This window comes from Pagrus pagrus, assembly GCF_965226575.1.
Source record: "Pagrus pagrus genome assembly, chromosome: 2".
NCBI lineage: Eukaryota > Metazoa > Chordata > Actinopteri > Spariformes > Sparidae > Pagrus > Pagrus pagrus.
The window spans coordinates 30,096,876-30,218,771 of record NC_140186.1 but is presented as its reverse complement, the minus strand read 5'-3'; the positions used below and the strand labels follow the sequence as shown (position 1 = coordinate 30,218,771).

Below are 121,896 nucleotides of genomic sequence, written 5' to 3'. Positions count from 1 at the left end.
CGTGAAGGTAGGAACTTCAGAACCTGTGCATAACCTGCACTGCACTTCAACAAAGCACCTATTAGAACTGGAATACCACTGAAAGGCTGAGAGAAGATAGGGGGGGGAGAAGCCCGAGCTCCTGATGTGCAAGAGAGGGAATGCGACAGTCAATGTCCATCTATCAACGCTTCAGTGGGGAAAAATGCAAGCAATTTTCCTGGATAGGTTTCCCTTCAAAGCCGGAGCCCCAAGAGGCTGTAAAAATAGAGTTGGGGAGAGGCAGGGAGGGTGGGGGAGTAGAAGGGTGGAGGGTTACACCTGCCCCGTTCCAGACAGTTCAACAGAAAGTAGCTGGTTCAGCCCGATTAAACCCTCTTCATTGTAAAGTTAAAACCATGGAGGAATGGATTTTAAGGTTCGGGGAGTATGTAATGCATTGATTATGTGTTGAAGTTTCTCTGCACTGTGCCTTTGATGAAAAGAGTCTGGGAAATTAATCTGCTATTTGTGGTGTTATAAATACAAACTGTTCAGGGATGGCTGCAGAGAAATGATTTTTAAAGCAAAAAGAAAAGAGTGTGTATCTGCTTTAAGAAAGAGAAAACCTACAGTATCTCATAGATGTGACAAGCATTGGCGGCTTGTCTGTGTCTCTTCCCTTTTTTGCCATATTGCCAGGAACAGCTACCAGGGGAGAAAGAAATGAGAAAATCATTTTGTGGGAAGTGAAAGCTTGTCAGTAATGACTGTTGTTATCTTTGTTACGTGGCTACCTCTGCTTTTCGCCAATTGCAAGTCTCTTTTTATGTCAACGATTTGAATTGAGCTGTACAAGTGAGTGAGTCTGCATGCGGCCGACAGCACGCGCTCCCCACCGCTGAATTATTTCCTTGTATTAAACGATCTTTTCCCCCACAGCTGAAATAAAGCCAGATAATTGAGGCAAACATGGCTGGGCCCTCTGATAGGGGATGCAGGGTGCTTCATTAATGTTTGTGTTGACTGTCAGAGAGTAGCGCTGGTGCTCATTGCTCTTTAATAGGACCAATTAGCCCATGCCCCCATTTCCATGCTTAATGTCTCCCATTTAAGTGCTGAATACAGAACGCACACATTTAACCACTGAGGGGCTGTAACGCATCAAAAGGTTACAGGCTTTTAGTGATTCCTGTTTACGCTGTGAATTAACAGCTTGCATTCATGAATTTAAACCTCAATTTTTCAGCAACGAGAGGTGATGTCCAGGTTTTCAGCCGTTTGTGAAACCCCTGTCCATAATGACGATATGACGTGATTAAAAAAATTGTTTTATTAATCATTTGGTAGAAATGAAGGGTCGTCTCTCCACCTTCAATCCACGCTGTGCAGTGATCGCAGTACTACACAGCCGTGCCTCTTAAATGGTGACGACTACAACATTTCACGTTCTTCATTACAGAGAGAGACATGAAGGTGTATTCAAGGAGTATTCAACAATAGGTTCCATATACCTGTCCTACTTAGCCAATTCTGCCATTTTCAGTATATATCATTTTACCACAGTGTAGTGTGGAGTGTAAATTACACTATTCAATATTTTTTATCATTTAGTAAGTGTTGCATTTTCAATTGTAGAGCAGATACTGATGTTTTCTTAATGGATTTTAACTGGCATTAAAATTGCTTGCATGGATTTTTACAGTATTTCTTAAAAATGAAACATTACCAGGACATAAGCCTAGGTTTTTTATAAGATTTTTTTGGGGCTTTTTTGACCAGCATAAGGGAGTAGAAATGCAACAGAGGTGTCTGGCCAGAATCACGCCGGGGACATTCCAATTATACAGTACGTGTCTTAAACCGCTGGGCCGCTCGGACACCCTGAGTCTTGGATTGGGCAAATAATACTCCAGGTGCTGAATCCATCATTTTTGCTTTGCTAGATGAGACTATAGAACCACCCGTCTCACACATGTATGTGTCCCAGACGAACTTGTTGTTTGAAGTTGACACAAAAGCCCAGTCCATTGATATCGCCTCTGCATAACTGTCAGAAAAAAAAGCATTTATTAATGCTGAGATGTTTGCTGTGCAGTATGAACTGGCCCTGATATGTTGTGATATCTTGATGTGTGCAACTGTTTTCACTGAGAATTATTGTTTTGAAATGGTTTAACTCATTTTTGTGCATCTCAACATCATTGCAAATCAGGGATACCTCTGACAAAGGTTTGAATGAATGAATGAATAAAAGAATGAATATGTTAAAAGAAGCAATTTCAGGCACAAGATCTTTCATTTGAAAAATATAAAACTTTAATAAAGGCTACATCTCTCAATAATTACAATAATTATAGGTCCATGTAAATCTTTAAATGAAACTCTTTATATAATGTATAATTTACAGTTTAGATAGAATGAAACAAAACAAAAAAAAGGCCGTGGTGTAAAAAACAAAACAAAAAAAAACATGATTACAGGATATTATTAAAAGCATAAAAATATCTTTTCAACATAAAACCCTTCTGAAAACCAAGGGATATATATTAAAACCCTGAAACAGGGTAGCACATGGTATGGCATCCATGTAGGCACAGGTGCTGTACTCATAAAACACCAGCGATAGTGTGTGTGTGTATTGTTTATGAGCGTGTGTGTGTGTACTCTATGTGTGCATCACATGTGTCAGTATCCATACTTCAGAATGCATAATTACAATGTATACAGGAGCTCTGCTATATACGATGTTACTGTAACAACATTCAAAGGATATCGGAGCCATAATTCTTCAATGTTTAAATTTTTTTCTTTTTTTCTTTTTTTGACACGCTAGCTGACTTCCTCGAGAAGTCGTTCTCGGTGACCCAAACTGGTTCTTGTTAGCACGAGTTATTTTGGTGTGCGGGCTGTAAACACTGCCATTATTAGATGGTACAACTTGTGCTCCAGGTCTCCTCTCTGTGTGTGTGTCTGCAACTGTTTTCATCCCCCCCTGTGCAATGCCTGGTTTACAAACAAAGGCACAACAAAAAAGATTGAGCTCTGTCGCCAGACTGAGAGAAATAGAGAGGGAGGGGGAGAACGAGAGAGAGGAAATACTAGTGTGACAAACTTAACATTACAAACTATCAGCAGCATATAAGACTGGGATTGACCATTAGAATAGTGGAGGGAGTGCGCCTCGGACAAGACCACTGCTAAGGTTGTTAGTTTGGGTCAGACGGGGCTACAAGGCTATGGGAGGTGCTAGGCTAGTGTCACGTCCGTTGTGTAAAGTAAAAACAAACAAAAACAAACACTAAACAATATCACCACAGTATTCTCCCAACATTCAAAGCAGCTTGCCCATTGGCTGGAAATAGGGAGGGGGAGGGACACAGGTTTAAGAAGACTTAGGAAGGGACAACGGGGAAAGGAGTGGGTTTTGTTTTTTCAATAAATACTTAATAAAAACTTTCAACTCATGACAAAAGCATCTATATATATAATACATGTATATATACATATATGCATGTATGTATATGCACATGTACAGACGTTTTTGTAACGATGTTGGAGTGGAACATTAAGAGCAGGTTGGTGGCACTGTGTTCAGCACCTGCTAGTTCATTTCACTCGGCTGGGAAGCCGGCGTGAATGCACCATCAGTCTCGCATTACATCACAACAAAACAGTCGTCTACATCTTCAGTGGTTATATTCAAGAAGAGGCGGGGTCTCCCCCCCCACTGTCCTCCAATCATCATCATCATCATCATCATCATCATCATCATCATCATCCTTGTATTGGTCTTTTAAAGTCTCATTTCATTCCCTTGTGTTTCTAAGGCTGATTGGTTGATAAAGTCAGGGAGGGGCGGCACCTCCTCTGGGTTCGGCATACTTCATTGGCTCGTCTTCCTTCAATCACTCCTCTTGTGCTGGATATATTAACTCTGTTTAGCTTAATATTAAGAAATAGAAAAAAAACAATAAAACAAAAACAAAAAAGGAGTCCAGAGTGTTTTTCGTTAATTACAAAGAGTCTCTTGCTCAAGTTTTTAGGGACAGTTTAGCTTTTGGTTGGGCAAGGAAGGGCATTGGTTGGTTGGTTGGTTGGTTGGCAACAAAGTGGCTTTTAGTCCATCCTCTCCACCTTGCCCAGGACCTTGCCCTCATACATGGGCAAAACGGTGGCATCCTCCCACACCTCTTCAAACACGGCACCACACTCAAACTCATCGCTGGCTTTCTTGAAGTAGTACCTGAGGAGGAAAAACAACGAGAGAGGTCTGTGATTAGAAAACGTTGAGCGTAGGTGTACGTGAAAAAAAAAGAAAAAAGAACCAGAAATTGAACTCAAACGAAAACTGACAAGAGTGGCAGCAGGAGTGCATCTGATACATTTCATCATGTTTTAAACCGCTTTGAGGCACCTACACGACTACTTCCATATACAGGCTCGCGCACAACTCCCTTTAGTCCAAATCAAACACAAACACACACACTCTGAGAGCCAGAAATGGATCCTGCTCAAAACAACTTAGTCATAGCCTTCAATGCCATCCCTGCACACTTCAAAGGCAGAGCCTGACTCCACATCACACCGCTGCACAAACAGAGCTGAACCCTCCGTTTAAACACTCCCTGTGATAATTCAAGCTGCTAGAAACAGCCTTTTTGTGTGTGTGTTCATCCATGTGTGCTCGTCTCCTCATCCACTTGTTCATCTTGACTGCTGGCCATTCTACAGATGCCTATCTGTCCTGCAAGGTCTTATTAAAGTTGAAGGGTTAATTAGAGGCTGTCTTAAGGCCCCCCTCAGTAGTGCCCCCTCCCGCTCCGTGTCTCCATGGCTTCTAATTGGGCTGGCTGTCAAATGAAGGGCCTTTCTGTCACACAGGTTGACATTTCAGGTGCCTGAGAGTCTGCCTGCGACTGCAAGAGCATACTCCGTTGCTTCCACATAAACACTAACATGTCCTATGTTTCTCTCCTACACACACTCGTCATCACAGACACACACACACTTTGGGCAGCTTTCCGATCACCAGCGGAGAACAGAGGAAAAAAGAGGGAACAGGAAGGGAAGAAAGCAGGGGGAAGCGGAGCGCAGGCCTTCCCTGGCCCACTGAGTGGGTGTGATAGGTTGGACGTGGGCCGAGCCTGAGGGGCTTTATTCGGGGAGGGGGGAGGGTGGCGACCGCTCAGACGGTCTCCTGGAGGTCACAGGTCACCTAGCTAGCCCACTCTTCTTCTTCTCTCAAGCAGAGATAACTCCCAGGGTTAGCTTGGTCCCAGTGACTGTGAAGTCTCCTGGAGCTCCTAATGATTTCTCCTCTCTACTTTAAACCCAGCAAAAGATCAGCAGGAGGGGATTTAATGATAAGCTTTGTAATGGAAAAATGCCTCATTTTGCCCATGTGTGTCGGTGTTCAGAATACAAAAAAAGCTCTCTGTTTTATGAGCAATCACACAGCTTAAGAGTCATTCAAACAACACATGTGAGGAGGGGCGTCCTAAAACATACACATACAGTTCTATTTTCCTCGTTGATTGTAATTACACAAAAATGAAGGGAGGTTGCATTAGGGCAGCTACAAGACTTTCCACTCATGTTTGCAGCGATGTGACAGAGAACTGATGGCTTTATTTACTCTTATAGCATTTCAGCAAAGTATTTCTGTGTTCTCTGAGCTTTGCTGGGCAGGATTTTGCCTTTTCATCTTCATTAGTAAAAAGCAAATAAATGCATTATGCAGCTCAAATTAATTGGCTGAATTTTTTTTTCAGGAGAAAATGCTACATTTTCACTCACAAATAGTTCAAAGTCATCACTTTGTTTCAGAGAGTGAGACAGAGAGAGACAGAAGGAGTCTTTCCATTGGAACATGTTTTATGTGGCAGGATTTTTCTCTCTTCGCAACATCTGGCACCAATATCGTCTGGCAGAGCTGCGGCATACTGTTCTCCACTGTACCGCTGCCATCTCCAAATTAACCAACTCCACACATTCTGCTGCCATTGAAGCCAGACGCTTCATCCCCACCTCCCCCTCCTCTTTCGCGCGCTGAAGAGTTATGGGATAGCAGGGGTGCAATGACTTGTTTGCAGGCCTTCTTCTCTCTTGCCTAACAAGCAGATGTGGCTGTAACCTAATGTTGATGTCATGGGCATGCAGGCTTTGTGTCTTTTCATCGGAATAAAACCTATGCAGAACTGGAACAGTTACTTGATAAAGCAAGCTTAGACTTCCTGAGTTCAATGTCTTCAGACTGACTGGCCATTATATTTTAAATTACTTATATGCGTTCATACATTCTTTAGGAATTCCCCCTCATCATTTGACAGGAGGCAATTTTGCTGTGTTAACTCCTATCAGTCATTAACAGAAGAAGGTGCTTGCAGCGTTTGATTTTAATGTCTGATGCAATAGTGTGGAGGAGGAATTTGAAGGCCTCGCAATGGTCTTTGTGCACAAAATAAAATGTCCCAGGCTTCAAAGCCATATTTATTAAGGCTGCCTTACCATGGAAATCAGTACCAGATGTGAGAAAAAATTCGCTCCAGAACCCCCTCCTCTTCCCTCTCTCTGTAAGCCCTGAATACAGTGGATCAGCCCATTTTTTTTCAACTACTGAGCTCTAGTATTTCACACTCCCACTCACCAGACAAGCATATACAAGTCCAATAACAAATGCACATACATACAACACAACTAACCCTGCTACAGTACCAACTCCATCCAAACAGCTGTGAATAAACATCTATCCAAGTACGTGCTAGTGTACTGTGATCTGTGTGCTGTCGTCAGTGGTTCATATTTACCGGTAGTTGCCTTTCTTGCTAAGCTGTTCCTTGAAGTGTCCCAGGGTGAGGCAGTGGGTCTTCATCATACTGCGATAAGGAATCTCCTCACCACAGAAGAAGTAGGTGACCACAAGCTCCTTTGACCTGAAAATGCAAAAATGAAAACTGCTTTTAAACAACTGCACTTAAAAGAGGAGAAGGAGTCTGATTGTTGAATGTGCACAAAGAATCTTTGGAGTATTATTAATTAAGGATGCCAACAGACAGCTGGCTCGCCGAGGGTCAACCAATTAAAACTAGAAGAGGCCTCTCAGTCAGGTGGCTGTAGCTTAACATCAAACACTCCAACCCATTCAACAACAAATGTATGAAGGGGGCAGATAAATTTGAGTTACCAGGGGCTACTTAACACATCTTTGTTGGGACCAGTGGTGAGTGTGTGTGTTGGGAGACGGGTGGGTAGTTAGGATTCGGTATTAAAGCATGTTTAATCTTAAATGATTAAAAGGCGAGAGAAGAGGAGTTCAAAGACATAGCTATGCTGACTCACAACATCTCTCTTTGAAGGGAAGAGCGAGAAACTCTGAGGAAGAGGGTGAAAACACAAGCTTGGAAAGAGAGGGAACGCTCAAAAAAGCGTTTAAGTGGAAGAAAGCTGCAGAAAGCTAGAAAGCAACTGAGAAGAATTCTAAAAAATTGAGCTATAGAAACAAAGAAAAAGAAAAACGTAAAAGGAGAGACACCTACTCGTCTGTTTGGAGTCCAGAGCTGGCTTGAGGGCTGCCTCCGGTGGGAAAGGCAGCTGCTGGATGGCTCCTGTCTCTCTGAAGGCTGCTGGCTACTGCTGACTGCCTGTCAAAATCACAGAGATCAATGACTAATTAATACTCACATAAATATGAAGAGAAACCACTGGACATCATTTTCAGTGTGTTCTGATGTGGTCAATCAAATGTGGAAGATAGAGAATATGTATGATTGCCAGTTTTGGTTTTAAATGTAAAGCTGAATGTATGTCCTATATTGCCTACCTCTGTTTTGGTGGCTTTGACACCTCTTCTAGTCGGCGACAGGCCTCCTCTAGCTGTGCCAGGGTGTTGGGCGGGGGCAGGGGTGGCATGGCCGGGTCCTGGATGAAGGGGTGGCCTGGGTGGTGGCCGCGGAGGTGAGCCCCATTGCCGATGCCACCTCCACCCCAAGAGGAGTGCGTCCGACTTGTCAGAGTCTTGGCGTCAAGGGGGTTAGACTTCTTTAGGCCTTGAGTGCTGTAAGGATAAAAAGGGTCAGTATATAACATGAGCTGGTAACTCAAAACACTAGTGATTCTTGGTAAAGGTAAGCTTGCTGGAATTCCTGACAGACACTCACCTGTGTGGCTTGTGCTTGCCTTGCCTCTCACTTTCGAGGATCCACTGCCAAACATTCTGAGAGCGGTCGGTGGCATCTAGGGGAAGGCGCGGTGAGGAAACGCCCTCATCGGTGGCCTTGACTGACCGCCTTGACAAAGTGCTACAGCGACTGGAGGAAAAAAACAGGCAGGTTGAGATCAGAGACAGAGCAGCTTTACCACTGTGAAAATTGAAGGAATAAGGTACTAAGGGCACAACTCAGGGTTACACTCACGCAGGGGTGAAGTCGGAATAATTGGCGCCCCCTGGAGGGCAGAGGCACTGCACGCGCTGAGCCGCCTCAGCCTCAATCTGCTCCTTGGTCTTGGGCCCAGCGTGGTGATGGTGGATGTAGTGGTGGTGGATGTGCTTTGTGGACTGCTTGCCTGTCATCAGAGCCTTGGTGGCCCCAGGATAAGCACCAAAGAAGGGCCCGTGGCCAGAGGACAGTGTTGCAACAGTCCGATCAGGGGAGCTTGAACGTGGTGAGTGACGAGCCACACCTGGTGACTGGCAGCCAGGTGTCTTCAAGACACGGGATAGGTGCTCATCTAGGATAGCCTGAGGGTCTTCCTCGCATTGGCTGCCAGACGGGAGCAGAGGGTGATGGAGGGAGGTGCTGCTGGCAGGGTCGCTGCTCTCCTCCCTTTCCTCCTCCTTGACAGGCAAAGGAAAAAAAGTTAAGGCAATTGACAAAACATTCATATACAGTCACATGTGGGAAAGGCAGCAAAAGGAGGAATTTATGTCTCAACTTACACCAACTTATATCTATCGTCCTCTGAAGTCAGTGAGAGCAAACGCCTGGATAACTTGATTTGAGTTTCCTTTTTGCGGCACTGTTATCTTCGCTAACAGGCTTTGGGTGCGCTTCATCTATAATGCAGAGTGTGCCTGTGCTTCACAAAGAGACTGGCACTACACATACTCAGCAAACGTGCCACTGGAGAGTAGCTAAGTGCTAACTATTTGAAGGAACTTCAAGTGTGCCTAGAAACATAAGTTTGAAAGTTCCTCCAGATGAAGTAGTGTAGGACGGAGAGGAAAAGGAAAGTAGTAGCTAAACCAAGACAGACTTTCAAATCCCTTGGTCTTTTCCCTGTTCTTCGACATGCTAAAACTGGCATAAAGGCTTTTGTAGTGCAATATGGAGCCATCGTCTCAAGTTAACTTGGATACAAGTTAGAATTTCTCAGTGGGAGCCATGCTTAATGTTGGTAGAAGTGTCAGATTGTTTCGAACAGGTTTATGTGAATCCGTACCTCCTGGATCTGCTGCAGTCTCTCCTCCAATGAACTCATGGTGTCCTGCTCTCGCTTTAGCTTCTCCAGCCGGGCGATGAGCTGGGCAGCAAAGGCTGAAGGCTCAACGGGGGTCATCTCCTTAGGCAGCCGGTGTGTCCTCTGCAGGGTAAACAACACAAGGGGAAGGACACTTTAGTGTGTGTGCGAGTGTAACTGTGTAGTGTTTCTGACAGATGCAATATGTTGCATTAATCCACTGCCCTTGCCCTAATCCTATCTTGTTCCAAAAAGCCTGCTACTATTCCAAAAGGCCTAATCCAGATGCCCTTGCCCTCGAGCTAACCTGAACCTTCTCCGCCGCCCATCCCTACCCAGATCTTCTCATGCCCAGTGCCCTTGGCAGTGCCAGGCTGCTGGGCGCGGTGGAGAGACGGGGGTAGTGATGGCGGGGTAGCAGTTGGTCTCGCTCGGAGGGGAGGCCCCCTGCCTGCACCCTCTGTAGCCCGACCAAGCCATCAGCTAGGCAGCCTCTGAAGTCAGCACACTTCAAAGGGCCCTTGTCAAACATCAAACGCACACTAGGGGTGGGAGGGACACGCAGCTTTAAATCTCCGAATAAAAGCCAGATATCGACAGAGAAGAGAGAGTGAGGAGAGGAGAGGGGAGGAAAAAAGGGAGAGGGGGACAAAATTAACAGCATGAAAAAAGAGGAAGAGGATTGAGATGTGCGTTAGTGAAGTGGCAATGGTGGCAGAAAGAGAGCGAGACAGAGAAGGAGGGAAAAGAGGGAGGGAGAGGATAGAGGAGTCAAATACTGGGAAGATCTGAGGGGAAGTAGTAATTTATTTCCCGGCTGCATGCAGGGCAGCTCAGAGGTACTCTAGTCACATTATCCTCCTTTTTCTTTAACTATATGCACCGGCTTCTCTCTCTCCCTTTCTTACTTTTTTGTTATTTGGCACACTGGCTTTCTTGATTTTGACTCTTTTTTTGTTGTTCCTCTCATCTCTTTGTAGACACGATGAAGGGAGGAAGAAGAAAGGCAAGCAGAGCTGCTGGCAAAGGAGCGCCAGCCCTGCACGGGGCCCCCGCTGCCTGGGGCTGGTGCATCATGGGAGACAGAGCCATCTCCAAATCAGGAGGGAGACATTAAAGGAGTGCAAGTGGGAAAGGAAAAGAGAGAGAGAGAGATTGAGAGAGAGAAAAGACAGAGAGGAAGAGAGAAAAAAGGGGGAACAGACAACACTGTGAAACGCATGCACAAACACACACACACACACAACTCTTCCACATACACATACCCGTGTATGGATATTGAGACAAAAGAATTTCAAGTTTCTTTTCTTGTCTCAAACAAATCCACCTCCTAACCTGTGTCAATCTGCTCTAACCCACTTCCTTAAACCTTCCCACAACAACTTCAGCAGGTCAACAGAGTCTTGAATTTAAAGCACTTACACTGTATGACCCAAATACTAATGGGACCAGATATCAGGGTGGGAGTAGAGGAAAGTGGAATTGAATAGTGATGTGCCTCCTACTCATCTGCTAGGATGTAGATTTGCTAATCATTTATTCAGTTAAAAGACTAATTTCAAAGTTGAATTTAACCATTACCATTAACACTGTTGTGATGTCTATTACCTATGTTAAAAACACAGCTATCACTGATGCATATAATTTACAGAGCTATGACACACTGTGACATGCTACAGTTACTGATACGGAATACAAAGATGACAACACAAGTTTATATTTACAGCCCTACTGAAGCTACTGGGAATGGGGAAGAAGGGGGGTTTGAAACAGCGGAAGAAGAAGTGAAGCGGTATGCAAATCCTGCCTTTCATTTACTCCGACTTTTATATGAAAACGAGCGGGGGAATGAAATATAGTATTCTGACACAACATGAGCTCTGAAAAAAATAAAATAAAGCACAACTCCTCAAGGGAATCAGGACCCAGTTGTCTGTCAGTGTGTAAAAGTTTGAGTTTAGCAGATTACAAAAAAGGAAACACTGAGACAGGAAGTAGAACTTAAGGAAGTAGGACTTACAGGAAAGTGGGGTAGCGTTATCTGGCCATTGATCTTGACACTGCGATGCATCTCTCGCTGGAGCTGCTTCTTTGTGCCCAGTTTGTATGGAGGGATTCCATCTCTGTGAAAAACAAAGATATAACACATTCATAAAGGGCACTACTTAAATGTTATAAGCAAATATCCAGTGGTTGTTATTTTTTATAATTTACCGCTGCTACTAATCATGCAGGTCACAAAACCTTCACACCAACTGTCGGTGCATTAGCGTCATTAGGCAATCTTTGTGGAGAAGAGCCCTTAGGAGGCAGTTCATTATTGAAGTGACCGACACAACACCACCCAGTAACCACCCACTAGGCACATTATAGCTAAATCAAAAGGCCGGGGAGCCCTTGAAGCCAAGGCAACAAAAACACACATAACAAAACACACCAGGACAATGGGAGAGATATGCTAAACATCCCACTGTGGGCTTCAAAAGAAGAGCCCCACTGATAAGATTACATCAGTCCTTGTCAACTCTGACAGTTGTTTAAAAAGCAGAAGAATTAGCGCTAACCTTAGTAGCTGGTTAGAGTAGGAAACTACAACAGGCTAAAGCAGGCTAGCTAATGCTGCTTAAGTGCTGCTAGCTTTGTAGCTCTGATATATTAATATGAAAATAGAGATGTAGCTAGGAATACCAGAAGTCTCAGGACAATTAAGCATTTATTCTGGGAATCTTATTCTCCATTTTTCATTCTGTGTCTGCTAGCTTTTCCAGTCAGCTGCCACTTAAGCTGGGCCAATTATCTTGGCCGTTTTGGCTGCTCAGAAGTGTCTGACCTAGCCCAAACGCTACTTTTTCTGCTGCCTCTTTGAAATCTCACACTCATGCACATATGCACCCGCTGCCATCTTCGTTTGGCAAGCGCTGTGCTGTGAGCCTCTGATCTCAGCAACATCAAAAGGCTGGTTTGTAAGATAAGGTAATGTTTGAAGTTGGTGCAGCAGCATTCCCCAGCGTCCAAGTAAATCCATAAATAAGATATAAGCAAAAAGAGAAAAAAATCCCCCCACCCCTTCTTCCACCCCCCCTTCCCAAATCCTCTTCTTCTTGTTCTTTATCTGGGAAATGAGATTCAAATTTGCAGTGTGCCTTTTAACCACTGTAAAAGGACATACTAATCAAATTGTTCCCTCGAATGAGAGAGGAAGAAGCTGCGTTTTTCACTAAAATCAGTTAGAGGTGGAGAGAGATGAGAGCTGGGGACAAGGACAGGCGAGATCTCTGTGTCAAAGACCTTGGTGAGAACTATTAAAAGAATATGACTTTGACACATGACGTGGTTCAACAATCAATTTTTTTTCTTCTTTATTCATCTAAACAAGTTCTGCAAGTCACATTTCAAAGTGACATTGTCAAGAAGAATAGACAATGAAGCCAAGCTGCCAATATCACCCGAGTTGCAGCAAGCTCCTTGTAAGTGAGGCCTACTACCAAAATCAATGCATCACAAACTGTACCCTTGAGACTACGAGCCATCATCCCTCAAGGCGCAGGAAGTAACACAGGAAACTCTTCAAAAGTTAAACTCAACAGCCCAGAGGAACCTGTACGCTAACAAGCACCCAAAACTTAGCTGCAAAACATCTTTCCTACACAAAGCTCGCCAACTTCCCCATCAATATCTATGTTTTTATCAACTCAAACTGTCCCCTCCCCAATGAAACATGTGACGGCTATGCGCTTTGTCCTGGTTGGGGAAGAGAAAACAGTCGTGGACGCTTTCATGGTTTCATGGGCCCTTACTTTATGGGGATCTCCTATTCAGTTGTGCAAGTCATTTTCAAAGCAGTCAGCCACCCTCTTATCCCCCTAAGCTCCCCTCACCTAACAATAGGCTGAAAGCGATTCAGTTAAGCCCTTTATACTCCATGCACTTTATTTTCTCACTCCCTTGCACTTCGAGCCCAACCACTCCTGCTATTGGCTCTGGAGGGTGGAGGAGAGGAGCTGTGGAGGGTTGGGAGGGTGGAGGTGATTTTTTGGGGGTGCCCTAGTCTGGCCAGGGGTAGTTCCTCATGCCTCGTCCCAAGGTCTAGAAATGAGTAACCCCTGTGAAAGCCTCACAGACACATGATCTCAGCACGCCGCAGAGGCCAGTGGCAGGAAACCGACCCACCATGTGAGTAAGCCTCCTTTCATTTGGTGCCAACATTTTTCAATGAGTTTGTCTTGAGGCCCGAATGGCCATTTCCCTCCCCCTCTCCACCAGCTCTTCAAAGGGAAAAAGCGATTAGATAATATGAAAAAAACAAGTCTGTTGTGGCAGAAGGGTGGGTGGGATGGATACATTTCAACTTTGAGGAAAATGAGGCAACGCCCCCACCCACATCAAGACGTTCTAATTTTTTTCTCCCTTCTCTCCAGCCTGTAACACATCAGAATAAACTTCAAAAGGTCTTCAGACATAATGACTTTCCCAGAGTTATCTCCCTGGAGGCCACAGTAACAACTACACATTAATAGAGTTACCTGGAGTCAATCATAGACGATAATTAAAATACATTATGGACCATTATTTCGCAACAGCGCAGTCCCCTGGCCCTGGGAAAAGCTGAGTCTGTTGAACTACAAGGCCAAATATTTTTCTTCACACCCCTGGACTTTTTCCTGGAAAGGTGTTGACTCTGATCCAAGCACGTTTGGATTCTATGGAAACAATAAAATTCACAAAGCTTTGGCCAGGCTCAGCTGAATGGAAATGAGCCTTTTGAAGTTGCTACATTATCTCCAAAGCAAGCTGGGTTGAGATGAAACTAAAAAACGTTTTGATATCAATAAAAAGTAAAATCACTTACACACTACTGTCCGTCATGGACATGGAATCGTCTGTTGTGGCATCACTGGAGATCTCGCTGTCGTTGGCACTGGTGGCAGGGGCAAAAATGTAGCCAGAGTTGACGAAGTAGGGGCTGGCAGGGTCTCCTCGACGGTGAGACCTGCAAAAGATCCAGGGAAATATTTTCCAAGTTTTAAAGTGATTGTTGTGTGAACTGAAGACAGTGTGATAAGGTATGATAAGTGTATTTGCTCTGCATTTCCTTCTCTTGTTCATTTTATCAGATTTTAAAAGCAAATGTGACAGCTTGGAGTTTGTTTTGTTGACGTTCTCTGCAGATTTCTGCAATTAGAGTCTCTTTCATGAGACTTTGGGGCCTGAGCAATGTGACAATTAGAAATGAAGGTATTGGTTCTCTCTTTCCAACTCTCTTTCATGTCCATCCTCCCTAACATACAGGGATTGTGTGTTTGGTGGGGTTGAGGGGTGATGGTGGAGTGGATGAAGTGAGCAGGCTAGCTGTGTGTGAATGAACAACAGCATTTCCCTTCGTTTTCTCTCCTCTGCTATCTGTACTCCCTTTTGTTTGGCCCAGGTCCATACTCCTGCACTTTTCCACTGTGAAACTCCACTCTCTCTTTCCTTGGAGTGTTTTCTCCTCCATGCTATCCCACTTCTATCTTTCCCTCTCTATATCATCCAGTCTGGGGCCCCTCCTTTACCAACTCTCCCCTGCTTTCCTTTCTAAAGTCTCTCTCTCTGTCTTTCTACTCTCTCCTGCTGTGTTGCATTCCTGTTTCAGTAGTGAAGGGGGTGGACAAGGAAGAGGGAGGGAAGAAGAGGAAGGGGGAACTTGAGCTTTACAGAGGGAGGGAGAGGGAGAGAGGGAAAGGGGGAAGGAGGGCCCCTTTCTTTATGAGAATGCCTTCTGCCGGGAGTGCTGAGAGGAGAACCCCAGCATGACTAAAGCCGTAGGCCCCAAGCACAAACCTGACCTTTGGAAGGTCCGCGCAAAGAGTCAGGTATTTAGCACAGCTGGGCTCTCTGCCCCCCTCTCTTTCTCCATCTCTTTCTTTCTTTCATGATCCCCCCCTTCCTGTCTTTCCCCCTTCCCCTCCTCTTGTCTCTCCCTGTCTCCTTCCAAAGCATGCTTAGTCTCTGTCAGACAGATTTTTTTTTTTTTTTTTTTTCAAAAAGGAGAGATAAAAGTGCTGGATAGAAAAGAAAGAGGAAGGAAAACACTGAGACACACACACAATCTATTGCAAAGTGGGATCAGTGGTTGAAGCTGCGGAACTGAGCTGAGGATGTTTTGTTGTTGTGTTTTTCTATCACTTTGGAGTTGAGTATTGGAGGTTTCTCAAAAAGAGGGGAAAAAAGGAATCTGTGCACTGGCAAAATTAGTTCCACATGTTTGAGATGGAAATTGGTTGACCTAAAGAGATGGTGAGGGGCAGGGGGAAAGGGGGAGAATGCGAGTGACGGAAGGGAGAAAATGGGGCTCTCTCCCTCCCGCTTTTCTTTGAAAAGAAAAACAAGAATGCAGGGGATCACACCAGGAAACCAGGAGATGCCCACATGTCAACAAACCCTGTGCGTATTGGTTCCTGAATCAACATGGCCACTTTCGAGCAAATGAGTAACTGTGCTATGATGTTATCCGACATCTGCTCACATGAAGGATAAAATCCTCAAGGGAGTGTTTAAGTTGAGTTATTAGACTTAATCAATTAGTTTTATACACTGTTATTAAAAAGGAGACAAATTTTAATTTCTAGTCGCACTAAATGTTTAGTTAACTTGACAGGGAAAGTATGGATTATCTATAAATTACACTTTTCCTTCCAAACCAAACTATCAAGACATTGACAAACCTCAAAGTAACAATTGCGTCCAGATGTGAGGACAAAGTAGTTGAGTGAAAAACTTTTGAAGTGCCCTTTGATGCAGGCTCATGCATAAAATCCAGTTTTTGAAAATGTTCCTGGCTTGAAAAGATTTCAGCTGTTGGACAATGTGTGGGACGAGCTCTTAAGATAAAAGCCCAAATGCTTTCCACAAACAGTTCTGCTTTCATCTCTGACCAAGAGAACAATATCGCTGCTTGGCATAAGACTGACTGCACAAGTTCTTTTAACTCTGTATTAGCATTTCTTTGGGTTAGGGAGATTTTGCAACAGCATACAGTTACTATATGGCTTAGTGAGCAGAAAAAAAGAAAATCTAGCAGAACTTTACAATAGCATCATACTGTTTCATGTCGCTGTAACAGTCATGAGGCTTGGTGTCTGAATTTGTGCCTGAACCGGAGGAAGGGTTTCAAAGCACAGGAAACTTGAGCAAGCCAGCAGAGGGCTGCCTGCAAGACACCATTTACTTAAAAGGAAGGCTCAGATCCATTGATGTTTTGTACCCACCCCGCCCCTCCACCCCTCCAACCCCTTGACTAACTGCAAGGCAGGAGGGCACAAATATACAGGCATGTTCCTCTGAGACCCTTTGATCAAGTGCCTTTATCTCTCTCTCAGGCATTTGTGAAATAACTGCCAACTGCCACATATTCGCTGTAGTTTATCTAATGAAGGAATACTGATCACGAGGAGAATGAGCTATACTGAAACATCAACATGCACTACAATATAATAACACAGGCATGCCTGCTCTAGGTGAGCGCTGCTCTTACCTGCAAGTATTCTCCAGCACTTCAGCTGCTGTCCGGATGGTAGCAGTAGCCCTCAGGGTTTTCGCAGACAGTCCAACCACAGACCCTAACGTTTTTGCCTTCAGGTCATTACAACTCCACTCCTCTTCCTCCATGAGAGGAGGAAGGTATCCACACATCAGCTTGAGGCTGCCGAGACTGCCGTGGTTCATGTACGCTGCGTTCTCGCAGCCGGTGCGCACATATTCGAGGTATATGTCAGAGGTCAAAAACATCTGGTATGCATTCTCTTCCATGTTGGACTGAATTTCTGTCTGTGCCTGGTCAAACATGGCAGAATCTATCTGTTGTTTCTTAATACTATCCCTTATGAAGGTCTTGGTGGCGGGTTTCAGCTGCTTGGCGACAATGCTGTTGTTCTCGATGTACCGCTTGAAAATAACTTTGGCAACTCGCAAAGTTTTGGTATCCTTTAAGTCCATTTGCCTGAAGCCGTTGCAGGCGAACCAAAAGTCCAAAGTGTCCACGCAATTCTCCCGCTCCAAAAAGGTCCTGAAGAGGTGAGCGCCGTCTTGGTCGCCCAGGAGAAAATGCAGAGACTTTGTCCACCGGACTAGGGGCGAGTCCGGGGACGCGCTGCCCTCTGGCTCCCCGAGACCATCCTCGTTCCTCCGCGGTGTGGAGCCGGGAGGCGCGGCGGCGGCGGGGGTATCTTTAACCTTGCTCTGGGCTCTCATTTTGGCAGATCTGCTTGGGTTGTAGCATGACGCCTCTCCCTCCTCCCCCGGTACCGGAGGACGAGGAGCATCTTCTCGGAAGCTACTGCTGATGTGCTCCGTAAGCGCCCTGCTCATGGCTCCAGCTCCGGTTGCCGTGTGAGAGTGCCGTCGTGCCTCCACTGAGCTCCAGCCTAATCCTCCTCACTCTCTAAAAGCAGCGGGGGAGCTTCTCAGCTCCTCTTCACTCTGAAACACAAAGTATTGATCTAATCAAAGCCAGATCCTGCTGAACTTCAAAGAAAGACATCAAGTAAACAGTCCCTTTCAAAAAAACCCTCGCCGGGTTCACAGAGAAAGGAAATATGAAAGGCTTTTTTTCGTTTCATTTATCTATTTATAATCTAAATGAGAGATCAACTGCAGCCTACATTCTCTACGTGTATTGATCTGTCACATCAAAAAACATTTTACAAGAATAATCATCTCACACAGCCCACACTCCTCACCAAAACCGTATTCTCACAACTGTGGCTTACACGTGTTTTCCTAACGAGTCCATGTCACAGGCTTCAACTCCAATTAATTCCCAATCTGTTTCGGACGACCGTACCCTACCCCTGTCTGCATCACACACATACACACACAGACTCGTTTCCACTCGGAGCTCACACTTGTCCTCACCATCCCAGAAATGTACAGACGACTGGAAATGCATCTGATCTGCACTACAATGACCTTAAACGTCGTAATGTACGAGGGGTAAAAAGACCCGCGGGAAAAGCCAGTCGCTCATGCGTAAATGTAAGCGATCAATCTCCTTAATATCTGCCCAAGCAGGCTATTACAGCACATTATTAAAGCCACAGCCCCGGCAACGTGTCTGAACTACCAACACGACAGAAAAAGACTTGATGTGTTTGGAGTCAAACCTCAGTCTGAAGCTGAGTGATTTGATCGGAGTCTCAGCGCCAAATCTAAAGCGACTTGTTACATTAAACGATAAACTGAGTGGCTGGCTCTTCCAAATGATTCACGATCATTCACACAGTCTCAACAGGCAGTGCAACACTACATCATAACATGACCGATTCTAAAATCCAAAAGGATGAGGGCTGAAGAAACGTGCGTAAAAACATACCATCGCAGAGCAGATCCAACCCGAGTGAAGCCCGTTAAAAAAGTTGAACAATTACTCCATTTACAGTAGAGCCTAATACAGTCCAAAACTCTCCAGAGATAGTAATCCAGCACCCAAAAAAGCGACGACGGACAATTAAAAGCCTGTGCCGTGCCACATGTGTCCTATCTCGCTGCGAAAACAAGCGCTGAAGTTTGCTGTACCCTGTCCCATTCAACAACTGACCTCAGAGTAGGCAGGCTCAGTCCCTATGTAGATCACTAGGGGTGTCAAAATCTGGAGGAGGTAAAAGGGGAGGTGGAGGGGGGCTCTGATTGAAGAATACATCCCACTTTTCCCAGCTAGAAGACGCACCACCCGACAAATATTCGGTTTTCTTTTTTATCTGGGCTACACATTCATACGCGCGCGCGCGCACGCAAACACACACACACACACACACACACACACACACACACACATAAGCTTCTTATCTATCTCACCGTATTTCTCGCCCACAAACAAGAAACATAGCCCGCATTTCTCAACTTCAAAGCTCAGCAGCAGCACATCAAAGCGGCCAAGAGAGGGGGCCTGTGGAACAGCTTTCCTACAACTTACCATCCATGTACCCGAGTAGCCTCCCTTTTTTGAAAAACGTTAAAGTAAAGTAGTCCAACAACAGGCTGCGCCTACAACCGCACTGCTCTCTGTCCTGTAATGTCCTATCACACTGGACAATTTTTAACGCAGCCGCGGATAAAAGAGAGGAGCGTTTTTCCTCTCGACTTTTTCTCCCCAGGTAGTGTTTCAAGGAGTCATGGCAGGCGGTAGAAATCCTCCGGGCTGTTTCTACACCAACTGGGCTGAAGGTTTAACTGCGGACTTCAAAGTAAGGAACCGCTGGCCTGGTCCCGGAAGATACATAAAAAACACAGCGTCTCATCTTCGCAACAACCAGTGAAATAAAACAAAATAAAACGAGCCGCGATGAAGACAAATGAATAGAAACAGCCACAAGTCACGGCACACCTCCCGCTCAACGCTTCCCCGTTAGAAAACCCGTGCGTTTAGACGTCCATCGGCGTTTAATGAACTTTTCTAGACACGGGAAGGATTTACACGTATGCCAGGACCTTATCAAAGACAAGCAATCTAGAGCCAACTCCCCGAGGCTCTGGAGCGTCACAAGTAAGTGATGTACCGCGCCAATAGCGTTATTCTCCCAGTCCGTCTGTTACTACACAAAGTTTCAACAGAAACACAAAGCGAACAAAAGCGATACTATTGTTGCCCGTGGCCTCTTCAAGTGACAGCAGCGACCATAGTGTGCTCACCTAGCTGGGGAGCAGCCACGTGACAGGGTTTTACAGTTATTTTACATTTCATCACTGAATTAGTATATATTTCTCTCCTGTTGTACATTTTTTCTATGTTGGATATAATGTATAGCGAGTTTGGGCACATTATCCTTGTGTAATTCCAGTAACATTCCCTCTTAAATACAGAATTACCAGATCGAGGGGAGTGACATTAAAGCATTTGTGGTTAAATATGATTTTTAACAATGTCCACAACTATTTAAAACATATTCTTCCAAGTTACAGCCCTGATTTGATAATCCTATAGAGTGTAACTGTCATATAATTTACATATTAGTCACAGGCTTTTAGCCACAAAGATGTCAACCTAACACACTTGCCAGTTCCACATTCAGGGAAAATGGCACAGCATGACATTTTGATTGAAATTGGACAGAGAGCAAAGGCAGGAGCTGTTCTCTAGTCTTTTAATTCACATGACTCTCCTAATGTCATTGTGACAGAATCTTAAAGAGTGGGTTAGACAGTGATCCAATCCCATGGTACTTCAAAGGCTATATTGTCCCTTTGATGTTGAAAATCAACTTTAAAGGAGAATATAATTATATAAGTCAGAGGATTCAAATTCACAAAACTCTCATGATGGTACAGGACAAGGGAACTAATGAAATCCAACTTCTCTGAGGTCCCCGAGTGATGATTAATTCATGTCGAGTTATAGATAAATAAGCCCGCTGTGCGTCAGCTCCCATGTGGATTGTGTCAGCATCTTTGTCCATTTGTCCAAATCTTTACATCCAACACATGGTTCAGGGTGACATGTTATCATATCCAGCACTGATTGGCTGTTGTTTGCTGAGTATTCAGTACTTGTTTTCAGTGTAGATGCTGAATACTTCCTCACGGTATCCTGCAGCCTTTCCAATGTGCATTTCAGTTCTGACACATGCTGCTGAGTAATCTTAACACAATCTTGCTTTCTTACAAATGTGTGCAATAGCGAGCCTTTCTTGTTTTCTTGGTAAAGCAGAGGAGTCCAGTTGATTACATTGACATCCTGCCAACCACTTCCTGCACGCTGCGAGCTTGTCTGGTGATTGAGTCCAGCTTATTTCAAATGTAATCTTTTGAAAAATGTTCACTGCAAGGTGTTATCACAAAGCCGTATGATAGCAGACGGTACGGTCTCTTTCTCCGTCCGTCTGTCTCTGTTTGTGTGCACATGTGTGTGTGACAGTGTGAATATGAAGAGGTCATTCATAGCCGCTGTTTATAGTGGAGGGCTCTGCAAAACAAACATTTCTGCCATAAATCCAAACAATCCAGCACCCAAAATGCACAAAAAGCTTCCAACGCTTCGCAAAGGGAAGTGCCCGCTGTCTGCGAGATGGAACATGAAGTCACAAAATGGGTCAGCAGTGTTGGCACTGCGATGTTCAAGGGGCACTTGGCTGATCAGCGAGGCCCAAATTAAAGCCATGAAATATGTAGCCATACTGTTATCTGTGTGCTAACTTCTTTAAAGTCCCCTTTGAAAAAGGAATTGAGATATAGAGGGGTTATAAAATGTAATTTTTGAAGTGCAGGACAATCTTAAAAGTGGGATATTCACATTTGGGATAAGATGTTATCGTCACTCTAATTAAATTAGGCCGCACATATCATGGCAAAAGAAAAAGTCCGACAGACGGTCTAATTTTTGCTGACAGGCGCGCTTTGCTCATTCTGCTTTTAATGACATGTAGAGTTCAGAGCATTCAACTACTCAGGATGTCTTTTAACACATTTCTACAAACAAAACCAAAGATGCAACAAAAAAATACAAGTTGCTGACTTTTTTAATTCATTTGGGAAGTCACAAGACGCTAAACCCATGAGACCACACCTGTTGACCCTTGAATGCCCACTCTTGTGTTTAGCAGCGACAAAGGAGAGAGGGTGCTGTAAAGTAGCCACAAGAAGCCCCTTTTTGATGTTGACCCTGCCCTGACCCCTTTGTTGGGGCCCTAACCATTTCACAGGAAGATCCAAACGCTTTAAAAGCACAATACAGGACGAGAGTGCCGCCACTGACTTGCTATGGGGCCCCAATAAAATGGGGTGACCTGGAGGCTAATTGAGAGCTCTTGGTTGGGAAGAAATTAAAGGCATCTGGTGTATCACCAAAGATTGGAAATGAAGCTGCTCTTTAATTAGAGCGCTGCATTTAAGTCACAGAGAAAGTATGGATTTCACTGCTGTCTGTACAGGTGTCACGTCAGAATACATGGAAGCAGACAGACGACTAGTGACGATGATGATTTAATTATACATGTGTCTAGAAATGGTTTGTTAGAAAACTATTTCTTCCTTTCTTTCTTTCTTTCTTTCTTTCTTTCTTTCTTTTTCCGTACTGTACTGCAGAAGTCTTTGATGGTGTATCATTAGTTGCATCAGTCAAACAGTAGGCCTGTGTTCTCCCTTTTTGTCGCTTTTTCATGAGAACTTTTGGATTTGCATCATATCGCAGCCCACAGTATATGCTCCCACAATGTGAACAATAAATTCCGTACAAACCATCTTATCGCCTGTCCCTCCGCTCAAATCCTAGACTTGTTCTAAAATAGCAACAGAAAACAGAGGAGAGGGTGGCTAATTGCAAATAACCCAATATTTTGGAGTTCAAAGGCTGTGGTGGGTTTGAGTGATAATTTTGGCTGAAGCATCACCATAAACACTAATAAAATTAAGTGCGTCGGAGGGAGGAGGGGGCGTGGCCAGGCGTCCCTTTGAACAGACCCTGTGATCAGTTCCCCCTCTCAATTAGCGTATTGTCCACTTGTCCTTTCAGCTGGGAGGGAGGGGGCAGTCTCCCCCCTAGCTTCCCTTTGAAGTGATTATCCCTTTATCTCAAGCCTGAGCGAGGAATATCTTGGGGGACAATGGCAAATTAAAGCCCATATGGAGAGAAGCGTGAATGTCTGTTTGTAGGCTCAGAGAGAAATAGAAAAAAAAAAGAGGAACGATAGAGAAATAAATAGAGTGGGGAAAGAGAGAGAGAGAGAGAGAAAGAGGGGCAAATAGCATCATTCTGTTTGCATGAGCTGAAGGGTGAGTGGTAGATGTCAACACTCATCCAAAAAAGTAATTTAGGGCTCGTGCCTGAGTTGACACTTGTAGCAGAGTGACTTTAGAAGAGCTAAAGGAAAGAAGAAGAGGGGGGGTATCTGTCATGACAGATGGAGAAAGACGGAGAGGGAGGAATGGAGAGATAGAAGGATGAGCATTGAGACGAGAGAGGAGTGCAGTTGTCAGCAGAATCAGATGGCGGTCAGGCAGACAGGCTTGAAGAAGATACAATTAAAGTGTGGAGTTAAGACGGGCTTTGAAGTTGGACATGGTGCATAACACCCTTAAAGTTTGAGAAGCCAGCCATTCATCCGCTTGTTATGGCTTGTTAAGACCATTCCTTTTAAAAGGCCCAATTTGAGAAAATAAGAACTTTAATTTCAACTTCGGGAAAAGTCTAAAAAAAAAAAAAAAAAAAAAAATCAAAGAGTGGCAACAATCAGGTGAGGTTTCCAACAAGGTTAAAAACAACTGAATGGTTTATCTTTTGGAACTTTAAGTGAGGGATTTGCTAAAGTAGGTGTGGGGGTGCGTGTGAGCACTGAGGATGAATAATTACTTTCTCTTCCCACTCTCCCTCTTTTTTCTTACAATCCTGTTTTTCGGTGGCTTAAAAGTTTAATAATGTATAGAAACAATGTCTGTGATGCTTAGCCTAATCCGTTTGGGCTTGGCAAACCTTTGTGGTAACCGAAACCCTATCTGATGTGAGCAAATGTTTGCCAAGCCAGCATGTACAGACGGACAGTCTGTCCTCCCTCTGTACAGCTGAAAGATAATAAAAAACAACTTTCTGCACATTACGCCAAGAAGAACAATAGAAATCTTTATTTCGCTAATTACATCTAAAGTGTAATGACTATTTTTTTTCAGCACCATACATAATCTAATATTCACTGTCCTCCTGCAATGAATGCTCTGTATCACTGTGTCAATTGTTCCTGCAGTAATTCCATTAAAACAATTCCTTGTGTATTAATTATGTTTGTTAGTGCATCATGCTCAACAAATCAACTGATTCTTCTTCTGATTATGAAAGCGAGAGAAATGTGTGAGTGTTCACTTTGAGCTCAGTTAGCCATCCTTAATGAGCATCAGACAAATGATGTAGAAAAATGCTTGATATAAAGAATCAGTCAGGCCTATTAGAAGCTGAACAAAACTTGTTACAGACCAGCGCTGGTTTTAACTGAGACTCAGCCTGACAGCAAATCCATGCTCTGATAAGGCGAATAATGAAATGGCCCTATTGACCGAACGATCAAATGTTGCCCCGCTTGACGCCTGGACAAGACAGCAGCAAGAGACAACAGTGAGACCATAAAACCAACAGACGTGACAGTGACTCATTGTTTAATTTACAATCTTTACAGCCAGCCATTGTGATATCAACATATTCGCATCTTGCCATCTCCGTCACGCTCCAACAAAAATGTGAGGGTGATTACTATGTCCACACACAGTGTCAGATTCTGTGGCAAAAAACTATTTAGTGTGTGGTTAGCACTAACCAGGCAAGTATTTTATCACCAGTGTGAATTGATGCAAAGGATTTATTGTCACTGTAAAACCTGCTCTCTATCCACATGTAACTCCGCTCGCCTGGAGCTGCTCCCTACCGTTTGTCACAAAGCCTTTCACAGGGCGAAGCAACAAAAACTCACAATCATAGGATTTGAAGTTGATGTGAAAATCCCAAAGGACAAAATAATGCAAACACCACGTGCAAAATTACAAAAACCCAACTTTGAAGTGGACTACTATTACAAAGGCAGCTACACAGGCAAATTAAGCCGAACGCCAATTAGCAGTGTGTCAGCTTTTAGAGAGAACTGATGACTGATGCTTTTATATGTGAATTTTAAAAAGCAGCTCTCCACACATCATTCAATAATCTAATCTGCACATCCTTACTTTCCACATTGCTACATAAAGGGCGCACTGCTTCCTGCTTTGGCACTAGACATGTCAGTGGACATAAATCATGAGGTGCAGATTCCAAATCCAATATGAATGAAATTCCTATGGATACTTGAGGAAACAGCAAAACTTCAAACTAAACCTTTTCCAAAGTTAAACTACATGTTAGTGTCTAAACCACCTGTTTACAGGGCAATGTCCTCAAGCAGGAGACAGAGCAGTGAGTAAAACTAAAACTTTTTCGTGATTGTTCAGCAAAGTTCTTTAAATAAAAAAGAAAAACTTAAAAAAATATCTGGTGTATCAGAGCTTAGAAATGTAGAAACATGAGTCTCTGTTTACTTACATGCAGACGTCCTAAATGAACAGAACATAATAATTGTACCTGCCAGATGGATGTGTTGGCATGAGATGATGACCTGCCAATCATGTGTGGTGATGGTGGTTTGTGTTTAATCTTCCTAAATGTTACAGCATGTGTATGACTCGCTATGCTCAGCCAGCTCCTAATTGATTAGCTTTGACAATGGCTCTCCTATTGATTGTTTAAAACATGGCTCACTTAAATAAACATGCATATTCATACACATTACACATAAACTCTTTCTCATTTTTTCCTGATGCTCTTGCAGGTGTGTAGACTAATATGCATGAAAACAGCATGTGCATGTCCAAAGGATGGTCAGTTTTTTCAGTTTCTTCCCCCATAGCTAGTTAGCTCAGTTAGCAGTGCAGCTAGCAGTTAAGCAGGGGATAAAATAATTTAATACGCTTTTTCACCAAAGTTAGTGAGTCTACACAGGCTTTTTAGACGGAGGTACACCCGCGTCTAAAAAGAGAAAACAACAATAGACCCATTGTGAAAGAAGTGTCTGTAAAACAGTGGATACATTTTTCTGAGCATCACAACCCCCACGAAATGACTCATTTCACTATTATAATTCAGTCCAATAACATTTGGAAAGTCTAGTAGAGCCGCACGATTAAATTATTTTATCCCCAATCAAGTTAGCCGGGCGCTAAACCAGAAGTTAGCTGGCTCGGTTGGCGATCCAGGTATTTTCATTGCCGGGAAGTCAAGCTTTTTTGGCTTCAAAACACCACTGAGCAGCTTTCATAGGAATGAATGGGGCTCCACCTCCAACACTGTGTCCAGTAATAAAAAATCATTGATTGACCACATCCCAAATTCCTTCCTTATTTACGCGCCACCACCACAAAAACCTGTCTCTATTGCAGAGTCAATCGACTCAGGTGTAAATGCAGAGTTTATACATTCCCATTGCACACAAAAGCCTGATCCTAGTGGGTTTAATTGGGATTTTTGACCAGTGGAAAAGGGGTATAACAGCCCACCCCTACTGGCAACTCCAAGTCAATGGCCCTGAACTTAACAGACCTAACTGTAAATTCAAAGACAAGAAACACAACAGCAAGGAAGTGTACCAATACTACTAGTAGTGCCCAGAAAGCAACTCATACTAAATCAGACACTACAATTTCAATAGTAAGCAGCATCAAAGTAAAATAAATGTGTGATTTTCATTTGGTGTAAAATTTTGAGTGTAGCTCTTGTAGCTCATTCCCAGAGGCAGGCACTTATGTTCTCAGGACTTCAGATCAGCTCATGACTTGTTTTGTTAATGGGATGTGTATGTGTTGTATGTTCATGGCAATAAGAACAAGAGAGGAACTCGTATTTATTTTTCTCAGTCACACTCTCATACCTCAAGGTTAAAATTAAAAGAATGGCCCTGAAGTTGCAACCGTAGACAGGGACACAGTTTCTATAAAGAGCGTACATGCACATGATACTGAGTAATGCACGCAATACTGCTCTAGTGGGCCCACACATATGTTAAGTGCGTGCATATAACCTACTGTATGTCTGTTTGCTCTTGTGAAGTTCTAAACATATATGTTCCTGAATGTATTGTGTAAGGCTATGATATTTTTACAAGTTGAAGAGTTAAACCCACCTACTGTGAATAAAGGAAGTCCCGGATACAGCAACAGAGAGCAACCATCCAGGTCCTCACTCTGGCCAGCTGCATATTGTTCGTTTATTCCTGAGAGAGTTTCTAAATCCATAACTAAAACTAAGATAAAAGTGTTTTGACCCTGTTGTGGGATGTTTCCCAGTGTCATGCAGCTACTCAGCAGGTGTGCAGAGGGAGGGTGAGTTTCAAAACACACTGCACAGCAGATAGGCAAAGAGGAACGTCAACAAAGCACTGCTGCTATGCACCTCACTGACTGCTCTGACAACCGACAGGGAAAACATTCCCACAGAGAGAAAAGAAGATGGAGAGAGGGTGAAGAGAAAGGGAAGAGAGATGTAAAGTGAAAGACAGCAAGAGAAGAGAGGTGAAGAGGGTCAAAGAAGAGAGAGGAAGACACAGACTGACAATAAGGATGGATGAGAAGGAGAGAGAAGAAACATTTCTTCCTGTTTCTTTTATTCATGTATTATTTCTTGTCTATATGCTTTAACAACACCGAGTCTACAGCCACAATTTACACCGCATGCCAGAAACAAGACAAGTGAAATTTGAGGTGCCATAAGACGGGAACAGCAGAGAAGGGGAGGAGAAATACGGGCATAAACACAAAGATATGGTTGTGCAACAACAATGGAAACACCTGTACAATCTATTGTTATCAGGTACAGCCGCTGCACAACAAATACGACATTGGTGAAGCCTGTGTGCTCAGGTTTTGATAAGCCTGTGTCAGAGGTGTTCATTCCGTTCAGTTTGGCAACTTTAATGCCGTAATTTGCATTTTAATTTGAATTACACTATACTATAAATATATCATTAATGCAGTAATACAACTGAAAAGCTGTGAAAATTTGCTTAAGATATTAAGAATGTCTCTGACATTAAATAGTCACGACTAACAAAGCATCAAAGTAAGAAAAAAAAAGCATGTGACATTGCGTCTCCCCCCTTCATGGCCTTCACGCCACTGTCATTGCACAAGCTAACGTTGCTAACACCATTTTTTACGTTTTTCTCCATGTTTTCACTAGTGTAGAAACATGGCACCACAACATGGCAGACCCTGTGGAAGAGGAACCGCCTCCTTTGTAGACATAACAGGCTCATTCTAAAGTGATGAAAACACAACGGCTTTAATTTCAGGTTCTACACTAATCAACACTGTTATGAGTCAACCGTTACGAAGTAATGTATTCAGAAAAAAGTACTCAGATTACTTTTTTGTGTGGCAATGAGTAATGTAACGTTTTAGTTCTGCAATTCAAGTAATCCATTATTTAGTTACTTTTTCGTAAAAGTAATCTGTTACTTAAAAAATTGCTGTCTTTTCCTTTTGTTGCCACAAAAAAAAGCAAATCCCTGAAGCATTTGCTCTGTTTCTCTGTTTCTCTCCTGCTGCTCAGCCAGCGGAGGGTAAACCTACAGTTGTGTCAGTGTGCATGCATAGCTAGCTAATTCAATGTAGCGAGGTGGCAGAGAGGACAGCATTAACTTCATGGAAATATTCCTATTATTTTGAATATTTGATCGAAAAGGACGAGAACAACATCACAGTGAAATGCAAGTTGTGCCTGGAGGATAAGTGCTTGCTGTATTGTTTTCATTGAAACAGCTGTGCCTAATACTGTCGGCCTCTGCCCAGTTCACTGTCAGATTGTTAGCAAAATATAGAGCTGTAAGTGTTAATTTGCGTCTGTCATTCCTGTTATTAGGCTGCAGAGTTACCGATTGTGGGCCGTAAAGAAGGCTACTGTACAAAATGACGGTAGAGTCAATACATTCAAAGGTACATGTACAGTTGGCTACACACCGTCTGGACAATATAACTGACGTGAGTCCTTAAAGGGGTTTTGCTGTAATTTTTGCTAACTCTAAAGTACTGCAACGCGTTGCTTTTCCCAGGGTTTGAGTTACTTTTTAATGGCAGTAATCTTGTAACGTAACAAGTTGCTTTTAAAAGTAACGTTACCCAACACTGCTAATGAAAACACAGTTATGAATATAAAATTAATTTTGCCAATATTCTATTCTATTTATGCCCCTAAATCCACCTAAGGCCGGACAAATCCTTGCTTTAAACGCATGATAGCTGCCCAGTGTAGCCTGTGTCTGCAAGAAGCAATTTGGAACAATTGCAGACAGTTTGGAGGACAAGCTATTATGTGCCATCGTAGTTTAGAAAATATATGATCAAGACGCAGCCGATCGTCGACCAGAACTCGTGGTTAAAAAGCAACTTTATCTCCGGCCTCAAACCTACACACTAGACCTTTAACACTCAAAACATCTAATCAAGATGTGTGGGTGTGGTTTAATCAGATTTAAGACTGACCTCACATTTTTCCTGTTATGATCAAACCAGTGAGGAGAGCACAGCGACGAAAAGAAATATAGAAATCCCCCTAGTGAAATAATGCAAATATTGAGTTCATGTATGTTTTCAGGGCTTTTTAATGCAGAAATACCTTGATCTATGACCTAAAACATTGTAGAGTCGAATCCGCACCTCTGACACATTTGAAGGGAAAATTAATATGAACATTTTAGGATCTACAAATGTTCCTCAAACATCTGTGACAGGATATAATTTATTGTGAACGAAACCTTGAAAAACACATTACTCAAAAAATCAAAAGTCACCCAACTCTGGGAGTTGTGATGGGTTGATCTTTATGCAGATGTTCGTGCTGAAACATCTGGACAACAATCTGGTGATTTGACATGAGCTACCAGGCCTTGAAAAAAAGCTGCATGGAAACACTGCACGTTGTTGCAGTAGTGGCAATATGAGAAAATAACTGCCCAATCACACTGAGGCTAAGGGTACGGTCACGTTACACTTCCGTCCTACAAGTATTTGCTGCATTATTGAAACCTGAATGATGAAAAACTTGAAGCGTGTGCTGGCTGTGTTGATGCAACCTCCAGCTGGCTGCGATACAGCTATCAGTTTGTTTTTGTTTTGATTTGATTCGACCTATCGGAAAAAGAAACACTGATGTGTGTGTTTGGAAACGGAGAACTTTTTGTTTTTGCGTTTTCCTTCACTTTAAGTTCATTATAACATTACTAGACTTCAAAATATGGTGCCCTTAATAAATTCACAGTATTAGTAATACACAGCAAAACCTTCTTTCTACTAATATCAGCCAATAATGAAACATCTAGTTTAAGAATGTGAGTATTTCAACTACTGGGAAGTCCCAACAGCAGGCCAGGAGACTAACAAAGACTGTGGGAGTGAAAAGGTCAACAGAGTTCACCAAGGCCTCGTATTAATGAGTAGCACCACCTCCGAGTGGAGCAGAGGGAGAGGCCGCCAATCATCACTGCTCCTCCAGCACTGCTGAAATGTGTCAACAAAGCAGAGTGAGAGGAGCATGCTCCAGTTTGCCCTCCCACCCCTGAAGATGATGGGATAGGTGGAAGCAAAGAAAAAGGGTGTAGAAGGAGAGGGGTGACAGAAAGCAGGAGTACGAGTCCTCCCCCTCCAACACCACCACCACTCACCCTCCCACCACTCCTCCACCCCCTCCTCCTTCCCCTCAGAATAAAATCCAGTGCCATAAAATGTAAGAGCGGGCAAACAGCTCCTCCCCAGCTTGTCGGGGAGTTTGTTTTAAAGTGGAAATGAGGCTGATGGCGCACTTGGCGATTAGCCCCGCGGCTAACATGAAAGGAGAGGAAAAGACAGCTGCTAATTTTCTCCTTTGACCTTTGGCTCCCGCTGGTATTTCATACAAACGCTGATTTATGGAGGAGCCTAACAGCTCACTGCTACTGGAGGGATTACCGTAAGAGAAAGAGGGAGAGGAGGGGAAAGAGAAAAAGAAGCTGACCCCCAGGACTCACAGTATCTCAATTCATTCATTTCATCTTTTTGTTTCTATCTCTGTCCTCTTTACTTCATATGTCCTTCGCCTCTCTCCCATATCTCTTTGTCGATTTTCCTTTGTTTCTGTCTGTCTGCCTTGGTGGACTTCCAACTCTTTATCTTTTTCCATCTTTATTTGCAGTCTGGTTCTGTTTGTCCTTCATCATATCCACCCTTCCTCCCCTGCCTCTTGTGTTCTTTTTATATATCAACAGTGAAATAAGCATTCACAGCACATTAGGTATAGGTATGAGACTCGTCTGTGCTGTGTCACACTCTTTTCTAAGATTACCATTAAAAGACTGGCCGTCTAAAAACAAGCCCAGACATCCTGACGCCCTGTGGTGCAAAAATGAGAAAGATGACACCCTTTTCTGAGCGGAAGCTCCTTCTCATCCACCGTGCAGTGCCCAGTTGTGAATATGAATCCACGTTGTGTTCCAGCACTTTAGCTGCAGGGAGATCCCATCAAAGTCAGTTTCATGCAAATCCCATGTATGGATGGCTCCCATGTAAGGAGGCCCTGAAATGCCTCTGGGGCAGCGGGGACCCAGGAAATGTAGATCCGGCTGCACATTCCCTTCTTCCCCTTCTGTCTCTCCACTATTGCCCCTCTATTGTTCCCTCAGTTTGCCAAAGGGGAGAGAGACAATCACTGGAAAACCCCACTTCAAACATTCATGCTGAATATTAGCTTGAAAATCAAAGCATGACTTGTTCCTGTTTTGCATTCAGTTGAGTCATTACGTCCTTGTAAGATAAACACGTATTAAAGCTGCTGTAAGTGATTTATAGAAAATATAAATATATTTAGAAAAATGTTTATATATAAATGTTTATATGAACACCAATTACTCCAGATCCATATAAATGTTTAACCTGTGGCAGTATCCTGAACACCCCAGCAAGTCATTTAGCCGTCATGGCTGATTTGTCTTAAATCAAGAAAAAAGTTTGTTATGCTGTGAGTAGCTATCGTGCCTCACAATGTTGCCCCACTGTCCTTTTAAACTGAAAGTGCCCCTCTTAACCAAAGATTAAATGACATGTTTAATGTAATTATTGCTAGCTTTAGTGTTGCCAATGCTGTTGTTATTCTAAGGGCCCTGACACACCAATGTCAGCCAAGGGCTGGGCCGTCGTGAGTGTCTGTGGCCTGAGTTGTTGCAGTGTGTCTTGCACCATTGGCACTAGTCAGCCCTTGTTGATACATTTAAGAAGAATCTTTATTTTATCACATACAGTATGCATTGTAACATGTAGTGAGACTGGTTTTCTGCATTTAACCCATCCTGGATTAGCAGTGGGCAGCCGAGAAATTGCCTAAACTTGTAGAATCAGCGGCGGAGCCTGTTAGTGAGAGAAATCGATCTCATTGGCTGTTCAGCTAAGGAATCAGCGCACAAATAGAGAAACGGCAACGGTGAGCTTGTGTTGCTGCTAGTTCTTTGACGCCAGTTTGGTTTGTCCGGGCTCTAACACACTGTCTGAACACATTCAGTCTTATGTCAGTGATTTATTTTCAATCAATGCAGCTGTCTACACAAGCCATGTAATGGTATAAGTTTATTTATTTTTCCTTTTAACCACATATAATTTCGTAGGAGGTTGTTAGCAATGTTAAAGCACTTCTGAGCATCAGATAGATGTATCTTGGTCAGAGCTAGTGCCCTCTAACCAGAATGAATATGCTGTTGCACACTTTATCCGCAACTATTTTTATTTTAACCATCTGCATCCTTTGTTAAAGTGGCAATAGACAACTTTTTCCCCATCATGTTTCCAAGTGATATTATTGTTGGCGCCACAAACAACACAGAACAAAACCTGAGTTTATTTAATCATTTTGCCTGTTTTTGACGGTGAGAGGATGAGATTGATATGTCATTATTGTGTGATTGTTAAGTCTGTGGCAAAAACAAGTGCTTTTAGTGGACATTAGCAGCAGGGGGAGAAGAGCCATGGGTTACTGACCAAACACTCAATAGTACTTTTCCACTAAAGTACTTTCAGTATAGCACCCTTTGAATCCTACATAACTACTGGTAACTGTAACTGAACGCCAGATCTGCTTTGCGTTTTTAAATGTAGGTAGGGTTGTTACCGGCCGGCTTTGGGGTAACCACTCTCACTTTTCCAGCAGTCGGAAAACAACAAAGGGAGGCCGGTCTTAAAGAGGTCATATTATGCTTAGTTTCTGGTTCATACTTTTATTTGGGGGTTCTAGTAGAATAGGTTTACATACTTTAATTTTCAAAAAACATTATTTTTCTCATATGATGCATTGATGCAGCAAAACCTTTTCACACTGTTTCTTGAACGCTCCGTTTTAGCTACAGAGTGAGACATCTTGCCTCTGTTCAATATTTGGTGAGAGTTGCACATGCGCATTACTTAACAGGCAGGATGTAGCCAATCAGAGGCAGAGTACAGCGGGTTATTCGGAGCAAGGTAGTGTGATCCAAAATAACGCCACTACAGCAGTCGCAACTGCATGTCTACTGTCTGGCTAGAGTGTATGTTTTATAATATATATAAATATATATATTTATATAACGCCTGTTACATAGTGATGCACATAAATTACGGAGGTAAAGGCTCAACTCCAAACCAGTGCAGGATTGTTTTCTGTGGGAGAGAGTAACTCCCTTTAGCGTGGACTCTGGGATCTTTCACTTTGCAGACCTTTTACATGCACAAAAATGCTACATAACACAATAAAGGAAAGGAAAAAACCCTGTTTAACTCTTGAGAAGCTGCTGCATTTCTGTAACTGACACACTGTGACCGAGGGTGTTTTCACATATAGTCCTGTTTGAATGAACCAAACTCAGTCTCCTTGAAGTGGACCAAAAAGTGGACCAACAGAAAAGGGACACAGTTCTCTTTCTGGTCCATTCCAGCTCTGATGGGGCCTCACACCTATTTCTGTTCACACTATAGCTCCTCTGGAGCTGCTGGAGACCTTTACTGCTTTGAGTTATGTGTATTTTCACTGATGACTGCTGCTATACTTATCCACACCAGCTGTTCATATTCACTTTGGATGCATGTTTTATGTTGAATGTAGTTACACACTAATCTGGGCCTACAATAATGCGTAGGGTGGCCTATAGTGCCATACATGTATATTGGCAGTAGTTGTGGCACTGCTAATGTTAGGCTGATGAGTCAGTTACCATATTTGTAATCACATGAACTGAATGATGTCATGTCAGTAGGCAGAAAAGCTTTTGACACTTGCTGCAATGTGTGGTTTAAGAAGTTTATACCAAGAATAAAACTAGAGATAATTTTGCGATGGGATCACACCAGCCGTGACGCCCATCAACATGTTCGCGCTCTGACCCATGACTACTCAGTAGTTGTTACTACATTATTAGATTCTCAGTACTCATTATTACATACTCAGTACTCAGTAGTCATGGGTCAGGCCACACCAGTGTTCACACTCGGCCTGTCTGTAGACAAAATCTGTCAACAGACAGACAGACACACAGACATTTGATATACATATAAACACCTGGCAGAATTTTCAAAATCACTTCTGTGTTAGTTCCCACTACAATAGGTGTCTACAGGACCACATTTTGCCAGTATGACACACACACAGAGTCACAAACTGAAAAACATTTCTTGCCGGTTGCTGCTGGTAACTTTTGTAATAGCGATAGATGGAATGCCTTGGTAACATTGAGGTATGCTACTTGAAAGAATGATTTATTGCTCTCATATAAACAAATTCTCTTAACAGTCAGTTTTCTGAGGCAAAACACAGCAGTAATATACAAAATAAATAATACCAGGAAGTGAAAGAGTCACAACAAGAGCAGCCACACACAACAAGCATGACACGACTTGGAGGCAGATGTGCAGCACGTTGAATGCATTAAAAATCTGATTGGATGTAACTGCTCTACCGGCTGAAGGAAAAAGAATTGTTTTCCTGGGACATTTGACAAGAAATGTGACGGATACTTCAATTTCCAAAAGCTGGCTAACGGAAGGCCAGACCCGTGTCATTAACACCCTGAAGCTGAAGCTGTGTCAGTGAACAGGAGGAATGTTCAGAAGACAGTGGCAGACTGATTCTGCACTGATCTGCTACATCTCCTGGTTTTTGACTGTCACATTGCAGGAAAGTCATTAACTCATTAGCACATTTTGGTTCACTGATAAAACCTTTGGCTATCTGGTTTCTAGTTTGGGGATTTTTTATAAATATCAATCATTACAACAAATATCATGATATTCATAGTGAATTTAGTTTTGGGGTGGAATTTGTTTCTCTAAGACAAAAGAGGCAGTGTGTTGACCCCCAAATTAATAAGCTCAATACAAATGATTTACTATTACTAACAACCTCAACACATTATAACCATCATATTAGGATAATGACAGTGGGGCAAAATTAATCTTTGCGGCTACGCTCGCTCACTGCATGGTTTCAACTGTATCTCTCTCTCTCTCTCCACCTTTTGTTCTCACCCTCTGGGTTTCATTCAGAGTTCAAGCAGGTCATTAGCAGAGTGATTACAGTGGGAGAGAGGGCATCCATTAAGAAATGCAAGTGTGTGCGTGTGTGTGTGTGGGTGTGTGTGCATGTGCCTGTCTGTGATCACCATGTGAATGCGTGCATGCATGTGTGTGCCTAACTGTGATCCTAGTGTGTATGCGTGTGTGTGTGTGTGTGTGTATCAATCACTCCAGTGTGGGTGACGACGAGGAGCTGTTTGTCTTTCTCATAAAAGGGAAAGGGATCAAAAGGGCTGGTCTACCAGCTGGACCTTCAATCACACTGGGACAACATGACTTTAGAGCCCTGGGCAGCTGGAGCTCTGGGGACTAATGGCGTGTGTGTGTGTGTGTGGGTGTGTGTGTGTCTTAAACCCTTTTAATCAGGGTCCCAGCACATTTTCCATCTCCAAAATTCATGTTCACCATATACTTTAAAGCTTAGATTTGTAGTTATTGCAATAATTTCTGTCAGTTGTGATTTTAGTTACCAAAGCAATTGCTGAGATCTGGTGACATGACCAGTTAATGGTTTTGTCTGACCAGCAGTGGAAGAAGTATACAGATCCTTTGCTTAAACTTGCCAAAGACAACTTTTTTGCTTCAACTTATCATTCTGAAGTAAATACTGATCACACAGAGTAATGGCTGTAGAAAAATGACGCCATCCATGTGTAGGTTGGTTCCCTATAGGTCCTGCTTGTACTATGCTGTTCTGTCTGCCACAGGGCTCGATTGTTCCCGTAAAAATCATGGTTGAATTACGGCACAAAGGAAGCTAGTCTGCCATTGCACTGCAAAACAGGAAGTGACGTTGTTCTCCCAGGTCGCTCTCTTCAGGTAACTGGAAGAACTACTGCAAAATAAAAAGAACATCGCTAATGGAGATGGTAAAGAAGGTGAAGGTAAAACAAGGATGAGGATTCACTAGATGGACAATCCCCTGTTGATATGTGTTTCCCCTTACCACCGGTACACGAGATGGTATGTAACTTTCTACTAGATCAGTGAGTTACAAAACCAGCATACTCATTAATGCAACCGAATGTTTTCCTCTGCCTTTTCATAGCACTGAGATTGGGGGTTTCTGGGTTAAATTGGGATTCTTACAGTTGTTTTTTGCTTTGGACAGTAGCCAGGCTGCTAGCGGGAGTCATTTTTGTAACGCTGTCTTTGCTACAGCAGCGCCTACAGTGCTACCACAAGGAAACGCTAGGAGGGAGGAAGCTGAAATGTTTTCTATTTATGCTTAAAGAAGAAGAAGAAACTCCATAGTCTAAAAATACTCCAAGTCCAGAATTCAAAAGTCACTGAAGTCCCTGTTTCATCACTTACATGTAATTGCATTTCAATATAGTTAATCAATGTGGAATGTCAATTTTAGATACTTTGCATTTACTGGGTAGATTTGTAGTAAAGTACTGCATCATATCATCTCATGTGTTTCTTTTTCTAAGTGTCAAATAAATGCAGTGGAGTAAAAAGTACAATACTTTCCACTGAAATGTAGTGGAGTAGAAATATAAAGCAGTGTAAAATAGGAATGTAGTACACAGGAGAGTACAGTGCTCGAGTACATGTACTTACTGTAGCTACATTCTACCACTGCTGACCAGCTGTCCCAGACATTTAATTTACTATCACATATATGTCAAAGAAAAGCATCAAATCCTCACTATGAGAAGCTGGAATCAGTACATTCAGTTCATTCTAATTTCATACTGTTTTGTGTCTTTCAGATCATTTTGGTGAACCTGGGAGGTTGTTATAATATAACCTGTGTGACGATCAGACAATTTGTGATTATTGCTCAACCATGTTATCGCCTGCCTGTATCTCAGCACTAATCGTGGTCATTATAATGTTGTTGCAAGCCAAAACTGGGAAAAAGTAGACCCAAGTTGAAATAACTGGAATCATCCTTTTATCATATTCTGTATAATGTTTGAAGACAGCTTGACAGCAAGACTACGACTCTAATAGGGGATCATTTTTCAAAACAACATATGTGACTATGCAATCGAAGTGTACCAGGTTCAAGCAGTTGCACATCATCCTCATCCTCGTCATTTCTCCACTGTAAGCTTTCTAATAAAGGCAAACAGGCCAGAAAATACTTGTCACAAAAAGAATGCCTATATATCCAAACTTGAAATCTCAGTATTTAACAATTCAGTGCCATTAAGCGAGAAGTGGGGAAGAGAAATTGACTTTTTTCAATGTGATTTTATCTATAAATATAACATGCGTTATCATTCATGTACCATAAACAAGCTTTTCAGGGGAATGACACTTGACTTCTCGGTGCACTTTAAAACCATGAACGTGCACTCACCCATTGCTGCACGTAAGCTCTTCTCTTATGATGCTTCCTCCACAATGTCCGTCGCCACCTGTAAGAAGCAAATGCAAAAACATTATTTTCCAAGTGAACAAACTACAGATCTCAAATCCTCTCAGGTTTTTATAACGTTTAGCAAGTTGAATCATCTACTTGTGCCAGCAAATGTTGCTCCCACGCTCAAGCTCATTTGTTGCTGGCTCTGTAGTGTACCCAGTGAACTGAGGGATAATCTGTGATAAGGCACAGACTTGGGTGTTTCAAAAAAAATAAACTATCTGCATGTTGTCAAATGAATGGGAATGCACAAGCTACTGTGACCAGAGTTCAACAGCTACACAGATGAGGTGAAAGCTCAAAATCCTTGCACATTCTTGCCAAGACATTCCACAGACATAACTGAATATATTTCCTTTCAAAGCCCCCTCCGAGCGCCAAAGCTCCGAAATGTCACCCTACTTGCTTTTCTGCTCTATATAAATCACCTCCCTGCTTCACAAAAGAGAGAGGATATCAACTGGGTGTGCGTAAGTGCGCGTGTGTATGTGCATATGTGGGAGTGTATGACAGTGTGTATATGTGTGTGCATACGTCTAGGCAGAAAGATCAAGGCTGCAGGAGAGGCATGTCTGCAGAGTTTTAAGATCTTAACATCCCTGTTGTGCCTATCATGTTGACAGTTTTCATCTGAGAGCCTTGTCCAGACTGTCCCTTATTCTAAGAAGATCAGTTTGATTTTTGATAACATTTTGTGCGAGACATTTATTGAACGTTCGTTAAACCAGTCTGGTCTCGCCAAATGGTGAATAACACGCCACTGTCTCAAGTCATTTTGCATGTTATCGCAATGCTTTTTTTTGGTCAATTAAATCATTCTCATGAAGCCTTTTGCATTTCAGTTTAGGTGCAAATGTCATAGAGAGAAACTGTCTGGTCATGTAGAACAAAGAGCAAGAAAGCGTGCATATGGAGGAGGCTGGATTGGATAGATGGATGAAACACGAGCAGGACTTTCAGTAGACTGGTGTTTGTGACGCGTGTGAAACTGAAAGTCACCGTTGAGTTAACGTATTTAACTTACATCACGTGTGTAACCTAAGCTAACTCAAGTAGTTTTGGTGCCTAAACCTAACCAAACAACGACCATTTCACAACGTATAATGGTCATCCGTCCTTTCCTGCACATCCAGAGCTCATAAATGTCCAAACACAGTTTTACAAAAAAGGAAAAACATGCACAATATCTGCATTACCATTATTGTTTTATCCTCCTTACACAAAAAGTGAGGAGAATTCCAATTTCAGCTCGGCTTTCACTTAAAAGGGATCAAATAACCCAAAAATCTGAATTAATACCGGTCTATTTCCTTTTCAACAGATTGGTTTAAACTGGAAAATTCCAGATGTTTGTCAGTATCAACATTAAGACATGACTGAGCTGCAGTAGGCTGAACTAATAAGTAAAGTATGCTGGAGGAGAGAAGTTACAAAGGTAACACCAACTAATCTTTGAGACATCTGTGTCTGTCTGTTAGGGCCTGTGGCTTACTGAGGGTAATATAACCTGTTGAAGATGCAAGGCGTGGGTGCATCTGTTTATCCATCTCTTTGTATATGTGTGACATCACCGAGCGTGATCCTAGTCAGTTGAACACTCAGCGGGTAAACAGGTTGTGAGACAAGGTTTGAAAACCGCAGATCAAAGGAGGAGGTGTGTTACAAATGAGGTGAATTACAGTGTAGGAAGGAGATAACCGGTGTGGCGACTGCGCTCCTGCCAAGAACCTTTCTTATAAACTCCTTCAAAGGCTGAAGAGAGGTTGACGCAACATCTAAATATGTTCCACCGTGTGTTTAGAAGCGGCTCTGTTGATACCTTGTATGTCCAGTTTTAGTGGAGGATTGAGGGATTAGAATATGTCTTCTATGGATTTAGAACATTTTTGAAGTCAAGACTCAGACAAACCGTTCAAAGCTGGTTGTGTAATTTCAAAAGTGCATGGTCACCAAAGCAAAACTTAGAATAGTGAGAAGCTGGTGGAAGGTTTTTGACCTTGCTGCAGTGATAGCTAAACGCATGGAAGCAGCTTGGGAATGGTTTCAGACACATTCTTTAGCCTTTTTTTAGGCGCTTTGGAATCCAAACGATATTTCAGTCAAAAGGCGAGAGCAAAAGCCTGTGGTTGTGTGGGTGAAATTCGGATACCGTCCAATGTTCAAAGCCTTGAAATACATATGCCACACAATGTTAAAGCATTCCTTTTCACAATTTACAATGCATAAACATGATGGTTTACAGAGGCCCAGGGTGATTATTTGCACAGAGGTCTAGTTTCAGCTATTTCAGGCTTTCTTGAGGCTGCCCCACGATGCCGCCCCACAAAGCGATTCTTGAAAAGTGTTAAACCACGGGCCCCCCAGCCTCGGTGAACACAAAACACTGACTGTTTAGACTTCAGATATCCAACACAGATTGTCCAGACAGCACAAACTACAAAGAGAAACTCACACCTGTATGAAAAGACAATAAACTATTTGGGTATTTATGTTGTTTTATATGATCCACTCTTCTAGCATGACAGCATTTCACACATTTCTGATTTTTATGAATGAGAGAGGTCTGCTTAATATACAAAGGTGAGCACCTGACAGCATAAAAGGGATGACATATAAATGGCACTCTGTGTAAGATAAAGTCTGACAAGTTGCACTTTACAACTCGACTTGCTCTGGGTCATGTATTCATGGCATCGTCTTTCTGCACATACGGAACATGAACTTACTGTCAGCAGCTCTGATAACACAAGAGAGAATGCACCAATTTCTCATTTTTCAAAAGTTGTGAAAAAACCTAAGCAGAGCAGCATCTCCACAAGGGCCCCACTGATGTATCATGAAAGACTGTGACTTCTCAGTTTGCATTTGATACGGTGTCTTTTTAGCAGCCACGCGAGAAAGCCAGTTATGGGAAAACTGCAAAAGGGAGAGACAGGACGAGCTCCTGGGCCTTCAGAAGTCTTGTCAAAAGCCTTTCCTTGCTATGCTTTGTCCCACCGATATTCATCTTGCCAGTTGAAAAGTGAAGACGGCAAAAACTTCGGGCTTGAAAAGAACTTTTCAACTTCTAAGAGACACCTCGCAACAGGACTGGGTATTTGAAAAAAGAAAAAAAAAAATCTGAAACAGTAGGAATGGAAGGGACTTCCAGACTGAGAGGCATGTTAAAGAATCAGATACTGCGTTTGGAAAACGTAGCGGAGATGAATATGGCATTGTACTCCAGTGAAAAGAGGAACCAGGCACATACAGAGTGTGTTGATTCTGGCTTGCTTGTGTGCCCACATCCATAAAATCGATTTCACGTATCACAGTAAACATATACTTAAGCTTTCTATATATTCTCAGTCAGAATGTGCCCGAGTGTGTGTGCATGCACGAGACAGACAGAGAGAGATACAATAGAAAGAGAGAGATTGTGTGTGTGTGTGTGTGTGTGTGTGTGTGTGTGTGTGTGTGTGTGTGTGGTGGTGGGCATATGTTTATGCATTAGCTACAACCATCAGTAACACCTTGTTAGACAGAATTCTTCTCAGAACTGTCGTCCTGCGGCGCGCTGTTAAAAGAAAAGTTTAATAAAGTTTGATCACCATTTATTTCATCTCAGAGATCAGTGGGGCCTTTCAAAATTTGCAGAGCAAAAACTTTCGCTCCACATCTTTTTGCCTCAACGCGACTCGTCTCTCAAAAGAAAGCTGACTTCATCACCGCACCTCGAGAGTTTGACGAAAATGAACGCTAAGCTCTTGAATCCTTTCTTTCTTTCGCTCAATGGCAAAATGAATAAATGATATTCCTCCCTTTAATCGACGCACTCAGCGATAACAAAGAGACTTTGAGACACTTTGAGGACACCTAACGATCAGAAGCATCAGGAGGTGCTCTTCGTTTTCGTTGACGGACAGGCAGATCAAAAAGCGAGCCCCTTAAACGCTTCTACCCACTTTAGAATAATCTCGCTTCTTCCCTCTCTCAAGCACAAAGTGGGAAGAGAGAATAATCGTTTCATCTTTACTCTTTTCTCCAGTTTCAAAGTTATTTTGCCCGTGATAAAGCGCTCTGTATTGACGACTTCGAAGGTGCCTTGTCGCTTGAAAGAAGTGACATTTTATCTATATATAGTGTTAGAGTGTGCTTCAATTTAACTTCGTCGGGCGCAGAGCGTGTCTAGCGTTGATGTGGCTGACAGCTGCTGCTTGAAAGACACGGGGAAAGTACTGAAGATTCAAATGAAGTTTTGCCATGACGACAGGGGCTTGATGTATGCTAATCAATCGATGGGGTAGAAAATATGCTTGCTGGTGGAGAGAGAAAAAGGGAAAAAAAAGTGAGTGACAGAAACTTGTCAGACAGCACTCACCGAGGTATCAAAAAGTCACAAAGTTTGCGTCGCCACACAAGAGCCCAAATCGCATGTGGTATATGCTACAAAAGGTTTTACTTGAAACGCACTGCATTTGATATAAAGGAAAAGAAATTGGGACAATTCTCCATATGCTGTGGCAGCACGAAAGATTCTTCTTTTTTTTGACGAGGGAGGGGGGCAGGCTTTGTCTCTGTGACACCTACGGTGAATTCCTGAGAAAATTCTCCGTCTAGGTCTGTCGAAGCCTCTTGCATCGTTCAAAGGACACGGGCCATAGGATGTTGAATTTACATCACAAAAGACCCTGAACTGTCTCAGGAAGTGAAAGTATAGCAGATGATCAAACAGACACAGCACATCAAATGTATCAAACATCAATATCTAATAGAACAGATTGTGAAAGATGGACGAGACATCTGCTTTAAAAGATGCTCTGTCGAGGCTAAAAATATTCTTTCTCTTTATCAGACCTGTTTAGAAGCTCAGTATTATCGTAGCCAGATGCTTGAGAGTTTACCACCGTGAAGCCGCTCTCCAGGCTACCTGACGTGGAGATTTGGGGTAAAAACCACAACATCTGAGCTGCTGCTGTTCATTTTTACCTTTTAGCCCGGCAGCCGGAGCTTTCATAACGCAGTAAGAAATCCATTCCAGATGTGGATCCCTGTGGAATTCCAGGAAACACACATTGTCTACACCCATCCACATGTATGTCTCATACGTGTCAAAGACAACAGGTTAAGATGACTGAGACAGCAAAGTCAATCACTGCATAATGAAGGCAAACACGCCACTCTTGACTTCTCTCGTTTCATCTCTTAAGCGTGGATTTATCAAAGTATTTCTGGGCTCGACTCTGCGTGGAGGGTCTTAATTGCATGTTGTTAAGCCACTACATGTGAAGATTTAATCATCCGCCTCTGTGTTAACCAGAGGAGACCCACATCATTAAGACAAAACAAACATGGGAGTGTCATAAAAATTTAAAGGCTGTATCCAAGAACGTCAGAGCCACGGACCCTGTTTCAAAATCAACAACGATAAATCCTCACATACTAACAATCGTGCTCATGTATACAACCTCTGACTCGAATTTACACATGCAGATGTGTTCATGTTGTTGCACACACACACACACACACACACACACACACACACACACACACAAACACACAAGGAGCTATGTTATCACCAAATGTGATTAACGCTCTAAAACGATTAACATCAGGGTATTTATTCAAATCTAGACTTCAAACACATTCTTTCTTCTTTTTTATCTCCACAGATCACAGAAGTTACTGTCAGGGGAGAAAGGCGCCTTCCGATCAGCTCAGTGGCCAGCTCGGCCAAACAAGGCCCGCGCTTTCAGCACAACTCCCTCGCTCTCTTTCATCATTTACAGAGGGAGCGTGCCGCGCCAGCGCTGTCCTCCGCCAGGACAAGGCCGCTCACTGTCAGGCGGACAATGGACAGTAGAGCTGGAGGTGGCAGTGGACTCATTGTGACGGATGATGTCACCGGCATCAGACCCCGACACAGCCAGACACCGAGCAGGGGGTCGGCGGGTCAAGAGTGAGGGCTGACGGCAAAATGGTGACAGCGACGCGGGGCTGTAGGGTCGAGGGGCTTGGGGGGGCATGAATGGAGAGTGTGTGTCGCAGTGTGTGTTCATGGAACAGCTGAAAGAAACACTCCAAGCAAAATATATACAGTCATGCATAGAACAAGGAATGAGGAAGTTCCAGACGAGAGACAAAAGATGAGCTTTTGTGCTGCTGCAGAGCGACGATGCCATCTGATAACAGAGTCATGTGAGCTCTGCACACTATGTCAATGCACAGAGCAACAACTACAGAGGAGACAGCTCACACCTCCAAGCAATATATTCACTACACTACACCAGTAACTTATGATCAACTCATACTAATCAACATCTACACCGTGATACTGTATACTTTCATATTTTTGCTTCTTGTCATTACCATGGTCTTATGGTTTATATATATATATATATATATATATATATATATATATATATATATATATATATATATATATAAAGGCAGGAGGAGTTCAAAATGTATTTTTCCTTTCCACAGTTCATCTGAGGGCTTAATGTTGGAGATTTCAACCAAGAGCAGAGCGGGCTAAAATCAAAGTGTCTGATACTCTAGTATCCACAAAAAGCATTTTCAATGAGTCTATTAGGGGCCTCGCCTCAGATTCAGGCCCCCTAGTGGCATTTAACTGTACTTTAACTGTGATTTTGAAGAAGTTCTGACCTAAAACCATTTAACGCTTTGGATGTTTAACTCCAAGTTACAGTAAAATGTTTTCTAGTTTCCATTTGACAAGATAAGATAATCCTTTTTGATCCCCTGAGGAGCATTCAGATGTAACCAGGAGTGGAAGTGACTAATTACAGCTACTAAAGTTACTGTAATTAAGTCATTTTCGAGTGTTCTTTCAAGTCTGCAATTTTACCTCTACCTAAATATGCATTACACCGTGTAAACTACTTAGTTGCTCTTATAATCATAATTAAGTACACTTTTAATTAATATCTAAACATTTCATCTGCACTTTTGTAGCCAATAAGTCTATCTGATCACAAACGGGCCAATGAAAACGCTGAGATACAGACAAAGAAAAAAAACAAACACTCTGCAGAAGTCACAGGTTTGAAAGGGTGACAGTGACCTCTGAGCAGATCAGAGCTGAGTTAAGAGTCATTTACACTGAAGATTTGGAGAAACAGAAACCCCTTTGATTGAATGCCTGCTGTTGATAATGCATTAAAGGGGCACTATGTAGTTTTGGAGAAGAAATTCAAAGTCAGAATTTTTAATATTTACATTGTTATGAGGCAATAATACAGACTCAGCTGTTCTCAGAGGAAAATAAGGTCCCCAGAACACTGTTTGAAGCTAGAAAGGTGGCAGGGTCCGCCAAATATAAACAAAGTAAAACAGTTTGAAACTGTGTTGTTCTTTAAGGTCCATTTGTTTATATTATATTATATTATATTATTTTATATTACAGAGATCTTTCTGTTTTGATTAAAAGTTCTTCCCCAAGATTAGAATAATTTGTAGTTTTACTTAAGTATATGTTGTATACTTGTAATTGACTAATATTTCAGTAATGTAATTGTACCCGTACTTGAGAACAGATCTTCAGTACTCTTTCCACCACTGGATTTTACATCAACATGACTAAAGAAATAAGTGCAGAGAACTTTAACTTCAATCACATTATTAACTTCAGTGAGGGTAGGATCACACGTTTACTTCAACATACAAGTTTTTGACACATAACATTGTTCTGATGCAATGAGTTTTGCTTGTAGTTAGCACCTACATCACGTCTGACAAAATGTTACAGACCGGGGATTTGTATTTACGACAGCGGTGTTAAACTCAGAAACTGTGGGGGGCGCCAAATCGCACAAAATGTCAATTTCTACATAATGTTGCTTTAAAACTTCAGATGTTTTACTCCAAGTTACAGGGACATTTTTCCTCATCACCCTTTTTGATCCCCCAGAAGGGAAATTAGGGTGAAGCATCAACACAAGTATATGAAATACAAATATGATGATGATAGAAATGACACAGAGAAATTAAAAGTTGCATTAAACATAAAGCAAAGATGCAACATAGTTGTTATGCTGCATAAGGTATTTCAGCTATGGAGACACTGTGTGTGAGTGTGTATGAGTGGGAACATCAAAACAGTTTAAATTGTGGCTAATCCTGGACTAAGATTATTCCTAATGGGAAATCTTCAGTAGAGATGCTGCGCCTCAGTTTCCATCTGGGATTATTGAACTCTTTCATTCACAGGCTTACATCTCACTGTGGCTAATCAGTCTTTAGTGTCTTGGCTTGCCATTTTAAAAAAAAAAAATCGGAAATACGATATATATGGTGTAAACACACATGCTGGTGTGCACCCCCACATGCACACACGCACACACATGCGCTTGTTTATCTACTGTAATGCGGTGATACTGTAACCTTGCTGGATGTAGCTTAGTGTGAATTTGAGATGTGTTCTTTGCTTTTTTGCTTTTTGGAAGGGAACATGAGGCCTAGGACGCCCATGTAGGTCAAAAACAAATCCTGCGCCTCAAGCTGGGAAGCCAGAAACTTCTTTGAGCATCTGAGGGAAAGGAGCAGGAGCACTGAGTTTCTTCCAGGTGCTGCTTTTCACAGTGGTAATCCTGCCACGGCGTGACTGTGATTTTTACAGAAAATCTCTCCAAACAGGGCCCAGATGGTGGGAGGTAGAGGCGCACACATGCACAGAAAACACGTTCATTCACAGACGCACACACACAAATACACACAGGACTGTACACAGACACAGGCGTGCACTTGTGCTTATAAAGTACAAAGCTCACGCGCACACACAAACACACTCAGACTAAAGGTGAGAGCTGACTTGTTGCTCCTGGGTGGTCTCTGTGTAAAGATAAGGCCAGGCAGGAATAAAGCCTGTTGGTTACGTTGAGGCGCAGGTTTGGGACTGTTTCGCTATGTTCCTCTTTGATACACATGTGGAATGTCTGTGGCGGAGTTAGCGCTCGCTCCTTTCTAAGTTTAGCTCCGATTACAGAGAGCTTTCTTAATGACAATGAGTCAGGACTGACGCTGTGTAAACCTCCTCCTCGCTTCTTTTCCTCCTCTCATCAGCTCTGTTTGTGGAGGAGTTATACGTGTCCTGATACAGGAGACACCTCTGCTTTGTAGTGGTGCTGGTCAGGCATGAAGACCCTGACAGTGTGTTAGCATGTGGAGGACGTGGGTATGGAGGACGTTTGAAATGAAGAGATAAAAGAGTTAATCTTCCACCGTTTCTAAACCGATTCCCTCCATAGCTCCCTATTTATGTACGAGGAGAGAAAGGAAAAAAAAAAAAACTTGCTCCATCTCTCCCAGCCTTTCTCCATCTCTCCCTTTCTGTTTCATGTGGTTACTGGAACAACAATGTACATTCTGAGTGCTGGGCCTTTGATGTCGTTGCATTCACCGAGCCGTCTTAAACCGGAGGAGAAAAGAGAGGGCGAAAAAGACGCAGGAGAGATTCTGTGGTGTGCTTTTTCTCTCCCTCTTTCCATCTCTCTCTCTCACTGGCAAGGCATCTGACATCTCCCGGCAAAAGACAAATTCGGTTTCGCCTGTTAAGTCGTCAGTCAAAGCTGCGCAAGAGTTTTTTTTTTTTTCCTCCTCTTTCTTGCTCTCTCTCTGCCTCTTTCTCTCCCCCTCTCTCTCTCTGTCTTTGCTTCATTTCCGTGGATGCGGTGTTGTGAAGGCCGCTTACACGCTTTTCAAACAATAACAGTTCACCCCCCCACCACAAGTTTCCTCTCTGCCAGAACCCTACACATGCCAGCACATCCTTTAGAGAGCCTTGAACCGACAACAAACGCTAAGCATTTTCACCGCCGAGAGAAAAGAGGGGCCCATCCGCAAGCCCCTGTGTAATTAAACTAGATCTAATACTGTTATATGTTTCTCTTAGTGAGAGGGAGCGTTTCAGGGGCCGCTTTCTCACAGCACTGAATAGCTGTTTCCAGGTCAACACAATGCCCTGCACAGGGAGGAATAAAGCTATAGGAGAAGGACATTGCACGTTTTTAAACTTGCTTTTGCAGACTTTAGAGGACAGGGTCTCTGAAGCCTGTCTTTGGTATTCAACTGCCTCAACTTACAATCACATGCACGTACTAATATTCTATATTTACTTACTTTCAATGAATCTCATTATAACACCAAAACCAGCGTGTAAGTCTGCTCTCAATGCTTTCCGGCTTCTGCAGCCTGTCTGTGACAAGCAGCCCATTCACTGCTGCCGAAGACTTAATTCTTTAGTAATAAGCCACAAATATGTACTTTTATTTTTTAAAAAAGGGAGATAAACAGGAGGAAATGGAGCATTTGTTGGGGACTATTTTCTGCTGCAGACACAATCGCATATTGCCGTGTCCCTGTCGTTCCTCCAACATCATAATTAATGATCCAGGACCATCACTGCAATGAACCAATCGTGTTTTTGTAATGCCACAACTTTGCAATGAGGGAAACAGATCATGATCTTTCCCTAAACCCAGCCAAGTAGTTTTGTTGCCTAAACCTAACCAAACTACCAAAAGACATCAGATTGTACTCACTGATAGATACCAGCCAATTAAATACAGCTGGGTTTTTTTCAAAATGATCCATGCATTATTCTCTGAGAAATTAACAAAAATGTTGAAAAAGCCTTATCCCGCAATTTTAAAGAAAATGAGAAAGGATCCTGGATCTGTCCCTTTATCCAAATCAGCACCAAACGTTAATGGGATCTATTCTAGGCTAGGACCCATCCTCCATCCAAATCTGTTCAGTAGTTTTTATGTAATTCTGCTGACAAACCAACCAATTAACAAACAGACATGGGTGACAACATAACCTCTTCGGTGGAGGTAATAATAAATCAACAATATAAATATAAGACCTACATGGCACACAAACAATGGATTTCTGGGTGGATGTCTTACACATTACCCATTCAACCACAACTAACCCTTTGTGTGGACTTTTTGGTCAGTTGCAATGAGGTTCCTGGAGCATATTAATCAAGGACTCAAGGTTCATTTGTTTGTGATTCTACAACACAGGATTGTACAACGAAATGTAAGTTGTAGTCTCTTTATGCCAAGTGTTGAAGATCAGTTCAGGAGTCTTACAGCCTGTGGAAAGAAGCAGCTCTGTAGTCTGGTGGCACGGCAGCAGCTACTTCTGTATCTTTTGCCAGACTGATAATGAGGTTGGAGGAACAACACCAACATGGCGAGAGCAGATAGACCCAGATTCTGCCATCTGACAAAAGATACAGAAGTATTCACAACGTACCACCAGATTATAGAGCATCTTATTTCCTCGGGCTGTGAGACTCCTACACTCCACCATCATTTTTTTTTTCCTCCTTGTGTTGCAAAACTGTACAACAACTTGCATTTTGTTGTACAATGCCCTGTTGTGGAATGACAATTAAGTGAAACTTGAGTTAAGGCGCCAAAACAGTGGAGATGAGACTCAAAATTAACCACAGTGGCCATTTTCATGTCAACAATGTGGCTCTTTTAAATGTTTCTAATAGTTTTTGGATAGCAATGTAGCTCCATGGCACAGGGGAACAAGCTATATCAGGTTTTGGCTAGACAGACAATATTCATTGGTAGGATCACTTCTTTATTGGTTTTGGAGTTCATGGGATCTGTTGATCACTATTCCATCATGGAAATGAGAATCTGTCTTCCTCTAATTGGTTAATGGTTAAGAACTACCCTCATGGTGAGCCAGCTCTTTTCAGCACATCCAGTATCACTCCACAGTGAAAGATTCCTGTCATGATGCTTATTGCACTTGACGTAGTTTTACCGCCAGGGCCTTTTGCAACTCTCTGTTACATATAAGAGACAGCCTGGAGTGTCTAAAAACCAACATCCTTCCAGTGCCCCTGTCCATCACCTTGGCAGAGAAGCATCACATCTCAATCTCTCTCCGCTGCGGTAGTCCGCCCGCCATCCGTTCACCTCCACCCCGGCCTCACTGCTTATACTGAAGGCAGAAAGGAAAACATGAAAGAGCCAATCAAACACGAGGCATCAGAGCTGTCACTGGTGCCTGCAGAATGCAAAGTGTTATCAGACATACAGCTGAACCTGATCCTCTGGTGCTCTGTCCTTCCCACAGGCAAAGTTATCCTTTCAACTCACTGTGGCTCTCAATAACACGCAAACAACAAAATAACGCCTGCGTCGTCAACTTCAGAGATGGCTGAGTGTTTGAATATGCAGAAAACATCCGAACACTGCTAATGGTGCGATAGTTAATATCTGTTCTGAGTCATGCTGCTCAGGGAAAAGAGAAACAGAACTAAAAGCTGATAAAGTAATGTATATGATTATACATATATATGTTTTTAATTTATAGCGTGCTGACTATTCCTGTGCTTTTGGTGGCGTATCCTTGTTAACTTCGCCTCATAGAAGCCTCTAAGTCATGGTAACACGTCTATATGACAATTGAGCTGAGCTGAAGTTGTTCACAGTGCAGCAGGCCTGTAGCCTCTTTGACACGCTGAACACAGTGGCACTATTGTCACAATGAGGGGAGGTGTGAGGATGTGCAGAGTAGAATACCCAGAAGCCTCAAATACCCCACTGTCGGTGCAGATGAAAGGACCCCACCAAGCCAAATCACTTTATCAGCCCAAACAGCCACTCTTATTGTCGGATGCCTCTCAGACGTTGGGTGCTGAGATGTCACACCACTAATTGAGAGTCACAACAAGGACTCTTGTTTGGCCCGCTCCGCTGGTTGTGTACAGCTACTGTAATCACCACAATAATTTGGCTCCCTGAAACATCAAATGGTGGTGTGGAAGCTGCAGGAATTTGCATCGCACCCTTTGATCTAGGAGATTTAAACAAAGCAAGCGCTCGCTCTGCAACGGGTGTGAAGGTTGCAACGTCCTGCCCTGCCTCCCGTGTCTGCCTGTCATTCCTGCTCCTGTCTGAACCACCTCTATTGTCGTTATTATTTTGGCTACAAAAGCAACAGAGCGACGAAAATCACGCATTAAAGACAAATATAGCCTAGGGTTGACCAAGGGGCTTGTTTATCTGTTACACACAAACGGAGACAGACATCATTTTGGCAACATACCTGCAACGGTCTGATAGTTCACATCCCACTGGAGAAGGAACTTTGGGTCTGTAAGTCAGTGTGAGTTTGTGCACATCAAAGCATTGACTTTATGATATAGTACGTGACATTTCTGCATTAAAAAGCTTGAAAACGAGCAAACCTTTGTCATGTCTTTTGTTGAGTTGTGTACTTACATTATCCTCAGTGTTTCAAACCCAGAGACAGTTTATTAATATTTATTCTATCATTATTTTATTCAAGTGTGTTCATTTGATCATTTGTCTCTAAACCTTTCAGAGGAATCACACAGTGATGGCTGAATGAGACTGAACACAACGTAAATAAAACTTTAAAACAAAACATGAAAAAACAAAACATGTGTGCCTGAGTCACGTAGATAGATTTGACTCAGCAGTGGTGATTGTTTACTGATGAAGACAACAACTCCCATGATTACGTGCTTCTTATATCTTTTGTTTTGATTGGCAGACATTGCGCACTGTTAAGTATATTAAGCATATATAGTTATATACTACAGAATATGTTTGTGGGTGGGTTAGGTTGGACTTTAACATGCTCGCAAGATAGCCATTTAATCAGGCTAATCTACAGCCATGCTGGCATCTTTGTGAGTCTTTAGGCAAAAGGATGCTTTTAACGACATGCTAACATCAGCATGCTAACAATGACAAAGCTAACCTGCTGATGTTAAGCATCAGCAAAAGGTTTAGCACGTTCATCACCTTTGTTTAGCATTATAACATTTGCTATTTAGCTCCAAACATAAAGTTAAGCGAAGGCTGATGAGAACGCAGTTAGTTAGATGTTTAGTTATAAACCTAGTGTAAGACAAAATGAAATTGCGACCCGATGATGACACTAAAATCATCTTGAGGAGACTCACAGCAACAAAATGTAACTTCCTTCAGACAGACAGCAGACTGTAGAGTCTCATCCCCAACTCGTCAGATACTGAAGCTTTGGGTTTGCAGCTCGGGTCGGACGCACACCCGAAGCCTGGGGATGACACCCAACAATCAACTATCCCTGTCCAGGAAGTTACATTTTATTGCTATAAGTTTGTACCACATTTAATGACAATCCATCCAATATTAGTTTAGACCTTACACCAAAAAACTGATCCTGATGGAAGGCAGGAGATCACCAGAGCCATTAGGATTCATCCTCTGTGGACCATGAATGTCAGTGCTTAATTTTGTGTAAAGATTTTCAAGTTTGACCTGGTGGTGGCGCTAAAGGAAAAGTCAGGCGATCAACAAACTTCTTAGCATTCACCCTCTGGGCACCATGGAGAACATCCTTTTCATGGCAGTCCATTTAATATTTCTGTCTGGACCAAAGAAACGGACTGACCAAGAGAGCATCAGACCAACATGAACTAAATAAGCTATTGATCTACGAATAAATGATTAACTTCTGACATCAAACACAAAAATAATCAGCATCTTAGATTATTTGATCACCATGGTTACATCCTTTTTCCATGACTTGAACCTAAATTCTGAGAACAATTGCTCATTTATGCAGATAAAATGCATCTACATGTTCCCCCATCTACGTTCCTTATCTGCCTCCCGAGCAGCCAAACCCACAGAGGAGGAACACTTGACATTGATTCCACATCATTGTCTGTGAGCGACCTCATCCTTTCCCTCTTCTCCCTCTGTGGCCCCCTCAGTGAGATCTGTGGGCTCACTCAGCCATGCGTACTGACGTCTAATCAACAGCAATTAACCCTGGCCTCGTTCACGGGCTGCGGAGCTAGGAGATAATGAAGACGCCACAGTGTTTTTTTTGTTTTTTTTTCACACTCTGCTTTTGTCACCCGGACGCTTCCCTCATGGCTGACTGACAATGGAATGTGATCGGCCGACTCGGGGAAAGTGGACCTTCGATATTGCTGTGCCTGCTGGGTCAGCGCGAGGAAGGCTGCGATGTGGGAAATAAGATACTGTACAAAGAGGGAGGCTGTTTTGATTTCCGGAGTGGATTTTGTGTAGCATAAGATGTTATGTACATGGGAGGATAGGTGCTGCTGATGTGCCACAGACCTTGTTTTAATTCCATTTCTCATTCCTCGTTGCAGAGATAATGGAGTTCCTGGCCAATTCTTCCGCTGCATCTTTTGTCTCACTCCAATCTCACTGCGAGAGGCCGACCTACACAACAAATAGGCACAGGACACATCCACACAGTGTTATGGTCTTTTGTTCGAGACAAAGGTGTTTTGCATAACAGAGCTGGCAAGCAGATCTCAGATGGAGTTTTGGAAAGCACCTTGTAATCTTGAGCAGAAGGACGATTCAAGTGTCAGTCAATCTCCCTTGTGAAAAGCAGGCAGGCTGGTTTGAGCCTTGGATGCAAAAATAGCATGGGAGATGGAGGACACCCCTGCTCTACCCCCACAACTGACCTTTGAAGAAAAATGTCTACATGAAACACTCTGAATTATCTATTCAAATGCCTGGAAACAATCTTTAGACAATGACACATCAATCAAATGCTCCCTGAACCGGGGATGGTTGTTTATATAAACGCTGTCCATCTGGGGGAGAGATCTCAACAACGTTACATCTCCTTTTCTGTGGGGAGATGGCAGAAAAAAGAAAGAAGGAAGTTCATAGAAAAACTTAAAAATTCTGCCTTTTTTTTTTCTCTCCTCTCCTTTTTTTTCTTTTTTTTTTTTTTCAAATCCCAGCGTGAATGTGTCGGCGAGCTCGTGGTATGCACCAAGATGAAAAGTAGAGGCCATCCCTTTGAAATCCTCCTCAAGTCAAAATTACCATTTCATTTCAACTCCAGCCAGGAAACGGAGAGCGGGGCCACTGCTAACTGCTCTGGGCATATCGTTATTTATTGTGTGTAAACTTTGGAGGAACATTGTTGCCTGGGAAAATGTGTTGTGTGGGTGGTGGAAGTGAGCAGTTGGAGCAACCACAAAGGGAGAGATCAGGCCTATTTTCTCTGTAGGAGGAACACATAAAAGTGAAAATAATGCCCATTATTACAGAAAAACAACATCAGACTTCTTTGCTCATAATTTTCTAACAGCCAAGAAGTTACCACTGAAGCTAAACAACCAACCAGTTGACCCTATTTAGGTAACTGTATTATCGTTTTTTTTCCCCCTGCTCTTTTAATTACTAAGCTCTCTGTGTTAAATGGGCCATTATCTGAGCTGGAAGTAACTGCTTTTTTCCATAATGGTCACATTAAGTCTGTCATGTCGTTTTATATAGTTGGCTTTATTTACCTCCTCACAGCGGGGGGTTAGCATCACCTGAGCTACAGTGGACCTACTTACAGAGACCTATACATTTAACACTGATCCTTCAAGTCTGCTGAGGGGAACTGCAAATGATTTTCAAACTCATGTCCTTAATTAGAGACGGATTAATGATGAGGAATGTTTTCAAATCTCTGATCACTGCTAGCTAAGTGTTTTTTGGTCTTTTGCATTTACTTTATGACATTAAGCGTATCTGTTACCGTTATGTAGCCTAGTAACGATCAGATTATGTAAGAAATGTATGTCTGTAGTGAGATTTGATTTGTGATTGTTAAAATGAATTCTATTAATGTTTTAACGAGACCAACAGTCTCAGCTTAGTTCATGTTAATAGCTCTGTGAGGCTGCACTGAGCTAAATGCTAACATGCTAAAGTGCTTATAATGACAAAGCTAGAATGATCGTGTTTGGCAGGTGTAATTTTTTACCATGTTCACTATTTCAATTTAGTTTGTTAGCATGCTAACATTTAGCACTTACTTTGGGTTAAGTGCAGAGGGTTGATGGGTTGATGATGTTTCTTGTGTGTACCTGCTCACAAGTTCACAAGGGTCATGCCTTTGGATTGAGGTTGAAGCAGTGTTTCTCGCCATATTTTGAAAATATACATATAAAAAAGTAATGATAACAGCAGATAAGTGGGTCGTGCTGCTGTGGTGAAAGCTTTGATAGCTTTTCTCCTCTGAAAAGCTGTCACTAAACTCAGCACTGCCTCGTCTCTCTATGCTGGAGGAAACTGCAAACCTTCTGTAGAAGGTGGGTGTTTACTTAAACGACCCAACTGAGGCAAAGTATCACTTTAGAGCTGCACCAATCAATTTTTTATATAAATAATGGATCAGAAGACTAAATGTGATATCAAAGGGGTCTCCTTGTTAGATTATTACCACTATATCTGTCATCCTGTTCAACTCTCATCTTTTAGTTGGTCTTTTTTATGGGTTTAAACCCTCTGTAAGCAGCAGCAGGCAGTTAGTTTCAGCATAACAGGTTCTGATAAACTGCCTGATCACTACCTCTCCAGCAGCCATCACAGGACAAAGTTAGCGACCAGCTGGTGAACATGTTGGCGCATTTTGCAGCATAAGAGCCAGATACTTCTTGTTGTAAATTGACCAAATCAGAGCTGACAGGAGAGTGAATATTTGACTTGTCATGTGTAGACAGAAACACAGCTTCGGTGAATGCTATGAGATATAATAATGTGAGTTCCAAGCTTGATCTGCTGCCCCCTGGTAGTCAAAAAAATCAATTACTGCAGCTTTAAAGTTTGAATAATTCAGCATAACTTTACTTTTGCATACGTTGAATTCTACCTCAGTCTGTTCTTCTCAGGTTATCCACAGACTAAACACACACAAGAGCAAAACACTACTATAATACTGTAAGGCGGTTAACATGAGGAAGAATGTGATTCATGCCATCATTCATGTTGTGACATTCTTCACACATATGATGGCTGTTATCATAGCATTTAATAGAATTAAGATCCCAAAGAGAGGGTGTGGACAGAGCCCAGTTGATTCATGACCAGCGGGGAAGCAGCAGAACTTTGTTGACTGTGTTCTCGTCTAACAAAAAAGTACATCTAATCTTAAACATATGGCTGAAGCCGGGGATTCATGCATGACAGCATGCAGAGCGTGGAAAAATACTGCTGTTGTCTTTTTTTTTTCTCTTCCCCAAATGTTACGTCTGCTCCTTATACGTCCTGGATGTTTTTACTGGTTTCAGTAGACATTTGGACACGACGAGCCGGAAAACTGCACTTTTAATGAAGCAAAACGAATGAGAAATCTGAACAAAAACACAGGAAGTTTGTTAGAGAAAGCAATATAATGCAGACTGTTTAATTCCCTTAAAGACCTTGCGAGGCCTGATAAAGGGAAAAACTGGTGTGCTCGAGGACGCAGAAGGCTGTATGGGTGTATACTGTGTGTTCTTAGATCTATATAATGCAACTTCCCTCCTGTAATACAGATGAGAACTGTATTGGAAATTTATGAGCGAAGTTCTCACAGAGAGGATGTTTTTTTGGCGTGCGCAGTGAGAAAAAGAGGTTCTCACTCTGGTCTTTTCACATCGCTTGTTACAATTTAATGAAGTGAATCACAATTGGTCTGTAATTCAAGAGTCCAACAATCCTGTTCTGACTCAGTAACATCATCCCGGCTCTCCGCAGAGAAATTCTGCAAACGTGTCAGTTGAAGGAGTTGAAAAGCAAGCTGGGTGTTGCATATATATTTGGACGGCGAGGGCTTGTTCATTTGTTTTATCTATCCCACTTTTTGTGTCCTCCACCTCGATTTATTTGTTCTGGCCTCAGAGACATCGGACTTGGCTGTAGCGCTTATATATTTAAACAAGAGCTGTTGAGGGGAGAGGGAAGTGTTCGACTAAACTCTAGTCGGGTCTCCTTAAACATTTAGACACAGTTCTGTCCGTGGGGGCAAGATGTTTACCTCAGCTGGTTCTTTTCTTCGCTGCACTGGCCGCCAGTCTTTCTCCGCTCCGCACTGTGGAACAGCAGAGAAGGACACGGAAAGTCAGACGAGAAGAAACAAAGGCAGTTGCAGGAAGTAAACAAACCAATTGAGAGAAGCGTAAGGAAAAGACAGATGGAAACAAAAGGGAGTCAGTCGCACAGGACTAGATCATCTTACAGGAAGCGCACACTCTGATACTTTAGCCACTGACCTCTCGTACACAGGAGTGGGGGCGGAGGGGAGAAGGGCTCTGCAGGCCCCATCTGCATGGCTTGTCCCTGGCTATGTGGCCATGTGCAGCACCTGGCCCCGCGCCAGCGCCCAACGCCCCTTTGTGGTGGCCAGAGTGGCCGGTTGGGGTCTGCCTTTGATCGGGGGCCAAGTATTCATCTCTAAAGGAAGAGGAAGAGCAAGAGAGAGAGAGAGAGAGAGAGAGAGAGAGAGAGAAAAGATAAACAGAAAAAAAAGAGGGAGGGGGGTGGAGGGAAAAAAAGTCAACCTCTGCTGCCAATTATTGGAAAAACATCAAGGTCTTTTCTGTCTGTGTAAAGAGAAAGAAGAGAAAAGAGGGTCGGGGAGGTAGAAGAAGAGATCGCCGTTTGATGGCTTGGCTCTGTGTTAGTTGGAGGATTGTGGCGAGGCGAGGCAGAAGCTGACCTGCAGGAGGTGATTACAGGTGGAGAGAGGTGTTTGTCTGGCTGCTAAGACTTGTTTTTTTTGGTGTTTTCTTTCTTTCCTGTGTGCCCTTTTTTATTTTTATCTCTCTACCTCTTTCACTATCTCTCTCAGACTCCGTCTTCCTCTTGTTGTTGCCATCCTTATCTCTGCCTTTCTTTCCGTTACCACCGTGTGCTGTTAAACCACTTCACAAGGACAAATAAAGGTCATGTCTTTGTCTCCGTTGAGGTATTTCTGTCCATATGTCTGTCTGCATCTTTCTCTCTCGCTAGTCTTGAACCCCTCACCACACACACGCACACACACACACATATATATACACACACATTAACCGTGTCACCAAAGCAGGAAGCGACCGTGAATGACAGCCTGTATACCGAAGGAGCATGTCATACAAATGATGAGGATGTCATGACAACAAACAGAGGAGAGGATTACAGTGTTGTCAGTAAGCAAGACACATTTTAAAGCCCGTGAAGAGCAGAAATAATCACATAAATGATGCAGGTTACACTTCCACAGCTACTCTAACTTGGCCTAACAGGCTCAAGGCTCTCTCTTTGATTCCTTTTTTTCTTATTCAGGCAAGAGTTTGGCTCTGTGTACATGTTCTTTATCCGAAAAAAATCCTGCTTCTCATCACTAGTCAAAGCACATTTGCTAAGTACAACTATAACCTTTCACTATAGGATCAAATAGCAGGGTTAAATTACTTGTTCGGTGTAGTTTTTGTTACAGGAGATGAGAGCTTCACTCTTGGCACAACCTTTTAACCTCTTTAGGCTGTCGTCACCTCCAGCCAGCACAAAGTTATACATGGAGGAACGGCTTAAACTCTGCAATCCAAGGGATCATTTTGGTTTATTACAATTTTGTTCTCATTTAATGGTTTCTATTTGTGTGTTTAACACTTTTAATCAGGCACTCTGCGCATTTCCATCTCAAAATTTCATGTGTTAAGAAGGCCAAAGTCCGCACCAACAGAAGCTCCTCTCTCCCACAGAAAACACTGCTCCTGAAGTGCCCGAAACACCTCGTCAGCAGTCCCGCCTTCAATTCATCACACTGTGTCACCATGTGTCACCATGTGTCACTTTCACATGACTTATATAGTGCCTAGTTTGGCACGTAGAAATTGATTTAGCATAGCTGCTCTGTTGTTGTTAGCGGTGTGGGCTCAGGCGTGTGTGAACTGACTAATCAGAGCGGGCTGGGTTTTCAGGAGGGGGGCCTTGAGGGGTCCCGAGCATAAAGTTTAGGAATGTAGTCACACTGTAAGTCCATCCACTAGTAAAAAGATTGCATAATGATGACATTTGTGGTAATGGGTTTCATACATTTTCGGTGATAAAACATCTAAAAGCGAGGTCACTGGTCAAATTTGATTCAGTTTATGATCCTTGACGTTAAAAAGTTAGAGAACCCCTGATCTAAACTATAGCCTGGCTGATACTGGATATTTAAGGCCAGTACCAATAATGATATATGGGACATGTTTTGTTTTTTGAACATAAGCCCACAATATAGAATCACAATGTTTGTCTACAATGACTTCCGGGTAGAAAAGCCCTGCATCATGCAGGAGCTTACACACAATTTATTTGTCTTTTTTCAGGATTCTGTTTCAAAGTGTTTGAATTTACCCCGAACAAGCAGTTGGATCGAGATGCTCTGTTGGATAGATATCAAAGACGCTTGCAAAGTAACGCAGTACATAAAATAAGCACAGTAGTAACGTCAAAGAGGTTGAATCAAAGTGTTTTACTATTTATCTTTAAATGTTACAGTTATGGCTGAAAATGACGATGCAACTATAGTTTGCAGATTTCTAATATCACCACAATGCAAATCAACAGCCAGTTTTCTACCTGGAAGTAACTGTTGTTGTTGTTAACGGTTACACTTTATTTTAGAGTATACTAATAAACTAAACGTACCAGCTGGACTTTGTATCAAATTAGACAAAAAAACCTAAAAATAATATGTTCCTTATTAGACAGCAAACAATGACGATGTACAGTTTTTGATTCAAGCAAGTCCACCAACATTTCCGTACGTATGCCTTATAGCAGGGGTCAGCAACCTCAGGCACGCCTGGCACACTGGTAAAAAGTCTACAAGAGAGTTTTTTGGAAACGTTTATTGCTGATGAACAAGATGGATGATTTAACTCAAAAAGGTTGCGTCCGCTGGTATGTCCTGTACACTGTATGTATGACACACAGACACAGCCACATGCTAGCAGGAGTGCAGTCCCTTTAATCCCCAGCTTGTGGTCAGACATTTGGCATAAGGGGCCTAAACACTGTTCATGTGCATCACTTGCCTTCTCTCCTCTGCCTTCGTCCTTGTGGACAAAGAAACAGAAGAGACAATAGCACTTGCATTGATCACCAAGGACGAGTTTCCATCGCTCTCTCTCCCTCTGTCTCTCTCTGTAATTTCTCTTTCATGGCTGTTTTTCCTGCTGTCTCCCGAGACCTTCTTAGTCGACGAGAGAAAGCACAAACTAAACATTAAAACGCCCCGCAGCCCTTTAAACACTTGTCATTTGTCCTTTGTGCGAATCATGGCGAGAGTTACTATAGAGACTGCTCTTTCTTCAGCATTTTCTTTCAACATTTTTTTTGTTACCAATGCTTGTTTCATTAAGTTTGCTGGTGAGACAGAGTGAAAGAGGGAGAGGAAAACAGACAGCGAGAGAGAGAACCACAGTCAATTATGAGTGCGGAGGAATGATCAAAAACGAGCCGTTTAAAAATCCAATTTGCCACGGGGGTGTAAGATGAGAGCTGAGTGAAGGACAGTCAATGTACTGCGGATCTCTGTGGACATTGACCAACATACAGCTCTTTTTCTGAGAGATGAAAGGGCTGAGAGTCTGCTTGGATGTTTAGTCCACGCTTTAATCACGACTATCATTTTTCAGCAATTAGGCCGAGTTTTTCCAGCTCTGTTTCTAACATGTAAGTATCTTTCCCATATGTTTCTGCATCTTGTTTCATTGTTTAAGTGGATGTACTGTGCATGAATGCCTGCGTGAGCGTGTGTTCATTAGACTCTGTGTACCTGCGCCCAGCCATGGGCGTTTAATTCAGCGAGCAGGCAGGGGCATTATCACACACTACCATCACTAATCCCCATGGAATGAAACACCGACACTTTGATGTCTGCCAAAGAACACTGCTGTAGTATTTGGAGGCAAGACCGCGCATCACGTACAAACCATAATTAACAATCTATAGCTGGACCGGAGCCAGGCAGAGCGGTGGAGGTGCAAGGAGGGCGGGAGAAGAGAGAAAGACACTGGTGGTATAGAGCCAGAGGCAGGATGGTACAGCTTGAAAGGGTGTGCTATATATGTGTGTGTGTGTATATAAATGGGCTTATATGGGGTTGAGGTCAGTGGTGCCATGTAACTCAGTACATTTACTCGAATACTGTACTTAAATACAATTTTCAGCTCCTTATACTTTACATTTTATGCTGTATGCTTGTGTATTTTTATGGATTTAGTTACTGGCAGATTAAAGTACATTTTACCAGCTGCAACATCAGTGATGCTTACACATTTATGAAAAAACTAATTATAATACAGTCATATTATACAAACGATCCATTCTGCACAATGAGTTCTTTCAATTATTACTTTAAAGCAACATTATGTCACATTTTTACCTTCAAGTAACAGGCTCTAAATCATTTTGATGGTACACTGTCTTGTAACAGGGTGAATGGTGTCTCTGTCTCAGCCACTCGCCCCTCTATCACTTTGCACTATGTAACTACAGTGAGAGGGTAGGATCACATGACATGTTTACTTCAACACATAACATTGTTATGGTGTAATGAGTTATCATTAGCGCCTGCATTATGTCTGTCTCTTGTTACAGACCTGGGATTTGTATTTATGATGTTGCACTGTGGGGGGCGCTAAATCGCACAAAATGCCAATATCTACACAATGTTGCTTTAAATATATTTTGATGCTAATATTTATATATTTTTAACTCCACAAATTTAACACTGTTGGGAAGTGCTGCTGTATATGTGAAAAAAGTAGTATGTGGCTTCAGAGGAAGCTGCATGTAATCTAATAAATTGCCTTCTGTGATGGCACTCAGTGGCGAAGTTGCATTGTGGGTAATGTAGGCACACGGTTTGGAAAAGAAATAAGAATATACAGGGAAAAAAAGGAATGAGTCCAACAGTGTTATAGGAGTGCCATGCCAGACCAGTCGACTGCTTTCAAAACCTGCTGCCTACATTAACTACATTACACCACCTTGTGTTTTGGATATTTTCACTTACGATTCTGTTGTCATAACAGCAGGTTATGACAAGAGAAGCGGACACAGCAAAACCAACATGCACCTTACAACACTGCAACAACCATCTGCACTTACAAGTTCAAAACAACAGCATAAGTAGGTAAGGTCGCATCACAGGAGGGATCAGAGATCGTCTCCATCTCTCTCTTTGCAGAGCATTTGTGATTGACAGCAGTGGGGGGGGGGCAGAGTGAGGCTAAATTGTCCACTAGATAATTGATTTCAGATGCCATAGTTCTCTCGACCAGATAAAAAAAAACAATAAAAAGGATAAAATGCTAAAATAGATTGGCAAATATACTTGGGCCCACCCAAGTAAAGTATATGTATGGTAAACACTCTTAGACTGTTTCATAACCTGTTAAAAATCCCTTGTAGTATGTTTAAGTCAGACTTGATTGAATGTATGATTTTACTTTTTTTACAGTGTAGATGTGCTGCTTGTACTCATGTCAGGTTCTGAACACTTCTTCCAGCTCAAAGATGTACAGTACTATCCATGTGTAAGAGCGTGTTTCTTCAGTGATCAATGCTGGAACTCAAACTGACACACACACACACACGCTGTAACAACTGTGTTGTTGTGTCAGTAACAACCTGCCCAGAGCTCAAAGAACACAGAGCGGTGAAGTAAATCCTGCACAACAAAACGAAGCGGAGCGGCCGGTGGGCAGAGCTCAAACCCCTGGACTTCTTGTACTTGATGAGGACGCAGAATGAAAAATTCAGGCCCTCCAACGCCAAACGGTGCCGAGAAAAGTCCCTCAAACGCACGCACACAAAGCAAGATTCCTCGAGCCACCTACACACATTCTGCCGAGAAAATGATCTCACTGCGTGCCAGTGCTCATCACAACACGTGTGAGTGCGCGTGCGTGCGCAACACACACGCACACACGCAGACTATAATACATACACCTCCTGTAAGAGGATAAAACACAAAAAAAACCCAAAGACTTTCATCAAAGCAAGTGAGAGAGGATGTCAGAGATTTTTTCTAAAGATGAAAGCGAGGGATATTCTCTCATTTCAGCTCATCTCTCCCTCTCTCTCTTTTTCAAAATCCTTGAAGTATCATCCATGTTTCGACGACAAAGAGAGAGACAGAGAGAGAGAGAGAGAGAGAGAGAGTAAGGGGGTAAAAGTTATTTACGTCCCACGCTGTGTTATGTGGTCTGTCACTTCTCATTTTCTCCCAGGGCTGTCCAACTGGAAGACTTCAGTCAACTCTCTCCAAGCCTGTATTTGCTGAGGTAATTACAAAGTGACAGCTTCAAATCCTCTGCCACACACACAGACACTCACACACCCACACACACACACACACACGTAGCCAAATATGGGTAAATATGGGAATGTGGTTCTGTAGCCGGAGCTCGGTTAGGTAAAACCTGAGACATGCATCTCTCGTTTCATTCAATCAACAGCTAACGGGACCGATGACCTTTAAATGTGCCGCAGTGGACTCAGCAGAATCTCAAAAATGTATTTCATGATTAATAATCCTGATAATTATATAATATTGGGAAGAAATTGAGTAAAACATCGTTGGCAGTTATTTATTTATTTATTTATTTTTGGCTATCTGCATCTCCCATAACACATATGTGGGATGCAAACACACACACACACTCACAAACACGTCCACCTCCCATATTCACTTAGAGGTGATTGTAAGAACCTCTTTGATCTTTTTTCCCTTTCTTCTTCAAGGAGATGCATTGCCTGTACACGTAATCCATGACAGACATAATGTGATTTGGTAGTATCTCTAAGTGGCAGGGAAAACCAGCTGACAGAAATTAATAAGTTACCGCAGCGATGCAGGAACTGGAGGAGGAGGGGTTGGGAGGAGATGGTGGAGGTGGTGGGCTAACCTGGCAGCAAAACACACAGATCGTCGAATTATCTTTTGAGGCATATCGTCATGGTAGAAGTCACGCGCACGCGGAGCTCAACCTGCCCTATCTGCAGCTGCACATGACGCCGGTCTGTCGTCTCCTGTTTGGATCATTACTCCAAAAAAGAACGAGGATTGTAGAAGTCACAGGCTCCGTGTTATAATCAAGCTGGAGACCTGTGTGCCTCGTCTCTGTCAGTTCAGTCCAGATCTACGCAAGGCCTTTTCGACCCGACACACCGAGCTCAGCATCAGGCCTCTACGCTGAATGGAAATGTTCGTATCTGTATGAATATGGTATGTATGTGTACTGATGTGCGCTCTCAGACAGGAATTAGCACTTGAAGTCATGGCTATGCAAACATGTGTTTAGGTATAGGTTTGCTTCCACAAGGCCCAATGTTAGTCGAAAGGTATATGCAGTGTTAAATATACAGTAGCAGCCTGGTCAGTGGCCCCGTGCTTCAAAGTTTGATGCTGTAGGTACCCCTCTAGTGTCACTGCTTGGTGTGCCCCTCTAGTGTCACTGCTTGGTGTGCCCCTCTAGTGTCACTGCTTGGTGTGCCCCTCTAGTGCAGTGGTATAAAGAACCCAAAGCCGGGGGGTGGTGGTGGTATGATGGGTCATACAGTGGACGTTGCCTCTGGAGACTAAGGTTTGTGTCCTGTTTGTGAGTCAAGAGTGATTTGTTTTCAACTTCTATCATGTAAGTAAGTTAACATAGGTGAGTGACATACTTCCATTTTTTACACTTAATTTTGTGCTTCTCTGTACAACAACAATGACCTGGGCTTTGTCACCGGTCCATCTGGTGTACACTTTCTTCTATAACTCCATGTTGATAAGTCAGAATGAATAATGAACAAACAAAACCAAACTGGTTTATGGCTTCAGATTTTTAAAAATGGTGGCTGAAACTGATCAGATTACAAATCAGAAATGTTCAGCGCTGCAATCAGCGAATCAAAGAATTCTCTTGAGGCTCCTTGTCCCTGGGGAAAGTTCCTGGGGTGAAAATGCAGCTAGCAGTCATCGGACAGGAGTGGGGTTGTGACACATTTCCACAGAATAACTATACTTACTTAACTTCCTGCCATTACTGACCAGAGCATTCTGACTGGGCAAAAATCCAGAAGTTGTTTGCCTAGAAACTATAAAATACGAATGTTTTCTCCAAGCGGAAGTCTGCTCGAACAAGGTTTTCTCTTCTATTCAAACTGTGATACAGTCTGTCTGGCGCAACAATGTAATCCATACTCCGACTTGAAGATGTCTAATTTTCCCGTGTCACAACAACATCATTAGCGGCGCTCTCGCAGATGATAAGCAGAGGAAAGCTTTCAAGCTCGACTTGATGCCTTGTTTGTTTTTTTTGCTTGGACCGCAGACAATGTCACTTCTTTGCAGGCCATCCGGGTGGGTACACTCCCATCAGTCATGCTCATTTTCCCTGCGTAGGCCAAAATCGTTTCCTGGCAACAGGGGTAAACAGCTGCACTTTGATGGGGAAAGCATTACGTAAATGTACCACAAAACGGAACTACAGTAAACAAGTGTGAAAGCACAGCAGTGTGGTCACAGGGAGGGGGGACAGTGGAGCTGTGGTATTTACAACATATGTAGACTCATCTGCATACATTATCTCACTTTATCTGCATTTATGTGCCACAGTTACCTGCGCATGTGCGTGCGTGTATATGCTACTGTGTGTGTGTTACATGAATGCCCTCTGCACTAGCCACAACATCTGGATTCGATTTGCAGCCTGACACGTACAGAAGAAACACAAATAAATAAACTAATGATGGGCCAAACTTTATCTCACCATTGAAACATTTCATGACATATTTGGATCTGGAGCACTGCACTAAAGTGACCTCACCATCAAAATACCACAGATAAAGGAAAGGATTTTCAAGGTGGCAGTGTTGTTCATGTCCAGTGGGCAGATGTAGGCAAGGTGTGGCTTTCTGGGCTGCTGTTGGCTTGTGTGAGAGCATGAAGAGGCTGAAACAAACAGACAGGCAGAGAAGGATAGAAGCTAGGAAGAGAGAGTGTGAGGGAGGGAGGTATGTCATGCTCGCCAAACCACTCAGCAAGACTCTGATTTATTTGGCAACTGCTAGATGGTGGTCTGGAGTACAAGAGGCCACCTACACCAGCATCCGACCTCCGACCCGCTTCAGCTTCTGAAATGAACTCAGCTGTCCTTGCTAAATCTACAGGCAGACAGGAGGGATGAGCTGTTATCGGGGGAGAACACGCACACAAAAACATACGCACAAACAAAGACACACATGCTTGCATTTAGGCCACGGCAAAGACACGTACAGGTGTGTGTGCATGTAACCAGTGACCCACATACAGTATGTGCATGCAAACACATGGGACGTCTTCAGATAGGGAAGGAGAAGATTTCACAGGAGTGAGTTTACCAGTGAGCCTATTTCAATTTGACATTGTTTGTCGTTTTAAAGCTCCTGTAAACTGTATTTTTCTATAACATAAAATATTCATGAAAAAATAAGCTTTTCAAAAAACTCGTGCCTACATTACCCACAATGCAACTTAGCCACTCAGTGACATAACTGGAGCCAATTTATCAGATAACATGTAGCTTCCTCTGGAGCCACAAAAGGCTTTATACTACATTTTTTCCACACAGTACAGTAGTACTCTCCCAGACCTGTAAACACACTTCAATGTGTAAAATTGGTGGCGTTATCCTTTAATCCGAACCATGCAGGTGAGGTTTAAGGTTGAATGGACAATGTGGGCAACATAAGCAAACGGCCCACCAACTATCATCAGATCCAGTTTCACTGACTGGTGCACAGAAGTTTGTGACATCACCTTTATCCAGCCTCACCTACTTCAACCAGTCAGAAAAGCAAAAGCAAAAACACAAACATGGAAATCTGTTGTGTTGAATTATCCAAACTATTCTATCTTTGGCAGAAAATTGTGTTTTCATTGAAAAAAAAAAAAAGTTTTCAAGGCCTTTAAAAAATCAGTTTAACCAAGTTATATCAACATAAAAACTTGTTTTCTCACCAACTCCATTAATATGTAGCCATGCAGCTAGTTTTGGTTTGATTTGGACAAGTTTTGAGACATCTGCTGCTGAGATTTATGCATCCTATACAAAGATGAATGCTATTTCATCTGTGGGTCTCAGCATTGAAAATGTTCATTTGAATAGTTCACCAGCAGCTCGTTTTTCAAAAGAGCATACTGTCAACAGGTTTGATAGAGCAAACGTTCCAGTTCACGGTCAGGTCCGTGGTCTAGTCAGAATAAGAGGAACACGGTTTCTGTTTTCAAAAGTGAATTTTCACTAAATTCATGTATCTCCATTATAAGTGGGAAATCTCAAAACCTGGAAATATAAAGCCAAAACTAGCTACATGGCTAGAGCAGGGGTGTCAAAACTTTTTTCTGTCAAAGGGCCAAAACTGAAACTCAATGGTGGGCCCAGGCCAAAGAGCAATTGCCTGTTGTATTCTATAGTGAAAGGGATAGTATGGGTCCTTTAATGTGGGGTTGTATGAGGTACTTGTCCCTAGTCAGTGTATTACCTGCAGTAGATCATCAGCTGTGTGGAGAAGCAGTGTGTAGCACCGACAGGGAAGGAGATCATTGTACTCCTGTGAGTGGTACGGGCAGCAAGACTGTTTTAGTCACCTCAAAGAAAGCCCACGTAAAAAAAACACATCCATTTAAATGTACGCTGTATTTTAAACATTTTTTGCACTTTACATCGGCGTCAAACAGCTGCTGGAGGTCTGACCCAAACAGCTGATCCACGGAGTAATACAGTGTGCAGCAGGCACAGCTAACATTATCAACCGAGTGCAAGGGAACAACAGTGTTGACGTTACATTAAAGATGTCTTCTGTCCTGTGTTGCAGAGATGTCTACTTAAGCATGCTAACCAGCTAGCCCTGTCCCATTCCCTTGCTTCACAGCTAACTGAGCTTAGATGCTAAAAGCAGCTACAGTTAGCAACAGTTAACGGTTACTCTGCCGTGATATGTGATATGCTGCCCTCCCATATCGCACATGAGCACACAAAACATGACCTCACAAAATACAGCATAAACAATGATTCGTATTACATTTTTTAAAGTTATTTTTTTCGCTAGAAACATGCCTTTGCCGGCCAAATTGAACTTAATGGCTGGCAAACTTTGGCTCACAGTCCCCACTTTGTGCAGCCCTGTAGCAGATGTAAGTGAGAAAATATGTTAAATTGCAATGTGGGTGAAAGGACCCTTTAATGTGTTCAAAGCCTTGTCCTCCTGCTTTTACCCTCCATCCCTCATTCTCCTCTTCAGCCATATAGATGATTCTGGGCTGTGACCTTGGACAGACACACACACACACACATACACACACACACACACACACTCATACACACACTCACACGTCCATCTGCTTGCACTTAGAATGGAGTAACTCTCATTCTCTCTCTCTCACTCTTTCCCACTCTCTCCCCCTCTCTCCCCCCAGTCTCGTCTCTTCCTCCCTTTGTCGTCCCTATTGTTGTTTCCATGCCTTTGAAACTTAAAAATATCCCACCCCGATTGTGTTCTGTACATTTTGTTACCATGGTGATTGCCATGTAGAGCAAGCAAAATGACTGTGTGTGTGTGTGTGTGTGTGTGTGTGTGTGTGTGTGTGTGTGTCTCTCTGTGTATGCATGTATAATGTGTGTTCGTGTGCCAGTAGCAGTACTATCAGCCAAGCCCAGATTCTAAAGCTATTTTCTGAGGAAACAACAATGAAAGGAGAAACACCCACCATCCCCTTTCTTTAGTCTTTCTCCCCCATTTTTTCCCTTCTTCTCATCTTTCTCATTCTCAATCTTTTTTTCTGGCCCTCCTCGCTCTCCTTCATCCCTATCTCTCTCCACTGCCCCATTCCTTTATCTCTCTCGTGCCCTTCCATCCAGCCCCTCCCTCTCTGCGCCAGCCTTCAAACACCCTCCATCGCCCACCTGCACCCCATGGCAACAGCCAAGAGAGAGGGAGCGAGGAGGAGAAAGACAGAGGGAGATTGACAGGCGGTGTTTCAGAAGGTCTTGCGGGAGTTGTTCTGGTAGTGGTGATACTGAGCGTATGGCCAGCCTCCACTGGCCCACACATTGCAGCCCACTGATGACAGCAGCATCAATATGTCGGCTTATGCCTCATCACCACCAGTGGCCGGAGAAAGCCACACACAACATAATGTGGAACCCGTTTAATGAGGGGTACCCCTCTGAAATGATTTTTGTTTTTTTCTGTGTGTTTATCTGTGTGATGTGATGAACGAGGATTCATATTTTATGATTTGATGATGTCTCTTTTTGAAATATGTGCATGTGTAACTACTTGGCGATGAGTTTGCACACATGCCTCAGTAAATGCGTGCACACATTTGGTGATGGATAGTTATTTCAATTTGTGTGTATTCTTGTGTGTCATCAAATTAAATTCATATTATTCTGCCCTGTGATGTTCCCTCCTGTTCTGTGTACATGTAATCAGGCACATATGCTGTTCTGTGAGTGTTTGTCTGTGTTTAAAACCATGTAAGAGTTCATTCCCGCTGATCAAGGGAGCAATAGGCTCTTTTAATGCAGGGGTGGTCCCCATGTGCATCCACCACCCTGGGCTGATCAAGGGCACAGCAGCGAGGGAGGAGCAGCCAAAAAGGCCTGGTGGGTCTGTTCATCTCACTGAGTCAGCTTGTAGAAAAAGTGGATCTCAGCAGCCTATTACACTCAGGCAGGGATTACCGAAACCACAGAATGATATTGATTGATACATTTCTTCCTGGTGTCAGTCTGTTAGGTGATAATATACACCCTCAGGGAGTTATTTGAGACACACAAGAAACTGCTGAAACAGAGGGAGAGAGAAGCATCTGCCAAAATACAGGATCTGATGTTACTGCCCAACGTAGACACCTGGCTCGGGTGTTAAATAATTCTTTTTTTTGTTACAACTTAGGTCTTATTTTTGTAGCTTGTTTTTGTCAGTTAAAAAATGTGCTCACACAAGCAAATACTGAGATCTGAGAACACACTGACATCACTACAACAGTCCAACAGGGCAAAAAACAGCGGCGAGGGGTGAGACGATCAGGCTTGTTGACAAATCAACAATTAAAACATATTTATTTGGAGGTAAACGTGAAATCTTAATTGTGATACATGTTTAAAAGATGATTGAGGTATAATTTGACTATTTGAATAATATTAACCATACCCTTAATATTATAATTTTCATCATAATTTTCTCTTCCAAATTGGTTTTCAATGCAAAGCCAGGAAGCAGTAACAATGCCCCTGCAAAAAGGTGTGGGGGGAACTTGTTTTGGTGGAACACTTGCACAACAAATCCCACATAAAAGGAATAACAACAGCTAGCTTGTTTAGGTTTGTACTGTTAATGACCAGGTTAGAGTTAGAGTAACTTACCATTTTAAGCATGAAGGCTGCTAGCTTGGAGATTGTTGTTTCCAACAGTGACATGTTATTATGGATCCCGCTGTTTTTCTTGCAAGAACCGTCACCTCTCATCGGTTGCCTTCCTTGGTTGCATTCTCTACACTTGACTCAAAGTTTAACTCATAGTATAGCATGGTCACTGCTTTTCTTGCAGTTCTGATACTGTGGTTAATGAGCTGTAGTTTTACCTCTTGGGCCTTATTTCCAGTCTTCTGATGCTGCTCTTCTTTGGGTTACTCTTCCTGTGGAGCAGTTCTTCACTGCCAGAGTGTCTCTGGGCTAGGCTAAGCTGACAGGCTTGGTGCCCGAGGGCGGGCTGCTGCCAGGCATCTCTGCCACAGAGACACTACAGCTGCGACACCTGAAGAGGTCAGTGTGTTGACCGGGGAAACTACAGCTCACAATCCGCTGTATCAGCTCCGCAGCTGGCTGTTTGTTTTACAAACCAACCACAAGACCAATACAGACACAACCAATTAACACCTGACAACCACTGAACATACAGATAGGAAACACCTATCTGTTGCTAATGAATTCTTTGTTCATTTGTAGTTTGATTAAAAAGTACATTTATGATCTTCCTCCATCCGTCTTGTTGTTCAGCAGACTACTACTGTCATAACCATCACTCTCAAATGTATTAAATGTTTTTGATGGGAAGAAGGCGCTCATCAGTTGAACTCTGCCACTTTTCTTGCCTTCTGTTAAAAGACATATTCGATATATCTAACACGGAGTACAAGGACCATGAAGCTGTCAGCATAAGAAAATGATTGCCCCAAGCCAATCAGAGGAGAAATAGGCCGGGTCTTGCAAGAAAACCAGTGGGATCCATGATAATGTGTAGAAAGGTATTTTTTGAAAAAGCTAAGCAATTGACGAAAGGAGAGGAGAATGTTGGCTGAAATTGCCAGCCAGCAAAGCTGACATCAGTCAGAGTTCCTCCGAATAAGCTTTGCTAACCTGCTTGAATTAAATCAGTATGACTTGTTGTGTTCCACTGTTGAACTTCTCAGTAAGAGTGATGGCCACTTGTGGCAAGTGCAACTTAGCTGCCAAATGCTCCACTGTGTTCACCAGCTAGTTGCTATCATTGTCCGTCTGACTTGTTATCATACAGTGCATTTATCAGGGCTTTCCCCTTGAAAATAGCTACGTGCTGCTGCTGGAAACAAGGTTGTTAAGAACGGTGAAGAACAGTACGGTTGCGAGCCGAGCTTAAAGATGCTAAAAACCTTCAAAGAGCTGAAGGGAACTGTAGAGTTGGGTTTGTCCCTATAGCAGCACCTTTCACAGTCAACATAGCTATTTCCCTCCCTGTTAACATCAAAATATTGACTAGTGCAGCTTTAAGGGAAAAGGCCGGTTAAGGTGAGAAAAATAAACCATGTCCGTGCCTTTTTTGTGTGTGTATAAAGAGAGAAAACCAGGTACCCAACTGTAGCGGAATCGGGGGGCGATAATGTAGCTCAGTGCTGTCAGTCCCAGCTCGCCAGTCACATTTAAGACAGTGGATAGTGTGTGTATTCCGATAAGCTTCTTCCAGGAAGTCCTGTGTTTCCTCGGTTAGTAATTACCTCTCCTGGAGACTGACCAGGGCAAGAAATAAATCTAGACGTGTGTGGACTGGATAATGGGAGATGTAGAAGGATGATGGCTTTAGCTTGTGGTAGAGGTGGCTCACACACATGGGAACACACACACACGTAGAAACAATATTCCTCAATCTACCGAAACAGGGATTTGAGACAGGAGCTTACTCCTTAGCTGACTGATAAACTCCTGTTAGCAAGTCCTGCAGCCAAATACAGCCTCCAACAGTCTCCAGCCTGCGTATATGTGTGCACCGCAGATATAATGTATCTTCATTCTCTGCTTCTCTAATACTTGTACAGTTGCGCTGTGCAGCCATTGAGCTATTGAGTCTGATCACTTCTGATACTGCCTCTCTCTCCTGCACCTTCCCAATCCCTTCAAACAAACTTGTTTTAATGAAAATACATTCCTGAGTTTGGTGGATTTAGCGGATTTTCCTCCCACTCTCATCTCTCCTCCTCGCTCCAGGATTTTTGGGGGGGGTGGATGGGGGAAAGTGCTGAAGGTCCAGCTGGAGCAGCAGTGGCAACAGCCCATTTTAAGAAGTGCTGACGCCAAAGCACTAAGCATTTCTATGTGCATTCAAGTAATGAGGAATGCATCTCCAACCGGCTTAGAGAGAGGCAGAAAGAGGTGGAGGGGGTGGAGAAGTAGGTGGAGGCATAGGGCAGAGAAAGAGAAATTAAGGGAGATAGAGGGTGGAGGAGTGAAAAGAAAAACAAGAGGAAAGAAAGACTGAGAGTCATACACTGTATTGCACCTTCACCATCAATGCGGCTCTGCCCAAGTAAACAGTCAAGGACTCCCCTGTTGTCTGTACCAGGAGAACAGCAGACCACTGAATCTTATTTCTAGACACTGGTATCGAGTGGAGACTGAACCTGGCTTATATGGTAGTTCTGACTAAGAAATCTGATTGGTCAACTAGACATTTTGACATGATCAAATCAGCGTGACAGCACACCGTGCACATCAGTAAGAGTATTACTCTGCCATTTAGTAAATCAACTTCAAATTTGATCTGAACCACTGCATTTGCAGGAGCTCTCCAACATATTTATATCAAGTGATTCATCTGATTAATTGAGTTGGTCTAATGGTTTTATTAAATCAACTGTCCTTAATAAATACAATTCACGGTGCTGTTAGATTGCTGCTCAGCGTTGCCAGATGTACAATAGTTTTGCCCGCTGTACATAATGCGAAATATGCCGTAATGTAGGATAACTTGACCATTTTGTGACACTGATATCAGAAGATGTTTGAACCTTTGACTGTCCGACCTCGTTCCAGCCAATCATGCTTATCGTAGGCTATGATGTTGAAAGGGATTCGCGAAACTGCTGCTAATTGCTGATGTTTCATTACAGGAGTTTACTGACATACCTGGTTGTTATCCAGTTATTAGTCAGACCCGATGTATTTCCATGAAAACAGAGATAACATTAGCAAAAAGGTTTTTATTATGTTGAGAGTGAATTGCCCCAGAACATGAATACATTTTGATAATATCTTTTTATTTTGTTGGTAACTGTTATATAATGACAATATTACACTCAAGTTTGAGTTTAACCTTCGTTAGTGGCACGACATGATGCGGTCAGGACCAAGGTGCCTGTGCTGAGGTCCGTAAGCATCACTCTCTGTATTACTGTTAGCATGTAGGGTGTCAAGTTATATGTTTTTGTAATGAAGAATGGGTTGTTCCATTAAGGCCAACAAAAGAATGTATATTATGAGTCCTTATTTTGTCTCAGAATACAGTGAGTTTTTTGTTAACTGAAATTCATACTTGGTGGTTTATGCACATCAATACAGTTATTCAAAAGCCTATAAGCGGTGACATATGGTGACAAAATGGTGGGGACCGGATCAACCCACAGACATTCCGAGACCACAATAATCCACAGCAGATGATGCCTGACACACACATGTGCTCCATGAGGACAGTGGCTTTGATGGAAACCATCACAGCCACACAGCCATGATCATTATTTCTTGTACTCTGATTTATTGTACATTCAACTGTGACTTACTGCTAATTACGGGCGACATGAAAGTGAGGGAACCTTTCCTGAATATACCTTAAAATCATGTGAGTGCAGCAAGTGAGTATTTTGATTTCAACTCAGACAAATAAAAAGTCACATCATAAGCCAACTGGCAACGACATGCCTTCTGGTCGGTTAATGTGAGGAGTGACAGCAGCTCCGGAAACGGTGATGCGGCGGGCCAAACCACAACTTTCTCCCTCTCATGGCTGCTACACACAGTTAGTCAAACTCTACAAATTTCACAGCATCTATCTATCACTCCATGCATCCATCCATCCATGCATCAACTTGCCAAACCCTCAAACCTCATTCACAGGGAACGACTTGTTAAAGTGCTGACCTCCTACACAGTTGTGAGTCGCGGTGGAATCCCCTTTTCTGAAGATTTGTGAGGTAAGCCTGACAGGCCAGAGATCTGTTAGCAACCACCGGCATGAGGACGAGAAGGGGGGAGCTGTCACTGATGAGACCGGTTGCACTAATTGAAAGCAAAAGGTTCACGAAAAGGGGAATACTGTGGAATCAGTATTCAGATCACAATTATATGAAAACATGGACAATTAAAGAAAAAGGTAAGAAGCTGGAATGAAAAAGAACATGAGGCACTCACTGTACACTTGTACATACATAAACCAAATCTAATGCAAACACAAACTTGTATGAGTCTATGGGGGCTTGGTGATTGAACAAATGGGAAAGGCGAGGACACTGAACATCAATTGGTGTCTCTCACTGTTGACTGCCGTCCATAGTGTCTGCTGAGAGTGAAGAGTCCTCTGCTTCTCCAGCTGTCCCTTGTCATCCTCCAGCGTCCTTGACTCTCCACTTCAGGCAGCTCTCGGCCCCACGGGAGCCCTGGGCACTGCCAGCTGAGCCACCCTGTCGACAGCTCTCTCCCGCGGTTCGCCATTGACGCCTCGCTTTGTACCCTGGAACAGACAGGAAGAACACATCACCCCTGAAGATAAGCATGGGAACATTTCATCATGGGGAGCACAGGTGACAACGCTGGTCCAAGACAGGTAGATATATTCTATTATTCACAGCCCAGCAAGGGCGTCAGATCTCCCTGGCGATCGCTACAGAGGCCGGTGTCAGAGGTGACATCAAAAAGACAAGGGCTCGGTGACAGCCGCCGACTACGCTGCTGTCGAGGTAATTCCCAGGTGCCCCGGCAACGGTCCCTCCTCTGGAGGCACCAGTGGGATCAGGGAAGGTCACCTGGCAACACAGGTCAAAGCTTTGATCCAATCAGAGGAAAATCCAGCAGGGATGGGCTTTTATGAGTGAGGGGTAGAGGGAAATGGTCGGCTGTCATTTTGTATTTCAGAAGCAAAGCATGCAAGCCAAAGGAAGGCAGGCAGCAGCACCATCATTATTTAATACACAGCTCGCTTTAGATGCTTCTGGACTAAAACACAGGGTGGAAACAAAAAAGGACCCATGATAACCGTTATTATTAAACTGCATATTTTATGAGGCCCCTCCCGATTAGAAAGTCAATTGCCGGTTATGTATTCACACAGGCAGTGAAAAGGCACTGAGAAAGTGACCCTCAAGCTTGACCTCACACGCTTTGAACTTTTTCTCCTCACCCCCCCTCCCTCCTGTCTCTCTCTTTCTCCCTCTATTTCTCCCTGCACTTGGTCCCCGGGAATGAATGCTTTGATTCGGGCCGTCCAGCTGCATAAGTAAACCACATTACATTTTAGGAATGTAAATAGCAGAAAGTGCTTTTGTGAAAAATTCATTGGATGCTCCCGGCTGGACCACATAATTATTTAGAGAGCATATTTAAATACCTCTTACGATTATGGAGGAATGCACGCAATTTCCCTTTCGATGTCCTCATTTGGTCTGGAGATAGGAGGTCATGGAGACAGAGCGGGAAACTATAGAAATGCTGGCAGTGACCCGTGGCGAAGGAGATGATCTGTTCAAGGGTTCCAAAATGCTCTTTGGACCCCAAACAAGAGCCAGTGTCTATTACTGGAGTATCATATACATCCACACTGCACCCAACCAGAGCTCCAGGCTGACACAGCTGCAGACGGGCTATGATATCACTGCAATTGAATATCATTCATCAGGGATTTAAGACACAATTTGTCAGGACTGTCAGCAGAACGCAGCGTCATCCCTCTCATTGGCTAAACTGGCACGTTAAGCTGGAAAACATACGTGCGTTTGTGCGTGTCAGATATGATTCCCGTCATGATAACTCTGATACACGCCTGATATGCTGAGCTGTGTGTATTTTCACAAAGATCAAGTGTATACTTCGCGCCGCACTCCACATCTGCCATATGCAGACGCTTCGCTGAGCTCAGATCGGCTGCCATCGTTCATCACTTCCTCCTCTCTGCGAACTTCACACACAGACAGCGCTGACTTCCTGTCTGTCTGGGAGGTTGTCTGTCTCAGGGGGAAGGGGACATGTATCTGGAATGACAGGATTTCTGTGTGCGTGTGTGCGTGTGTGTGTGTGTGTAAGGGTATGTGCATTAATATATCTACAGTTAAATATACGATGATTCTGCTTTGGAAAATACAATCACCTTCAAACATGGAGCTGCATCTCTCCTCATGTCCTCCTCATGTCCTCTACCATATATCCTGTTGTTGTGCAGACTAACAAAGGTACAGACTCTGAAGGCCCCCCCTCCCAAGATCAAATGCAACAACACTGACAAGCAAACATCTCCGCAGCGAACACAAAACATCCCCAAAGGTAGAATGATAAGATATGAGTGAATATGTGGATAACTGTGATCTCCTTCTCTGTCAAACATCAGTGTCTTCTCCCAAGACAAGAGATTGGTGACAAGACACAAAAACACACTCAGACAATAAACGGCGTTATTGAGGAGGCGATTGAGGGATGATAATTAATGGCGAGCATGCAGCAGGACAACGATGCTCTCCAAAGACTAGCCTGCTGTCCCCCAGGGGACAGGATGGGGCTTCAATTAACTGACAGGCGGACGTATTAGAATTTCTATCATGGGCCTTGGTGGGCTAGTGAGATGCAGGACTACAATGCTTTGAAAACCAGTGTGGTTTCCCCATCAAACACGTCCTCTAGGTCCTTTGATCTGCTGGGTGGTATGTGTCCTTGGAGATACGTGTCTACTTCCTCAAAGCTCTTTGTTGCCAGCACCTCATTTTCCTGCACTGAGTTTTAGTGCTACAGCAGCAGCAGGCTCAGCTGCATTCATTCTCACACAACAGAAAGAGCACGTCCACATCATGAGGCACCAGGTGATTTAAACATGCATGATGAATACACCAGTGGTATGTGTGTGCGTATGTGTTCACACTGCAGGTGATATCACCTTAAAACATACAGTAGCTACTTTTTTGGGATGTACACACAGAATCTCACTTGAATAAGCCACATTCAAATAAAAATGTACACCATATTTTCAGGCCAAGTCAGCCTGCTAATACCACTTGCCTGGACTGGTTCCAGACCTCTGAATTGCCGCCCACATCTCTAATTTGTTTAGCATTTCATAGAAGTCTGGTGCTGTGCCCACTGCCGGCTTTTCAGCCAGTTGTAGAAACAGTTGACTAATCAGAGCTTTGTGTGCAGGATTAAGAACAGATATGTCATCTTTCTTCATAGCGAGCTAGCTGCCTAGCTACATCCAATAAAAACAGCAGGAGAGAAATTGATACAAAAATGGTGACCAAACTGGAAGACACTGACACAACTGTGCAGGTCGCTTAAATCTCTATAAACAGATGTCTGCATATGAAGACAGTTTGTAGTCCGAGTAGTACTGACCAATCATGTTTGAGCAGGCTTTGCTTGCATGAAGGTAAACAGTCTGTGTGTAGAGTAAACACATTTGAACACATTGGCTGAATTGGAGAAGTAGGTTTTTTTTTTTTATATTAGCCTTTTTTGATTTATCTGCATTAATATACAAACATCTGTTTACAGAGATTGGCTGAAATGTCTCATTACAACACAAACTGTCATGTATCAAGTTGCTAATCAGACTATATTACTGTATGACTGACGCACAAAAGTGTCTGTTCTCCCTCTATCAGCTGGCTACATTGAAAGCATCGCTGGACAATAGTCAATGAGTTCCGATACTGAGGTTGCTGAAATTCAACTAACAGACCTAAACACTCTTAAATCAACACATTTCTGTGGTCTTTGTGTATGATGTTAGCCACTCATAGCAAGTGCTACTGCTGGTAGCACTTAATTGGTTAATGAGAGAGGAAGGAGATAACGCGCCAGAAAAGTGATTTTGTGACTATTCACGTTCCATCATAATCCGCAGCATAGTTAGCTGCTTAGTAAGATGGGCTTGCATCATGCATGGTGCCTCAGTCTACACTCTACATCGAGCAGCTCGTACAGTACATGCTTACGTATTTGATGTTGTGAAACCTGCTAGAATAAACTGTAAAGTATCAGGAGTGATGCCTTGTGGGGTAAAAGCCAAGCGGCCTCCTTGCCTCTGCCAGAAACCCCCCACATGATCACTGACGTCAGCAGGCATTCTCACCAGCCGGCTCTCCCTTGAACTGCTGGGTCAGTTTCCTGTTAGGCCCTGACACAATATGCATGAATGCTCCATCTCACAGTGCTGCCTCCCTGTGAAGTGGTGTTCAGGTTACATTCCTCCCAGCTAAAGCCCTTAGCCCTCCCCAGCCACAGCAGATCTGTAAACTGTTTACACTTCACTTCCCACACCTGGACGAGGGCCAAGGCAAACCTGGAACGGGGCCCAAGAGAAGGAACCGGCAGATAGGGCCTTAGATTTCAGCAGGAGAGGACTGATTGTGTCTTGGGCTGGAGTGGAGTATTGACTCACCACAACCACCAACACCACCCCACTCTCTCTTTTCTCTCTCCTAAAGGAAGAATAGAAAAGGAAATTTGGAGTGGAAACAGATCCATGTGTTCAACAGTCTGCTGGCCCAAAAACTAAGACACAGTGTTCCCTAATCACATGAATATCTCCTCATAAAGAATTTCTCTGATGTGCAGTGACTGAAAACAGGTTATTCCCCTTTATTTTTTGCAGTTTACTATTTGGATGCTTTAAATGCGGAGTTTGCATTTGCGTATGACGCTTATTTTCCTCTCTCGACTCTCTCTCCCTGAATGCGATTACTGTTTCCTTGAAATCACAGTAGCAAATCCGCCGCTGATGCACAGGTGCCCCGGCGTACGTCACCGCTCGAGCCCCAGTGGGGATATCACAGCTAAGTTGCGCTTAAGCCACACACCACTTCTGCGATGTCAGTTTTCATGCACGCCACACCTCATGTAAATGCAAGTCCAATCCCTGACATATTGTGCAAGCGTGATGTAAGTCTAAGACAGAAAGAAATCCTCTGTTCCCCTGGTGCTCGCAGTGAAGCTCTAAGAACGAGGAAAACAGGCAGGAGAAAGAATGAGGGAGGACCAGCTGTATGTACTTTATGATAAAAAAACTGAATTACTTAGTGTAGCAAGAGAAGAGGACTTCAGAGGGTAGGACAGAGATATACACTGTGGCGAACACTTAAATAGAAACTATCTTATGGAGGGATAATATGCAAGAGTGTGCCATCGGAATTGCAATTACCATGTTTGATTACTATATTTACAACTGGAACTGTGTGAGAGAGCAATATATGAACTAAGCATAGTGGGGGAGGGGTGTGAAATTAAAGAGAGGCCTACATTTTGTGTAAAGCGCCCATGTTTTCAATAAAGTCATCTATAAAACATACTGTAGCCCTTTTACCAGGCAGTGAGGGGAGGGGATACATCCAGATGTAGTGGACTCTCTCAAAGCCACGCTACTTAATACAACACCAACCAAAAAAAATATGTCAACCACATTGCCAGTACAAGCCTGGCCCGGCCTATTAATTGCCCCTGTGTCCAATTTGCTGTCTTCTGTGTAAGTGACAGAGGCAAAGAAAGGCATTTTCTATGACTGGAATTAGGAGAGGATGAGAGAGGGAGACACAGAGCAAGAGAGGGAGAGAGAGAGAGAGAGTAAACCCGTAGCCCCAAACTAGCATGTCCTGCAGTGACATGTATATTGAATACCAATCAGAGGCATGGGGCTTGCCAGCCCCGGCGCAGCACTCATTTCCAATGCACACACTGTAGCTCAATCAGTAGGGCCCTGGCGGATAAAAAGGGATCGCTTGCCTGGCTCTCTGAATATTAGCTAATGCCACATTTGCAAGTCTTCAAGAGCAAAGGGAGAGTGGGTGAGTGGGGGGCAAAGAGGGAGATGAGGGAGATACGGAGGGATGAAGAAACAGAGGGGTGTGAAGAGGGGAAGATAAAGATAGAAATGGAGAGAAAGCAAGAGAAGGACGAGAGAAATGTGTAAAAAAAAAAAAAAAAAAAAAAAACTGTGCTGTGTTTGGGACTGTGGAAAAAAAAGAGATTATTTCTTGCAATAAAAAAAAGCTGTGAATGGCTTTGTAGTGCACAAGCGATGGAAGTGATGCCTGGATGGGGATTATGCTCTTTTCATCATAAAGCCCCATCTGGTATACTAGCAAGACCACGTCTGTCCAGGCCTCTCGCCCTTTAAAGTGCCGGCTTGGGTTACACATCAATCCAGTCCAATTGCAGCTGTGCCGGGAAAATAAGGCAGAGCAATTCTGCACATACATGGCAAAGCACACGGCAAAGCACACGCTAATGTGCACACAGACGCAGGAGAAACACACCAAAAATGCTCATCAATTACAAAACTGTGAGCACATATGCAAATAGACAGATGGATGAACAGGAAGGCGGACTGAAGGAATAAGCACACATAGAGATCTCTCTCTCTTTCTCACACACACACACACACACACACACACACACACAGACATACCCTTTGGTCCCCATGTGCAAAGTCCCACAGAAACAATGGTAAAACACAAAAAGGACAGCTCTGTTTTTGAAGCATGCCTATTTCTAACTTGAAAGAGCCAACCATAATTAAAACCAATGGGCAGCAATGCGAGATAAATGAATAGCAGAGCGTTCACCAGACCCCTCCTCATCTTTTAACTAAACCACTGGTCCGGTGTCTGACAGATGTTCCAGCTCCATTTGATGTGAGCATGTGCATGCTTGTGTGTGTGTATTTCTATGAGTCTGACGGGCAGGACAATATCATTTGTCATTTCCTACAACTCTTTCTGCTGAGATCCATCATGGCCGCTCACATACATAAACCCATCATGGGCTCGGACTTTCATAAGCGCCAGATTTGCTTTTCACACTGGCTGCTTGTACAACACAAACACATGGTACATGTGTACAGTAAAAGTTCAGTAAGATATGTTCTACTACATTACAGGATGGCTTTTGTGGTGATGTTATCATAACTACTGTAGTTAGGAGTTATAGAATCGTCTATCTAGAGATCTAATTAAAAACATACATAATATACAATATATTGGGTCTTTTATCATCTGAATATTAGGCTGTTGGTGCATTAAACCGTACATGTGTTTTGGGAATCCATGAATTGGAGTCATTAAATATTCAAACACTGAGAATATTTAAAGAGTAATTAGATTATTCTACAGCGATTCACGCGAGGTGGAGAGCTGAAAACTAGATAAAGTAAATCATTAAAATTGTTTCACAGCATAACTCCAGACAATAATGAATATGGATTTAAATCACACTACACCGCAAAATCCTCCTTTTTTCACACTAATTCTTTAAAGGAGATGAGATTCGACTGATAGGTCACATTCCTCCTGCAGATGTACAATTACTCTTTTTAGAAGAGACATCTGCCTTTCAGCCACAAATGATATTCGATGTCACACATTAACTTGAAGGACGTGATTCACTTTCTAGCTATGCTAGACCTTTAATTCTCCCGTCTAAATTGGCTGGGGAGGACGGTTCTTCATCTTTAGACCGTGTCATCCTCACATTGGGCCTCATCATTGGAAGAAAGGCCCACCATCATTATCTCATGATCTGCCTATTCCTAGGCGTCCCTAGACCAATAGGATATGAACAAAGAGGATAATATTACAGCTGGATAAAGATAAATGAAACTCAATTTCACTGGAATTAAAACAAGCTTTTGATTCATGTGAAACAAGAAACGATAATAAGGAATTCAATTTGATTTGTTGGGCATTAAAGGTAGTTTGGGCTCTCCTTTGACCATTCTGGATGAAGAAATTAATGCCGCTTCTCTTTCAGTGCTTTCAAAATAATGAACAATGGAGGGAGAGAGACAGAGAGAGAGATTGAGATAGGGAGGGGTGGTAACAATATGACTCTATTGAAAATTGTGCTGTTAACAAATTGGTGGGTCTCAGCTGCTTTCCGAGACTTCAGCCTCCAGGTGCATTTGTCTGCCTGTTTGTCTGTCTCCTGCTTCATTGTAGTGCTTCTTTCAATGCCGGACCTTCAGTTGTATCCGGACAGCCCAAATGACAACGCTGCCGGCAAGAGAGAGGTAGTTGACGGGAGAGGAGTGAATAAAAGGAGCACAAATCACCGCTCCACCCCCTTTCCCCTCCTCCCCTGTCAGCCGGTCTGGACAGCCCGGGGGAGATCAAACCTGTTTGTAATCCCGCTCTTCCTCTTCTTGTCTGTGTGTTTACAACCTGACCACATCGCTGCTGTATGCGCTATCACAGCTCTGTCTGTGGTCCACGTCTCTCTCTATTAAATCAGATGGAACAAGGTGGGAAAGAAATGGGATGCATTCATTGTCCTTGGCTGACAGCTTCTCAGAGAGTGCTAGTTTTCCTGCACTGCACTGACAACTGATGGGCAATTAATTTGCACCCACTACTTCCCCCATCTTCACGTGGTCATAATAGACGTTTCCAGGCCGGGGTGTGAGTGAACAGTGAAGTGTCTGCTGTATGACTGTCATCAGATGGTTTGTTCTAGTTCTGGTTACTTCCTCTTAGGAATGCAAGCTAACTGTGAGGAATGACATTTTCCTCTGGAGCAGTCTGGGGGCCTTGTTTCTTTTTCGTCCATGCTCGGGTTCTTTTCAAATGCAGTAATTTGCGGAAGGGGACCCCAGTCGTAGATCACAGGATCTGGATCTGTGGGGTTGGTGGGCAGGGGGAACGGCCTTTGGGGGTGCAACCCTGGAACTTCTTCAATGAAAACCGCATGGCTTTTAATGGGCAACCTCTGGGTGGTCCAGTCAACCTCAAGATGACATTCAGTGACACATGTGTCTCTGGAGATTGATTTCAGCCCTTGATACATCATCTTATTGTGGCTGTTTCTTAGGATGTTTCAAATTTGTGATTTATCTGGACGACAGTTGATTGCATGATGATATAAATGAAATCCAGCAGGTAGTGTTGGGTTTCCCAGGGGCCTTTGAGGCTTCTTTGACGTCTTCATCAAACCAGCTTTCGTCGCACTTTGGATCTCGAAAAAGGCGTTGAAAAGACAAAAACAAGAATCTAATAAATGCTTAAGACATTTGTAAGAGAGGCTTAATCCTGCATGTAAACACATCTCTAATTGTTTCCTCACAACACATCACTCGTGTTCAAACTCCACCATTCACAGCGAACACAATGCTCTTCACATCGTCCCGAACCTCAAGGTCAGAAAGTAAACAGGATGGCGCAGAGCTCACCACATCTGACCCTAGTCGCCAAAATGTTACTAATCTGCATCACAAGAACAGCAATCATCTCACTTCAGCGGTTTTCCTGCTACAAACCCTCTCACCCTGCAACAATCTGACATCATTGTCCGCAGACTCTCTAAAACATTTGTGGTGTGTACTTTCAAAGAAATGGGAAAACCCCTTCCCTCCAACTTGGAATTGACCGTGAATAAGCAACTTTTCATTGGTTAGCTGGTTTCTCATGTGAGTGACTGGTTTTGTGAGCAAAATGACATACACACCCATTGAGATGCTTCAGTCCATGAAGTCAGGCTAACCCTAACCCTAGGGTAGATGTTAAGCATGGGTGAAAAAATATAGTATAGTAAGTCCATTTGGACTATGGTTACAGTCAGAAGGTCATTCAACTATTTTCACTTTGGTTGCCATCAGCTTGGATTGTAGTTGACTTGGGGTTGCATGAAGGTTAAACAAGTAAAGCTGTAATGCTGATTGTCGTTGCAAATTATTTAATAGTCCAGCAATCAGGTTGCATTGATGAGCTGTTCTTGGTATCTTTGCCTAAATCCAGTTTCCCATTATTCAGCTGAAACATACAGTACCTGCTCAGGCAAAATGGCTCCAATATCACACATCGTGTAGAGTTCTTTAATGTAAGGTGAGAGTATGTTCACTTCTTGGATTAAAAATGCTGAGGCGGTGGAAAAAGTGACAGCCTGTCTTTGTCTTACTTAAAGGCTGTGACCTGAGCCAACTTCCAGACTCTGACAACTCTGAATTCACTCCTTAACCTAAGGAATCAGAAAAGAGGACTTTTTGGCCATGTAAAAGTAGAATATAGCTTGCTATTATTCCATAAAATACCTTAAAACCTTTATGTGCTTCATGCTTTATCCCATTGATAGTGGCTGAAGTATCAATCCACAACATAATAAACAACATTGCATAAAACATTTAGTCAGTTGTGCTCACTGTCAGTGAGGTCAAAACTCACCACAGATTGAAATGTCTCTGCATTGTTGTAACCAACAGCCTGTTGTAAATTACCCAAACACAATTAAATAAACTGGTATGAGACAAAAACATGGGCAATATTTTTTGTTGAAGTTTTACATTACCAAATAGACCTTGCCTCAAAATGACAAAACTATTGGTTCGCCAGTCTTTTGAACAACACAATGACCCTAAAACCAGCTCACTGGGCTGATCATCTCACAGTGGAGCCATCATTTGCAAAATTGTTCAACTAAAGAGAACATTTCAAAAGAAAAAAAACATGCTGATATCCAGCCAGGAGCTAATAAAGGTGGTTTTGCCATGCTGACAACCTGCATTTGATTCTCAAGTTTGAAGAGTCAAACACAGCCACTACTGGGGGTCAGTCTGTCGAATGGCGTCCCACAGAGACCCCATGATAGAGGGACTGGAGTGAGCAGGGGAGGGGTAAGAAAGGGTAAGAAAAGGTTTGGTGCTCAAATCAACTACTATAACATAAATGCAAATTATAATCACCTAATGAACAGGCCAGCAGAAAAAGATAGTATTAATCGTAGACAGCTACAAATTGATGGCTTGAAATAATAAGCTTAAGAGTACGCTGACCATAATGGCTACCTGCAGTGCTTGGAAAAAAACCAGAGTGCACCCCCACCAAGCCCTCCATCTTTCATGGAGCTACAAACAGCCACGGCTTCTCCTTTGGTCAGCCAGCAGCAAAAAGAAAAGAAAAATCCTCCCCTGGGTTTGAAATAAAAGGCCTGAATCAAACTAACACCGGGAGAGTTTTTCATTCACTTTGCTACCTGCAGTTTCTGTGTATCAGCCCCTTCTACTCCTGGTCCACATCCCGCAGTGAAATGAATACAAAATTACATTTAAGTTAATGCTACATGACATTTCCCCTCTTTTCACATTATTTCCCATGCTTTTCGTTGGGGTTCTTGCGACTGTTGCCCATTAGTAAAAACCACCTGCAGGAGTGATTTGCCAATTTGGTAAAGTGCACCTGAATTGACCGATAGCTTCAAACAACATCCCGAAAACACCATATAAGCTATATTAATGACAATGTTCAATAACTGCGTGCCAACAGCGAAGATAAATAATGCATTATTACTTTGTATTGATAGCAGCAAAGAATTGCGGCTCTTACAGCATCAGACATGACGGAGACCCCCTACCTGGCAGCCCCTGTATCCACGACCCCCGCTGTTTGTGTATTGTCGAACCATGGCAGCCCATTGACAGCCTCCCCCGGATTGCCAATTTCCCGTTGGTGGTCCAGGGTTTCGCCTGTCCTTTCTCAGCATTGTGCAACTGGAATAGGTGCGTCCTCCCCTGTTCACGCTGCGGTTGTAGCTCCACGATCTGATTGGACAGCGCTAAGCGAGACTTCATCAGGAGAACATCCCTGTCGTCATGACAACTTGCCAATATCCCAACAGGGGTGTGTTTGTGGGAGGGTGGGGTGGCGGAGCATGGTTGCATTCTTGCCTCCGACTGGAACACGACAACGATTCATTTTACATCATCGTTACCTCACTGCTCGCTTCCCTCTCGTCAGTCCTAGCGGGCTAAGCTAATCTGTTCAGTTAGCGATCTCGGAGAATATATGGGCCACTCTGCCACAATCTGTGAGTCTCCAACCAGCTGTCCCATCAGGGTTTCTCAGCCCAATGTCTCGCACCACGGGATACCAAATCAGCTTAAAACGATGGCCATAATCACTACTCCGTCACATGAGATTCAGGATTCCGATAGCAGATACAAAGAGACTTCTTACTCTTACAAAAAAGTTTGTTCTTCAAATATCTGAAACGAATACTGCATAATCTTCTTTCATCCACAAAAAAGAAAAAAGATTTTTACAAAGGGGACTGCAGTTTGGAAACTTGAGAGAAACTTTTGAGAAAGACATTTCACTCTCTATCCTCAAATGGCCTTTGTCATTGTACCCCAACACTTCTCACCCACATCCTTCCCATGAAAGTCTGAGGACAAGTTAAAGACTGAAGACTAAAAAGACTATTGTTCGAGCTTATCGTTCTGCTAACTCAACATACAGTTTAGTTCAAAGAAAGAAAGCAAATCCCACAGAATGAGGCTGGAACAGAGCAAAAGGGATCAACAAAAGATGGAAAAAAGAAAGAAAAGAGGGGGAAAGTGAGAGGAAAGTAAAAGCAAGGCATTATCTTGTTGTCAGCCATGCTATCAGCCGCACAAACAGATGAATGTTTGGCGGGTGAGACACCTGCTGTGCTGCTAGCCTGCTAGCCCGCGATTAGCCCAGAGCAGGCGGCTGGTTCCCAGGGTTCTTTCCCAGTTACCTCCTGCCGAGCTAGAGACGTTGACCTTGGCCACTGCTGGAGCTCTCCTCCCCTGCTAGGAGTGAATGGCGGGCTGGGACGGAGGGCCCTAGCCTCCGCAATCCTTTGATTGCTAATCCCCCAAACATTGTGCACCACCCGGCACCCTACCTGGCCTTCTAGCCGGAGGCGGCTTGGTGGTGGCCATTGAAAGCAGGTGATGAATGGGGTATAGCTGCTGGAAGCCAGGCTCCCCGGGTAGCAGAGGAGCTCTGCGGGCCCACAAAGCTGCTTAAAACAGTCCAGTGTGGTTCTCATCTGTTTTGGTGGATTTCGGAAGAAAAAAGGATGCCCCCGCTTAGTCCTTGGTATTCTAAGTCTTGATCAGTGGATAGCGTTTTCCAAAAATAGCCATAGTAAAGAGTATTGGGTATTCACAAAACGTAAACAACCCTTGAAAGGGCAGTGTGTGATACGGGATACTAGTCAGCAGATTCTCACAAACTATTACATGGAAGGACAAGTAGGGAAACACAAAAGCTGACACTGAAAAAAAAAATCATAATACTGCTGCTAACCAGAGGAGCCGGCGAAAATTGATCGAGTGTGGTTTGAAGGAAGACATGGACCTCTTAAAGCGATAGCATCCTTTTTATTCTGACCACCGCCCAGCATGGGTTAGAGCTTGAGTATAAAGCCATGTCAACGTATTGATAGTGTGTAAGTCCTTGGTCTTTTATTCTGTGTGTAAAGTCACTGACAGTGCCTTGACCATGTTGATGGCGACTATCGCACAGATATAATCTGTAGAAATTCTAAATGGCATTCATATAAAATCGATTTCTCATGAAAACTTTTCAAAAATATTCCTCAGATAACGGACTAACAAAAGCTAGATATTGTGTAGAATTCACCATGAAAAACAGAAAGAACCAATACAATAACTCTTCTCACAGGGCAATGGCGGTAACACTCGATTCTGCCAATTCAGATTTTCACCCCGGTGACATGGAATCCCAAATCGTTCCCCAATACATTTCGGAGGCGGCGGCGAAAAAGAAAAAAGAAAAAAAAAAAAGAAGAGCGATGCCACGGAGTGAAAAAATGAAAACACAAACCTTCTCATTGTAACGTCAGCAGCATGTTCAGGAGAGACTGCTGGATGCCAGACTCTTAAGGGGACCGGAGCTGAATTCAATGCCTCTTGTCAGGAGAGCTTGATGTGATTATCGCCCCCTGCTAGGGCAGGGATAGTGAAGTTGTCTGGCGCTGGCAAGGACGCTCAAACAGCACTGCGGGACGCCCTCTCGCTGTCCCCACTCCAGGAACATCGCTCCGGACGCAACAGGGGGTGGGAAGCATCCACCATCTTCACCTAAGTGTGTGTGTGTGTACATGTGGCTGTGTGTGCATGTGCGCATGTGTGAATTCATATGTTGACATGATTTTTCTGCAGCTCATCACTGTTGTTTCTGCTGATGCTATAGCAGCAAATAGGGGGGTTTTGAGACAAGATGGGCCCCTTTACTGACCCCAGAAAAACTTGTGTTCAAGGTCAAGGTGCTGCTCACTGGCCACTTACAGGCTTATTACTTTTTAATGCATTACGCCTCAGTGTGTGAAGCAATTTTAAGGTATTCCCTAGTGCGTGTACATATTTGTGTTTGTCTGTGAGTGAATAAAAATCATTGTTTGGTCCGCCTTAGGAATATTCCCCTCCCCCTCTTCTATCCACTGAGGAGTCAGCCGCTCCCGGCTCGTATCGACAGACCCTCTGCTGACTATTGATCTATGAATTTGTACAATATGATAATAACAAAATGTCTTTTTCAGTAGTGGGATTATGATATCCATTTAATTTTTTTCATCTCTTGTGTGTATCTCCTTTTAACTGCCTGTGCATCAGCAGTCAAATACCGAGAAAACACTTTAAATCTTGTGTTCTATGATAAGGTCACTGCAGTTATTCTGGCACTGCTACACATGAACACACCACTCTGGGCTTTAAGCTATAAAAGAATACCATTGAGCACAGAAATTATGAGTTCAAAATGTAAACAATGCATAAATAAAACAGAGAAAAGGCCTCAGGATAAAGAAAGTCTCTCCTCAGGACATGTTTTAGCATGCAAAAAGGAACATGAGTAGCACAGCTGGCATAAAAAGACAAATCACACAACAGAAACAGGCTGTGCAGTATGTGACACAGTGACATACATATTCAATCTGACTGGCGATGCATTCCTATGTGCTTTGACCACCCAGGCATGAGATCAGGAGAGAACTGCCTTTTGGGTTATCAGGGCATTTCTGCAGATTTCCCCACATTGTACCACCCATCCCCCCCACCCCCTTTGCCTTCTGTGCTGTCCCCCTGGAGGCAAAGGGGGCAAAATAAGACTTCAAAGCAACTCCAAAATAGTCCTGACACAAACTCATTTCCTCATGTTACATGAAGGGGGCTGGCAGGCTCGCTAGACTGCTCTGACTCTGGTATGTCAGCCTCCTGCTCTGCACTACCTCATAACAAGCGGCGGTGACGGGATGCCATTTTGACTGAGCGATTATGGACAGTCTGACATCGACTTAAAAGGAGCCAGATGGGGGGAGAATTTACAAGGTCCTATCCGCGGGTCATGCTGGGCTCAGATGAGATGAGGAAATGGGAGCTCATTTAAGGGGATGCTATTAGCAGTGAAGGACCACAAATGACTGCAGCTTGGAACTATATTAAGATGAAGCAACGAAGGGTGGGATAGCCCGCACATTCAGCCGTCAGAACTTACTCTTGAAGTGTTAACCTGCAAAATACGCAAAGTTTAGAGGAATGGTGTAAATACATAAGTTAAAGTGTCAGTTCACATATTTTTTTACTTACCTTGAGTGGTACGGTGTATTTGATATCACTGTGTTGTTACCACGTCATGATTAATGTTTCTCCAGGACCATAATTTCACTTACACGTAGAGGAGAGCAAGTCATTGTGTCTCAATTGTATAGGACTCTACTTCAGGAGACTGGTGTACATATTTTTACACTGTTTACTTGTTATTTTTTACTACAAGTTAGCTAATTATGCTCAGTTTCTTCAGTTTTTGGTCACTGTTTGGTTAGGTTTAGCCAACAAAAATACTTAAGTTTAGGGAAACGTGGTTTGGGTTTAATTACACCCTTTCACAATGCTACGTATTGTAACTTCTCCCATTTGATGATGATTGTTGACGATAGTCCTGGAACAACACCAACAAGGCAATATCAGATCGTGGTGCGGATAGTTTTGGTTTCAAAGGTTTTGAGATATCTGTTTATAAAAAGTCCAATGTAATGGAGGACAAAATGTATTTTGTGCTGCTAAACAGGACAGTTTGTTGACAGCTGGGTTTGTACATTATCCACAGTATTTGGGACATTTGTTATACTGTTTTGAGCAGCACAAATTTAAATTAAATTCCTCTCCATTGAACAGTATGGAGCATGAAATACAGTACTAAATATACTTTTTTATCTTGCTCTTAAAAGACTAAAGGCATTTTTTTTGTATTGCTGAAAAAAGTATCAAAATCAATTCAGCATTATAAATCTTTTTTTATTTCACACATTTTCCTCCTGGCACTGACAATATCCACAATGCAACTCATCTGACTGCATCTTGGTCGGAAATTTGGGTGTGTTATGCTAGCAGCGCCCAATGTGGCATGGAGCCACTAGCCTCAAACAGCAATAAAATGAGACAGAGGTCCAGTAAACTTAGTTTTCTCTGACACATCCCTATTTTTTTTATTTTCAAACTTGTAGTCTTCAGACCCAACCAACGCTGACTCAAGTGACATCACTTTGAGAAAAGTCTTTATACAACTTTCTTCCCACATGTACTCCCGCAGGAGTAATCCCCAAACAGAATTTGATGTGTAAAATTGGCTGAGTTGCCCATCAGAATCAGAAACAGCTTTATTGCCAAGAAGGATTTGGGTGAATGCTGACTTGTGTTATAAAGGATAATAATCTTGACCATCATACTCATATTATCAGATTTGAAGATCCTGTCTGGCTACCAAACCAATAAGTGTAAATGGAAATACAGTGTATCTTTTTCTTTCTTCCTTTATAGTATTTTGTGTGAAAAGATCCTTTAAATGAAGCACTTATGTCTCTCAGTGAGTTGACCTAATTTACTTTTGTGAAAAAGTAAAAGAGCAGATGTAACATTCATGTTCCCACATATTCCCAAATGAATGCAAAACCATTATTACCCCCTAACTTTGACTGAGTGTTTTAGTTGCCAAACCCTAACCAAGTTTGTTTGCCATAACCATCATATTTCCCTCACCTGAACCATACCCTAGTTGCCATTCACAGATATTGTAGCAGCAATTCTAAAAACTTTGGCTTGTTCATAATTGAGTTTTCACATTTGAACTGCGTTTTACATGTCAAGCTTAAAAGCAAAGGAAAGTGAGCTATGCAATATACTAAGCAATTAAAGAGGCATTATACGTGTACATATACATCTTATGTATAATAAGTAGGGCCTCTGTGGCTCGGAAGGTAGAGCGGTCGTTCACCGATCAGAGGGTCAGTGGTTCAATCCGTCAAAGTGTCCGTGAGAAAGATACAGAACCCCAGATTGATCCCAGTTGCTCTTCTGTCGGTGTGCCACTTCGTATGAATGCTTACTGCTTCGATGAGTAGGTGGTACTTTGCATGTTAACCTCTGCCACCAGAGTATAAATGTGTGTGTAAGGTGGGTGAATGCTGACTTGTGTTGTAAAGTGCTTTAAGTGGTTGGTAAAAGTAAAAGGAGTGCTATATAAATGCAGTCCATTTACCATTGCATGCAATCTGAATATAATATATAACATGTAATAATTTGTAGAAATGTTGATATGATATTAAAAGTACAAATTACCGAATCTGTGTTTGTAGAACTGTACAATGCCAGCATTTTATATTGGACGACTAGGTTGCCATAACTCTGAACTAAATGACTGTTGTAATTACAAAAAATATTCTAAAAAGAATAAAAATAAGGATGTGTGTGTGTGTGTGTGTGTGTGTGTGTGTGTGTGTGTGTGTGTGTGTGTGTGTGTGGTGTGTTTGTGTGTGGTGTGTGTGTGTGTGTGTGTGTGTGTGTGGTGTGTGTGTGGTGTGTTTGTGTGTGTGTGTGTCTGTGTGGTGTGTGTGTGTGTGTGTGTGTGTGTGTGTGTGTGTGTGTGTGTGTGTGTGTGTGTGTGTCCCAAAAAGCTGCACAGATTTACATGGCCCTGAACTTGACTTGGCTGAAATTCAATCAAGACTATGACACACTTATTACTAAGAAATTATAAACTGGCTTCAGATCTGAAGTATAATTTGGAGAGAGACTACCCTCCCTGGACCTTTTCCCATCAAAGGGACTTCTTCATTTAAAAGTTTCTAAATGATTTTACCCTTTTTTCTCCACCAACTCTGTGCAGCTGTAGCAAGCTCGTGGTGCAGCGAGGGATAAGTGCTGTTCAGTCAGACATGCTGTATCCGATGGTTAGGAATGAAGCTGCGGCTTGGATTAGATGCCAACAGCACTATTTGGCCAACAGGTATCCAGCTGTTGCTAGGGACTCCCTCCTGCTGCAGCGCTCTGATGGTGATTGGTTAATGCATTTTATCAGTGCAGATGGGGCTGCAGCGTTGTATACATGTCTAACTACACAGGCACTGAGATAATGCTTCGGATAGGATTTTAATAGGCAGTTCCTCCTTCAAAAGAAACCATTTACCCCCAAACAATAGAACTGCTTTCTGCATATATTACTCTGAGTCATCTGCATGATATATTTCAATCACAGAGCGGAATGAGGTAAGATTATTAATCAAGATTAGGTGATGTTAATATTAGATATGTCCAGGATGTAATATAGCTCATATAATGAAAGTAGGAATGAACCTGGCTAAATTCATAAGATAATAATTGGTACAAGCGCTCAATCTGCTCAGGAAATTGATAGCGTCACATTAGCATCAGCAGCACCACCTCCACCACCACCTCCTACACATAAACACACCTAGATCTATGCATGCCTCAGTGAGATGGAAAAAATACATTTACGGAGCTATGATTCATAAAGCAAGAGTTGAGGAAATAATGAATGATGAATAAATGAATGTGGAAAAATTGATCTCTCTCGCAAATTGCAGGCGGGCAGGAGTGAGAATCTCTACATCACTCCGCACTAAATATAGATTCTATGAAAGCTATTGACTTTTTTATTGCTTGAGGATACATTGATTTTTCCCTTTGATTGTGTTTTCCACAGACGCAGGAAGAGGAAAAGCAGCTTCAAACTGATGTGCAGATAGCACAGACGTTTCCACAAAGAAAGGATCCAAAAACAGATACCTGGCAGGACAGAGCAGCCAAGGACACACCGTGAAACGCTGCTGCAGAGTTAGAGGAGCAGCGCGAACCTGTTGAGCGACTCTTCCTCCCTCCTGCTCGGCTGCTGGGAGGATGACACTTGTTTCTCGCGCAGAGAGGTTTTGATCTTTTTGCATCGGCATCCGTTTCCTCCATCTACAAAGGCCATGAAAGAGAATGAGTAATTCATCTATCTGTGCGCATGTGAGTGTGTGTATGTATGTGTGTGTTGGACTTGACCTATTTCCACTGCACTGACATGAGGTTGGCATTTCAGCCTCACAAGTATAACTGCAGACGCAGGCGCACAGTTGCATTAAGCACTCGTCTTCGACATGTTGAGAAGCTCATGTCAACCGTCATTTGAAAGCTCTAAATATGTGCAGAACAGCACTTTATTTCCATCAACCTTGACTTATTCATTACAGTGTCTGTGAGTATGCACACCACTTCTCTAGCTATCACCCATCCTGTTGCTGTAAATACTGTTTGTGGTATGCATTATTAGTGAAGATTTTTATAATTCAGCATTAGATCCATTATTAAATTGTATCTGATGTACTTTCACTGTTTTCATATTTTAAAGCTGAAGAAAGAAAACTGTATTGTCAATACATTTTTAAAAAGAAGAAGGAAAAAATAAAGAGCCAAAAACAGAGCATACATCTTGTTTTTCGGATTCACAAATCACATCCACAAATAAAAATGACTTTTTACAAACATTGTAAAAAAAGGTTCAAGTTTCTCCGAAATAGGAAAAACATCCAAAGCACTTCTCTTTGTTTCAGAATCAAGTGAATGTGAAGCTTTTCCATTCAAAAGACACCAAGTATCTCATTTATCCATTCCTTTAAAGCAACATTATATAGGAATTTGTATTTTCTGTAATTTACCACTCCACAACATTTCTGAGTGCAACACGACTGTCATTAAAACAAACCCCAGGTTTCTGTAACAATTGTCCGATGTGATGCAGCGTTACGTGCTAGCTACAAAAAAATCCAGCATGTCATAACAATGTTATTTCTTGAAAACTTGTGTCTTGAAGGAAACATCCATGCTCAAGCATTTTTTTGGACACATAACATTAGCTACTGTGACTACTCAACAGCAACAAATCCAGCTTTGCGTCCGTCATGCAGCCTTTTATTTAGCAAAGCTGTCACGAACACCAAAAAAAAAGCCAGTCTGAGACTCTTTTCTGCTCAGTCACTGTCTCTTATTCTTTTCTTAGCTTCCTCCTGAAAACCTCCTCCTCCCTGCTGTATAACGCTGCTGTAATAGCGGTGTAACTACCAGCGCTCCACAGCGGTGCTCCCAGCAGAGTCAGCTAACTTGTAGCTACTGTGCGCAGCAGAGGGACGACCAGAAAACAAAAGTTGGTGCTGTGTGTGATGTACAGCCATAAAGCATTACACACTGTGATGCTACCTGCTCACCAAAGTGACTTAGTGCAGAAACAAGGCTGTGACAGAGACACCATTCACATTATTACAAGACTCTGTACCATTAAAATGATTCTGAAGCCGTTATTTTAAGATAAAATAGTTACATAATGTAACTTTAAAGCATGGAGAATTCAATGATTACGAGTATAAAGTCTGACTGTCACCATGCCCAACATTATTGGTTTTTGGTGGCTATAGCCTACAAAAAATCTCCTTGTCATGTCATTTTTTATTGTCTTTTATGTCTTGTTGTTTGTGGTCTCGTCCTCTGACCTTATAAAAACCCAACTATTGGAACAATAATCACAATAAATGGGCTGAAACACAGAAACACAGTGTGTTTTCCAACAGCAAGACACAGGACTTTACTCTTTGACTGGGTGCAGTGCACACGTCCTACAGTACGTCTAAATTTATGTGCAGGTGATACGTCAATCCTTCCCATTAACTCCTGTGAAGAGCAGATCCATAGTCAGGTGACCTCCATCGCCATGGTAACATGGTAAACACGTGGCTATAACGAGACGTTGGTTAAATATGTTATGGCTCTCACTCTCACTACTAGAACATCACCTGACATTTTTATTTGGACTCCTCAAAGAGCATGACATTTGTACACGGATTGAAGACACTGGGCTGCCTATGGAGATGTTCCTTATGTTGTTCCTTATATAGCCAATAGGACCTATTTTGAACAAACCGTTCAAAAGACACATTTGGGGGTCTTGCTGCATAAAAAGGTCTGTCGACATACCCTTGCTCAAGGGTCTCCAGGGTCCCAAACAGAAAATCGGGGCTACCTTAGAAAAGGGAACCAGAGAATATTTTTTGCAGAGCATCAAAAAAAACAAACACAAGACAAAAGCAAATGAAATAAGAAAACCCCCTCCCTCAGCTGGACTCATTTGTCACATAATGGTTTGTTGATAGTGTAGTAGCATTATTAACACCTGCATCACAGTCATGAAGGAAGTAATGATTCATAATGGGCAGAGAGGGCCTTAATTGTTTTGGCCATCTCAGTCTTCTCTCCACACACGTGCACATGTAGCCAGCTCTTCACCTTGAGAAGAGGAAAGAGGAAGCCTCTATCAAAGCTTTGATGTGGGACTGGAGACTGAGGGAAGTTCAAAGGGCGTGTCAAGGAAGAGAGAAACAGAGGGAATGAGCGAGAGATACGGGGGATGACATGGGAAGACTCTCGCCGGGCTACTCCAGGGGATAGCAAGGAGACTCTTAATAAGGACACGAGCTAATGAGGTCCAGGGACATTCACCACACACAAACGCCCTGAACAGTAACAGCTCGTCTCTGTACTGCCGATATTTCACCATCGAGAGCAAAGTGACACGTTCTTCATGATCTTATGAGAAACAGGTTCTGGACTTGAAATAAAGATCTCTAATAGGAAAAGCAGGGCCATGTGAGGAACTTGTTGTTTACCAGTGCGCAGTTTCCTTCATAGCACAATGTTATTCAAAACAGGATGCTTTTTGAAATAATTACGCAGGGATGTTTGCAATTTCATCTGGCCATACAAAAACAATCTCTCTTTGCAACCAGATGGAACATATCATTCCAGAAAGATGGAGGATGGAAAATTCACTGTCCCACTTTTTTTTTTTTCTTTCTTTTTTTTGTAGTTATCGCTGCAGTGAAAGCTTGGAAGATCTGGGCACATGTTAGGGAACTGATTTGGGAAGTCTGAGACATCAGAAGGAACACCAGAAGGACAGTTTGGGTCTGTGGTTCCATGCTCAGGTGGAACATATTCAATTTGTTTATGATTCTGCTAATGGTTCATATTAAGTTGTGTATGGATTTCAGGATTTGGCCACAAGGGATGGAACATTATTTAAAGAACACATTGTTTCCTCCTTATCGTTCTGAAAAAGCCCACAGGGAAAAGGTGTGGAGTGAGAACCGACATTCCTACATGTAGCCCTCATTAAGCCAAGTGTGGAGGGAAAGACTGGTTTAGATTCATGGCCATTCCCAACCTCGACTCAATTGGTGCATCTGAAAAGACCTTGTGATAGAAACAGCATGCCGCAGGAAATTGAATGCAGCTGCGACCCTGTTGTTTGTTTCAGTATTATGGGTCTTTTTTTCTACTCTTCAGCTCTGCTTGTTCACACTTTTTCTCAGGAAATGAGAGCGAAGAATTAGGACTTTTTTGCCCTTTACCATCATGATCCTGGGTTGAAGTGAAGGTTTTCTGCATTTACTGTAAATCCACTGATGTTTTCGTGCCTCTGATTGGATGGCATCATCTGCCCTCCCCCCACCTCCAGCTCTCTGTGGGATTTTTGCAGAATGTCTTCGTCAGCCATTACAGGGAAAATCAGGAATTTCACAATCACAACCTTTCTTCCTCTTTGGAAGTGGATGTCAGGCTCTCAGTCAATCAGTGGAGCCTCAGTTTGATCTTGTGGAGCAGTCTGAAGCAGCTTCAGAGTGTGACTAATGGTGCTGACACATTTCCCCGTTGCCCCCATTATATCTCCACCAAACCGCTGGAAGTCAACTTGTTTGTGTCAGCTTTCACAAGTGGAATTTTCCTCCTATCTATATATCCTTTTAATGTTTTTGTTTTTTTTACTATTAACAGATGATGCTTCAGGAAGGGCATCGAGACAAAAAATGGAAAAATTACCTTTCATTTTTAAAGCCACCCTCCAAAAAAGCTTATTGTTATTTCACTTGGATGTTTGACCCTCACTGTGCAGATTGATGTATGTGCAGTTTGACATTAGACGGTTGTTTTCACATTCATCTGCTGATGAAGGAAAGTTTCTCTGAGCTCGCCTCACACAGCAACACACAGATATTTTTGACATCACAACTAGCTTGGCGGGCCAATAGCAGCTTACACAGGAGTAATGTGAAGATTTGAAACCTCCAACACTCAAACAATGAGGATAGACTTTTTAGTGAAGATATTAGAGATAGAGTAGAGATATTTTTACATCCAGTGGTTAAAGATGTGACGTAACATTTCTGCATTAAGACGTCCAAAACTAGACATTAGTTATATGTTTTATTGAGTTGTGTATTTACATTATCCCAAATCCTAAGTCTACGAAAGTGACAAAGCATAACGTGAATAAAAGTTTTGAAAAATGACCTCATCAGTGAACATTGCTGCCTGAGTCATGTTGATTTTTTTCATCAGCTATGGTTACACTACTTACTTTTGTTTTGCTATGATTGAGCAGCAGAAATTACATCCTGTGCGTTTAAATGAAACATTGGCATATTCATAGATTGTGTGTTATTTTTTTCCCGAGGTAGAAGGAGTACATGTGCCTTTAAAATTATTTTAATTGAACAACGTAACTGAACTGTTTTGCGGGAAAAAAACATTTCAGGCACAAATTATTATTCCGGATGTTTTGAGTGAAAAAAATTCAAATATTATAATATAAATAGCTGTTCCTACTTTTTTTTTATTGTAAGGTACAAAGGTTCTTCAAATTTGTAGGATCCCCAATTATTATTTTTATCATCAGAGCACAGGAGGCAGAATGACAGGAAGTCAGTCAACCACAACAACCAGTAAGTCCATCCCGGAGCAGCTGACGGTCCTGCCAAGCAAAGGTAAACATTGTAGCCCTTGAGGCTAACATTAGCTAGCATACTACCTTTGCCAGACACTTAAAATCTCACCTCCAGTTCTCACCGTGTCGCCCACGTCTCCTTACTCATCCAGAGTGGTTTAACCGTCTGCTTTGGTTTTATCTCACTGCAGCGCGTTACTACAGCAAGTTGTTGCATCATGTAATCTGCATTTTGTTCACGTCTTCCCCATGATATCATGAGAGGGAACACCTGTGAGCCCAGCTTCAGTCTGCAGAGCCATGAGGGCAGAGCACTGAAGCCACGCCCCTGCTGCTGCACAGAGTGGCGTTCGCTGTTTACTCAAGATGTATTAATATTCAACGTATTGCAGATCCAAATTGCACCAGATTTGACACTGCACTTCATTGGGTCCTCAGCAACACACCTGCCAAGTGTGACGGAGATCAGATGAAAGATTCTCAAGATGTGAGAATAACAGACAGACAGATTCCTTGCTTTATAGTTAGATAAAAAAAAAAATTGGTACACTTTTTTGGGACAGTGCTCCTCATCCAGAAACAGTTTCGTTTTTTTGTCTCTGTGAAAAGACAGAACAGTAAACACCAGCAGCATTTTGAGGGTACATTTATCTCAGCTTCGAAGCTTGATTTGTCATTAGTCCACGAAAGGACAGAAGTCGTCAGGGTATGCGAGGTCGTCATGTTAAAGTCGACCTCTCCGTGTCTGTCTGCGCCCTAACAGTTAAAGCCTGGAACGTCTTTCCCACCTGCTGCCGCTCGTCAGCTCCCTCACCGCCCTGCACACACACCTGCTCCATGTGGTTTCACTGCTGCTCCTACCTGCTGAGCGAGCAGCTGCCCACACCGTCTGTAAACCAGTTACTTCCCAACAGCTACCTAACGTCTGCCCTGTGACTGCGGGTGCCATCCCCCCGAGCATATCGGGAGTGGTTTATTTGAGGCTTTTATTTTTGGAGTTGAGACAGTTGGGTTTTTTTTTTTGGTCCGTGTTCGTACAGCTTTGCAGCTTGTTGCTAATGACTCACTTTAAAAGTTGTGTTAAACTTTCAGAAAGTTCTAAGCTCCTCGTTTTCAACAAACAGTCTGAGTTTAATGTCTCCTTAGCACAGCTATCAGAACAGTAATCAGGGGTTTTATCGTGTTAAATACAGTTCATTCAGTTTGAACACTTCCTGCAGCTGTTTCCATCAGCAAACCACTGGAAGCAACCGTTGCCTATAACAACAAGGTTAGTGACCCATTTTAACTCTCCTGGTCCAGTAAAAGGGTAGATTTGGATATCTTAGCACTTATTGTGGGCTGATTAGGTTGATACTGCAGTCACATCTGGTTAAACGAGGACCTGCAGGTACTTACTGCATATCTCATCATTTTCAATTGTTGATATGAAAATATAGATCTTGTGCAGCTTTAACCTCAGTTGTTTCTCCTTAATGTAACTTAACAGCTGCAATGTTTTAATATGTAGAGCAGATTTAATTGTTGTGTGGTTATGCTACTTACAGAAATTGAAACCAGTTTGTGCTCATCTGATGTTAAATGTGTGTTACAGAAGGAGATGAACAATGACTTCTGAGTTATTTCAGTTATTACCCCCATTACCCCAATGGAACAAAATGAACTTGCCACCACGCAGTCACCAGAATATGTTCTTTGCAAACCACAGGTACATAAAATTTGTATCATATCAACATTTCTACAATACTTGTCATTTCATGTTCATGTTCATGTTCATGTTCATGTTTCAGTATGTGTGCTGACTTTTAGGTCATGAGGACGAGTGGACGGTGGTGACATGACAGCTAGGCAGACGGCTGCCAAGAGAGAGACCTGTTCCAAATGCCATTTTAACATTTGTAAGCATGAAACTGCTGGCTAATTTTAAAGGGACAATGAGACATTTTTTCAGAACCAAGTAACTTGCGCAGTTAAATAAACCACATGATCAAAGTTCAAAGTGGCTCAGAACAATATAAATGTTTTAACCTTTGTTATTATTGACATGCTTTATACGGTTAGATTCTCAACAGTCCATTTCACGATAATTTCCTTAAGTCGGTGAGGGTCCACCGATCAGAAGAATTAATAAGGCCAAAAAAAAAAAAGAAACAACTTGTTTCCACAGAGGGACATATTTTCTTGACATCCTGGCCGGTGTTATTGGGTATGTTTGTTTTTGTTGTGTCACTGCCTACAACATGAAAGTGTCTCCACCTTTGTCTGTGTCATTTTCACACCGGGACAGCCCCTGGAGTACAGCAAGCGCTCCCTGTTTGGAAGGCCAATCGCCTCTTTCATGTATCTTTGCTGCCGTGGTAGTACAAGCTGTTAATGTCTATCAATAAATCATCAATCATTTTCTCTTTCCACATGGGTGAGTAGTTTATAGCCAAGCTATTTCAATGCGTTATGGTGCAAAGTCCCACCTCACAGACTGCTTTAGGGCCCAGGTAGACAGAGCACAGTCTTTGCAGTGAGAGTGTCTTTTTCCAGCTGAATGCAGTACATCAGGAAAACGATGATTATAAATCCACTGGTCCACATTGCCTTTTTTATTCCACACATTTTTTAAAAACCCAGTGCCTACATTACCCACAAAGCAACTTAGCCTTAGTTACAAAACTGGAGGCAATTTCCTTTGAAGCTTCAAAAGACTTCATTCTACTTTTTTCACATATGCAGAAGTTCCCCCCCAAGACCTGTAAACACACTTTAATGTGTAAAATTGGTGGAGTTACCCTTTAAGAAAGATAAAGTTGCCACATAAAGAAGCGTAAAGTTTCAACATATTTGTGGTTTGCACATGTTTATATTTCCAACATTTGCTCTGCTGACTGAGTTGTGCACTAATGCATTTGTGAGGATTTAATTGTTTAATCCTCAACTGCTATAGACTCAAGAGAAGGTGAAGTGCCCATCAAAAATAGGTCAATAAATCCTGTCCGTTAAATGAACCTAAATTGCTTGTAATGGGGTCATTTTACGATGCACTCATCACATGTTGACTCACAGTTGAGTCTGTATTCAACAAGCCAGCGATGAACCCGTTCAACTACGGCACCGATTGCAATCAGATGGACTCCATATGACAGGATGTTCCAATATATTTATATTGTTGTTTTTTTCCAAAGACAAACAGATACAGTAAATAAACAGAGGAGGATGTCACAGCCTCTCCACATGACTGTTGTGTTTTCAGCAAATATTGTATATCTGTGACGGCGCACAGACATCCGTCAAACAGAGGGCTCGCTGTCACCATTCAAGTCCAATGTGGCTTTCCCTCTGTGTCTTCTGACGCCTCAGTTCCTCTTGTCACGGTTAAAGCACACAGTGTAACACTACCGAGCATTGTTTTTAAAGCAAAACAGAAGTCTTTCCATACTGACACCTGTCAAATTCGCCGCTGTAGTATATCCAAACTGTCTGCGGTGAGGAAGCTCAGAGTACAGCAGGTTTAACACTCATAATGTCAACACTGCCTTTCCTCTCACCTTAAAAACTCCATTTCATGTCTCTACCGCTGCGAACGTGATTTGGTGTATGATTACGAACGTCCTGAAATATAAGTGTCAGGAACTGTGGATTCTATATTGGTGTAACCTTCATAGGAAACATGATCTGTGCCTCTTACCTCTGTGTTTCTTCCTGTTGTTGAGAAAATATATCAACTCATCTCCCGCAGCACTGAGGCTGTGAGAAATGTCAGAATAACACCAAAATAGATGCAAAGAAAAGTCATGAATTTTCACGCCTGAGACTTGAATCTTCACACAGCTCTTTAATTCATCATCTTATAATTAAATCAAATCACATGATATTTGTGGTGCATGTACTGAGTATGCAATATATACTGCATCATACATTTGTGGTCTGAAAGTCTACATTATGTTAGCTGGCTGGTTTTACTTAGTGGTGTTAATTTAGTGGCGTTACTGTATAGTTTAACTACATTTCCCAGTAGCGTTGGTGTAGCGCAGATCACATCGATTAACATACACCTGTGACCGGCCCGGCTGTCAAACCAAAAAACAGAAAATCTGGAGTGTGACTTCGTTCTGTTCAGGATGCTATTACTCTTATCTTATCTTTACATAGCAAATAGTTGTTTGCTGCAATATTTCTATGTTATAAATCTCATTTTTCACATTTATTCTTTAATGTTTAATGTTAATTGCATGTTATATTAGGAAGCATTCACACTGCTTACACAGACATAGCTCCTATTTGATGGCAAAGTGCCGTCATTATCTTTTCAAGCTGGAGCTGTAATTATTATGATGGTAGGTAGGTGAAAATCACACACATTTGGCTCTGGAGAGTATAATAATTCCTGAACATGACCAGAACATATAAAATTTAAATCACCCCATAAGCCCAGTATGGACTAAATTGCCAGTTTATTAGATAGGCCAGCTGAAACTAAGAGATGTACCCAATGAGCAAGCATTTTTATATCCATTATCATTAGAGGTTACTTTTTTTTGTTTTGTTTTAATAAATTACACCACAAAACAAATACAATAAAATAAAACTGAGTAGCTTGTACTTAAGGTTCACTATGTAGGTTTGAAAAGAAAAATTAAAACCCAAAAAGTTCATATTTATTATACGAATGAAGTAATGACACAAACTCAGGAACAGTTATTTGATATATTTCCAGATAAACAAGCCATCCTCGAGGAAGAAAAAAAGGTCCCCGAAACATTGTTTGAAGCTTGAAAGGTAGCTACTTAGACGGATCCTTCAAATATAAACAGAGTACAACAGTATGAGGTTGTGTTGTCCTTTGAGGACAGTTTGTTTATTCAGTTTATTCTGTCATGAAAATCAATCAGTGAAGATTTTTCTCTTCTCCTAACGTTTCTTTCTCAGAACAACATAGTGCTCCTTTAAAACAACAGCGTGTTGTTGCTGTAGCTTCACTTTTTAAACTGCCAATAGACAGTTTTCTGCTTCAACATATCATTATGAAGTAAATGTTGATTGCACAATGTAATGGATACAGAACAATGACAACATCAGCGTTTACACTGGTTCCCATATAAACCTCACTATCACTACACAGTTTTGTTTGCCATCAGGCATGCAGTCAACTTTTTGTCCTCTGTCCTGTGTTGTTGTTACTTGTGACTCTGAGGAAAACTGAAACAGTCCATGTGTCTTTGCAGAAGTGGCCCCAACAATAACACCACTTGAAAATGGTATGGAGGAAAGTTGTCTGTCGCCACTTCAAAATGAAGAGTGGCCTCATAGCTCCACTTTACAGTGGCTTCCCAAAAACAGCCCCATAAATCACACACAAAGATAACATTCATTTATATGTTTTGTTGTTGCTGGGTGCATTTTAAGCAGATGAGGACTAGGCAATAAGTACTGGGTGTTAATAATCCCAAAGCAAACTTCAACTACATGAGAAGAGCTGAGATACAGAAGAAAAACAACATCAACAAACCCAAATTAAGGGCTGGCTTTTGTCAGAAGGGATTTTCAGAATCTCAGAGGAAACATGTTTAAATTTCAGTTGTGGTTGTGGTCGCTTTGTTTGTGATTTGTTGATATTCATTCAGTATTATTATTAAAAGAGGATAGTAATCATCTGTGTTTGGATGGCTGCCCGAGGCCAATCATTCTGTGTTATACAAGACAAAAAAAGTATTGGTTTAGCAAAGTACAAGACAGGCGAGACTGTAAATTCTCATTCCAATGATCCATGGCTTTCTCAGTTATAGGGAGTTTCATAGTGAAGCAAAGGAAAGAGCACCCTCAACCTTTCAATTACAGCCCATAATCATAACTCAGGGCCACGACAGCTCTGTCCTCCTATATTTGGCCATGGTTTCTATTTATCCTAATGTTACACTAAACAAACAACATCACATGAGCTTATTGATGTGCCCAAACATGTAAACAGATGGACCAAATCCTATGAAACATTATATATAGCTCCCTCTCATCTTCAGTGACACTGTCACAAAGAATAGTTGCCATGCCACTTCTCAAATGTGGCCCTCAGGGGCAGACGCCTCTCTCTTTTAAGTCCTCCTTAATGTTTTTAATGCACTGTGAAACAGTAGAAAGCAACAATAACAGGAAATACTGCCAAGAGAGAGGCAGACAGAAAGAAAGACCATCTTTCAAGACCTTTCCTCGTCATCCTTTTTTTCTTTGTAATTTTGGTTTCTCTCATGTTTGACATCAAAGATGTTGAAATTGTTTTCCCCGATGTTGTGTACTCTGTAATTATTAATCTGCCTTGCAAGACGACTGCCTTTGGGGCAAAGTCAGACACAAAAGGCCCCTCTCTGGATCTCTGATGTGGAGCAACACACGAGGAAGAAAGGAATAAAGAAGAAAAAGGGAAAAGAAAATGTGTGCAACGCTGCCACCAAACTAAAAGTGTGAACTTTCAGACAATAGCTGTAAACTTTGAAAGACAGAGTAAAAGAGCGCCACAGAAGGCTGAGAAATGAAAAGCTCAAAGTGCGACATGCAGAAAGAAAAGGTGAGGCAAGGTTTGAGAAGTGCAGTGTTGTTAAGACAGTGCCAGGTGACGGAAGAGTGACTAGATGCAGTAATGATGTACTCATTTCTTCCACACTCACTCAGCTCTCTGACACTCTTCTTAACACCTTGAACTGATTAGTCACCATTCACGACCCTTCAGTCTGTGGATTGTGTGGATGTGGCAGCAAAGCACTGAGAGACAGTGTCGGATTCACACTGATATATTAGTCCACATGATAATGCCAACCTTCTCTGCTCACAATCTGTCACTATAGTCTGCAGGACGTCCAACGAAGTTTGACCTCAGTTTGACAGGACAGACAGCGTGAATAAAATCAAAGCAGTGTTGGGCAAGTTAGTTGAAAATGGACAACACTTATTTTCAGTCTCCGTATCTGGCATCATGAGCAGAACACAAACATTTATTAAAGATATAACACATCATATTCATGACATTGAAATGTCTAAAAATAACTAGACCTTTCTTATATATTTTGTTAAGTTGTTTACTCAAGTAAACGGTGCATTTCATTAAGTCGCCTGTCGCTATAACTTCCAGGAGGGAGTCAGCAAAGGTGACATAACACAATGTGAATAAAACTTTGAAACCTCGTCTGCAACATTTCAATGTCAGATAGATTTTCATCAGCAATGGTGGTTGTTTAACAATGGCGACAACAACTCCCATGATCCCATACTGCTTACGATTTGTTTAAACTGAGAGACCCCTAGTGGCAGAAATTCCATGCAGTGCTTTTACTGTATATGGTTTATAATGCACAAGACGTTGTAGCTATAAGCACATTCCAAAGGTACAGCATGTAGGCATTTTAGTTTAAAACATTCAATAAATAAGTAAAATTATCAACAGAATGTGAAGTTTATGTCAAAGAAGTTTAAAATTAGCATGCTAACTAGCTAGCCCCCAGCGTGGGTCCCCCAACCACCTCCTGCCTGAAAGCCTCCACCTTCCGGTGGTCCAAAGCTCGTGCTCCAGCTTCCAGTACGTCCGACTTGAGTCAGCACCGCTAGTTGCACTGTTAACTGAGCTAACTAGCTAACAGCAGCAACAGTTATCAGCAGTTAGCGGTTGCTCTGGTGACGTGCGTACTATTTTGTTTATTTTAAGTTTGAAATCAGCAGGTTGCCAATTCTTACATATTGCACCTTTAATGAACAGTATTTGCAACAATTATAGGTTCTCCTACATCTCCTTAGACATGATTAAAAATATTTTAATTGAATTTTCATATATTGTCAGTCATGGCCTTACAACTTTCTTTCAATGTGTTAAAACTATTTATCAAATGTAAAGTCCCCTGATATTGTACGCATTGAAAAAGTAATTGCAATATTACTGAAACAGCAAATGTTACTGATAACTTGTTGCTTTTACTTACTCTTTATTTTACAGGTGTAGAAGTAGAAGACAAGACAGTGTGGTTTAAACAGCAGCCAGCTAATCAACAGCTAACGTTAGCTTAGTCCTGCTGAGCCCTTGCATGTAACTTACCAACTGAATGTAGACAAAGCTACTAGCAGCTAGCTGGAAGCTACGAGGACACAACATGTAAGTAAGACAACTTTTGAGCTACAGGCAGGTACAGTAACTGAACATTTCTCCCTTTTTGGCAGAGGCAAACTGCTCCCACACACCTCCAAACCCTGCATCAAGCTAGCATTTTGTCATTCACTGTAATGTACTTCCTGAATTTTAGTCCCTTACATGACCTGCTACTGAAGAAAAATGATTCACATAAGTTACAGTGAAATGTGACTTAGTTACACGTTTCTGCTGGATGGGTTGAAATATGATAAGGTGACCTTACGAGTTCACTCACAGGTTGGTTTATTCCTGAACCCTAAGTACATTGCCCGTGAGTCACCGTTTGCTTTACAGTGTCTGTTTTTTTGAAAACTGCATTATGTTGTGTTGAACATCTTATGCCTTTCACAGTCAGTCTTTAGCAATCCAAGCCAAGCAGTTTTACCTTGCTTGACTGTGCGCAGCGCTACGGAGGAGGGAGAGCTGACATGGTGGCTACACTGAGGTGCTGATAGTGAAATCCCATTAGCTGCCCTCCCACTGACGCCAAACTGACATCAATAGGAAGAGCCAGAGCAGGTGGGTGGTCTGTCACTCTCTCAGCTCTCACTGGCAGGAACAACCTGCTCGTACACACACACAGCTGGGAGAGCGCTAACACATCGCTGCTGTTTTGCTGCGCCTGTCACTGATAGTGTCAGTATGTGTGGAGTGGCATTGACGACAGTGGTGGCGGTGGGGTTTTGTGTTTGTGCATTAAGCCCACAATTTAATGTGATGGACAATAATACGGAGTGGGAAAAAAAAAATCACTTTCTAGTTCCAGCCAAGACAGAGGTGGAAGGAGACAGTTCGAAATAAAAACCAAGAAAGAGCCACAGAAGTGAACAAACCATTAAAGACAGGAGGAAAAGGGGAATGCCAGCTCCTACGTGGCCACCAATTTAAAATGGTTTCTGGTCAGGGGAAGTGGCAGGAGTGGATGCCCAAATTAGAGAGGTCCCGGTCGGATCTTAGGAAACCCTGTTATCCTCAGCATGCCGGCATTCCAGGGAGCGAGGAGCATGGGAGCAGGAGCCACCCGGACAATGTTTGGTTCAGACGAGATGGGAGGGCCCCGCTTCGTGGCGGATTTTCCGAACCTCCAAAACCACAAGGCGCTTGGGAAGACAGGGGCCAGGAGTCTATCGATCACAGCCGGGGCTGTTTGCTGTTTGCTGTCAAACACGCTGCCAGGGAGGTCCCCATCAGCAGTCGAATGTAATTGTCACTCGCGGAGATGAATATGCTCCTCGCCCTCGTAAAAGTTTTTTGATCTCCTTTTAAACAGATTCCAAATGAGATGCTGCAGGGCTCGGATTGTTTTCTTTGGAGGAGTGCATGCTTTTGAATAACGGTGACAGTTCGAATATAGTACAATAAATTCAACAGGCATTGTGGAGATCTTGTCATCATCAGTGTCTCCTGCCCCATATTATGGTATCGCAATAAATTGTTCTGCATAGTATTAAAACTCTACTTTCATTTTAACCACTCTCACATATTAGACCACTGCGAAGTAATGAAAGAGTAGAATATGTTACAGAGATATGAATGCGCTGCTCATCATCGCGAGTAAGTGGGAGTGAAATGCATGTGGTTTAAAGTAAAGCACATGAACATATGGAATTACATTCCTTATTCAATATATATTTATTTGAGCATTTGTGGAGAGAGATTCATCCAGAGTGAGCTCATCCAGATGGTATGACATTCAAACCAAAGCCAGATTAAAGGAACTTAAGGAGAGAGAGAGGACTAAAAGGCAGACAGCTACAGCACAGATATGAAAGAAGCAAAGCGAAAAATAATACAAAAAATTATATATTCATCGCCATCAAAACAGGCTTTTGCTTCCACCCCGTGAGACTACAGACTACCACTGTCAGCTCTGCAAGGCTTTCGCTTCAAGGCCCACGTGTATGTATGCATGCATACATTAGCCAAATGACAATCACAACTATAAACAGCGAGGAGAACAAAAAGCCAAAACAACCGCCTCTCATTGTACGCCTGACAGCGAAGGTCAGAAGAGTCAAGATGAAAAATGACGCAAGCATAAAGCGACGAGACAGCTCGCCACAGATATTATATATCAGATGAAGAGCCGAGGAGAGAAAACAACTCCCCTTGTAATGAACCAAATCTTCTCCCTCTTGTTTACAGCTGAAGGGCCTTGATGTACCAGTGGAAGGGGATGAGGGCTGGTAATGGCGGAGAGTGGGGTGAGGCGGCGGGTGGTTTGGGAGGGTGGGTGCAGCGAAGGGGGCTTATGTTATCTGTTAGGCTTTGCCTGTCCAGTGCATTACGAGTCCTGCATCGCTCATTTCATGGCAAGTGTACTGGAACAGATTATCACCGGCTGGAGAGAGAGAGAGCGGGAGAAAGGGGGGGTTAGGGGTGGCCGGGCCTGGTTTTGTAGTCAGAAGATGAGCAGCAGAGTGAGCAGCCTCCAAATCCCTGATTATGCACACCCCTACAATTGCTTCACATTATCCACCGATTTATTTACTTTATTTATTTACTCTGGCATTCAGCAGGTTTCTCTCTCGCCGCCGTCCATGGAGCAAAATCATTTCTCTGGCTGTGCTGCTTTACAGAAAAAAAGTTTTCTCTGTCTGAATAAGCAATCTAACTTTTCTACACGACTGAGACTGATTCATTTGTTCTGATTTCAGAGGTGCGCCATTAACAGATCTTCACACTGCTGTATTGTCACTTTGTCCACATCACCTGTAATTTATTTTCACCAAGACAATCCTCAAGATGGTACATTTCACTGAGGGCCTCACCTCAAACACAGCGTTGTGTTGTGTTTTGTATGTTTTGAGGCTTGAAGGTTTACGATGGCAGAAGCCACATGGGCCGCTCAGGAGGAAGCCATTTTGTGGCTTTCCTCTGCATCTGTTGATCCCCGTGGATACTTCCTGCCTCTTGTGTTCTATGAAAGATGAGATGACAGCAGACCACCGGGTGAGGACGGGATGCCTTTGCACCGGGGGAGGCAACAACTGGAGTCATCTGGTGGCCTAAACTTGGCCAAAGGGCCTGGAGAGGTAATACAGTTGTTTGGGAGGGCAGGGGCAGGGATGACCTCTCACACTGTGCTTGTTCTCGTTTAGCGTCAACGGCTGTCCCGTATCTCAGATAACATGTCTCCTTCAGTTCTTGGCACAAAGGATATCCACTGCTCATGCACACATGGCAACTTAGCGAGGATTAAAATACATGCGGCAAAATTTAGTATTCTCCATGGCGATGACATAAGGTTTTTTTTTTAATTGTTTGGGTCAATACTTAACACGTCCTTGGTGTGCTCTGATCAAACATTAAAAAACAGAGAAGCAACTGTGATCATTTATCCCAATGACAGCCTATTTTACCGTCGTGTCTCTATATAATATGTTTAGCTAAACTGTTTTCCATTCTCCACTGACAAATTAACTTCTCATTAGAGAGTTTTTAGTCAGTTAAAGGAACAAAGGCACGTTTTTTCTTTTGCCCAGATGACAGGTAAATCTCTTTTTTCATGGCTTCAGCATAACTGGATGAATGCAAAAATGTTCTATGTAAAGACAGTGTGCACTGAAGATGTCCTCCTTGAAATAATTTATTATGTTGTATCAGAATTTATAAAATATGGTCCAGGAGGTACAAATGTAACTTAAGGTACTTTTTTTTTTACTCTAGGTTGTACAGTGCATTATTTTACTACATGTCCAAGTGAGAAATTGTAGTGTGTGAATGTTAAAAATGATTTGAGCGCCCTGGTGTTTGCCTCAGAGTTCTGACAGTGAGGCTGGCACTCATTAACTAAACTCTTATCATTAGCAAAGAGCAGCATACAAAGCGTTCGTGCAGGCTAGAAGCCTCTGTCATTGAGCATCACTTTCACCAGTTAAAATGACAAACGGCAGCAGTGGCAGGTCAGACCAGCTGTCGCCAATTAACACTCATTCCCTGAGTAACTTGATAACAGGCCCAAATTAAACGTGTCCGTTGTCTGGTTAAAGTGCTCTCTGCACGCCGCCGTCTGTACTCTGTCAAAGATTGTTTATGTGGTAGGAACATCCAGTCACACACTACTGTTCAATTGTAAGTGTTTTCTGTAGTTCCCACAACACTAACAGGGTGATACGGTAACCCTGAGCGTCACACTTTTCACAAAACACAACGTGTTGTTGTTTCCTCTCTCTTGAAGAAACGTAACATTTTTGAACCAGAACCAGTTTTTGCATCAAGGAGCACATGAAAATCAAGGTGTGTCAGATTAACACCTGCTTCACCTGTTATTTCAACATGTCAGTTATATATTTAATCAACAATTAGGGAGGTATCAGATAATCAATATTAAGGAACTCACAATCAGTAGGCATCCACAATCATGTCAAAGCCAGCCAAAATGAATACGCTTGTATAGCTTTTTAAATTAACCATGCACACTTGTGGTGTAAAATTCAGTGGGCATCTGATATTGTTCATCCAGCTATGAATTTGCAGTTCGCAGTAAGTCTCTGCTGTGCTGCAGTCAGCAGGAAAGGCACATGTTGTTTTCTACACCCATAGAAAACAAAATGTGGTGTCTATAATCGCAAGAAAGGGATGAATCTAAAAGCCTTGTGTGTGTTGAGTCTGCTGTACTAGTTCCTGCTGGTCGTCCTCATCAAAAGAAGACAATGCTGGTTTGAACCTGTCTGTTCCAGCTACATCACTAATGACCTGCCTGATGAGACGTGGATCATGAGGTGAATGGATGTTTCACTGGAAGCTAACAAGAAGAATTATTATTTTCTCTTCATACCATGGTTCCCCAAAATACCGCTTTTTTACTGTCTGGCAAGACAGTAATGTTTCAATGCATATAGCATTAGCACTGTCTTCAACATATGTGTTAACTCTATAAACACCTTTTACAAATCGATGATGATCCAGACACAGCTTCTCTTTTAGCCTCTGGTAAATCACAGGGTTTAAGCACAAATGTACTCCACTGTGTCCGGATGTAGAATATAGCCAACTTGGCAATGTATGGAAATGGATTATATTGTGTAGTCCAATAAAAAGCCCTACATTTCCTCGCCGTTTAGCTCTGGTTTAGTGGTTTGGTCCTGGTTCGATGCTGCTGCAGGGCTGTGTGTAGATCATCAGTGGGCTCGAAAAGGAAGAACACAACTTGACAATACAGGAGGTCATTGGATTCAGCGTTGCTATGAAAATATCCTTTAACAGAGCTTTAAAATCTCTTTACATATGTGTTTAAATGCCTCGTAGTGTTGTAAATGAAGCCTGCCTCCGTAGGCTAGCGTCAGCCATTGTCATCTCCGTCTGTCTCCTTTTGTGTGAGCACCCACCACAGGGGTGTGCCAGTAAGACAGCTCTCCTCTTTCTTCTCCCCTTTCCCCCTGATCTGGCCACAAGACAAAGCATTCAAAGAAGAAGAAAGGTTCTTATCTGAGGCGGGGAAAAAGGTTTTAACCCGAGAAGCCGGAGCAAAGAAACTCAGAGGTTGTTCAGCTCCTTTCCCCTCTCTCTCTCTCTCTCTCTCTCTCTCTGTTTGCCTCTGTCTCTCCCTCCTTTAGTGTTCCTGAGGGGAACGCGCAGTGGGCCACATATTTGTGTTGCTGTGTGCCCACTTTATACTGCGCTCCCCTGCCGAGCGAGGCTACGCAGCATGGAGTGAAAGGCCATGCTGGAATGCCTATAATGCACTGTGGAAACTGTGACTGCTTTTGATTTAAATGGTTTCAGATGCGCCTTTTGGAGGTGCACAGGGAGAAACAGCTGGTTGCTGTGGCTATTGATATGCACAAAAAGAGTGTTGAGGCTGTTAAAGTAGCCCCGTAGGCTGGATCCAGGCAGGATCTTGCCAAAACATGGCTCTTATCCTTATGTATCATGTTTTGTTATGTAGATGGATGTTTTTAGTAGATTATCGTGATACTGATTTGCAGGAGTCCTTTCATGAAAGCTACTACCCAACACCCTGAACTGATACATATTATACTGTCAAATTACTATATGAAAATTACAGTTAAGCTTTGAACTGCAACAATGAGCACCCGCCTATCTGCTGCTGAATTCCTTTCAAGAAATGTCTTTGAAAAATCTTCTAAAAGACTGTAGATTGCTTTTGATTAAATGGGTTTTTAGTAGATATCCCAGAGGGAAAAAAAATCACGTAATGGCGACTCTGAAACGCATCCTGGCAGGATTCTATATCCCCAATGCACTTGAAGGCACAGTTTGAAGACAAGAAAAGTTTGTCACTGAGTTTGAACCTTCCTGACGAGCACATATTACAAGAAAGAAAGCCCATGAAGTTTTTGTCTTTTGGGGGATTTAGGATTCAGTCAGTGGTGAGCTCCAGTGAAGTTCAATTTCTTTCCGGGTCCTTTGGCTTTGTCCTTGGACTGACCCGATGTGATCTCTCTGACTCGCTGCTGTTACCGGGGGATTTAGAGGCAAAAAAAGCATGTTGCCACGACAGAGAGAACAGTCAACCAGGACATAGTCCTACCCGATCACCTTTGATTGCTGTCCGTCACATGCTGCTCAGCTCAGCCAACAGAGCTCTGACTTGACTGAGAGGTTGAGCTTATAATCACCTGCGGTACTGAGCGTCTTCTGAGATGTTCTTTAATGTTCATATGGCATCTTAACACAAGGAAGAGATGCAACACTGTGAAGCTATATTTGTCTGCAGATGAAAGACTATGTATAAGCGCTTACTTTCAAGGACAAAGAAAACAGATTTGTTGTCCATGCTTCCAGTAATTTAAACCCACTGTACTGTAAGTCTGCAGATATAGAGGCTCTTCTAAAAAATTATTACGCATGGAAATGTTTTTTCTAAAGATACAACTGTTTAGTTTTGATAACAGTTGTGGTTTGAAATGCATGCTGGGTTTAGAAACCAGCTGCTGAATAGTGAGTAACCTAAAACTGATAATCAGACTGAATTGCTGTATCCCTTCTCTTCATTTATCAAGTCAACTTCAATTTCTGTTAGGCAGGGAGTGGTGTGTTTGTGGTGTGTTTTGCTTTAACTTATCAGTAGCAAGTTGGGCCAAAAAAGCCTGCAAACATCATATTCAGCCATAAATGGGGACAACACCACCTATTTGAATTGCAGAACAATTCTGAGATGTAGAGATAGAGATGTGGAGGTCTGGAACAGTCTCCTGAAGCTGGAGTACAGCCCAGTCGCCAGGATAAAATGTTTCCTCAAGCCTCTGATTCATTCACATTCGCATCATAGGCCTACGTACCATACTGACATTTTTACAAGCTTGTAGTTGTCGTATCACGTTCATATTAAACGTTTATGACCTGGCTTTCATATCAGGAGGGAATGGAGTTACAGACAAGAAGGCTGCCAAGCCAGTGACCACAGGTCAAGACTGTGTTACAAAAACAGATATTTTTGACGGGACCTCGGGACGGCTCGAGTCGTGTTTGTGGGGATGAGAACAGGTACTTTGAGCCAAAACATGATGTTTTCCTAACCCTGGTTAGGTGATGTGTGTGGCTAAACATAACCTGATCATAAGAACAGCATTGTGACAATATGGAATAGAAAATTTTACCTAAAGAAATTACCAACATTTATTCTGGCGATTGGGTTGATGGAGTAATGAAGAAGGAGAAGAAAATGTTTTATTGTAAAATCTGAACTTACGAACATGTTTCCACAGTTCCACACTGAACAACAGTCCTGTAGGTTTTGTTTTTCCTTTTTAGTCTCCTCAGAATCATTTCAAACTGTTTTTCCTTCTTCCTTCTTTGTTGTCTGGCACACAAAAGTAATTGACTTCATGAAGGGGAACTATTGTTATGTTCCAAACGCTGTGAGAGAGTGTTAGTGCTAAGCGCACATATACCCGCAGACACAAACACACAAACACAAACGTCCCTTGCCTCTACCTGCAGACAGTGTGGAGAAGAGATAAGGCTGCATCAAATGCACAACGCAGTATTGATTTCCATGCCAACCAATCTCACCCAATCAAAAAAGGTCACGCTGTGTAGAAATCAAAAAGAGGCCTCTTTGTTTCAGAATTGCATGCTGGGTAGCCTTCAGGCAGACAGATTCAGCGAGTGAGACAGTTTGAAGCGTAACGTTTTTCATCTGTGGCTAACCACCTCGTGCAGCAGGCAAAATTGGAAAACAATATTGATATCTGACCAAAGTAATGGCTCAGATACCGGTGTGAGAAAAGGCAATTTTTTTTGTTTCCTTCCCTTTCAGAAAAGTAGTCTGGGCTTGCTGTCATGCATGGCGAAAGTACACCCATTACACACTGGTGTTGGTGTGAATCTCATTTTGTCAGCCCCATGCCACGCCGTCCAAACTCAATCTGTAGCCTTTGTCCGTCTCTGCGGCTCAGTGAGACATGATAAACAAGGCAACAATTCAAATCTAGGGGGCTGGTGGGCGGATTTCACAGCCTTCCTATGGCTTGGAGTGATGACGGTCAAGATGGGGGCTTTGGAAGGCGTTTTTGATGTGTTTGTGTTGCTCCGTGCTGGGTCGGGGTCACCCCTACATGCATTAATGAGCTGATGCAGCGTTTGATGTTGGCCTTCAAATCTCCTTTGGTGCTCTGGCCCCTGTGTCCACCCCTTCTATCCTGCTCCTTTTTCACACAAACACACTCTTTACACACACAGTCAACATCACACACGCACGCTCACTCATTTACATCGGCAGTAGGAGACGGGCCGCCTCGCTCTCCTGCAGCACTCTGCTGATGATGAAATGAGGAAGAATGTGCACCTATGTTTGTTTTTTATGTTTGCATGAAAGATGGAGAGGGGGGAGACAGAATATGGGACTGGGTCGCGCGCTTGCTTTCACATGTATGTTGACAGCGCGAGCCGCGAATGAGATGTCATGAAACTTCTTCCTGATCTTCTTCTCTATATTCTGCTCATGATTATTTCCTCATTTTTTTTTCTGTGTTTTTCCCAGTCATTCGCCAAGTCCCCCGAAAAAAACCCCCCATTTTTGTTCAGGCAGCCAGCGCGGCCTTCCAAATGCACAATTGCTTTCCTCTGTGAGCTCTCCTGTTTCCCGGTATGCTAATTTCCTGTGATGATCAGAGGGACACAGGGATAAAAGTGCTGCGCTTTAAGCACTTTGTAGTTTTTATATTGTTGCCATAGTAACATGAAACTGGAGGCCAAATCAATGTGGCTTCTCTCATTTGCATGGAGAAATAGAAACCTTAAACAGAAACAGAAGGGAAGGAGAGAGGGGAGAGGGAAAACAAATGCCGTCCCACACTGCAGAGCATCACCCTTCCCTCAGTACAAGCTAGTTTAACAAGAACGACCTCCATTTATGCATGGCAAACATTTCCTCTACAATGGGCCAATTGCTTATTAAAGTGCACTTGCAGGAAAACAGACACAACCCAACTCTTTCTACTATCCGGGCACTTTTAGCTGGTCTCCACAACACGCCATGTAGCTCCCATTCTGCACCGTTCACTTGATATGCACCCTGCATGCTGCTCACTCCACTTTGAAGTTGTTCACAGGGCTACGGAGCTATGATTACCCTGCCCCTCGCAAACCTTCCACTCCTGCTCTGAACTGTGTGCTGCCGACTGCAGGAGCTGCGGAGCTACAGCTCCTCCAACCAACCGCAGCCCCGGTCCCATTCTGATTCAGCTTGTGAATGCCTAATTAGTTGTTAATTAGCCCAGCTCCTCCGTACAACCGCTCGCTCTATCTCGTCATTTATCAGGTTCCCAGACTGGGCAGCTGTTAATGAATGGTGTAATTTATTCAGCCCAATCTGTTTGTCCTCAGAATGCAGCACTGAGCGTGTGCACACGCATGGAGTGATTAGGAAACATCTTACTGCGCTATTAGAGTGTCGCATTCAAAGTGTCTGCAGGTAGTGCAGACATACCCTCTTTCTCTGGGTATTAACACCAAACCCTTCAGTCTAATTACCATTCATACAGACAGATTGGAGGTGGCACCAAATACACACCTTCTGTCAGCAGTCTCCTCCCATTCATCTATCACTACACCCAGCAGACTCCGGGGGATGTTAGTTTCACAAAACAGTTCGACTGCACCCGCACCGGCTTCATAATTCATCACGCAACAGTTGAGGTTAGTGACAGAAGGAGGTTGATGTCAGATCAGCGTTCGACGAGCTCCCACCCAGGAAGAGAGCAGGAGGGAGGTGATAGATATGAAAAGAGGACGTGAGATCAGGAGGTTCTGGGTGGTATTTGTTGCAGAACTCCGCTGGATCTCATTATCTCCATGCATGGTCAAGAAGTCATGCTTTCTGTTGGTTCTGGCATCTGATATAAAAGGCGAAGCAAGAAACTCATTCAAATTCACAATCCATGGGATAATCTTGAAGATATTAAAAAAATGAATGCAGGGATCACACACTGTGTATCCCCCTTCAGGTTAAAGCCAGGGGTTAAGTCAGTTCAAAGAGGAAAACTAAAGCAGGTTTGGCTGCATCCCAAAGAAACGTGGTGTTCGTAAGGCCGGCATGTAATTAACTCCCAACAGCCCTCTGATTCCACTTAGCACTGGGCTTAATCTTCATCTACAGGCCTTCATAATGCATGGCAGCCATTAGTCACTTCACATAAGTTGTTTGTCATCTTGCAGCAACACTGAGCGTTCAAGAAAACAGAAGTGCGAGAGGAGACACAGGGCTGGAATTCTTGCAGCAGCAACAGAATTTCAGTAATCTCAAGAGGGAACCTCTGGGAATTTTGCAGAGACCGAGTCAAACATTTGCGGCGAAAAGGGAAAAGGGAAGGGAATTCAGAGATGAAAGCCAGATCCCCTTGCCATACTTCACACAAGGGGCCAAATTACGGATGACGTCGTCATTGTTTTCTGCGGCCAAACAGATTAGCCTTAAATGAGGCCCTGGCGCGGCGACTGTGGAATCCACTCATCAGGCCCAAGTCCACGTGGTAGCCTGGTGTGATATCTCTCAGGCAGGAGCCGAGTAAACACAGAGTAAACACTGACATCATCTATGGGAACCGATCAAGTGTGACATCATAAGGAAATGTTCAAGAGGAGAGCTTAGTTTCGGGGTGGAATCGTTTAACCTTAAAGGGAGGAGCTGCAAGTTAAAAAAATAGTGTAGAATTTCACAGACACAGAAAAATGACTCAAGAGTCACTCATTTAATGGCATTTTGATTAAGTAATAAGTAAAACAACATAGACCTCAGGACATGACACAGCTACACTAAGACATTTAACAAGACGTACAAACATGCAGCAACTATTGTCACAATGAAACCTCAATGCTTAAAAGTATAACAATAAATAAACAAAAGAAATAAAACTTGTTTTTGTCTCATTTCTTCTTGACATATTCAATAGTATTTAAATAAAGTACACAGGCACACAGAGGAAACCATGCCACCGTAGAGGGGCTATTTTACGTTGATTCCATTTCTTAAAATCTTAAATTCTTGAAGTTCTTCTTCGCTCAAGTCATGTTTGCCTATTGTTACTTCATTTGGATCTTTAACCTTCACTGTGTAGAGTGATGTATGTGCAGAGTTTGACACCTGAATGGTGTTTTTACATTCATTTGTTGGAAGTGGACAATGTATCTGCACTCTGCTTAAAGCATTGTCTGCGTTTTAGCTTACTTCCTGTCTGTGTTGCAGGTAGCAGCCCCCTCCCTCGTCTCTACGTCACATTACTCACACGACTTCTGTCTTTACTCTGAGGCAGCTCTCATTGCTTTTTCTTTTGTTCAAGGTTTTTTCATCACTTGGCCTGTTTGGTAGTGTAAACCGTCACTTGTAGCACTGGAATCGGTAGCTTCCCCTGTTCCGTCAGCACCAGGGTACATGTAGGTACCAGAAGAGGAGGATCCTGCTCTCTGCAAGTTCCCCGAGCAAACAGGACCGCCGCCTATGGAGTTCTCTGTTCTGATTGGATAAAGTGGGCAGGGATACCAGAACATCTCTTTTACTGCAGGAGCAGGGGGACGAGAGACCTAACACTCCTATGTTAATAAGAAAATAATGCTTACAGCAGCTTTAAATCAGATTTTAGGATTAGTAAATACGAGCAGGATTGTATGACATCACGGAGCTCACCAATCACAGCCCAGTGTGCAACTTACACTGGATGTAATGTGGCTGTCCGGTGCACATACAGCATACTAAGAATGGACTTTGAGTGACAAAGCAGACATTTTGCCTCCACGTCCAGCAGTTATATTTTAAAAACACATTTTTTTTTTTTGAGGGAGAAAGAGTAGATGTCATTTTAAATCTGTTAAACTATTTGATTGAGCTGTTTTGTGGTAAAGACATATCAGAAACATTGTGGTAAAACATGTTTATAGGAGACCTTTACAGGTACAAGAGGCTGGCTAACTAAGTGAGCTAATCAGCCAAGGAGGACGCCATTACCGTTTACATCCCACACCATCACAAGCACATTTCATAATTTTCATTTATTCAATTCCACTCACAACATGGTTCTTATTTTCATAGTTTGGGTCATCATTCCTGTCTGTAATGAAAACATTGTGCTTATAAAGTTAATTGCTGAGATCTGGAAAAACAGAGAATCACTAAAAACAAGTCAGACAAGGCGAGAATCACAAGCAGTCAGACCCGTTTTTTGTTTTTTTTTTGGAAGACAAAAAAAAGATAAAGGAAAAAGATTCATCCACTTTAGAGCTCGACTTCCTGGTTCTACTTTGACCTACTGTTCTTACCTCAGTTATGCACAATGGAGGGATTTTTATCAGTCACTTTTAGTTTTACCTCCACTTAACATGATGATGTTTTTTTTGACAATTTATTGTTTCTTTGAACAAGAATTGAAACACGGAAGTTGACGAACCAGCCTGGAGATACATTGGTGTCTCTTTAAAACACAAACAAAAGCAGGAGCACTGACAGTCCATAGCTGAACAGAACAGCCTGTAGTTTCAGAATATGATCTTGCAGGTGGTGCTTAGAGTATTTTAGAGTGAGTCCTTAAAATATGAAGTTTCAATCATGTGCAACCTTGATTCAATTGAAAAAATCGGTCCCAAGCTTGAGAGAATTTCAGAATGTTTTGTTATTATTGCCCAACCCCAGTGTATATCAAGAGCAAAACCAAGTTAAAATAAAACCCAAGTTGTAAAAATAACGTAATTATCCTTTAAGTCAAGCATACCGAGAAGGTGAAGGGTTGGTGCAGGTGTCTTCATTCATGGGAAAAGGCAGGTGTGCAGGCGAGCACTGACACACACATTCCCTCCTCGGTTACAGCTTAATTGACACTGCACCCCTGGACATTGACCAGGTGTTGCCTTCATGCTGTTCACATACCTGTCTCCTCTCAGCCACCTGACTGAGGAGAATAAAAGCCCTGATTAATTTAGGCTGTAGCTTCCCGTTTAAAACCAGTCCTCCACTCGCTTTGATCTGTTTGCACTGCATTTGATCTTTAGTGAGGCTGTTAACAGCACCACTGAATTAGACCGTTGGCCCCAGACGAAGTCCGTCCTAATTACCTTCCCCTCTACTAAACAAAAGGCCCGGGGCCTCAGGCCTAACCAGTCCGCCTTCTTCAACAGACACACACACACACACACACACACACACACACACACACACACACACACACACACACACACACACACCTTAACATTCACAGCGAGGCAAGACTACGGCTGCATGAAAAACACATCTGATGCTGCGATGGTGTATTTGTAAATGTCAGTATATTTTGAGTCATTCATGTTCGTGTAAATAAACTGTGATGAGTGTTTTTTTATTTTATTTTTTTATTTTTTTATTTCTAACCCATCTTTCAAAAATAATTTGTTCTTTGACTTGATTTCTGTCTGATTGCTTATAATTTAGTGGTGAAAACCCATATATCAGGTTTCAGTTAATTTTGATAATTGAGATTTACGCAGAAACAAGAAACATGATTTTGTATGTTATAAAGTCCATAGATGCTCTGTGTCTGCTGACGTGTGTGTTTCATGGTTTTAAAGCAATTATATGATTCAGGGGCTGTTTCTTGCATTGCTGAGATAATATATAATTCATGTGAATGCATGTATACAACATCATACTACGACTCCATTGAAATGTAAATTCTCTCTGGGCTGTCCATAATGAAGCCATTTGGGAATTTCTATATTAGAAATCTTAGCATTTCACCCAGAGGTCTAATTGTATTTCTTTATAGGCAGATGCAAACAGAAAGATAATACGCTGTGTTATTTAGATATAGCCTTACCCGAGAAATGAAACCTAATTACATGCCAACAACTGTGGAATGAAATCAGCTTTTTTATCTACTCTCTCTCTCACACACACACACACACACCTGTGCCTTGAAATTAAAAGATATCAGCTCTCACTTTTCCAACACTGTGCCCATCAGATTTCCTCCTTAAGATAGAAACCAGTGTTTATGCTAAAGAATAAGAGTTATGGTGTCAGTTTAAAATAGCTGCTGCTCTTGGTCCAGCTATAATAAGCAGTCGTGGCTCTCTTAGTTGAAACCTACACGTGTGAATCATGAATCTTGCTCACAGATCACAGGCCTGCTCTGAAGGCCTTTTACATCTAATCTGATTTTCTTTTTTAAAGAAGGCCTTTGATGACTCTGCAAAGTTAAGTTCCCACAAAACATCATGAGGGCAGTTGAAAAGGAGTAGCACAGTCACACGGTCAGGCCCACATTGTCTGTTCAACACAAATCCCCCACGTTCCTGTGTTCCTCTCACAACCTGCAGAGACAGGAAAGAGTGGTAGAGCTGCTAGTGACAGTACAAACTGACAAAATGAACCTAAAATGAACTTTAATATAAATTATGGATTGGATTTTGAAAAACAGAATTAATTAGCCTAGTTTTCAAAAAAGAGCTGCAACAGATATGTGAAGTCTGCACTCATTACCCTCCTGTAAACAGTGTTCCCCTGCCCCTGCACTCACATACGTGGGAAAACAAGGTGACTGACATCATAAAAGAACAAGATGGAGTACATTTTAATGGAAAAATAGATAATAGAAAACGTTTGCACAAAATACGACAACGTGCGTTTCAACTCTCAACCCTGAGATCCCAGAGTGTACACCAGCTTTCCGCTGTGCTCTCCAGCTCTGCCAAGGAGGTTATGTGTTCACCCCTGTCCATGTGTTTGTTTGTTTGTTTGTTTGTTTGTTTGTTTGTTTGTTTGTTTGTTTGTTTGTTTGGTTGGTTGGTGCGTTAGTTGGCAGGATTACACAAAAACTGCTAAACGGATTTCCACCAACGGTCCAGAACAGACCCCATTAACTTTTGGTGTGGATCCAGATAAAGGGACAGTTCCAGGAGTTTCTTTTTCTCTTCTTTTCTTTAACATTGTGAGATTGTGAGGGCATTATTATTTTCTTGGGGAATAATCCAGGGATCCTTATAATTAAAAAAAGAACTTTAGTATTTAGGTGGCTTGTATTTATTTGATGCAGATACTAGAGCTGGTGAGCTTAAACTGTCAACACCTCTTCATATCAAAACGACTGAATAGGTCGATTGCCAGCGATTTAAAACAACATGACCGTTGCAGCACACCAGCGACAGGCGTACTGGACCTTCGTTGTACCATCTCAGTTTGGTTTAGGGAGGAAAACTA

The 121,896-nt window shown here is 42.7% G+C and overlaps 1 protein-coding gene across 7 annotated transcripts; it reads right to left on the bottom strand.

Annotated features, from left to right (window-relative positions):
* Positions 1 to 2,275: 2,275 nt before the first annotated feature.
* On the bottom strand, positions 2,276 to 87,921 carry LOC311273391 (axin-2-like). 7 transcript variants are annotated; one of them, XM_084380424.1, is made up of 16 exons: positions 87,833 to 87,921; positions 74,535 to 74,730; positions 56,958 to 57,138; positions 56,723 to 56,776; positions 53,023 to 53,130; positions 37,823 to 37,880; positions 16,931 to 17,874; positions 14,267 to 14,407; positions 11,438 to 11,540; positions 9,400 to 9,540; positions 8,373 to 8,794; positions 8,118 to 8,267; positions 7,781 to 8,014; positions 7,497 to 7,601; positions 6,768 to 6,893; positions 2,277 to 4,204 (listed from the first exon to the last, which is right to left on the bottom strand). In XM_084380424.1, the coding sequence occupies exons 7-16, from the start codon at positions 17,761 to 17,763 to the stop codon at positions 4,078 to 4,080; spliced, it is 2,382 nt and encodes a 793-aa protein (XP_084236550.1). In that variant the 5' UTR covers positions 17,764 to 17,874; positions 37,823 to 37,880; positions 53,023 to 53,130; positions 56,723 to 56,776; positions 56,958 to 57,138; positions 74,535 to 74,730; positions 87,833 to 87,921; the 3' UTR covers positions 2,277 to 4,077. The 7 variants fall into 7 exon arrangements, with proteins under 7 accessions (XP_084236554.1, XP_084236550.1, XP_084236551.1 ...); XM_084380425.1 differs by lacking the exon at positions 87,833 to 87,921 and adding an exon at positions 85,590 to 85,756; XM_084380423.1 differs by lacking the exons at positions 37,823 to 37,880; positions 53,023 to 53,130; positions 56,723 to 56,776; ... (1 more) ...; positions 74,535 to 74,730; positions 87,833 to 87,921 and adding an exon at positions 19,367 to 24,279.
* Between the last annotated feature and the right edge of the window lie 33,975 nt (positions 87,922 to 121,896).

Bases quoted from the DNA above. Each gene is read 5' to 3' on its own strand.
- LOC311273391 (XM_084380424.1), bottom strand. From the start codon at position 17,763: ATGAGCAGGGCGCTTACGGAGCACATCAGCAGTAGCTTCCGAGAAGAT. The intron at 14,408-16,930 runs GTAAGAGCAGCG...GATCTTTTGCAG, and splicing joins GTGCTGGAGAATACTTGCAG to GTCTCACCGTCGAGGAGACC. The intron at 8,795-9,399 runs GTACGGATTCAC...TTGCCTGTCAAG, and splicing joins GACTGCAGCAGATCCAGGAG to GAGGAGGAAAGGGAGGAGAG.